The following is a 144,179-nucleotide window of genomic DNA, read 5'->3' as shown; positions in this document are numbered from 1 at the left end:
ATTGACATAGCATAGTGATGAGAAATGGTAGCCATTCCTCAGATGAGAGATAATAAAGGCCTGAAACAAGACAAATGGAGGGATGTGTGAAAGAAAGAAGAGGAAGGCTGGGTTGGATGTGGTAGTTGATGGCTTTTGTGGGACAGACGTTAGAGAAGTTTGAGAAAATGAGGGAGTCAAGAGTTTGTCAAGGTTTCTGAACTTCGGCAGATGGCATTTCCTGTCTCTTAAAGATAAAGAAAAAGGATTTGGGGAAAGAGAGGAGCTTAGCTTTGAAAATGTGTAATTATGTTTTTGAATGCTGTCTCATTTTTCGCTCAGGCTGACCTGGATTGTGATCCTTCTACTACATCTGGGATGACAAGCATGTGTGTGTAAGCTCTTTGCTGGTTGAGACAGGCTCTTGATAATGTTTCTGTTCAGTGTGGCCCAGCACTATGATCCACCTGATCTCAGCTTCTTGAGTACAAATGCTGGCTTTTGCTTTGCTTTCTTAACATGTTGCCCATGGTTGCAATGGCTGCTTGGAAGGCTCCTGGGATTTCCTACTGTTCTGACATAGTAATGCTGCCACTGTGCTATTTCACAAATCTGAGATGGGGGCAACAGGGTAGTAATAGTTTCCATGGTTGGATTCATGTTGTTAGGAGTCCCAGAGTATAACGGAAGGATGAGCTAATGGTAGAAGAGTGAAAGCATTTCTTCCTCATGTAGAATTATACCAGGGTTCATCGGTTTACTGCATGTTCCCCATTGCTAGTGAAACTGCTAATGGATACTGTCTTTCTAACAGAAAGTAGTTCAGAAGCCTTAGTGTTTACTTTGAACTTTAGCCATTTTTCATGAGGTAAGCATTGGGAAGTGTGAAATACTAATACAAGATGGCGTGCTCATTTACTGAAGTCTATGAGGGAAGAGAAATTGCCATGTTTTTCTCTGAAAAGTTCTTCATGTTATATTTATTTAGAGCAAGTTACACAGCCATGTGTAGAACTTGATCCATTTTGTTTTAAAAGATGTCAGTTTAAACTATTTATACTTGAGTAGAAAAGTTTGGAAGATACAGTACAGAATTGCTTGAAGAGCAATTATCCCTGATTTGTAATTTACCTATATTCTTTTTGTTTATAGGTGTTCTCTAAGTTTTCTGTCTGGATTATGAATAGAATACATAGAGGTGGGGGAAAAGAAAAAAAACGTATTTGAAAGAGGAATGTCAATGGTTTGGCTAGTTTTTAATCATCAAATTATTTGGTGGGGAAAAATCTTCGTGCACTGCAAGGGGGCCTTTGCTTATCCTACAAGTGTTTTTCTCAGTTGTAACAGTAGTGATACATGCCTGTAGCTTATGTGAAGACTGGAGGTGTAAACAAGATTGTTGAACAGTGGCACAATGGACATTTATTCATCCCCCGCCTCCGTCCCTTCCTCCCCACATCATTCTCAATGGGAAAGAGGATATCTATTGCAGGAGGTCAAAAGTCCTCCACTATCTGTGGTCTCCAGAGGGAACAAAGGAGCGAAATCCTTATCTTGACCTAGTAATCAATGGTAAGCCTTCTAAGCCACAATGGCTCCTTTTGTGCTAAACTAACATCTTGGTTGAAAGAATATCTTTGAGCTGCTCCCAACAGACAAGTCTCCTTGACCAGCATGGGAGTTTGGGGATTCTAGCTAACAGCTCTTGTGGGTACTGCCACAGTTCTCTTAAGGCTGCTCTCAGGCTTTCCTGGCAGGTTTCCAAAGCCCGAAAACTAAAAGAAAATAAAATGAAATAAAAATGTAAAAGAACAGGGAAAGATGAGATTCTGCCTTGAGTTCTTCTTCCAGGCTGAGGCTGAGCCTGTGGCCCTGATGAATCACCATGAAGACTCAGCGTATACCTGCCATTGCTCACACCTCCTACCAGGAGCTTCCTTTGGTTTCTAGTGGCCAGATATCCTAGGTCCCAACTCATAGCCTACCTTGGATTTTCCTTTTCCTTAGGAGTTGGTAGATTGAGTTCAAGCATCTATCAATCTTGGACTAATTGGGAGACTCAAAGAAAAGAAGCATTTTAGCATAACCATGAAGAACCAGGGTTCTGGACTCTGTCATTACTTAGCAACAAATTATGGAAGCAACATTGCACAGCCTCTGCCTCAGTCTCTGTGAATAAAATGTGAATAAAATAAATAAATAAAAGGAAAATAAATGATGAGAATAAAATAGAGGCAACTGTAGAAATTATATACAATCACAAACTTAAGTTACATATACAGTGCCTGGCATGTAAATACTTGATGACAGTCAATATCAGCAAAGAAGTACTTGGGAGGGGAGACGGACTGCCCTGGTTCTGGTTGGAGAGCCCACAGGGCTGACGAGATGGATCTGTGACTGGACCATGTTAGGAAGGGTGAGTCCCCACCTCCACTTCCACCCAAGGAGGGCAGTTATTTAGTAACAACAAATCCTTTATATTCTCTAACCCTAATCACAGCCTTTCACCAGCACTACCATTGGACGCAGGTGACATTTTCAATGTCCATTTTCTTTCTTGCTTGTTTTCTTGCTTTTTTTTCTTTCTTTCCCTTCCTTCCTTCCTTCCTTCCTTCCTTCCTTCCTTCCTTCCTTCCTTCCTTCCTTCCTTCCATCCTACCTTCATTCCTTCCTTCCTTCCTTCCTTCCTTCCTTTCTTTCTCCTTCTTTTTGTGTGTGTGTGTGTGTGTGTGTGTGTCTGCTGGTCCTGGGGCTTGAACTCAGGGCCTGGGTGCTATCTCTGAGCATTTTTTATTAATTTTTTTTTAATTGTGAAAATACCGTACAGAGGGGTTAAAATTACATGAGCAAGGTAATGAGTACATTTCTTATCAAGCATTGTTGCTTCCTCCTTTGTTTCCCCCTTACCATCCCTGCCCTCTCATCCCCTTCCACCCCCTTCTACCCCCCCCACCAAAGTTGTAAAGTTCATTTTTTGACATAACGTCTTGTATATCTCACTGCTGCAATGGTTCCACCTGTATCCCTACTTAATTTGTTTTTTTTTTCCCTTCCCCTCCACAAATTATACCAACATCAAATACAGTGGAAACAGGGTTATACCATGGGGGAGGGACATACAAAGCAACAAAGAAATCATCTTATAAATACGTTAGAAACAATAGCAAGAAGAAAAACGATTTGAGTCCTTATTTGGGGGTTCATTTTGCCTCTCAACAACTTGTCTGACTGTTTCTGCTTGTCTCAGACATATACTAGTTATTGCAAATAAGGGAAACCATGGGACCTATGTTTCTTTGGGCCTGGCTTACTTCACTTAATATAATTTTCTCCAAGTCTTTCCATTTCCTAACAAATGAGGCAATGTCATTCTTTCTGATGGAGGCATAGAATTACATTTTGCATATATACCACATTTTCTTGATCCATTCATCTACTGAGGGGCATCTGGGTTGCTTCCATATCTTAGCTATGGTAAATAATGCTGCAATAAACATAGTTGTGCTGGTAGCTTTAGTATGGTCTTGTTTGTGATCATTTGGGTAAATGCCCAAAAGTGGGATTGCTGGGTCATAGGGAAGCTCTATGTGGAGTCTTTTGAGGAACCTCCATACTACTTTCCAAAGTGGTTGAACAAGTTTGTACTCACAATGCAGTAGGGTTCCCTTCTGTCCACATCCCCTCCAACATCTGTTGTTATTAGAGTTGATTATAGCCATTCTAACTGGGGTGAGGTGGCATCTCAATGTTGTTTTGATTTACATTTCTTTTATGGCTAGGGAGGTTGAGCACTTCTTCATGTGTCTGTTGACCATTCTTATTTCCTCTTCAGAGAAGTTACTCTGTAAGTCTTTAGCCTTATTTATTGGGCAGTTGTTTCTTTGAGAATTTGTTGTTGGGGATTTAATTATTTGATATCTCTGAGCTTTTTTGCCTAAGGTTAGCACTCTACCACTTGAACCATAACTCCACTTGTGTGTGTGTGTGTGTGTGTGTGTGTGTGTGTGTGTGTGTGTGTGTGTGTGTGTGTGCGTGTATTTTTATTGGATTTTATTGGAGGTAAGAGTCTCAGAGTTTCTTCATCAGGGTTGGTTTTAAACCATGATCCTCAGATCTCAGCCTCCTGGGTAGCTAGAATTACAGGTGTGAGCCACTGGCATTGACCTCTCTGAATCTCTATTCTTTGAATAGCTATAAAATTTATGCCTATGGGCTCTTTAACCACAGAGCTTCAGCTGTGCAGAATCTATGGGCACAAGTTACCATGGAAAAAGAATGCTGCTTCTTACATTGTTGGCTTTCTTGCAAAGGGAACACCAGGAAGAGTTTATTCAAGAATAGCAGGAAAAAGTGAGCTATGAAATACTAAAAATAAAGACAAACTCATTGAATCTGCTTTAACCAATCATTGCAGCCAGCAGCAGCTTATTGAAAGTCAGTTTCCAAATGCGATAGCTTTCAAAGAACCTTTTCATATATTTTCTGAGGTCTCTCTGAAAGGGTTCTTGTCTTCAGAAACATTGCTATTAAGGAGAGCCTTACACCACAACTAATTTTTGAAGGTAAGCATAGGGTTTAAAGGAATAGAAGACTGATTCAGAAATGTTTATTGGAGTAATTGAACGGATTTTCATACAGGCACACTTGTTTTTCTCATTTCTAAGGTGAAACAGATATTTTCAAGTTCAGAGGTCCCATTTATGAAATCTGCTAATGGCTCCCTCAGAGTGTGCCAGGTTTAAGCCGTGTTGTCACTATAGCTTCAGCCAATGGGTCACCACGAGTAATACTGTAACTTCAATCTCTGTATCTGTGTTTCTCAGTGCTGAGACTGAACCTAACATTGCAAAGAGTAGTTTCAGCTACCTCATTGATGACTTAGTGAAACATTTGTACTAAAGAACATATATTCCTTTTTTTTTCCTTTTCTGAGATGTACAGATCTTAGCTGTTTCATACTTTTACAAACAACGAGAATCAACTAAGAGAATAGCCCTAGAAAGCCAGGGAAAATGAGACTGACTACATGGACTAGAAGTCTTGCCATTTTCCCCACGTGCTGATTGCTCATTTGCATCCAATGTGATGTATTTGCATGCAGAGCTGGGCACATTTGAAAGCCACAGGGGAGGATTAAACAGGATAATGTACCTGAGGAGCTACTGACTCAGAGGTGCTCAGCAAATGCTCAATGTTTTTGTCACATCTCACTCTACCCTGCAGCACCCGCTCTATCATGGAGTCAGCTGTTACGTGTTTTCTCCTTTTCTCTCAGGGCAAACACCTGGGCTTTTCATTTTTAGTTGCTCTTTATGGGATCCAATCTCAGTCCCACTCAGCATCTTTGGGATTGTCCTTGGCTTAACAATATCCCTTTTCATTTCAGTTGTAGCTCATGGATGCTGACCTCAGTACTTCAGGCATTCAAGGCCTTCATATCCTCTCTAGTCAGGATTTCTTATGTACAAAACCAAAGTTTTAGCTCACTCCCTGTACAGCTGATCTCAGTGAAGTCAACAGAGTCTACTAAGTGTTTAACTGTGCGTTAGTCAAGAGCCTGTCTATTGACAGGTCTTTTGAAAAGATACTCACTTTATATTAGTGTCCCATAAAAAGCTTTATCAAATTTTTTGTATACTCAGCTGCTCTCTGAGTATGGCATTGCATTATTTAGTGATTACCAGAAAAGAACACCTGGAGTTGTTTGTCATGTCAATGGGAACTTTTATTCATTAAAAAAAAATTCTTGCCCAGCACAAGATAGACATTGAGCATTGAGTAGGTAAAGTTTGAGTGAATGAATTTATACTTCACGAATGTCATTGGCTTCTTTTACTCCCAATTGATTTCACATATGTGTTTTAAAACCAAGATATGGTTTGCAATTGAGGACATTGTCAATATAGCAGCCCTGCTCTTATTTTCAATCTCTTAGCAAATATATTTCAATTCAGTGTTCAAAAGCAATTGGTGATGGATTAGTAATCTTGAATCCAGGGCCTTAAGTGTACTCTACCACTTGAGTACTTCAAACCTATGTCATCTTTCCATATTACACTTTCACCTTTAAGAAAATGGGCTGGGAATTGGCTTAGTGGTAGAATGCTTGTCTAGCATGCATGAAGCCCTGGATTCTATTCCTTAGTACCACATAAACAGAAAAAAAGGCCAGAAGTGGCAGTGTGGCTCAAATGGTAGAGGGCTAGCCTTGAGCAAAGAAAGCTCAGGGACTGTGCCTAGTGCCTGAATTCAAGCCCCAGGACTGGAAAAAGAAAAAGAAAAGAAGTGTGTTAACTTCTCTATTTTTCTAATGTTGAACAGTATTAATGAGAGCAATTTGTTGCTTCATGTGTTCATGACTTGAACATCTCTAGTAGTAGCTAGTGGTATCTTTCAGCTGCTGATACTTCCTGGTACCTAACTGGGCTGCTCAGGTTCTCACAATAGAATTAGGAGAAACCATGCTATTAAGATTTAATATGTTGAGAAGTACTTAGGGTGTCAGAGGGACCAGTCAATTTTAGTATTCCAAATATATTTATGATTCATAGAACATTGTTTGAACAAATAACTAGGCATAGTCATGCACATCTGTAATCATAACCCTTAGGAGGCTGAGGCAGGAGGATTATAATTTTGATGCCAGCCTGCACTTCCTAGGTAGTTCAAGGCCATCCTGGACTACAAAAAATAAAGGGATCTTGGGATGTAGCTCAGTGGTAGACCACTTACTTGCCTAGTGTGTGCAATGCCTTGGGCTTAATCTCCAGCATAATAAACACAAACATAATGCATAATACATAAATAGATGTATTATACTTATATATTACACATATATAATTGTGTTTATAAAACCATTTCACATAAAATATGGTATTATAGGTACTATACGTATATCTACAAAACCTATGCCATATAGGGTGTTCCATGTGTGATGTTTTCACAAAGATACTAGTTTGTATTTTTACAGCTGAGAAACCCAAAACTTCATCATGAGTAATAACACACCCAAACCTGGTGCTGGTGGCTCATGCCTGTAATCTTAGCTACTCAGGAAAACTGAGAGCTAAGGAAGCCAGTCCGGGCAGAAATGTTCATGAGACTCTTAACCCCAATAAACTACTCAGAAAAAGCCAGAAGTTGTGCTGTAACTATAGGGGTAGAGCACTAGCCTTGAGTACAAAGAGGCTCAGGGACAGTGCTCAGGCCCTGAGTTTAAGCCCCAGGACTAGAAAAAACAAATCAAAACAAAAGAAAATAAAACAACAACAACAAAACAAAAAACCTCACCCAAGCTTACTCAATCAGAAAATGCAAGGCACTGTGGCAGTAGGTTTGCCTATTCAAAGCCCACACTCTTCCACGGTTACCCTGCCTACAGATTTACATGGTGTGTTTGAAAAATATTTACTGAGTGTGTAATGCATGCTAGGTACTGTTCTCATTGCTCAGGATGCAACAATTTTTGTCTCCATGGTTATTTTAGTTGGAGATACCGAGACAAGGCAAAACATCACTTAATATAACGTTGTATACATATTAAACTGGAACAAGGGCCAGGGAAAAAAAGGAGAGTTGAAAAGGAATGTGCAGAGGATTTTATTCTGTGGATGGTGGACAGAAGCCTGAGACTATCTGAAGACAAACTAGAAAAGCAAAAGGACCATGGTGGGCCAGGGCTCAAATGGTTAAATGCCTTTATAGCAATCTATAACATTGCCAAAAAACAAACAAACAAACAAACAAGGGGGAGGAGAACAAAGAAGAAAAGAAAAAAATCCTGGTGAAAAGCAATCTGAATTCTTGAAGTTGCAGTATCTTTGACAGATTTATGTTTTATTTATCTGGCAAAAACTAACTAGAGAAGTACAGCTATGCTAAGTCCATTAGGAAGTACAGCTATTTATACATGTGTATTGCAACATCTGGAATTTTCAGGGGACACATGGGATTTTAAATTGTATTACAAATACTGAACCAGCCATATAAAACATTAGCATGTTAATAAATTTTTGATGAATACTTCAAGTTTTTTTAAAAAAAGAAAAGGAATGTGGGGATTTGGGCAATGAGTCGGGGAACAGCTCACCCTGTCACTGGGTTCAGGTGAAGGTTTGTGAAGTTTCCCTCTGAAAGTAGGGACTCTCCACTCAGGGTCCTTGACTTCAATTGCAGAATAAGAATTACCAGACAATTCATAATGATAAGAAAACTTGGCAGAGCTTTATGGAGTAAGCAAGCAAGCAAACAGGCAAGCAGGCAAGCTGACAAGTAGACAAGCAGAAAGGGAGAATCACACTCTAACAGTGCGGGTACTCTCAAAAGGGTACACAGCTCTTTGACAATCAGGGGTAGTTATATGATAAAGGCAGGGTCAGACTTAAAATTATTCAGAGATATATATTTATTTTTGTTCTTAATCACTTCTGGTTTACACATTTTGAGTTCCCGGTTATATTTGTGACTCATTCTTTAATGCTTGGGCATATGTTCCAGAAAAAAAAAATGTTACCTGCCATAAATCAGATGTGTATCTTTGAGATTAGGAATGCATCCTGCTATCTGTCAGAAAGGGTGTACTTAGAAGCAAAGAAGGTAGTGCTTCTAAAAACCTTGTCTGTTTCTGGGTTTCTGGATACCATTCCCCAGGCCACATGTTTCCTGAACTCTCCAGCCTCAACCTGCCTCAACCGTATCAGTGGAGGCTGGAAAGGTGTCATTTATGTCAAGACTTGAAGAAGTGAAGGAATGATGGAGCCAGACAGATCTCTGGCCATTTCAGATGGGAGAAACAGAAGGAACCAAAGCTCTGAGGCCAGCCTGAGCCTGGCAAATCCCAGGACCAGCAAGGAGGCTATTCTGGTGGAGCAAGGACAAGGCACAGGAAGTAAAGGTGGAGGGGTAATGCGGCTCCTCATTTTTCAATGCAACCCACTGTTCTCTGAATTTATTGGAGTGTGTGTGGGTGTATAATGTTTTGAGCAATAGAGTGACACACTGATTAAGCTCTTAACAGGCTCAGTCCATAAGCTATGCTAGCAAGAGGCTGTTAACAGGGGAAAGGGGAAAGGAAGATTGCATACCTTGTAGGGTCCTGGTGATCTAGACTTTAATGGCATCAATGGATGGAGTTAGAAGCAGTTGGATTTTGCATGTGTTTCCCAGAGAGAACCACAGAGTTGCTGAGAGATTGGCTATAAGGATTAAAGGAACATGAGAAACCAAGAGGACACCAAGGGTTTGTCTGGTAAACTGAAAGTATAAGGAACATCAATTAAAAAAAGAATCGTTTTATAGACAAGAGGAGGAGTTTGTTTTTGACCTCGAAGTTTAGATGTTGATTAACTATTTAAGTGGAGTTGTCGAACAATCTTTCTCAAACAAATGATGTATTTCCAAAATCAGTTATTAGCACAGATTATAAATTATTTAAATAATGTGTAGCTCTGCATATCTTTTCTTCATAGCCTTTATTCGTTTATGGTTGTATTGTTGCTATGGTGACTAACCAGCTGCCAACTTGTAGCATCTGTTATAGCTGTGAACTCCATGAACTTGAGGATTACCATAGTAGCTTGTTTTGTATTTTTATCGCCTAGCATCTCACCTGGCAAGTAAGTACCTGAGACACACGCTAACCATCTAATGAATACGTATTTGTTAAAAATGTGGAACTTGTATGGTAGAGCACTAACCTTGAGCTGAAGAACTGAAGGACAGCACCTAGGCCCAGAGTTCAGGCCCCACGACCGGACCCCCAAAAAACAAACAAAACAAAAACAAAAAACAAATGAATACATTGAAAAATGTGGAACTTGTAATTAGTGGAAAAATGGTGACCCAAAAATATTTAGAGACAGGAGACACTTTATGAAGTGTTTCAAATCTCAATACCAGCCTGATTTACCAGAACTATCTACAAATTTCATTAATTCTAGATTAGAAAAGGGTGTATTAGTAATTATGTTTTTTTAATATGAGATTTCAAAACCATCATACGTATATGACTTTAAATAATCTTACAGAGTATTATATGTACATATGTAGGAAATATATTTATATATGTTTAAATAGAAACTATCATCAATGTAAGACAATTGAAATAACAATGCAAAGTGGGAAAACATCCATTCAGTTTATAAAAGTCACAAGTAACACAGATCCTGCTTTGAGTGTCACAGCTAGCAAGAGCAGAACCATTTGCTATAAATTTTAAATTGTAAGATTTAAGTAGATTGTGATGGAGCATAAAACCAGGATATGGTGGAGAGAAAGTGGGTGGAAGATTTTGTAGGAGTTCAAATTTTGAGGTACAGCCTTCTCACTATACTGAATTCTACAGATGTTCCAATCCCTCATATAAAAGTCATAGTATTTGCATACAAACAATACACATCCTCCCATATAATAACTTTAAACCTTCTCTAAAATTAGCTTACAATACCTATTGCAATATAAATACCATGTAACTAGTTGTTACACTGTAGTATCTAGAGAATAATACAAGAAAAATATCTCTACATACATATGTATATGTTCAACAAGTTTTTTCTGAATATTTGCAATCTGTGGTTGGTTGGGTGTGTGGTTGCAGATGCCACAGATACAGAAGGCCAGCTCTGCCTGACACTTCTTTATGCATCTGAGTAGCAAAGAAACAATGTGACTGAACTGATGAGTGTCCCCAGGGAGGAACTTCTCTGCAGACTCAGATCCACTGATCCTGCAGCTACTATGATTAAGTTAAGGAATGACCAAGACCCAATGTGCACTGCTTATGGAGGACTTTCTAGATTTCTCATCTAGAGAAAGGAAGAAGTAATGGAACATTGGAGGGGTCATGGCTGGTGAAACACCAATGGTATATTCTCCAATAGTGTAACCTGGGGGCATCTCAGTTCATGTAGCTCATTTCCATGATTTTTCTCTAGGCACAAATTCTGAACTCCTTGATTGGAACTGGACTCCGATATGGAAAAAATGAAATAATGTGTCTGTATCTATTTTTAACAAGGCTTTCAAGCCAATTTTCAGACCTATAAACAATAAACAAGCTGAGATTTTCTGAAGCTTTTGTGATCTATAAGCAGCAACCCCATCCACTACCCCAAGAGTATCTAGGAGGGAAAACCATTAGTATGTAAGTTAATAAAACTGAGCTAATGCTATTTATGTGCTTTTTGCCTTAAATTTTTTTTAAACTTTTTGCTTTCAATACTGGAGACTGAATTCAAGGCCTTCTGCTTGCTAGGCAAATGTTCCATCTACCACATACTCCAAACCCCCAAGGCCCTGCATCCACACTCACCAAGATGACCAGAGTTAGCTATCAAGGCATTGTTATGGTGTGCACAAATTGTTCAGGGACAACCATCACTGATCCAGATATCAAGAGACTCTGTAACAGGTACAGGTGAACTGTTCTGTGAAATTATAAATTCATCTCCTATCTTCTACAGGTCATCATCTTGACAGTCTTAATGACATCGTAGGAAAATGCCTATGTTGTGGATTATAAATACTTCTCTATACTTCAGCCTCGTATTTATTAGCTGAAAAGTCAATAGAAAACAAACCTTCACAAACGTCTATCTCCGTGGCAACCATTACCAAACACAATAAAAATCTGATTAAAAAAAAAAAACTTAGCAGTGTAACTGCAACCGAGGAAGCCAAGAAACATATTGCTTTAAATTAGAGGAGTTTCCAAATAGGGCAAACCATCTAGATACACACAATATAAATTCTCAGAGGAGAATCTTATGATGATGTTTGATTTAGGAGAGTGAGGAAGAGATGATTGTGCTGTGTCTGCTTTTATTCTCAATAGGCTCCAAGGCCAGCCTCTTTACCTCTTGCACTTTCATGATGCCATTAACTGTTCCAGCTGCATGGGAAATACATTCAATAAAGGACTTAACTTACTAGCTTCTGACATGTTTCATTTAGATTATGTATGGTATCTTATAAGGAATGCTGTCAAGCCTCAGGTTCAGTACAAGGCCAAGAAATTAAATAAGCAAACTCTTCTGCCGACAATATCTCTATGTGGATGCTCATTTGTTGCAGCTGTTTCAAATGTTCATTGCCCTCATCCTGTCTCTTCCTTTCTCAATCAGAACTAGACCCTGAGTTGTTTTGGCCTTTCTCCATTAATAAATATGAGTGAAAACACATTCTGTTATCCTTCTGAGAATACTTGCATTTAGAGGCAGAATGTCAAAGCTTGTTGACAGCGTGTCTTATATCATAATTAAGTAATTTTAGCATCTCTAGATTAATGATGGGATGCGGGATTCTGGACGCTTTGGTTTCTGAAATTAGTCTTGGTCAGTGCAGGCACAGCTGAGTGCCACAGCTCAGGAGGCTGGTCCCTTCCCATTCATACTTTCAGAGCCTAGGCATCCTCAGAATCCTAAGAAGGATGGTCTGTTCATGGTGTAGGCCCAGCATCATTTTTAGCTATTTAATATACAGCCCACAAAATCTCTATACTTCACTCCCCTGGAATATTTACTGACCATAAAGAAATTCAACTATTGAATAAATTTAGGCATAAAAATTAGCCATTTACTCAATCTTTTGTCAATTCCAATCAGTAACTCTGGTGAAGATGGTAATGATTTCCATTCTTATTTTTCTGCAATGAACATGATAGCATAGATGAGTCAGTATTCCCTGACTCTCTCAGCAGACACAATTTTAACTTTCCTATGGGTTTTCTAAGAGCTTTGAGTGCATTTTTGTACATAACTCTCTTCAAGATTTGGAGACTTAGAAGTTATTAATCATGCAAAATACTTTCCGGGTGTAGTAATCATGTCTGGTTTCAATGCATTTTCTATAGTAAGTTGGCTTAAAGGCATGGATAAGCCCATGCTGATAAATGTGGGCCAAGTTTCCCCTCCAATTTCTCCTATCTTTCCTTCTTCTGTCTTGCTGGATTGATGTGAAAGAAAGTCACTCCATCCTGGAATGGCCACTTCCCTGTGAAATCCAGACTCATCCAGACTTATTCAGCAAACTCTGCAGGCTCATTACTCAGCCTACCCACAGGTGGTAGGTTTACACTTGACCTAAAAAAGGCCCCCTGAGGAAGGGAATGATGAAGGAAAGATTTAAGACTTTTGTGCCTTAGGCTATGATAAATGATAAAGGTGGGATTTTCATTTTTTACGGCTGGGGAAGCTTAGATGTCAGTCACCCACTCTCAATATAGGCCCTGGCTCTGGACTACAGCCTTGCACTTCTCACAGAGAGCTGAAAGAAGTAGAAAATGTGGGCAGCATATAGTAATGTATCAAAATCCTGGGATTTTTTTTCTCTAAAACACACATTTCTTCCTAACAGTTTAATATTTTGTGGTCTACAGAGAATCCTTGGTTTGGTATACCCATGATCTTATCAGGGGACCCTGGTCACCAGGTCTTGGGCTGGGTGCTGAGAACCAGGGCTTGTCCAGTCCTGCTCTGCGTGCCTATCCTGCTCTGCCTGGGACTCCCTTTTATCAACACTACTGGTATTTTGATTCTAATAGGAGTATGAAGCAGGCCAGGCAAGGAGGCACATTTGGCAGTTTACCAGTGAATGGATTAGGAGAACAATCAGCTAGAATAATTCAATTTAATACGCATATTTTCTTTCTTCCCTTCTGGTTCATCTGCAATTTCTTGTATAACCCAGATGATTCCCAATTCTAAATCTTGTGCACAGATTGATTCTAGTAGTGCTATAAATACCAAGGGATTTAATTTAATTTAGTTTATTTTTCCATTATAAGCCTTTAATATATTTAGGAAATTGTTTCAAAGTACTGTTTCTCTAGCAAAATGACATCTATCAGGGATTTTGTTTTAGCCAAAGAGTAGCTTAAAATTAACAATATCTTTGGGCGCCAGGGGCTCACACTTGTAATTCTAGCTACTCAGGCTGAGATCTGAAAAATTGTGGTTCAAAGCCAGCCTGAGCAGGAAAGAACGTTAGACTCTTATCTCCAGTTAACCAGCAAATAATCAGACATAGAGATGTAGCTCAAGTGGTAGAGTGTCAGACTTGAGCATAAGAGGTAAACAAGAGTGCACGGACCTGAGTTCAAGCCCCAATACTGGCACATGTGCACGTGGGCACACACACACACACACACACACATACAACACACACATACAGCACAATCTTTAGTTTTTTAAATAATAAGAATAGTAATAATAAATCTCTCTACTATTATGTCTAATTGTGATGTGTATGTTATATAACAGTACATCTTTGGAAAGAAATAAGGTGGGCAAAGAGAATCAAGAGCTATCAAAGAAGGGCTGAATGTTGTTTATAACCCAACCTTGAAGTGTTCCCATGTGTCAGTGCACACGTGGAAGCCCCACACCGGGGCTGCTGAGGCAAGGAGGATCGGTAGTTCGTGGCCAACATGGATGGGCTACATATTAACACCCTGTTTCAAGCTGCCATCAAAACAAAACCTCTCTATATCACCTTGGAAGAACAGATTGGAAGAGAATAGGCCAGGGTCAAGGCAATAAACAAGTAGTTAAGCAGTAATTTAGGCATGAAGGTAATTTCCGTAGGTAGAGGGAGGAGGCTGGGATGGGTTTAAAAAAAAATCTTAGCACAGATCTCTTTTCTTTAGAAAGTACAATCTTTGTTTGTTTGTTTGTTTGTTTGTTTGTTTGTTTGGGTCCAGTCGTGGGGCCTGTACTCTGAGCCTGGGTGCTGTCCCTCAGCTCTTCAGCTCAAGGCAAGTGCTCTACCACTGAGCCACCTTCCCAGCCCCCAGTACAATCTTTTTTTTTTAACTCAAAATATTTTACAGTGAAACAAAGAATCTGTTTTCCCCTCACTCCCCCGAGTTCTCTATATTTACAAACTTACTTTGCTCTCAGATTTGTCAGATTTATACATCTATCACCTTAGGGTAGAAGGTGTTTTGGATCTGTTTAGAAAATAAAAACAATTTGCCCTCTCTGTGGTTACAAAGAGAAATTTTTGTTTCATATTTATATTATGGCATGAAATTAGAAGTATTATTTTGAAAAATACACGCTGCATATCTGCTGTTTAGTTAGTCTGAAACAAATAAAAATAAAACCTAAGGAATTTTATAGGAAAAGAAAAACCCCTACCACTTCACCTGGTAAATTCCCCCCTTAAGAATATGTTGCCTTTAATTTGAATTATTTGGTAGTCATTGGAACAGGAACAAAATTGCTAGCCCAAATTCTCCCTTTAAATGCACCTAAGTGCTCCAATTCCCTGAGTAATCATTAATATCTCAGATGGGTCTTTTTGAGGTTGGAAGGGCAGGTAGTATTACTGACAAAAAACAAAGCAGAAACTGGTGAAATACCTTGGTTACGGTCATGCATCTGTTCAGTAAAGAAAGTGGGAGCCTTTTCTCACTCATCTTGTCTTACAGTTACCTTCATTTATGAATCACTGTGGAAGCTTCCCAAGTAGTTCTATTTGGCCCAGTCCACTGGGCCCAACCTAACTGCTCTCTTCCCTTCCTTCCTGCCACCACCTCTCCTCTTCTCCCACTCCTCAAACAAACAAACAAAAAAATCTAATAAAATGCAAGCAGAGGAAGTTGTGTGAGTAAAACTAGTTAGGAACATTTTGCAACCATGTTAGCGTCTCCATAATGTGATACATTTTTTAATATATTTCATAACTGTTCAGGAATTTCAGAAAAAAGAATAGATAGAGCGATTATTTAAATACTTAGCCTACCCTTGGACATGTCACAGAAATGGTATGATGAAACTAGTGAAATAGGATAGGAAATACTGCAGTAGTAATACAATATTTTATTACTGAAATCAATCACCTTCCAAAGGTAAAAATAGAGCTTCAGGCTTTTTTCAAAAATCACTAGAAAAACTGTGTAACAGCTTTTAACATTACATCGTGTTTGTGCTTTCCCTTGGATCTCTGTTCCATAGCTCTGAAGAATTTAATCTCATTACCCTTTAAGAGTTACCTGGACTCCATACCTGCTCTTCCTTGTCCCCGACTACACTTCTAACTTGTAAATAATGCTAAGGCCTTGTAAAATAATGTAAATACTGCTTAGGCCTTGCAAAAACAAAACACACCCACATGCCCATGCAGAACCTCTGGATGAAGCTTCTCTATCATCTGTCTAGAGTCCAAGGGTGCTGAGCCAAGGTGGTTGGAATAACACATTCAATATATCCAGCATTCTCCATTGCCACTGGATTTAACACATACAACTTCCCTAAAAATGATGTTGAAACAGGCTGGAGATGAATTAACAATCCCAAATTCTATGACAAATGGTTGAACAAGGATGAAAGCATTCACAGATCTGGACATGGTAAAATAGATACACTATGTAAGGCCAGACAGTCTAGCTATAATCTATGGGTTATCCCAGGAGAGGTATGTTCTGGTGAAGATACACCAGCAGAACTCAGTAGTGTTCTTTCTTGGAGGCCAGGCTGAAGAATAGGAGAAGTTTTACCTAAATTGGGCTCCTATACCATGCTCCTACTCTACTCCCCAACTCTAACCATGGAAACCAGCTGGTAGATTAAGTCTTCAGGTACAAGGTGGGTTCAATTATCATAATGAGCAACACTAGGTCTGGCAACTAGATGCGCCTCAGCTATTGAGAACAATGAAGATGATTGATGAGCATGGTGTTCTGGAACAAAATAGCTGTGTAGATAGCAGAGGCATTGTTGGATCTATAAAGGAAATCAGTATGAATAATCAGTTGGATGAATGCAGATGTCTTGATCCAATGTCACAACCTATAGGGCAATTTCCAGACTTAATTCCGTTTTCAGAATTGTGACTCACAGACACAGGAGAGGCTGGGTCTCCATGGAGGTGCATTAGTATAATGGATATGTTCGTGTTTCCTGTCAATTATTTTTTCAAATAAATCTGCAGCTACTTACTCAAGTAATTATATTTGAGGATAGTAACTCAAGTTACAAATGTAGTAACTCAAGTAATTCTGTTGGAAAATATGCTTGGCTCTCTGAGAACTGCTGCTCCTGTGTTGATATGAAGAGCCAGGACTCTGAAAGCTGATCGGGATCTGTATGGTCGAGTAGGAACATGTGTGACCAAGCAGTAAGTGGAGTCTTGGCTCAACTTTGGCTCACATGGGATCTGTGGACCAATGAAGTGTTCAGTTCCCTAGTCTCTGAAGGTATCACAGGAATGTTCATCTGTAGTTGTTGTCCTGATGCTCATTTGGGTTCCTTGGCTTGTGCAACAAAAGCTATCACACAGTGAGAAGGCCAGCCAAAAGCCTCCGAGGCTGTGAATAACATGCTTAAAACAACTTCATCTTCCAAAGAAACAGGAGAAAGGAATGCCACTCTTAAAGATTCAAAGGATGTCTGGGTGGGAGCCTCTTCTATATCCTCTCATTGACTGGCAAATGAGATATACTGGCCCTGCATGAATCAGATAAATCAGAGATAATAGTCCCAATTGCAGTTAGTTTTTATTTTTATTTTTATGACAGTAAGCAGTGACTGCTTCTTTAGGTCTTTAATGGAAATTGAGAAAAAAAATTAGTTCAACTGTCGTCAGAAAGGCCAAAGAGAAGAAAACAAATCTATTCTCTCATACTAAAATAAAAATTTTAAATAAAATGTTTAATAGTAATTAGGATATCACTGGGGAATTAAACTGAAAATGATTTAAAATGAACATTTTTAAATGTAATGGGGAAAAACACCAAAATGTAAAATAAAAATAAATATATGACCACACACAAAAATAATAATATATTGCTTTGGGTGGGGTGGGGAACAACACTTGTGAGAAAACCTCTTAATTCAAAAGATCTTGACTATATGACAAGTCAGTGTGAAAATGGCCAACAATCCATCAGAAAAAGAATTCATAGAAACACAATTATAAACTGTTATATAAAGAAAGTCGGTCTTCTCCCCTCTCCCCCCCCACCCCCAACCCCCCACCCACCCGGCCAGTGGCTCAACTCCTGTAATCCTAACTACTTAGGAGGTAGAGATCTGAGGATCACAGTTCAAAGCCCGCCCAGGCAGGGAAGTCCGTGAGATTCTTATCTCCAATTAACCACCAGAAAACCAGAATGGCGCTATGGCTCAAGTGGTAGAGCATTCAAGACCCACAACTGACGAAAGAAAGAAAGAAAGAAAGAAAGAAAGAAAGAAAGAAAGAAAGAAAGAAAGAAAGAAAGAAAGAAAGAAAGAAAGAAAGAAAGAAAGAAAAAAGAAAGAAAGAAAGAAAGAAAGGAAGGAAGGAAGGAAGGAAGGAAGGAAGGAAGGAAGGAAGGAAGGAAGGGAGAAAGGAAGGGAGAAAGGAAGGGAGAAAGGAAGGAAGAGAGAAAGAGAGAAAGAGACAGAGAAAGAAAGAAAGAAAGAAGATAGAAAGAAAGAAAGAGAAAGAAAGAAAGTCAGTCTTAATACTGAGAAATACCAGTGCACTCTACGATGCCCATCAATCTGGCAGGAATGAAACTCTGAAGCATGTAACATGGGATTAAATAATATAAACGCTTGACTTCAAAGCCTGCCAGGTTAAGTACACCACTTTAAGCACATTTGATTTCTCTATTACATTGAATTATTCACATTTTGTGACAATGAAGTAAGTTGATAAGCTGATAATCCATTTAGGACAGTATCTAGAATAAAGCAGAATGCCCACATATCACAACTATTTTGATTGTCTTGAGAAGTGGAGAGGATGGGATAGGAACCTTCATATACTGCTTGTGGAAGAATAAATTTGCTTAACCTGAATAGAGTACCATTTTCAAAGATCTTTACAAATTAAAGTCGTGATCAACATGTCCACTTGTAAATATGCATCTGGCAAATGTAGTCATGAATATGGGAACTACAGTATATGCAAAGGTCTAAGTAGAAATGATGATCTATTCCCCACCCATAGGGATGATAAATAGCATAGCACCTACCAATGTAGCTGTTGCTATTGTCAACACTGGTGAGGTCCTCCCAAGCAGCGAGTCTTCAATCCCATAATTCAGTCCTAACATATCCCAAATGGGATAACATTTTATACCTCACCATTAGTTTTTGTTTTTGTTTCATAAAGGAGAGTCACTTTCTCACAACTTCTGGTCAGGCTGGCCTGTCACCAGTATGGCTTACTGTGGAAGAGCATGCTTCAATGTTTTCTTAAACTCCCTTTACTTATGGCTTGTGATTACTTCACCATTCTTACACAAAGAGTACTCCAGAGAGCTGTCTGCCGTTCATCTCTCATGGTAGCATGGGCTCTGAGCTAGGGAGCCCCTGTCTAATATTTTTACCTACAGACTCCACATTTTCTGTTTTGAAAGACACAAAATAATTTATACAGGTAGAATATTGATGCGTGTTACAATTTCTTACCTTTAGGGTCAAGTATTTCTGTTCTGAACAAAGTACAAAAATTACCAAATGAATCTTGATGCTACATTCCCTTCCCCACCCACCCCCACCCCAGTTTGTTAAGCATTCATTCCTATCAAATGTTTTGCCAGTTCAGCTTTGTATGACTGAGGAGAAAAAGCACAAGACATACAATTTCCTGTGACAAGCTACAACAGAGCACTTGCTGCTTACAGAGTTCCCCAAACAAAGAGATGTCTTTAGGATTTTCTTCTTCAATATTCTGTGACTTGCTCTTCTTCCTAACTATCAAGTGCATAAATTTTCTTACTATGACTCTTTTTGATTTTACAATACACGTTTAAAAATAGACTCCTCTACAAAATCATTTTTTTCTTCAAAAGATTTAGAACTCTTTCAAACATATTTAGAATATATAGTTCCATATTGTATGTCTGGAATATTCCATTTATAATTCTTTAACTTACAGGTTTTTGAGCTCACAATGGTATGAGAGCAAAATGCCCTCAGTAAGAATCCTGCCCATACTCTTTTTCTTTATAGTGTAGTAGACAATAAATTACGTAAGCTATCCAACATTTTATTCTAGACCTTCTCTTAGTAAATTTTCCCAATTATAAGTGTTGTGAGCAGGGTTAAGGCAGACTACACTAAACTTTGGTATGTTCACTATCTCAAGTGCATTTGACTTACAATATTCTCAGTGCACAATGGTTTTATCAGGATATAACCCCATTGTCAACCATAAAAAAAAACTTGTACTTGAATTTAGACTTGTCTATTTTAAATAGACTGAAGTCTGTTTTTTAATGTAGACTTTTTTTTTTCTGGAAATTCTGCTTCTCTATATTTAAAATGTATATAGCTAACTCTGCCCTTGGAATTTTGCGTATTGATAAGTTAAAAAATACCGCCTTCCTCTCTGATTTCCAAAGTTAATTTCTGGCAATGTTGGGGACATCTTGAGTTGTTAATGTGTATAAAATGAAGCCACGACATGGTGGCTATGAAAAGACTCATGGTTAGTCTGTCTCATTTTCTCCTCTATGCAATTCTTGTATAAACAAAAAGCATATTTCAAAATTATTTGAGTCTGAGGTCTTATTTCCACTTTACTAGCTATGCCAGACCTACTCACATCTCAGTTCAAGCATCACTTCTTTGACCACATCCCTGCTGCAGATTGATTCAGATATTCCAGGCATAGGCTTTCCTAGGCCTTTGCACTATTTCACTAGAGGGACAATTGAATTTTTTTAACTATAATTTTTCTGTATTTAATATCTAGCTCTTTCATCATACTATAAATTCCTGATAGAGGTTGATATTCTCTTAGTCATATCCCCAGCTTAGAGTACTTTGTGGGTTCTAATAAAGACTCAATTAATACTTGGTGAATAAATGAATTAAGAAATGAATGAAAACAGAGAAGTGAAAAAATGAATGACTGAATTTTACAGTATCATAACCAGCCCCTCCAAAATGACAGTTATCAACATCATTAGCTTCCATTCTAGAACAGATGGATTTGCTGAGAACTTAAGTTTGTTGATGTGGCTATGTTCCAGAAACAATTACTTCTGCTTTCTTATAGTTAAGTGTCAGATGTATAAAGAAAGAAATACATATGTATTAATAAAGTATAATGTAACAATAGAAGGGTGATACTGATAAAAATTCATTGTAATCATAAATTAATAGGTTGAATTGAAATCCCTTTAACTACTTAAATATAATAAATCTTAAAAAAGAATAATGTGAAGCTTTATATAGGAACAATGCGCAATAATTTTCATAAATTTTCCCTAGTAATTATATATTAAAATTATTTATTTGCCTTGAAACAGTAAAACATTTTTAGTATACATTTTATTTATTCAGGCTGTTCCCAAACACAAAATATTTTAGCTAGAACAATCAATATTAATTACACATTTTCCAATTTCTTATTTTAATGATTTTAAGACTTCTGTTGTAAGTGCATAATTATATATAAATATGAGAAGTTTCTGGACATAGTAGTTTCCCATTATAATAAATCAATTTTAGTTTTAATCCTTAGTTTTTTTTGTGCGTGTATTTTTTTTTTTTGTCAGTCTCGGGGCTTGAACTCTGGGCCTGGGCACTGTCCCAGTGCTCTTCAGCTCAAGGCAAGCACTCTACCGCTGGAGCCACAGCGCCACTTCTGGTTTTCTAGTGGTTTATTGGAGATAAGAATCTCTCGGACTTTCCTACCTGGGCTGGCTTTGAACTGTGATTCTCAGATCTCAGGCTCCTGAGTAGCTAAGATTACAGGTGTGAGCCACCTGCACCTGGCTTCCTTAGTTTTTTTATAATGACAATTCTGAATTGCTTGATTTTTAGATGGATGAAAAAGTATACAGTGAATAATTATTCATTATATTCTTACAAATATTCCATTCACTTTATATTTTTAGATGAATTTACTTACAACTCATCAATAATGAAAATATATTGAAAGATTTTTCAACACATTGAAATAATTCTCAGAATATTTACAGAATATTTACACACAGAATATTTACACAAAGCATCACTCCTGTAAATCTTCTTTTAGAACCAGAATATCACAATACATCTTATCTTTTCATTACATTGTCAGACTTTCTGGAAATCCTATTTTTTATTGAGTAGCAGAAAGGCATTTTTCAAGATATAGACTGATCAAAAGTTCACTCTATTGCCTCATTCATTCAATATGTAGGATCTGCTGCATGTCCATACCCTCTCTCTGTCTAGCTTCACATGTACGTAACTGTTGCCACTGAAGTTCTTAGAAGTCATACTCTCTAAAACTTGTGAGTTCTCTTAGGCATTAGCCCTCTTAGTCTGCCTAATTCTTGATGATCCTCCAAAGTTCCTCAGTTCCTTTTGAAAGTACTCCATAATCTCATTCTAGTAAAAAAAATTGTGTGTGTGTGTGTGTGTGTGTGTGTGTGTGTGTGTGTGTGTATGTGTGTGTATCAGTCATGGGCCCTGAACTCTGGGCCTGGGTGCTGTCCCTCAGCTCTTCAGCTCAAAGCTAGCACTCTACACCTGAGCCAAAGCGCCATTTCCAGCTTTTTCTGCTTATGTGGTGCTGAGGAATTGAACCCACGCATTCAAGGCAAGCATTCTCCCACTGAGCCACCTTCCCAGCCCTTAGTCAAGATTTTTTGATGTGGAAGGAAAAAACACAGGTAAGTTAGTTCATGGCAAAATGTAGGGCATTGTTTTAAGAATTAAGAAATGGGCAAAAATCCATGACTGTAAGCAAGGGAGAGCTCAGCCTTGCGGGCACTGCCCTAGAGCACTGAAAGTCTTATCATTTGCTACCTCTCTACAGTTCCGCTTCTCACAAGTGGCTATCTTATTTTCATTTCCTGTTTATACTAGATTTCTCCGTTGACTCAGTCCAGTATAGTCTTCTTCAGCCCCTTTTATCTCCATTCATCTTCAAGCTACTTCTACTCATAGCTCAAGCCAGAGAAAACTTCAGTCACAACTGAGTCATTGGACTGGCCGGATCTGTAAGACATCCCACTCTGCTTAAAACTGTCATGAATATATGGACACGATTATGTCTCTGGATATGTGTGTTGCCCTGCCAGGGGCTGTCAGTGCGAGAGTTTACTACAGTGAGTCACAGGGACTATAAGCATGGATACTCTTCAAGACAATGGTCTTCACTTTGGGGCTGGCCTTCCTATGACTCTAATATATATATATATATATATATATATAATATTATATACTATATATTATATATATAATATTATATACTATATATTATATATAATGCATATGTAAATATATAATATGTTACATATTATATTATATGTAATATGTAAATAGATAATATATAGTATAGTATATATTTTCTATAGAATATATATTTTATACATGCTGCATCATATACATATACTTATATATGTGAATATATGTGTATATATGTATATATGCATATATGGGTTTATCTATGCATATACACATATGGGCATGTGTCTGCCACACTAGGCTAGAAGTTTCTTATGAGGATAAAACATTCCTGTTTTTCAATCTCCAGTGTTTCTAATACAGTCCTTGGTATGCCGTAGGTAATTAGTAAGTATGTATTAAAAAGTTTTCATGTAATATCAGTCATTAGGTAATAATGAATTTGGTAATTATAAACAACCAATTAAATATATTAGTATGGACATTTCTTGTCTCTCTTCTGGAGTCCTACAGACTAAAGTTACTATTTTACTTTCACCACAAAAGAAATCATCAGTATTCTGATGGAAAGACTTGGAAAAAAATTGTATTAAGTGAAATAAGAAATATAAGTTGCATGATTTCCCTCACTTGTGGTAGCTAGAATGTGCATATAATTCTACAAGTAAACACACTGGATGGCTTAAAAAAATATACTGGGACATAAATTATACAGGTCTCTAGATATTCATATACAGTGAGTGAGACGGAAGGAGGATATTCTTAGGAGAAGAACACAATAAAGCCTCAAGACCTAGGTGCATCTGATCATATAAAATAATCTTAATGGAAATGAACTCTAGGAAATGGAAACAAGAGGTTCTATTCTTTGTTGCTGCTTTTGTTTTCTTTTTCTTTTGTCTTATTTGTTCATTTATCTGTCTTTGGGAAGGTAAGGGGGGCATAGAAATGGAGGGACAAAGGGTGAACAAATGCAGTGTGGTACTCACTAGACACTATGTTGAAAATCAATTATACAACTTGTGAGTGACTACAGGAAAAACTTGTAGAGATCTAGGGAAGGGGTTACATTGTCCAAAAAGAAATGTACTTTCTGTCTGACTTCTGTAACAGTAACCCCTCTGTACATTACCTTCATAATAACAGTAAAAACGTATTAAAAAAATCAGTATTCTGGTGAAAAGACTATGTTGCATCAGGGAGATCTGATTCTCTAATGACTTAAACAGACTTCCAGCAAGTTCCTCTATTTTCCAATTTTCCACTCTAATAATATTGTGTTATTCTTGGTCTCCCTTTTCCAATTTTTTTTTCTGTCTTTGTGGATTTTCATTTTTACAACTTTTTTTTTCCCTTGTTGTTTAAGCGTGCTTTTTTCAAGATAGGGAAAATAAATGCATATGTTAGAACTATCATCTCTAATCAGAAACTCTGATTTGTTCTATTTTTCTATTTAATTTTTGAGAATCAGAGTTATTGGGGTATATGTTATATGGAATAATTTTTTTAAATATTTAGATCTGCTGTTCAATGTCCTGGTATTTCTGAAATCTTTATCTTTGCTTCTAGACAGAGACACCCTCTCATCCTTCTTTCCTTTCCTCTATTCCTGGTACTTTTTAAAAGTCACAATCCATTTCTTTTTCTCTCAGATGTCGCATTCATCACATCTTAACCTCATGATGTGTGAAGTTGTTACACTCTTAGCGGAGTCCCAAAGTGATATTTGGAAGAGACAATCATAGGTATATGTGAACATGGCCTTTGAAAACTGTGTTTTTGGAAGTGGGAAGGGTTAAGTTGGAGAGATTATGCAGCATTGGGCTGGGTTCTAGTGCGAAGAGTGGCATTGTATAAAATGAGGGAATTTTGGTCACAGAGAAGACACACACAGGGGAAGGCTGTGTGAGGACACAAAGGAAAGGCGTGTGAAGATGGAAGTTGTAATTATGCAGCTGCAAAGCAAGGAAGACCAGGAATTGCCTGAAACCACAGATGGGGAGCATGTTCCCACCCCAAAACTCTCTCTATGATCATCTAGAGTCAATCTCTTTCTTTCACCCTGGCACCAGCAAATAATTTATATTATCTTATTCCTTCCTTGTTTCTAGTAAGTGTAGTACTTCTGTCATTTGTTAGTTCCCAACCAACAAAGGTAGGAATTGATCATTTCTTTGTTCAGTTGTATGTCGGATTACAGATTTACAATGTTTCAAATAAACACCTTTTAATGTCATTGATTTTCTCCACTTTTTGGTTTTACATTTCATTGTTTTCTGTTGTCCTGCTTATTCTTTTCTTCCTTTCAGTCAGCTGAGTTTAATGCATTCACGTTTGAATAAATTTGAGGCTTCTTTTGTATATATATATATATACAAAATTTTAAATTTTCCTCTCAGTACTGGTTTAGCAATATATTGTAAATCTTGATAATTGTGTTTTTTAATGTTAAAATATTTTGAGTTCTTTTAGACTTGAGTTATTTAGAAATGTCATTTAATTTCTAAATATCTGGGATTTGGGTTCTTTTTTAGATTTTAGTTTAAGTCTGTTGTAGACAATAAATGTACTTTGTATGATTCCAGTTTTCTTAAAGCCCCTATTTTTGTTTTTTGTTGCTATGTAGATCTGGGGAAAACAAACCATGTATTTGGTTGTTGTTAGGTGGAATTTTCAATGTATGCCAGTTAAGTCAGTTTGATTGATGTTAGTGTTTAATTCTTTTACATCCTTGTTGGTTTTCTATTGGTTCTAACAACTACTAAATAGAAATGTTAAAAATTTCTAAGTACTATTGTATATTTGCCTATTTTTGCTTTCAGTTTTAAAAGGTTTACTTCATGTGTTATTATTAGGTACATTCACATTTGGAATTATTGTTTCTGATGAACTGCCTGCTTTGTTATAATAAAATGTCCTTTAGCTTTGGTAATCTTTTTGATCACTAAGAAATATTATCATAGCTAAAATGTCTTTCAGCTGATAAATATTTGCATAGTATATTTTATTCATTTTGTTTTTTATCCTCCCTGTCTTTATATTTGGAGTGGTATCTTGTTCATATCAAGTAGCTAAGTCTTGGATTCTTGTTCAAGAAATTTTTTTAATTGGAGGGGTTTTGGCCAGGATCTGGTGGCTCATATCTATAATCCTAGCTATTCAGAAGGCTCAGATTTGAAGAATGCTGTTCAAAGCCAGCCTAGGCAGGAAAGTCCCATGAGACTCTTATCTTCAATTAACCACCAGAAAACTGGAAGTGGTGTTGTAGCTCAAAATGGCAGAGCACTAGTCTTGAGCAGAAAAGCTTAGGGATAATGCCCAAGCCTTGAGTTCAAGCTCCACAACCAACAAAAAAAAAGGAGGTGTATTAATACATGTGTTTTAATTGTTCTTTAATCTATGTTACAATTGTATATTTTCTATTTGCCCATATGTTTTATTGTTGTTGCTTCATTTCTCCTTTTTCACTCCATTATTTAAATTAATTTGGACAGTTATTATTTCATTTAGTCTCCATTAATGGTTATTAGCTCTTTGGTTTTTTTTTTTTTGACTTAGTAGTTGACTTAGGTTTACACCATAGCTGTCCTCTAATAATTTTACACTGCTTTACCTAAAGAAGCATTTCTGCTATACTTTCTCATCCTATGTGCTATCCCCATGTCTTTCACTCCTATATGTGTTATAAATCCTTTAACTGTCACTGGTAATACACAAAGGCATCATATGATGAGATTAAAAATGAGATACATGTCTTTACACATTCATTTATAATTTCTTTTATTTTTTTGTATATGAAGATTTGAATTTTAGTCTGATGTCATTTTTTTTCTGCTCAAAGAATCTCCTGTAATATTTTCTGTAGGGAACTTCTCTGCGCTTTGTGTGTCATCATTTATATGTCTTCATTTTGCCTCTTTCTTCCAAAGGCATTTCTCAAAGTAAAGAACTCAATTTTCACAAGTGTTGTCTCTTCCCGTACTTGAAAGACATTGCTCCATTGTTTACTGGTTAGCATATATTCTGACAGGAATTCTGCTGTAACTCTTATCTTTTCTCCTTTTTGCAGTTTGCCTTAGTTTTCTTCTGCTTATTTTAAAGACTTTTTTTTTAAACCCGAATATTCAGCCGTTGGATAATGGTGTGTCTTTGTTCTCTATACTTTGTCTTTCCTTTGATGTCTGTTCAGCTTGGCATTTGTCTAAGTTCTGGGACCTGGGTTTATAGGTTTCTTTAAATTGGAAATTTTTGCTGTATTTTCTTCATTAAAAAAAAGTTTACTCCATTTTTAGAATGGTAGAGTATGTGTGCTAGTTGTATGTCCCTCAGGCCCCTGATGTTCTGTAAATGTCTTTACTTTCTTTTCCACATGTGTTTGTCTTGGATACTTTCTTCTATGCTGTCCTCATTTGCCCTGCTTTTACATCTGCTATTCCTTAATATTCTTAAACACACTCTATGTGTTTTTTTATAAGCATTTTTATCTCCATAAACTGTATTTGGTGTACATTGTATTTCTCCCAGAATCATGCTAATGTTATTCTTCTAACATTAATATAGGGAATACTTGAAAGAGCTGTTTTTGTTGGTGGTGGTAGTAGTCATGGGGCTTGAACTCGGAGCCTGGGTGCTCAAGGCTAATGCTCTATCACTGTAAGCCACAGTGCCACTTCTGGTTTTCTAGTAGTTAATTGGAGTTAAGAGTCCCACAGAGTTTCCTGTTGGTGTTAGCTTTGCCATGATCTTCAGAGCTCAGGCTCCTGAGTAGTAGGATTACAGGAGTGAGTCACCAGCACCTGGCTGAGAGCTGTGATTCATCATCCTTGTCTTTCATGAGTTTGTTCCCTTCATTGTGAATTTTGTATTACTAGTAAAGAAACAATTCTGAACATTTTATTAGCTCCATACCTTTTCATTTCTACGAAGCAGCAATTAAAGAGTTTTTAAAGAGCTTAAAAATTAAATGTTACTATTATAAGATTAAGATATTAAGATAGCACAAACTACAAGAGTAGTTGGCTTCATTACTAAAATCTACCAAATATTTAAACCAATATTTGAAAAAAACAACAACAAAGAGAAAAGAGTTCTTTAAGTCCATTCTATGAGGCCATTATTGCCCTGATATCAAAACAAGCTAAGGAGAGAGAAAAAGAAAAAAGAAAGAAAACTGCAGCTCAATATACTAATATAGATATAAAACTCCTCAGGAAAATACTAGCCAATCAGATATAATCATATATTTAAAATAGTGTTCACAAACATCAGGTATGATTCCCCTTCAGGATGTAAGGATGATCCAACACACACAAATCAACTAGCATGATGCACTACATTAGCAGAATATAACAAGAAAGTAATGATATCAATAAGTGCAGAAAAGGCATGGGATAAAGTTAAATATTTTTCCTGATAAAATTCTGAATAAATTATGTGTAAAAGACATACCTCAACATGATGAAGACCATCTGTGACAACCATAGCTATCAAGTGCTGGGAAGGAAATGAAGAAAATGGAATCCTTGCACGTTATAACGGCAAAGTAAATTAGAACAGCAATTACAAAAAACATTGCAAGAATTACTGCAAGAACTATAATATAAAGATTACTGAAAAAACTAAAAATACAATCTAGTAATACTGCTGTTGAATATATATCTAGGGGAGATAAAATCAGTATGTTAAAGACACATCATTTAATAAAGCAAGAAATGGAAACAAATTAGATGTCTATTAACTACTGAACAGATAAAGAAAATACGATTCATATATATATATATATATATATATATATATATATATATATATATATATATATATATATGGTTGAATACTATTCAGCCATTAGAAAAAGAATGAGAGCCGGCTGCCAGTGGCTCACACCTATAATCCTAGCTATTCAGGAGGCTGAGATCTGAGGATCGCAGTTTAAAGCCAGACCAGGCAGGAAAGCCTATGGCTCAAGTGGTAGAGTGCTTCCCTTGTGAGCTGAAGAGCTTAGGGACAGTGCCCAGGCCCAGAGTTCAAGCCCCACAACCCACCAAAAAACCAACCAACCAACCAACCAACACCACCACCACCAACAACAACAAAAAAATGCCTCTCTGACAGCATAGATGGAACTGGAGATTATTGTGTTAAGTGAGATAAGTCAGGAACAGAAGACAAGTACCACATAATCTCACTTATGTAAAATGTAAAAGTACTGATTATATAGAATTTCACAACAGTTTGGTGATTATCAAAGTCAGGGGAGAATGTGGAGAAAGAATGATAGGGAAAGGTTAGCAACTAGTAATAAGTTACACAGAGATGGGTTTAAGAAATTCTGGTGTGCTACTGTACAACAAGGTGAGTTTACATAAACAAGAATGAACTGTATATTTCCAAAGTTAGAAAGATTGTAAAAATTTCCTCACAAATGTTTGACTGTCATTTTAAAACAGATGTAAGTATTGTGAGATGTATAGCTGTTCCAAAGCAACATGTAGCAATTTCTTGTCTCAGGTGAAGCTGCTCATGGAGACTTCATGATAATTCAGAGTACAATGATAAATTAGGAGCCCAAGAGACTCTAGTGGACATTTGTTATGTAGTGTGAAACCTTCATAGTCCTAGAACAACACAGCAATTATACACAAAGAAACCAGTCCTTTCCTAATCATCTCAAACCCTAGCTGACTTTAATACACATTTGGCTGTAGTACCCAATCACTGAGTTACTCTAAAGAAAGGATGGAAGTAAGGTGATTTAGCCTTTGCGGAATATACATTGACATAGACAGGGAATCTAGAGATAGAATTAAAAATAAAAACTCAGGGACAATTTCATTGTTTTGCAGACAAACTTATAACAAAGTATATAATAAATTGCAATAATATTTTCAATAAGTTGTAGGTAAGAATCAATCACTTCTTTTTTTTTTTTTTTGGGTCCAGTCGTGGGGCTTGAACTCTGGGCCTGGGCACTGTCCCTCAGCTCTTTAGCTCAAGGCTAGTGCTCTACCACTTGAGCCACAGTGCCCTTCCAGCTTTTTTCTTTTTGCTTATGTGGTGCTGAGGAATTGAACCCAGGGCCTCAGGCATGCAAGGCAAGCACTCTACCACTGAGCCACCTTCCCAGCCCAGAATCAATCACTTCTACAGGTGCATTTTTTGGCCCCCATGATATTTTTGACTCAGTTGCAAACTATTAAAAATCAGAACAAATATCCATTTTTAGCACATATGTACAAATCTGTGATGGATTTCCAATTATGGAAATGTAAAGAGATAAGCAAATCTCTCAAAATACAAATAAAATTTGACAATATTCTTCATAACATTCATTAAATACATTGTTTATATAGTATAAATACATATGTGTATTTAATGCATTGTATATATGTTAAATTCTAGAGGAAAATTTATAGCTTTAGGTTCTCATATTAAATAAATTCTAAGGAATTTATTAGATTATTAGAACTAACCAATAAGTTTAGCAAGGTCCCACAATACAAAGTAAGTAAACCAAATTAATTATATTGCTGTATACTTTCAATGAACAAATTGAAGATGAAATTAAGAAAGTAATTTAATTCATAATACCATAAAATATGTTTATGAGCACATTAGACAAAAGAAACAAGGACCATTTAAGAGAGAATTAAATATACTATTAAGAAAAACAAAGGTTGATCTAAATAAATGGAAGTTTAGATCACTTTTGATATTGTTAAGATTATTTGGCAACCCTAGGTTTTGTTTGAAGTACAGATGTAAGAGAGAACTGATGGCAGAGAAGATATACAACCCAAAAGTGAGGTATTGGATAACAGCCACCTTTAGCTAGGGAAATAATTTTCCATGTTTCCAGTGTCTGCCACTCCTATTGCATCTTATACTTTTGTCACCTGATTGATCCCAGAGCATCTCTCCACCATCCTAGGGAAGCAGGTATGTAGTTTTGCCACCTTGATATATACATGTCCTCCTAGAGATGTTGTATAAACCAGTAATAATTTATTTAAAAATTAAAATGGTTTTGTTCTCTTTCCCGGGGCTGCAATTAGATGATTTCACTATACAAAGAATAAATTGCAAATTTTAGATACAGTTAGGGAAGTGTGGACCAATGTGTGAGTATGTAGAGACCACACTTTAAAAAGATTATTTTGATGGGTACTAGCATTTAGAAACAATATTTTAAAAATATTTTTTTAGTCTGAAGTTGGTGGCTCATGTCTATAATCCTAGCTACTCAGGAAGCTGAGATCCGAGCATCACAATTTGAAGCCAGTCTGCATCAGAAAGTCTGTGAAATTCTTATCTCCAATTAACCACCAAAAAGATGGAAGTGCAGCTGTGGCTCAAGTGGTGGAGGACTAACCTTGAAAAACAAGTTTAAAAAAATTAAAAATAAACATGGAAATATTTTTTCTGGGTCTCATAAAGATTAAAGAGCTCTGTGGTTTTCTCTTTTTAGATTTGGCTAGATGACTTTGGTGTTATACTAGTGAGGTGGAGAAAGCTGAGGAAAAGTACAAGAACAGCTGCTAAACTCATTACAGCCAAGTGTAGTTTTGAAAAGCTAAGGGCTTTTTTCTCCACCTTGTGAAGATACAGTTCAATACACATAAATTGCTTTTGTTTGGTACTTTGGCCTCATCAACATCTACCATTTCAGATACCAAGGGAGAAATGTTCAAACATCCCAAGCTTTACTAAAAAAAAAAAAATGCAAGGGATCTCACTAGAATCTTAAATGATCATCTTTTCTGTTCTAAATTAGAGTTTTTGGTCCTTAAAGCTGAGTATCCCTCTGCCCATTTAACTTAAGCAAGACTTGATCAAAGGCATTGCAAAGTCTATGGCTCGACCCTATGAGTAGTCTACTGAACCTGCTTCCCTCCTTCTGATTTTAGAATTTTAATTGGGCATTTATAATGGCCCACAAAAGTCCCAACCGGTGGAGTAAGGCATGGTCATAGGCAGAAGCCACATCCCTGTGGACTCTCTCCCAGGTCGGCCCAGCAGATGTGTTACATTTTGTTTGGCCTTTCAAGTGTTTAAGGAAATTGTTTTCCTGAATTTTAGGCAATGTTTTGCCATCTGGATAACCCACAAAATTCTCCAGATTCTTTTGAAAATCCTGTCCATGTGTGGTACACAATCCTGCTGAGTAAATGCTGCTACTCTTTTTGGGGAGTGGGGAGTTATGTTGAGGCTTGAACTCAGGACCTCAATCTCTTGTTTGGCTTTTTTGATCCAAGGCTGATGTTCTGTCATTTGAGCACACCTCTACTTCCAGCTTTTTGCTGGTTAATTGGAGATAAGAGTTTTACATGGATTTTTCTGCCTAGACTGGTTTTGAACCTGGATCCTCAGTTTTCAGCCTCCTGAGTAGCTAGGAATGAGCCAGGCCCCTTTTATTAGCAGAGCAACTTGTTCACTCTTTGCCATGTCTTTCAGGGGCAGCCTAACTCATTTACAGTTCTCACCGGTCCCTAGATGTTGGAGATATTTGTGGCCTTGCAGATTTGACTAACTTTTCTAGCGGGTGAAGTCCTTTTTGTCTTTCCTTACCCTGCTACAAAGAAAACATTCTTATTTTGTTTCATGAGCTTCAAGGCCACTTTGTGAAGTCTATGTTGAGCTTTTACAAGTTTTGACACTCATTTGACCAATTTCATCAGAGTAAACTTTTGTCCTTGAATCTGATTTCTGGAAGCTGTCAAAGAAAAAGTCGGAGCCAAGTTTGTGGCAATAAATGTGTGTGGCTGTCAAATAGTGAAATCCTGTTGCTGGTGTGTAGTTTGCATGCTGACTCAAAGTCAATAGCAGTAAGAAAGTCCGAAAATGCTTTGTTGGCTTTTTCTTCCCTCTACTAATCTTTCATAATATCCTATGAGTGACCATATTTTGCATGTGTGATTTAGGTTTTAAGTTTATGTTTTCCTGATACTTCTATCTTCCACTTTAACTGACAGAGACCACCTGAGGGAAAGATATATTTTTATTCACTTTTGATATAATGTGCATAGGGTTCGATTCCCCAGCACCGCATAAGCAAAAAGAAAAAAAGCCGGAAGTGGCACTGTGGCTCAAGTAGTAGAGCGCTAGCCTTGAGCTGAAGGGCTGAGGGACAGCGCCCAGGCCCAGAGTTCAAGTCCACGACCGGACCGCCCCCCCCCAAAAAAAGAAGAAGATGGAATGACTTATTATTAAGTAAATACATTTGTGAATGAATATTTTAAATGGGCAACCTCATTTACACCTGCCAAACATCTGTGTAGTTAAAATGAATAGAAAGTCAGTTTTTGTTGGGGTTGTATTAATGTCCTTGTCAGTGAAGTAGTTCATAGTCATTGTGTTTTTCCCATAGGAAAAACTCTGCCCACGCGTCTGTCTCCTAACTGATGAGTGAGGAAATATAGAAGTTGTAGAATCCACAAGGAAACAAACAAAAACAAAACAAAACAACAACAAACTGCGAAACCTGGCGCAGGTGGCTGACACTTACAATCCTAACTAACCACAAGGCTGAAATCTGAGGATAGAAGTTCGAAGCCAGCCTGCGGCGCAAGAAAGTCTGTGCAACTCATAAGTCACCAATAAGGCAGGAGTGGAGCTGTGGCTCAAGTAGTAGAGCAATAGCCTTGAACAAAAAAAAAACTCAGGGGTATTAGCGAGCTCCTGAATTCAAGCCCTAGTATTGGCACAAAAAACCCCAAACAAACAAACAACAACAACAACAAATCGAGAACTAGAACTGCTCATGCTATGTTTACAAATAAAGCCTAACAGACAGAATTGTTGATACTGTTGACCAAGTAATAGTACCAACCTCAGGAGAGCGCCACAGCGATCCCGGGAAACCGTGATCCTCCCGGCGTTGATACACAGTCTACAATCACAACTAAACAAGAGAAGACAGCAGAACTGACAAAGCCCCAGAAGCCATACAAAAACGTGGAGAACGAGGCATCTTTGATAGGTGTGTGGGTGCAAGCCTGCGTGTTTTAAGGTTGAATTTCCCCTCAGAAGTAAGTGACGGGTGGCAGGGCTTGGTGAGGGTGCAGTTCTGGTTGGTTTCCACGTGGTTCAGGTGGCCTCCCCCCAGGGTTCAGTTTCATTTCCACCCAGCTCCACACAGATCTGTGCCTAGGCTCTGGGCTCCCGCCCCGGAGAGGCCGCGGCCGCCGGGCCGCCGCATCCTTCTCCTCCCGCTCTATTTCGGGGCCCCATGATCTCATGCTCCGAGCAGACCACACTCTGCAATTGCAGGCCAGCCCGCGCCGCAGGCGCTGCAGGGCGATTCCCGCAGGGGTGGGCAGGTTGGCGGCCTGGGCACCGGCAGGGAAGGCAGGGGAGTGGAGGTGGGGGGTGGGGAACGAAGTTAAAGACACGCCCACGCAAAGGACCCAAAATAGCCCACACGCAAGAGTGCCCAAAATCAGACAGGAAGCCAAATAATCCGGGGCGTTGAGTCGCTTGGCCCTCGCTCGGAGCGCAGGACCGAGGGACTCGGGCCAAGGGTCTGACCGCGAGGGGCAGAGGCGTGGCCGGGGGCGTGGCCATGCGCGGGGTAGGGGGGCGTGGTCGGCGCGGAGTCTATTTAAAGGCGCTGCGCCGCGCCGGGACCCGAGCGCCGGGGCCGGGGCCACTATGGAACGTGATGGGTGCGTGCGGGGCGGGGAAGGCCCGGCGGGGAACGGCCGCGACCCGAGCCACGGGGCACCTGGAGACCCGCAGGCAGCCGCGTCCTTGCTGGCTCCCCTGGATCTGGGTGAAGAGCCGCTGGAGAAGGTGGCGCGCGCCCGCACCGCCAAGGACCCCAACACCTATAAAGTGCTCTCCCTGGTAGGTCGGGGCGGAGGGCGGGCGCAGGGCGGGGCCGAGCGCGGGCGCGGGGCTCCCCGGCCCGCACGTGCTGCCCTGCAGCGGGGCCAGGCGCTGCGCGCCGCGGCTGCGGCTGCTCTGAACTCTGGCACTGGTTTTTACCGATGCTGCGGAAGACCCACACCCGACCTACACCTCCGCCTGTGGAAGTCTCAGCTTTCCCCTCGAAGCTGAGGATCTGGGGTGCAATGACCGCTGCAGGTGGTTGGTGCTGGGCAGGCCAAGCCTCTCTGCCTGGCTCCGGTCCTGGGTGCAGAACTGTGTGGAGACCCTTCTTGGATGAACTTACCTCCGTGGAGAGGTTTCACAGGGCTGTTGTCTGTAGCTCCAGGAACGCTGAAGAAGGTTTCGTTCTTTTTTCTCTTCTTTTTCTGTTTGGCTCTGTGTAGAAGGCATTTCCTTGCAGCAGAAATGCCATCAGTCTTCACCTTATGTGACTGGAATCCTTGACTCTTTGCCCGCTCTTTTAGCCCTGGGCTACTCAGCTCCTGTTAACAGAAATACCTGTTACTCTTCAGGTATTTTGTTATGGCAGTAGCAGGATCCATAGGCAACTTTTTTTTTTTTTTTTCAAAGTCAGGGTGTCTTTTTAATTTGAATTTTCGGTGGACAGAACTGAATATACCAACGTTGAGTTTTCCATGATTGTAATTAATTAATTAACTCCTGGGGCCTTGGAGAGTTCTCCCCAATCTAGGTTCTTGTCTGTTAAAATGAGGACATAAAGCGCTCTTGCACATCACCCAAGATTATTGTGAGGATGGAATGAAGCACTATGTGGGGAAGTAGATGAAAAGATGATATGTTAGTGTAACGTGCAGAGAGCATGGGCTTCTCATAGATTGTGAGAAATTATAATTGAGCAGTACTTCCCTGAAGGCTTTCTTTTGAAAATGTTTCCATTTTTGCTGTATTGTGTATGTCATGGAGATATTATAGTACTTTGAGAAACCAAAATTCCTAGACTTGAGAGGCTATCATTGTCTTAGTACTTAAAAATAAATCTAAGGTGCAAAGAATACGTTCCCCAAGCCACAGGATGTTTGCATCCCAAAATATGTTTTTGTATCATATGTCACTCTTACCATATCTGACACTGCTGAGAGTTTAGAGTTTACTGTCTTTTGTTAGACTTTAGTTTTTATATTATTGCATATTCTCAGTAGTTTAGCATACTATAAGGCATTCAATAGTTATACTTTGAATTTGTATGAAACTACAATGTAAAAACTACAATGTAAAAAATATATATAGAGAAAAATATATGCGTTATATATAATATGTATATATCTATTCTCTAAGTCTTGATTAATTTTTGTTAGTAAATGTAATGGTTATGTCTTTTCTACTTACTTACTTGTAGATCAATGATAGGCATAATAGGTCTCCTTTTCCATCATTGACATTTGCTGTAGTTGGCCAAATGACATTATTATAAAGGCCATTTTATAAATTATTATTCAGTGCATTACAGATGACTCTTAGGTTGCAACTCTAGTCATTTAACGTGGAGGTCCTAGGACTTACTTCCTCAAGTAGGACTGATGAATATTTTCCCTACCAGGTGGGATCTTTTTCTGTAACATGTACTGCATTAGAAAGGATTCTTCTAATTTTTTTTTATTGAATGTAAGAAATCATGAAAATTTGACAGTTGTTATCCAAGAACTCTGGGGACAAGTCTAGTTCTAGAGAAAAGCTTAAATTACGTGACTTTTTCTTCAAATTAAATATTTGCACACTTTTTTTTTTTGTTGTTGTTGTTAGTCGTGGGGCCTGAACTCTGGGACTGGGCGCTGTCTCTCAGCTCTTCAGCTCAAGGCTAGTGCTCTACCACTTGAACCACAGCGCCACCTCCGGCTTTGTCTGTTAATGTGGTGCTGAGGAATCAAACCCAAGGGCTTCATTCATGCAAGGCAAGCACTCTACCACTGAGCCACCTTCCCTGCCCATTTGCACACTTTTTGTAAAGATAAAGAAATAAGTTAGAATGATTTTTCTCTTGGGGCTGGGATTAGGGGACACCATGCATTCCTCAATCACATAGTTTTAATCAGGAGGGTTAGCACAGGACTTGCCTTGTGAGGAGTTGATTAAACAATGGTAGTAATGTATCATGGATGGAAGTATTCACAGATGAACAAATAGGATGGAGGAGAAGGTCCTACCCTCCCTTTGCTTTGCCCTGGGTGGTTTTTGATCCTGGGGAAAGACCAGGAAGTTTTCCAAAGATTTTAGCCCTGGGCTTTAGAAATGCTTGTGTGCAGGCACTGTGTACAGGCCCTGAGCCAGACTGAGGAGAACAGCAAAGGGTAAAAAAATACTGTTCTCTATAGGCTTCTGTGGGTAAGATTGTTAGCTTTCCCTTGCTATAATGAAATGTGTAGGCAATTCTATTATGAAAAAAAAAAAAGATTTATCCCATGCTTCTTTCTGGAAGTTTTATTCCAAGATCAGGATCTCATTGCTCCGGGCCTCTGGGGAAAGCATCTGATGGCAATGACCAGGAATCTGTGATTGAGCTAACCACTTACTTCATGACAGAGAATGAGGCCATGAACCTTCAGTGGAAGACACACCCTCCACAACCTAAGGACCTCCCATAAGGCTCCTCTTTTCAAAAAGTTGACCATTTTCCAATATTGATGCTCTGGATACTAAGACTTTAACATGTATTTTTGGCAAGGCATTCAGGAGCCAAACTATAACAGTTTATAAAAAACTAGATGCCCTACCTTGGCTTCAGAATTGAATTTTGAACTGAAGAATGGATTTTTCCCTCAGGTTGGATATGGGGAGTTACTTGAAAGAGCCTATCTTGGGTTCCCATTATAATTTTGACAAGTAATTTTCACCCCCACAGCAATGTTTTTTGTTTTCAGTTAATTTTTCTAAAGCATAATCTTTTTAAAGTTTCATTTATTTAATTTATTGTTAAAGTGATGTACAGAGGGGTTGTGGCTATATAACTAAGGTAATAAGTACATTTGTTATCACACTTATTATTCCCTTCTCTCATTTTTCTCCTTCTTTCCCTCCCCCAGCCCCTCCAAGTTGTACAGATCATTTCCAACATACTGTCTTGTGAATATCACTGTTGCATTGGTTCCTCCCTTGTCCTTTGTCTCACCATTCTGTTCTTCCCCTTCCCTTCCCTAATTCAGATAAATGTATATACAATACTGGGGTACCAACATCAAATACAGTGACAATGGGATAATAATCATAGGGGGAAGAACATTCAAAAGAAACAAGAAATCACATAGTACATAAAAAACAACAACAACAAAGAAAAACGTCTTGTGTCCGTGTCTTGGAGTTCATTTCACTTAGCACCATCTTATATGGTCATATGTATATAACTATTGAGCCATTCTGCTCATCTGCTAAGAGTAACCTAGAGGTATAGTAATTATTAAAGCATACTCTTTTTGTGTTTGTGACTTTCTGTTATACTTAACGGTGATATATCTATATAAGACAAAGGCTTTGTGTATGGGTAGTGGTTACTGAAGACTGCTATTATTTTTCCATTGAAAAAGAGCTCTTTTTAAGAGGCAGAAGTTAGTCTTGCTTATCTGAGATTGGTAGTGGGTGGAGGAGGTAAGTTCCCCTTCTTTTCTTTTGTAATCACTGGAGTCTAGCATGAATAGTATTCAAGATAACTCTGCCCTTACTAAGACTTGGAAGTGATATTAGTCTTTGATTTATAAATTTAATATCTGCCTAGCCATAAAGTATAAAGTATTTCAAAGTGACCAGAGCATCTTGGAGACCAGAGAGATCTGATATTTGTTCCTTATGCTAGTTGTTTCATGTGTTCCAGTAAAATGTACCACAGAATCCTAAGAAACTATCCAGATTGTTGTGTTTACTGATGATAGTGCCTAATACTCTATGTTAGCATTTGGTTAGTTAAATGAATGCACTGCATTTTTACTTAGATAGGAAAGAACAAAATGTGAAGACTGGATCTGGGACACAAATATACAAGATACTTGGTACAATTTCTGGGGTAAGATCAAAACTGAGGTAACATTTTTGGGGGGCCTAGAGAATTGGAAAAAGTAATGAATGGAAAGTAGTTTCAACTAAGGCCAGAAAGGGTCTGTGATTATTTGGATTTAGGATCAGAAGTCTAGTCACTGGACATTACCTCAGGTAAAAACAATGCCAGTGTGGCCACACCAGGATATGTAAGCAAAGCCATCATTCAGGCAAATTAAACCTCTCACTTAAGCCAGAGTAGCTTTTCTTCTTTTTGACTTTCTATCACACCCTTAATTCAGTCTTTAGGACTAGGCCACTGCTTTCTCCAGCATTAATTTAATTACTTCTTCCCTTGAGTCCTGTTATTTCTCTCCCATCATTTAGCCCAGCTAAATATGGTCTCCTTCCCAGTGATGAATGGTCACCAGTTCACCACCTTTTTCTAGAAGAAAAGGTATTTCAAGTTCCAGACAGTAATAAGTGCAACTCTGTTAACCTTATGTATGTGAGCTCTCAAACAATAAAAAGCAAGGAGGAAACCTTTCTGCAATTGATCTGAGGACAGAATATAAATTACTGTTCTAAGCATACATCTCATGCAATAAGAACAGATATCCAGAATACAGACCCCAAAAAGAAAGTGATGTGAGACTTTATTTATTTATTGTCGGTCATGGGGCTGTCCCTCAGCTCTTCAGCTCAAGGCAAGCACTCCACCACTTGAGCCAAGCACCACTTCAGGCTTTTTCTGCTTATGTGGTGCTGAGGAATCAAACCCAGGGCCTCGTGCATGAAAGGCAAGCACTCTACCACTGAGCCACCTTCCCAGCCTGATGTGAGACTTTTAAGAAGATTTTGTCAAGCTTGACGATAATGTTAAGCTACAGGGTAACAGGAGCACTCCTAATTTCCTGTTTCAATTTTCTGAGGGCTTCATTGCAGCAACTAAGATAACATCTGTAAGTATTTGTTATTACTTTCTCCACTTTTTAGTTTTTGGAAAAATTGTTGAGAGAAATATAGATGGTTAAAATTTTATGGTTTTAACTATTGCTGGAGCATTCTGGAGCATTTTCCTATATTTTGAATTGACTCTTGACACATCAACAGCTCTTAATTAGGTAAATAAGACCACACTCAATTCTGCTTTATAAATAAGGAAATAGGCTCAGGGATTAGTCTGGTTTTTTAAGTAGGAGTGGGCATAGAAACCATCCTAGAAGCTGGGCGCCAGCGGCTCATGCCTGTAATCCTAGTTACTCAGAAGGCTGAGATTTGAGGATTGTGGTTCAAAGCCTGTGCAGAGAAGTCTGTGAGACTCTCATCTCCAGTAAACTCCTCAGAAGAAGCCAGAAATGGCACTGTCGCTCAAATGGTAGAGTGCTAGCCTTGAGCACAGAGTCTCAGGGACAACACCCAGGCCCTGAGTTCAAGCCCCAGGACTGGAAAGGGAGAAAGAAAGAAGGAAGGAAAGAAGGAAGGAAGAAAGGAAGGAAAGAAGAAACCATCTTGGAAGTTATTGAGAAGACATAGATTCCTGAGCTCCAGTCTTACAGATTATGATTTGGCATACTTGGAATGCGCTAAAGATATCTGCATTTTCTAACAAGTGCCTCAAGTTACTCACTTGTAAATGGCTCATTTCCTCTACTTCTAGAAACAATGTAGACTTTCTAGGTAAAAGCCATTATAGTAGACTATAATAACAGAAATAGTTTTCAGCTGCAGATTTTATTGTGGACTAATGGCTTCATCATGGTGAGCAGCTATCCCATTTTTATTCAGCACACTTTGTTTCCATTTTTCCTTTCAAGGAATGTCTACTGTGGTGATGCTACAGGTTGCTTATGTAGTGAGATACAATGTTTCTTTTGATAATGTGATGACTAAATTTCCTTGGATGGAAACCAAAATGAGTGCACTTCTTTTTTGGGGGGGAGGGGTCTGAACTCTGGGCCTGGGTGCTGTCCCTCAGCTCTTCACTTCAGGGCTAGCGCTCTACCACTTGAGCCACAGCACCACTTCTGGCTTTTTTTTTTTCCTACTTATGTGGTGCTGAGGAATTGAATCCAGAGCCTCATGCATGCAAGGCAAGTGCTCTACCACTGAACCATCTTCCCAGCCTAAACGAGTGCACTTCTTACTAACATTTTCAGTCAATAATGTGTTTTTATGTGAGCTTCCAATGTTTGAAACTTTTGGGCAATGACTTGTTAATTTGCATTTCCTTGTTGATATGTTTTAAAATGTATTAAAGTAAGAAAATATGGAATTACTATAAGTATTTTTAAAATAATTTTTTATTGAGATTAAGTGATTACTTACATTTCACACTATGGTGGGATAGTGATACTTAGTTAAAGTCACAGACACATTTTAACCTTAACAAGGCAAATTTTCATTATCATGGTCTATAAAGTGGGAATTCTGTGAACTTTGACAATACAACTATTTCTTCCACATTGGGTGATATGTACATTTCTTTCTAGAAAGGTATTTTGAGAGTGGATTTTCACAAGCATCTTATTTGGTCTTTTTTCTTTTTTCTTTTTTTTTTTTTTTGTTGGTCGTGGGGCTTGAACACTGAGCCTGGGTGATGTCCCTCGGCTCTTCAGCTCAAGGCTAGCACTCTACCACTTGAGCCACAGTGCCACTTCCAGCTTTTTCTACTTATATGGTGCTGAGGAATCAAAGGATTACAGGTGTGAGCCACCTGCGCCTGGCTGGTCTTTTTTTCTTTAGCTGTCAAACTTCCTGTCCAGATGTGATTTGGAGCCTTAAAAATCATAATATCTTGGTTTTCAATAGAAGATTCTTAAGAAAAGGTTGAGGTTCCTAAAGCTAATTCCTTTTCCTTGGAAGAGTCAGTACTCATGTGGGGGTCTTAATGAATTATCTGGGGCTTGTGGCATCTTATCAAGAGTGAGAAATGAAAAGAGATTGAAGTAGTTGTTATGATGTCATTCATTGTGCAGTAAAATAAGCATAGCTCTTTAACCCCATACCCCATTCTTTCTGAATAGTCTCACATTACTTTAGGGTATATTGATGTGATATTTGGATAAATTTATTTGTAATCAAAAGAGAACACAACTAGAATAAGTTTCAGTCAGAATATTTAGGCCCAGTTCTTCAGGGGTGCTAAATGTGGTCCCTGTGTTAACAACAGTAAGACATGATTTCCCCCTTCTCTATGGTGGTATTATATTCACAATGATACTGTGGAAAAGCAATGGTGGGCAAATCTTAGCAGAAGATAAGGCTGTGGAACCAGTTATACAAGTAGTCAGGGACTTGTAATAATAATTTTAAAGCTAGTTTCATTTAAAAGATTACCCTAGATAAAGCAGTAAAGATATCCCTTCAGAAGCAGATATTATCTGATCTCAAACTTAGTTTAGTCATTTTGTAGTTTTCAGTGCAACAAAATTGGAAGTGTGCATTTTAGCTTAGCTACCACAGACTGAAGTATTTTGTTTTCTGGAGGAAAAGTAATTGTACAATTAAGTGACAAGCTGAAATAACTCCCTCCCTACTCACCCCAATGAACTACCCTTGTGATTTGAAAGAATCTCTGACAAACTGTTGCTATTCCAAGTTGAGTATTTGTCATATATTTTCTCATAATTAGTGATATTAGTTTGTTAGTATAAAGAAATCAAGTGAAGGCATCTATGGCCAATGGTAAAATTTCAGCTTTGGGGCAAAAATTAGAATTTTGAAAATTTGTATGTGTCACTGGGAGCTTAAAGTTTTCTGATCCTGAAATTTTTCTCAGTGAACTTGATGAAGATGATTTTTTTCCATAGTGTTCAGTGATACATGCAGCATTTGAAAGGATGCCACAACTCACAAGCCAATATTTTTCAAAGATTTAGTGGGTAGTTTTCCAGATTTATAGATTGATGTGAGTGCAGGGTGGACCAAGATCACTTCAAGTTTTATGTCGCAGTTTTCTCCTAAGAATTTACTACTTGTGGAAATGAGCATAGTTTTAAAGAAGAATGTCCATAGTCATCTGAAAGTCTTAGTGAGATTGTTGGCAACATTTAAGAGTACAATTGGATCCAAATACTAAAAGTTTCATGAATATACCTACTTTAAGAAAAAGGTTTGCATTCCATTTTAAGAGCTAGGAAGAGCGAGAAAGGAGATTTAGATGTGTACAAGGGTTCAGCTAGTTATCACATTTGTGTCTCCAAGTTTCTTTATAAAGTTCAAAACCTTCCTATACTTAATGTATCATTTGGTCCTAACTATGGCTCTGCCATTATCCCTATGCTAAGGATTGAAAACAAACCCAAAATGAAAGCCATGGCCCAGAGAGATTTGGGGGACTATCCTAGGTCACAAAACTAGATATTTTATTAATTACATCTCTTTAATTTATTGGTGAATACTTTGGCATCAGACATAATTGGTTTTAACTCCTGGTACTGCTCTTAGCTGATTGAATATAGACAGGTAAAGTTTCTGATTCCAGCTTTACAACTATAAGATAGAGACAAAAAGCACATCTAAATTTTGTTAGGAGAACTGAATAAAATAAAGTCATATATACACAATGTCCCCTGAGTGAATAGTCATTTTCTTGTTACTGATAAGCTTCCATGTAATTCGGCTTTTACTTTTCTTTATTTAGAAGGCACTTTATTTCTTTGTTATCCAATCTGTGTTCTCCCAACTAGCACTTGACCATCATCCTCTTATGATTTAGAATAAATGAAGGGGGGGGGGAGGAGAAAAAAGAAAAGGAATGAAGAATCTCAGGCCTTACCCCAAACCTTTTAAGCCAGAACTTGCTCAGTTAGCTCAGATTCCTTACGAATTTGTCTGCATAGCACCCTCTAGGCCCAAGAGGCAGTACAGAAGGCCTAAAAGCAACTAAAATTTTTATAGCTGGGAATTCTAATCAATGATGTTATACACGATGCTGTGACTGAAAACACGAAGCAAGACAAAACAAAACAAAACAACCCAAAAAACAACATGCAGTGTTTCCTCTATGATCTCTGCCAACCCTGGTGATGAGGGGTTGATCTGCTGTGTGCTGGCTGCGTGTGTCCCCTCTCTGGTCCTGAACCTCAGTGGCATGCTCCAAGTAGCCCGCCCCTCTGTTCCAGTGTGCACTGCAGAACTGGTGTTTTCCTTCCCATCACGGGGCAGTTTCCTTCAGGAAGTTACCTGTGTTGTTACATGTTACTTGTACTTTAATTGCCTTGCATTGCACTGGCTTGTCCTTTTAATTGCTGTTTATTGTGTTCTGCTGGGCTAATTGTCTGGCTTAAGCTGTGATCTGATAACAATTAGATGTTTGTCCAATTCAGCCATCCACCTATGAGAATGCTATACAGATTTGTCCTCTTGTCACACCCATCAATACAAGGCTGCAGTTCCAAGTTTCCACTGTATTGTCTTTTGGGCAACTTGCAACATACTTCACACAAATCTCCAAACAAAGGAATCTTTTATCAGGGGTTTTCAGGTGATGTTAAATATGGTTCAATGTCCTTTGCACTGATTATATTCTATAATACATTAGTGTCCAAATACACTGGGTTCCTAGGATATGCCACTCAGAAGTATCTAGATTTAGAATCACTGGGAGTCTAGACACAGGTGAATGAAGTGTGTTCAGGTGGGTAGGGTGTGGTTAGGGGCACTGTGAATTGATCCTGTTGGTCCTGTCTATTGTTGGGTTGTCCAGGAAGTAGGAATAAAACAACTCTTAGCTTTCCAAGATTTATTTAAATACCTCACCCAATCAGCTTATGGAAAACTACTGTGATGAATGTGAACAAACACAGATCTGTGCATTTGTTATCTTTTGAAAAGAGAGGGATAATGTTGGTTTTTGTGGAATGATTCGAAGGCCTTGAGCGACAAGGGATCTGGGAGAGTGTAAATGTAGAGTCACAAGTCTTTGCTGCGTGACCTTTGGACAATGACTTCACTTCACTGATTTTCAGGTTTCTTTATCATAGTAAGAAGGATTTGGGTAGGCTTGTTCTAGATGTAAATATTTTGTTTAGGGAGCTTATAGTATAAAAATACCATATATATATGCAGCAGGAAGTGCAAAAAATATAAAGAAGAAAATAACATTGCCTCTGCCTTATTTCTGCTATTAATATTTTGTTTCTTTTCCATATCACTTTTATAACAGAAATGAGATTATACTTTTGTTTCCTTTTTTCCTTAATATTCCATAAGATTGTACCATTATGAGAGATAGAAGTTAATTTTTAACTTCTGCTTTTTCTTTGAGTAAGGGTTTTCTTGCTATGTAGTCCAGACTAGCTTTGAACTTTTGGTCCTTTTGCTGGCTTACAAGAGTACACCACACCTAGTTCCCTAGATCACTTTTTAATATTGTTGACTTTCATGAGTAAGATTTTGAGACTTTTATTTTACTAACCTCAGTTCACTGGGTAATCTTTAAAATGATCTCACTGTCTTTTAGCTATAATCAGTTCTTAAGGATTTTCTATGTTATTCTCTGTTCAGCTCATCTCTAGTGCCCATGTCTCTTTTTTTTCTTAATTTTAATCATTGTCAAGATGATGTACATAGGGGTTACAGTTACCTAAGTAAGGATTATGTCTCTTTCTTATGGTTTGATTATTAGTTTTCCTAAAATAATGACTGCCTTGCAGTAGTTTTCAGCTCAGAATTTTCTAGAGACTACCACATCATTTGCAAGAAAAACCATACTCTCGAGTCCTGCCTCCTCTCTAACATTATTTTTCATCATTTGGGTAAGAGTTGACCTTCTCACTGACAGGCTTACTTACCATGAACAGTTCTGCTCATTTGTAGCAGCAGTCCTGAAGGTCTGTGATGTGCACATGTGGCCATTTCTGAGATATTTGTCAACTGCCTAGAGTAGTCCCTGGCATATAGTAAGTGCCATGTAAAGTTTGTCAAGCACATACATGCGTTTGTTGGTTTTACCATTGTCAGTACTGGGCTAAGCACTTTGTCTCATTTGGCACAGTTCTGTGGAGAAAAGCAAACTTGGCAGATCATTGGGTCTAGTTTGGCATTTGTACCTCCTGGGGACTCCATGTGTCATATAGTGCAAAGGGCAAGTTAGTGTGTGTGTGTGTGTGTGTGTGTGTGTGTGTGTGTGTGTGTGTGTGTGTGTGTGTGTGTGTGTGTGTGTGGTGGGAGGGGGTTCAACCTCTGCTCTTTTAATTCTTTGTCAGTATAGAGGACCATAAAGGAACTCAAGATCCATGTCTTGCTCACATGTTCCAGCTCTGTTCAAATGGATCGGTTCAAAATTATTTTCTTCTCCAAACACATGGAGAGGAGAAGATTTTTCACCTCCCTTTTCCTCATTTTCTGGATGCAACTCAGTGTCCTCTTGAAGGAAACTTGTCATAATTGCATTTTGGCCTCTCTCTTCTGTCCCTGAGCCATTCAGTTGCCACTTAAACTTAGGTTCTAGAGCCATGCCTCTGGGGTAAACCCTGTCTGCCAACAACTTCTGGATGTCCTTGGACATTCTCTTAACTTTTTCTGCCTGTATAAAGCAACCACTGTGTCTTACAGATAGTAGATGCTAGATGAAGTTTATTTCCATTATTGTAATGATACATGACTTATTCAGTAAATATTTAAAGGTCCTATTGTGTTCCTGTGCCAGAGCAGAGAGCACACATTCCTGAAGAAGACTTTCTCTGTTTTCCCTGTCCACCCCCCTGGAGACTAGATACATGTCAGAGTCTTACATGAGCATCTCAAGAGGCACCTGTGGTAAATGCTACCTAGAAACTGTACACAGAACTATGGGAAAGAATATAAGGGGAAGTAATAATATAATAGAATAACAGAATCTGAGATGACCCTTAGGAAGTGATAAGCAAGCAGAAAAGGATTCTGAGGGGAGGTTGAGGCAGGGGCATAGGCCCCAGGAAGAGACAGGTCCTGTGTCCCAGCCTGGAAGAAAGCAGTTGGGCCACATGCAGAGCTCAATGTAATGGGCACAAGTTTGGAAATGCTTGCCAGACAGCAGCATGCAGGGCCTTGCAGGACAGGGTTCTTATTTAAAACAATTGGAAAAAAAAGTCATTGAAGTCTTTCTGTTCACTTGTTTTGTTTTTAGCAGCAAGACAAGATCTGCTTTAAATTTTAGAAAGATAGTAGATCATTTTAGCCTCAGTAGTAGGAACAGAATAAAGAGAGCAAAATGGGAGCAGACTGATTTTCCTTTTATTATCCATAACTGTTTTCTCTTCCACTAGATGCTTGTGGCTGTTGACACTAAATTTTGATTAATTAGTATTGAATAAAATTAAAAATTCATGAAAGTGCTCGCTCAGCAGTTAGCTTATATCCAACATGTGCACACACACTGGACAACATAGATGATAAGGTACATTAATACATTAATGTCAATTTTGAACAGCAGGGAAAGATACCACACTTTATGTGTGTGTGTATGTGTGTGTGTGTGTGTGTGTGTGTGTGTGTGTGTGTGTAGGTGTGTGTGTGTGTGTGTGTGTCTGTGTGTCTGTGTGTTTCTGGGGATGGAACCCAGGGCCTTACACTTGCCAGATAAGCACACTACCCATAAACTACAGCCCTAGCTACAGATTATTTAAAACATTTTTGTAGTTGTCCAGCTCATAATAATGAGAAAACCATAATATTTGTTTAAGAAGCACACACACACAAAAACAGGTATTGAAACATTTTAGTTGTTGTTGTTGGTAGTGGGGCTTGAACTCTGGGCCTGGCTCCTGTCCCTGAGCTCTTCAGCCCTCTACCACTTGAGCCACAGCACCACTTCCAGAACATTCCTATAAATAAACTTTTAAATGAGTAATCTAAATGAATATGTGTAATTAAATTGACACATGCCCAATTGTAGTTAAAAGGTGTTATGTTCCTAAAACTATGATCCCTCCCTAATTATAAACCAGACAGCATTACTGAGTTTTAAACTCTATCTTTGAGTTCTCACTGTAATTGTAATGAGTAACCACAGGACCTTTACAGAAGCACATAGTTGTGGCTGATCTCCACATTGTGTCCTCAGGAAGAAAAAAAAAGAAAAAAGGACAAGCACAAAGTACTTTACTTCCAACAGTTTATTTCAGGAAAATGAAACAAAACAAAACAAGACACTCAACAGGTAAATCACAAACTCAGCTTACTGGGTTCTTTTCACTTTTGTTTTGATCTCTGATCTACTGTTTAAGACTTCTCCCTCTGTAAGACACCTGTGGAGACAAGCAAAACACCACCTTCTGATGAGAGAGGGGTTAACACTTCTTATTCTCTGCTTCAGGGTAGGAAGGACAATCCATATCCACCTTCTCTTCCTTCTCTTGTTTCTCCTCCTTCTTCACCTTCTTGTCCTCAGCTCTGTTTGCTTGAGGATTTTTGTATAATTATTTTTTTGAGGCTGCCACTGAGGTCTGAGTTCTCATTTTCTTTCAGAAGGCATGCAGCTGTGTGTGGTCAAAGGTCAGAGGTTTGTTGACAGTGAGCTCTGCTACTTTATCTTCAGTTTGTTCCATCCATCACAACGGAATGCCAAATCCAAGCCTGTCATTTCCTGAAAAAAAAAATTTTGTGTAGTTACTATAGGTATGTGACCCATAAAGCAGACACAAGGGAACTTCATAAAGGGACTGACTTTGTCAACCAAGAGGAGGAACAGTAGGGGATTCATACTCTTTCTCAAAATAATGTTTCATCAAACAACTTACTGGTTCCCAGCTCAAAGGTCTGCTTTATGCAAGGCACCATGCTAGATGTGGAAAACAGGAGACTGAATAAATAAATTCACCATCTAGTCACAGACAGACAAATAAATAAAACTCATGGCCTAGGATCAGGCCTGCTGGAAGTCCAGGAGAAGACAGACACACAGCAGTGCAGGGCGGCTCCTAGGAGAAGAGAGGACAGTTCCAGAAAGCACTCATTGTTCCTTTCGGTTATGTTGTCAGAAGATCTTTCTAGAACATATACATTCAACCGTGTCACTTTTACAGCTAAATGCTTCAACATCTCTCTCAAGGCTGTGTTCCTCTTTCAGCCTTTTTCATATTTTCTTGTGCCCCACAAGACACAATGCTTTCAACTCTATGGTCTTACCAAATTGCCATGTCTTTGTAGTTCAGCTTCTTGAACTGTTATAATCTTCTGGAAATGTTATTTTGAGGATTAGGTGATTGGTAGAAAAGTTTTAGAAAACTGTAGGTGCCAGTGGCTCATGCCTGGAATCCTAGCTACTCAGCTGAGATCGAAGGATCTTGGTTTGAAGCCAGCCTGGACAAGAAAGTCCATGAGACTCTAGTCACCAGTTAATCACCAAAAAGCCAGAAGTGGAGCTATAGTTCAAGTGGTAGACCTCCAGCCTGGAAATTTGGGGAGGAGGGAGGGTGAGGGGAATAAGGAGGTTTTAACAATCAGCCTCCAGGCCCCAGGCCCCGAGTTCAAGCCCAAGCACTGATTCTCCCCCCTCCTTTTTCTCCTCCCCTTCTTCTCCCTCTCTCTCTTTCTCTGTCTCCCTCTCCTAGAAAACTGCCTGACATGTGGGACAGCTGTAGATATGATGGCTATTATTGTTAGCCTTATTTTCAGTTTCCTAAGTCGATGTTATCTTCTATATTTGCATTGTGGTACCTTTGATTTTCAGCTCTGAATTTGGGCCATTATTTTGTTTTCTCTGTTGTGTTTCCCCCTGAATCTATTTCCGTACAAAGTGCAGACACACACATTTGTTTATTGATTGAGGGAGATCCTTTTTGTCTTCAGATCTCTCTGTATGGAGCCTTTTCTAACTCTTACCTCCTTTTTATTCTGTACTCTATGGGTAAGGTTAACATGTTGACAGTTTTTGCATATTTTCACTGTTATTCTTGTTCATTTCCTTGTATAATTTTTATTTTCATTTTTTGCTGATCCTTGGGCTTGAACTCTGGACCTTGGCACTGTCCCTGAGTTTCTTTTGTTCAAGATTAGCATTCTTGAGCCACAGGGCCACTTCTGCCTTTTTCTGAGTAGTTAATTGGAGATAAGAGTCTCATGGACTTTCCTGCTCCTCTGGCTGGCTTCAAACCATGATCCTCAGATATCAGCCTCCTGAGTTAGCTAGGATTATAGGCATGAGCTAATAGTGCCTGGCTTCTTGCATTATTTTATTGTCACTACTTCATCCTGTATTGCCCAGTAAGGATCAGAGTTGTTTTTATTGGATTTTTGGCTATTTATACTGAGTCAGCCTGTAGTAGGTTGGCTTTCATATTTCAGTGGCTACTTGATAAAGGAAAAATAAACATTAAATTATTGCCAAAATTTTGAAAATTTCATTTCTTTGGCTTACTAAATGTCTGAGAAAGATCTACTGATTTAAACATAGCAGTTAGAAACCCCAAATAATTCCTTTCACATTGAGGCAAAGCATTCTAGCAACTTGGTCTTTATGATACCCAGCTTTGCATTTTTTTAGGGTAAAAATATTTTTATTTTATTTTATTTTACATTTTAGTAAAGATTTAGTAAAACAAAATAGTAGGAAGACACAGAAAAAGAAGCATTTATTGCACTGTAGGAAATGGGAATTACAGACCCTAAATGGTGGTTCAAACAACTCTTAATTCTTTACACGATGGTTGTTGGGTAGGAAAGATGGGTGAGGCTCACTCAAAAACAACCCAGAAAACTTGGGAATTTCTTTTGCCAGATAGGTTCAGGTCCTTTATTTCTATTTATCCATTTAAGAAGAAGTCCCAGATCTTTACTATTTCAAAAGGTAAGACAGATTTAGATAACTTGGTAGGTTTGGGGAGCCCCCTAATCTGATAATTTAACATAGAAAAAGAAGTATGTTGTGAGAGCTTAGCAGCTTTTTTTTTTTTTTTAAGTTCTACCGGTTTTTAACTTCTGAGTCTGTCCCTTTTGATAGTTGTTGAATATAATATATTCCCTGCCTCTTCATCTATCTATATTGTTCATTTCCCTCCTGAATAATTTTGACCCTTCATTTTAGAAGGAGCAGAGAGAGGCAACAGTTGTCTGCTCTATCTGTATTACGCTGGCATTGTATTGTTGGCTCTGCCTGGAAATCGGGAATTGAAAAACTATTTTCCTATTTAATTTAGGAGGCATCATGGGAAATTTAGTTGACAGACTGCCACAATTAGACCCAGAAGAGATCAGGATCAAAAGACATTACTTTTTTTTTGTTTTTTGTTTTTTGTCAGTTGAGGGGCTTGAACTCTGGGCCTGAGCACTGTACCTCAGCTCTTCAGCTCAAGGCTAGTGCTCTACCACTTGAGCCACAGCACCTCTACCAGTTTTCTAAGTGATTTATTGGAGATAAGAATCTCACAGACTTTCCTGGCTAGGCTGACTTTGAACCAAGATCCTCAGATTTCAGCCTCCTGTGTAGCTAGGATAACAGGCGTGAGCCACCAGCGCCTGGCAAGGTTTTTTTGTTTTTTGTTTTTTAACTAAAAGTAAAATCAAAGAAATATTAATGAAAACCATACTTTAAAGTTAACATAATGACTTTAGAAATTTACCTGCTGTCCAAAGAAACAGCTTAGTAGATTGGTAGCTATTGGTAGCTGTTGTCTATTTTAGATGTAACGGTTGAGTCAGTTCACATGTCCCTTTTGAAGCTAAGTTTTTATGTTAATACCGAGTACCTCCTGAGTAGGAAGGTTCATTTTTGAATTCTAACTCACAGAATGATGCATCTGAGTGTTTCTGTTTAGAAAATCTGAAGAGAAATAAATTTTATATTTGAAATGTAAATCCAAATGAGACAGCTTCTGAGAGCTTTGAAAATAACTGATAGGCTGCAGGACTTTTCTCCACCTTTTAATATGAACTTTTAATGCTATGCCCTGCCTTTTAGTTACATGCAGAATAAAGGCTTACCTAAATCTAGAATTCTCAAGACAAGAGCAGATACCAGTTACTCTTCAAATTGGAAAGGATTTTTATTGTTTCTCAGTTTATTCCAAGTATTTGCAATCATAAGATGCTTTTCTATAGTATCTAAGAAAATATCCAAATATCTAAATTGTTGTTGAGATGAAAAAATGGATAGTGGGCTTTGACATTGTTGAATTGAACTACTTTCAGAAGAAAATTCAAACTGAATAACACCTTGCAACTTTGAAAAATGTTCAGGTGAAATTTCCTCCTAAAAATATTTTGACTGAGTATGTTGTAGTGAGTACTAAGTATTCCAAATTCATCTTCTGTGGATATGATTGGAAAAGATGTTGTTCTCTTGTCATATTTTTATTTCAGTTCATGATATGTGTCAATACAACAATAAAGATGCAATTTAAAAATCATCATGTCTCCTAGCTACTTAGCAAGAACATAATGGTTTGTGCCTATATCCATCTCACAATTTAAAACCATAGTTCCCACCCTCTTGCAGTTTTCCATATTATTACCATGTCTATTGGTTCCATTGGTCAATTCCACCCACATTGACTTCCTTGTCCCATTTGTTTCCAACCTTCATTCCCAGGCCTTGCCACTTTTTATCCCATGTCCTCTCTCTTATTTCTAGAACTTCAGGTCTTTTAGGTCCCTCATTTCAGGTTAAGCTGGGCTCTCAGAGCTTGCTAGTCTGCTTACTTGTCACATCACTTGTATCAAAGTTTGTCAGGATTGTCCAGGGTACATCTTTTAGTGGGTTCATGCACAGACACCAAATTACGTGGTTGTGTTGCTGCTTTGCTTCCCAGTGGAAAGCCTACTTGACATTTTATAACAATGGATCATTGAAAACAAAGGATCTTTGACTGATAAGGAGGAAAAGCAAATTGACAATGCTAACAGTGAAAGGAATTGGATGTAAATGGAGTTTTGGAGGAAATAGCTAACTGGTGAGAAAGTCAGCACTCCCATGGTTGGGCTCAAGAGAATTGGGCTCAAGAGAGCAGATGTGAAGCCAGAGGAATTTAATGTTGGCAAATTTACAACCAAGAGTGATTATGACAAAAAAAATGAAGTTGTCCTGGAGAAAGTGACACTGGCAAGAACTCTTAGAGATACTTTGTGATCATCCCAGTGCAGAGGTTAAAACACCAAAAAAAGATAAAAACTTAGAGAAGATATGATAGTTCCCTAAGGCATGGAAAAGATGATTCTCATGAAAGTTGTTATGTTGTGGACGGGGAGAAAGTCAGTACTATTTGAGCAGATACAGTTTTCAAAGAAAATTGTAATTCTCTACTGTTTTATTGTTTTAATCAGACTAATAGTTTTAATCAAACTAATAGGTTAGTTTTTCATTTCCTTTCATTTTTATACTTGACAGTAAAATATTTTTAATAGTTTTGATAGGTATTTTATAATTACTCTTTCATACCATTATATAAGTTTATGCTATCATCAAAGAGAGTTCTATTAATATTCTTTTAACACTTCGTTCTGTTCATGTGTCCTTACTTGTTTAATCTCTTCCTTTGTTAGTTCCCTATTTTCAGGGGGACATGTTCCAAGACTCTCAGTGGATGCCAGAAATTGTGGGTAGGACCAAACCCCTTATATACAATGTTCCCCCCTATATTTATGCTTACATTTAATGAAAATAGCCAGAAAAAGGGATTTACAGCAGGTGATAGAGGTAAACTCAAAAAGTTAAAATGATACGCTGTACTAAGTATTATGTGAATGTGATCTTTCCCTTCACATCTTACCATGCTTGCCCTTCGTGGGATAATCTAAAATGTTATAATGTCTGAGTGCTGAGATGAAGGGAAGTAAGTAATGTGGGCATTGGAGCATCACACTGGGCTATGGCATTGATCTACTACCTAAGGGTTACTTGGATACAAGCACTGGGACAGTGTGTCTGGGGTTCTGGTAACTGACACTGCTCATAAGTGTGTAAGGGGACACGTGGCTTATATATAGACACCCAAAGGAAAGATTCATGCCAGGCTGGGACAGAGCACAGCAGTCAGGATGACATCACCCAGAATAGTTGTACAACTAAGAATTTGTAGTATACTTATTTGTAGAATTCCCAATTTAATATTTTCAGACTTTTGTTGACTGTGTGTAGCTAAAACTGGAGAGTGAACTCAGGATAACAGGAGCATACTGTATAAATACTCAGATATTTTTATCCTGAGAAGTCTTGATTGTTTTATATTATTCTTTAAACAACCATAGATCATTTTTACCAGTTCATGCAGCCTACCAAATATAGGATATCTGTGCCACTGTCTCTCTTCTCTCTACAACATCCTGAGGTATCCCTTACTCTTCCCTTTAATGCATAAGAGACTTTACACAAACTGAGTGCCTCATAAAAGCTCAATGTTGACTCGCTCTGTAAGCTGACATTCCAAAGAACCTTCCAGGAAATATCATGCTACTATAAAAAAAAAAAAAAACCAGACTGACAAACAAATAAAACAACAGCCAAACATTGAACCTGAGGATTCTTTTATGGATAATTTTACTCTTTTGCCTTCTCTTAGAAGTTCTATCATTGTTATTAGAGGTCTTAAGGCCTGTCCACGTATGTTAAAAGGTCAACGGCCAGAGAGTAGAAAGTGAGGAAACTGCAAAGGGTTAACACTAGAACATTTTTAAGGTTCATATGCTCTAACCCTTTAATTTTACAGATTAAAACCTGTTGCTTATACAGCTTCAGTGAACACTCTGAATCAGACAACTTGTTTGTGGCAATATTTGGGTCCAGGTAATCTTCTAGCACTCCTTAACATGTGTGGCCACAGAGCCCGTGATGATGAGGCCTCTCATGATTTCTGGTTGTCTTTAATGATTGAACAAACAGGAAATCATGTCTCCAAAAAGAATTTTCTTTCTCCTTCATTACAATTAATTGTGACTAATTCATTTATACTGTTGGAGGAGTTACTCATTGCATTAACTACAACTGTTTGCTGACTTTCAAGTCAAAGTTTTCTTAAGCTATCACATGCTCCCCCAACAGAATATAAATCATAACTGTACCTTTTGGAATTTCCAGAAAGTGAACATATCCCTGTGGCCAGTAACCAGATCAGGAAGTTTAGAAACATTTTTTTTTAAGTGTATTTAGTTGTTTTATTGTATGGGAACATGTGGTATTTGGCCTTTTTCCTTCCTGCTATTCTTTTAAAAATATTTTTATTTGTTATTATAAAGGTGGTGTATGGAGGAGTTGCAGTTATGGAAGTCAAGAATACATTTCTACTTGGACAATGTCACCCCTTGTTCTATCCCACTTTTTCCCTCCCATCCTTACCTACAAATTGTATAGTTCATTTTCAATATTCTGCCTAATGAGTACACTGCTGCACTTGTTCCCATTTGTCCGTCCATTTCTGTGCTCCTTTACCTTTCCCAAAGACAGACAAAAAGAAAATAGAAACAAAGGAAAAACTCCCTTTTCTATTTCCTGGAGTTTATTTTGATAAATATTATTTTAAATGATCAGAAGCACATAGGCACATAGGTGCCTTTGTGCAGAAACATTTTTTTTTTCATGCTTTTGTTTTTGGTGACAGTACTGGAGCTTGAACTTGGGTACTGTCCCTTAGCCTTTTCATTCAAGGCTAGTGCTCTACCACTTGAGCCGTAGTTCCACTTTGGCCTTTTTTAGTGGTTAATTGGAGATAAGAGTCTCATGAACTTTACTTGCATCGGCTGCTTCAAACCAGTATCCTCAAGTCTCAGCCTGCTGAATAGCTAAGGTTTTAGAAACATTTCAAGAAATGACACATTTAGAAAAAGGATTTCAAAACTACATAATTTCTTTTTCTCCCCTGACAGGTTTTGTCAGTGTGTGTGTTAACAACAATCCTTGGCTGTATATTTGGGTTGAAACCAAGCTGTGCCAAAGAAGGTAACTTAGGGGTGTGTGTGTGTGTGTGTGTGTGTGTGTGTGTGTGTGTGTGTGTGTGTGTGTGTGTGTGTGTGTGTGTGTGTGTGTGTGTGTGTGTGTGTGTGTGTGTGTGTGTGTGTGTGTGTGTGTGTGTGTGTGTGTTCATCCTCATTCACAATTTCACAATGTGATGTGATATACTAATTCTATGTGTATTCCACAGATACTGCAAATGTACTGTTTCTTTGAGCCTTATTCTTGAAGCTCTTGTATTATCGTAGTGATACAAAATCTTATTTACTTATGAAACTTTATCTTAAAACATGAGAGAGGAACCGTGACGAGAGCCCAAGCCCTTGCAAACATGGCCAGCAGGTCTCCTGTGGTATCCCTGGAGCCCCTTTTCTCTTATCCCCCCAGGGACTCCTGCACAGTCTTCCTCCCCCAGGAGCTGGTTGCTGAAGTAGTTCCAGAGGTTACTAGGTGACTAGCTAGCATTTCCTGGACAACTAGAAACTGAACAGTACCTGTGTTTAGGTTTCAGATTGCCAGCATGGGTAGTTTCAAAGTAATATTGAAGTTGTTAAACTTCTGATTATGTTTTTATTTGTTTCAAGAATTTAAGTCTCTCTGACATTGATAAGCAATTACTATACGTAATGAAACCAGATCACAGTAAATTGTAGTGGCCATTCTATTATCTATGAGGTTTTCTCCCCCACCCCCATATGAATGGCTTTCCTTGGATATTCAGTTTTAAAAATTGTACAGATTTTTCCTCTTCAATTATCCTGTTATTGTAGTAGTACTCATTTAAAAATGTTTAGCGGTTTTTAAGCTATCGTGTATCATTGGAATGAATGAAATACAGTAGCTTTGTTTATTTACTTAGGAGACCATTCAGAGCAAAACTATCTAATGTTAACAAAAATGAAGTTAGACTTTAGTATCCACCTATGTAATCTTTCAACATATGTAGCAACTCACCTAGAGCTTAATTAGTTGCAGCAAAGTGCAATATTGAAAGTTTTAAAATATGAACCTAATGTAATATGTAACATATTTTAAAATTACTAGATGCATGTTAATGAGCTCCAAATAATACTATTGTTATAACAATCTCTTATCTCCCAGACACAGGAAAGTAGTGTTCCTGACTGTAGAAATTATTATCATTACTTTGTCCATAAATTTGCCTTGATTTCTAAGAACCAAGTGGGAATTAAATCCTATTGCAGCATCTTGATGAGTCTTTAAAGCCAAGAACTAAAATTATTCCTTTTTTTCTTTGGATTATCATTATTTTATATGTACTTTTTGTTTTCCCATTATCCTAATTTCCTAGCAATACAATTAAAGCCTAACTTTCCCAAGGGATCTAGGAAAGCTGCTGTAGTTTGTTTGTGTGTGTGTGTGTGTGTGTGTGTGTGTGTGTGTGTGTGTGTGTGTGTGTATGTGTGTGTGTGTGTGTGTGTGTTGGTACTAGGGCTTGAACTCAGGTACTGGATCCTGTTCCTTAGCTTTTTGCCCAGGGCTGGTTTGTATTCCAAAGTGAGCCAGGGATACTAACTAAATAACCTAGTTACTAATATGTTTATGTGATTTAGAGGAAGGACAAGATTTTTTTTTTTTAAGAACAAAAAAACCCAAAAAACAACAACAACAAAAAAGAAAGCAATCCATTCTGGGCTGTAGAGATGAGTAGAAAGGTCTCCTGCAGAGTCAGGCCGGCTTTGAAGGTGCAATGTCATAGGTCATGTGGAAGGGACAGTTCTGGCAGCACCTGTACATACATGAAGACTTGGAGATAAGTTAGGTTTTCTTTCTGAAATAGACCTAAATGAATGCTTTTTAATTTTTTTCTCTGCATTTTGATGTTAGAGAACTCCATAACCACTTATTAGCCAATTTTCATAGTATAATTAAAATATTCAGAACTAGAACTTATTCACTTGTGTGTGTGTGTGTGTGTGTGTGTGTGTGTGTGTGTGTGTGTGTGTGTGTGTGTGTGTGTGTATGTGTGCTGGTATTGTGGCTAAAGCACAAGGCCTGGGCTTTGTCTCTGAGCTTTTGTGCTCAAGCACTCTACCACTTGAGCACAACTCTAGTTCTTGTTTTTTGGTGGTTAACTGGAGATTAAAGTCTCACAGATTTTCCTGCCTGGGCTGGTTTAGAACCACAATCCTAAGATCTCAGCCTCCTGAGTACTTAGAATTACAGGCATAAACCATCCAGTGCGTGGCTAAAACTATAAACTTCTATATGAAAGTTTACCTACTGTTTCTGTCTTTTCTTGTGTATTTTCTAAAGCAGTATTTGAATTTGTTCTCTAGTTAATCTGTGTGTATTTGTGGATACTTGCTTATCATTGTGTAATGATTGCAAACATCTAACTTATTTGAAATTTTCAGTAAAAAGTTGCAAAGGCCGTTGCTTTGAGAGAACCTTCGGGAACTGTCGGTGTGATGCTGCTTGTGTTGACCTTGGAAACTGCTGTCTAGATTTCCAGGAGACATGCATAGAACCAGGTAAGAATGTGCATGGAAACCGAGGGAGCCAAAGAAATTTCTGCAGCTTGACCATACTCATTTCAGTTTGTAAAGTTTAGCATATATTTTGACATCAATCTTTATATTTTAGCTCCACAGAGAACAAATTTTACCTAATATAACTTTATCAAACATTGGATCAACATGGATAACACAACTGCTTATTCTTAAAGTACCCTGAAAAACTTGAAGTCTAATTTGAATTTCAAGAGGTTCTAAAAGGCTTCTTGAAAAATGTGACCTTTTTCATAGGGATATTAAAGAGAGCGCTCAGATATTAACTTACACTTTAAAATAAAGCTATCAGAATAGGAAGTTTTTCTCAGTTTGGTAAGGACTGTGACGTGGAATAATTTTGAAGTGGGAGTTAGTCAAATTTAAATTAAAAAAATATTTTATGTATGCTCTTTACTGGGAGAACTCAGAACTTCACATTCTCTCTTGGCTTTTTCACTCAAGGCTGGTACTCTACCGTTTGAGCCATACCTCCAGATTCCTCAATTTTTTTGGGGGGGCACAGTTTCTGTATATTAAGTCCAAACTGGTCTCAAACTTCCTCTGTAGTCCAGTCTTCCTGGCCTGCTAAGTGCTGGGATTACAGACATAGGATACCATGCCTCCTATTCTTATTGAAAAGTGGCTGTTAGAAGAAGCCAAAGTTTTCATGAGTTATAGAATCACATAATTATTATTGTTATTATTGTTTTGTGTCTAAGTTTTAAAGTAAGGAAATCCTGTGGGTTTTTTTGTGAAATAATAGTAATTGGCACTTGCATGTTTTCTGTTAGTTCCATATGACCACAGTGGTGCCAGATTCTGAGTGAACAATGACACAGTTTATTGTTTCTTATGGCTGCTATTTTCAGATGACAATAAGACAGAATAGTTTCTCTATCTGCTGCGGAGATGTTGAATTTGAATTGTAAACCCTATTTTATTGCTATTTATTTCCAGGACATATATGGACCTGCAACAAATTCAGATGTGGTGAGAAAAGGTTGACCAGAAACCTCTGTTCCTGTTCAGATGACTGCCAGGAACATGGAGATTGCTGCATCAACTACAGCCCTGTGTGTCAAGGTGGTAGCTTTGTAGCTCACCCAGTGATTCCCTGGCAGCCTGCCATCTCCCAGGGGAATCTGGGGGGTTTGCATTGGGTGTTATCTTTTATATTAGAAGTTGTACTGATTGTCCATCATCCAAACTTAGTAATGATGATTGTCTTTACATGGCCCGTTTTATTTGGGCTACAACCACTTTTTTCCACTACCCTCCCTAAGTTATTGTGATAGTAGTTGCTTAATGTGATATTTATTGAAGGAAGGTTTTTCTAGATGTGGCTGACATTTATATCTTAGGTTTCCTTGTAGGAAATGTCAGTGATGTCTGCCATGTGTTGCATCAATGTAAAATTATTTTGGAAGCTTATTTCTTAAGCAGATACTATTATAACATTTAGGAGTTTCATAATTCCCTGAAATTTCTTGATAGACTATGACTCTTACATGAGAGATCTATGACATCAGAATGGCAGAGATTTTGTAAATTGATTGGAAGTTAAAAAATTAAGATTTTTGAAAATGAAAAAGGTATGCGAGTATTCACAGACATTAAAGTCTACCCTCTGTATCCGATGAGGATTTGATTCTAGATCCTCTGTGGATATCAAAATCCAGTTGATCTTTCCATTTAAGTGGTCCATGATACTTACAATGTAAATGCTTTGTGAATAATTGTGCTATATTGTTTAGGAGGTAATGAAAACAAAAAAAATCTGTGCATGTTTAGGACATATGCAATATATTTTTTTTTTTTTTTGCTTTGCAGTTAGTTGAGTTCATAGCTTTAGAACATACAGATAGAGAGCTGAGTATAGTATATTTTAGTTTTGTGATTATATATTGGCTTTTTCTTCCTGATCTCAACTAATTTTTATATTGAAAATAACTCCCTTGATTCATTTTATTTCTCCAATTCAACATGCATCATGTTGTCAACCCATTTTGTTTTGGCAATCTATCTTAATGTGTCTCATTACCTTTGTAATTGCTATCATTATTACTATCATTATTAAATTAATTTACCTCATTTTATCTCTTGAAAATATTTTAGGTAAGAAAAGTTGGGTAGAAGAACCATGTGAGAGCATTAATAAGCCACAATGTCCAGAAGAGTAAGAATATATTATATATACTTATGTATATATGTATTTATGTATATAGATATGCATTTCCTTTCTTATAATAAACATTTCTTTCTTTTTAGAAATTAGAAGGTGAAAAACAGTAGTCAATCATAACTTCATTAAAGATTGTTTATAGTCAGATCTTGTATTTGGCACTGGTGGGATAAAGAGCATTATAGAGTGACCCATACTCTGAAAGCTACTAGAAAAGGGCATAGATACTGTGTATAATGCTATTCATGACTGCTTGGTTTCTTTTTTAGGAAGGAAGTTTGTGTATTTTGATTTGGAGTTTTGAGAGTTGGAATGATGCCAATTAGTTTACATTTTTATTTTTTGTTACATTTTTATTATTTTTTGTGTTTGTATTTATATTTTGTATCTTATATTTACATTTATGTAATTGGGGGTTAAGTAACATGCTGCTAGGAGGATGTTAGAGGACTTTTAAAACCCTTGTTGTCTCTTTTGTTCTTATGATTGTGAAAACCAAGAAAAATAAGAAAAGGGGAACATTCAATGTAGTTAGCAGAAATAGGACAAAACATTTAAGGCAGAACCTCTTTGTAGAGAGAAATTCCAGAATAACTATTAAAGGAAATTCTCAGAGATAGAGACTCAAAATTAGAGAGTTGAACAAATTAAGTGCAGTGAATGACAATGAAACTCAGAAAGAACTGGGAAAACCTGGAAGTTGGTTTGATTTTGGGTGTGATAAGTAAGAAGCTTGGAATGTGTTCTGGTAAATGTCAGCTAAACTTTATTGGGAATGAAACAAAGGGGGAATTTGGAATGAGGTTTTTGCTTTGATAACTTATTGCTTTGCTTATTGAGACTGTAATTGCTGTTTTACTAACCGCTATTTCTGCTTCTGTAAACCTGTTCGCTATCACGTACACCTCCCCCACCTGCCCATCTGTGTGTGGCTTTAAAACCCAGCCATAATAGAGCTTGGATGCTATTCTTCACTGTCCTGATATAGTGGGGAGCAGTTGCTGTGGCTAATAAAGATTCCTAGCCTGACTGAGTATTGGGGATCTCCTTTTGCCGATTGTGGGTTTGAGCCCCACATCCTGGGGAAGTTGGGATATTCAGTGTTATTTTATATGGAACCTTACATATATAAGCCAATCAAAATGAATTTGTATGGATTGGAAAGTATTTGAGATAGATATATTTATTCTACTTGAGACCTAGTTCATATAATTTGAACTATTCGTCTTCAGAAATATTTTTTAACTAGTTAAAATAATGGTTTTACCAAGTTTTTACATATTTTAAACCTGTGTTGTAACCCATTTTTTCCTAAAAGTAATTCATTTTTGTCATATGTGGTTTTTCTTCTGCATGGGGAACTGCTTTTTTTTTTTTTTTTTTGCCAGTTGTGGGGCCTGGCCACTGTCTCTTAGCTCTTCAGCCTCAAGGCTAGTGCTCTACCACTTGAGCCACTTTTTCTGCTTACGTGGTGTTGAGGAATTGAACCCAGGGCCTCATGTGTGCAAGGCAAGCACTGTACCACTAAGCCAACTTCCCGAGCCCTTTTTTGCTTAAAACTTAAGTAACAATGGTAAACCTAAATTCCATTAATCTATACTAATCTCATCAGAAGGGTCTTTTTAAGGAGATGTATTTAATTGCTGAAATATACTAGAAATAGTAGGCTTTTGTCTGTTCAATAGTGATCATTATTTTTCAGTTGTGCTGTTGAAAACATTAGTGAAAAATATAACTCCTTTATAATCACAATTTAGAATACTATTCTAAACTTTACAATTTATAATAATAATTATTATACTATAATTATACTAAATAGTTATATTATTTATTATACTAATATAATTATACTAAATAGTTATACTAATGGCTCCCTAAACTACTTATATGTTTTCTGCTGACTGAATAGAAATAGTTTTACACATGGTGGTTTATATCTCTAATCTTAGCTACTCACAAGGCTGAGATGTTGAGGATACTGGTTCAAAGCCAGCCTGGGTAGAAAGGTTTGTAAGATTTCATGTTCAATTAACCAGCAAAAAGTTGGCTGGAGGTGTTCTGAGTCAGCAAGCAGGATGAGCTGGAGGTCCTTAGTTTAAACTCCCTTATCAGAAAAAAGAAAAATACAGGAATTGAAATAGTTTTATACAAAGTAAGGACCACTGACATGACATACAACCTGGTCTCTAGTCTTCTAAGGGCACTGTGTTTCAGACGCTAGTAGTGAGAATTGTGTAACAGAGTTCTCCTTTTTTGTAGGGTTGCTTTTATCTTTGGGTGTGAGGATAGGAGTGAGGAAGGAAGTTGGGTTGAAAAAGGTACATAAGTACATAATCTCAAAGTTTATGTCACTGAGTGAAGTGTAGAAAGTTTTTACAATTATCTGGTGATGTCAAACTACTCTACCAAGTGTCACTGGAAGCAGCAAAAACTCAGCAAAAACAGTGCCTGCTGTTTGGATAGGCAGATACCCAGCAGGCAGTGGTAGGGCTTCTCTTTTGTTGCGTACATCATCAGGTGTGGGCTTTTTTTTGTCTCTTTGTATTTCTACACCATGTACGCTATCTTTGTGTGTGTGTGTGTGTGTGTGTGTGTGTGTGTGTGTGTGTGTAACAGCTTTGCTTGATCATTTCTAGCATTAAAGTGTTTCTTTGTTATTTAAATATTTGAATATAAAATATCTCCTAAGCTTCTGTGTTAGATATTTACATCTTTACAAAAGGAGGAGATAACAATGCTGGATAGGAAATGTACTCCTTACCTTACTCAAATAGCTGTAACCCCTCTGTACAGTATCTTTACAATAAAAAAAAATATATATACTAAATATAAATAAATAAAAGTAACCAAAAAAACTAGCTATAAGATAAAGGTATAGCTAAAGGGGTGAATATTTACATAAACAGGGTCACAATTTTTGATCCCCAATACTGCAAAAAGAACTCTAACAAAACATGGTCTATAACTTCCCGGATATCTTACTGATTTTCCAGCAGATTATGGGTATCCTATCATATTTTTAATAGCATTTGGTGTAACTTTTAAAATGGTAGGAACTGTGTATGAACTGTGCATTCAATAGCATGAAAGCTTCGTAACTACTGTTTAATGATAGATACGTTTTTATGCAGTTATAAAACATGTGTATAATTATAAATGTATGTAAGAGAACTTTTGTGAGTGTTCTTGCTGCCTTGTCAGTTTATTTAAGATTAGTTAGTGTACAGAGCTCAGTGAAAAGCCTCCCTGGACCTGTGCCAGGAGCAGAGAACATCTTTATTGCTGTGTCTTCTTGTGCCCTCTTTAAACATTTTTTTCCCCTTTCTCATTACCCAGGTTTGATTCACCTCCTGTGCTCTTATTTTCCTTGGATGGATTCAGGGCAGAATATTTACACACTTGGGGGGGACTTCTTCCTGTTATTAGCAAACTGAGTAAGTAACTTCAGAGTTGACTGCTTAAGGTTCACGATTTTGGTGAGATAGTCTTAGAGAGGCAGTGTTTTTTTGGAAAAGTACTGGCAAAACCTGTTTCACCAAACTTCTCCAATGCCTAGTGGTTGATCCGGATGATAAGGCTCTAGTCCTTCAGTATTATGATTCATCAGAAGCTGCTTTTTAAATCTTTTAAGATGTAATTGTGTTAGGATTTTTCAATCCTTGAGCATTTTATACATGTTTTAATAGTTGTACAAAGGCATTGCCACTTAACAAAGCAGTTTATGAATGCAATACATCTTGAACAGTGTCGCCCCTTCCAACATTCTCACATCCCTCTCTCATGTCCCTCCCCTACTCACCCCTTCCCTCATTCTTTTTCCCTTTGGAGGATATGCCTTGGATTCTTTTTTTTGGGGGGGGGTCCGGTCGTGGGACCTGAACTCAGGGCCTGGGCACTGTCCCTCAGCTCTTCAGCTCAAGGCTAGCGCTCTACCACTTGAGCCACAGTGCCACTTCCGGCTTTTTTCTTTTTGCTTATGTGGTGCTGAGGAATTGAACCCAGGGCCTCAGGCATGCAAGGCAAGCGCTCTACCACTGAGCTACCTTCCCAGCCCCATACCTTGGATTCTTAACTGCATCTTCCCCCTCTTCATTTGTTCACCCCTCACCCCTTGACTCCACTCCACCCTGTTCAAGTACCTACTTACTGGTGTTTTATTTTGCTGAGCTTTGATTTGGCCTTTCTAAGGAAGGATTCTTTGTGTAGAAACATTTATTTTATGAATTTAAAAAAACCCAGAATTTCAAAAACTGTGATTTTTCTGAACTTAATATGATGATACTTATACAGACTAATAGTGCTAATGGTTGTATTATCAGTGTCATTGAAATAAGTATCATTTCAGTTTCTTAATCTCAATCAGATTCTTAATTGAATGAAATAGGATGTCACTGATGAAATAGTATAGTTTCTTAAAACTGATGCCAATGTTTAAAATCACATAAATAGCCAACAATATGAGGGATGACATAGGATATTTCAAGTTACTGATGATGTAGGATGTTTTAAAAAACTGACACAGGTTTTAAATCACATGAACTAGCCAGTAATGTGAGTATCAGTTCAAAGGTCATTATTATTTAAACAGGAAAAAGGTCAGTTATGGATTTTATCTATAGAAAAGAACTAATTATCAGTGCTCAGTGTTTACATAGCTACTGTGTACTACTGGACTGAAATGAGAGTAGATGAATACAATTACCTTCATGTTCTTGTGGAGTTGTAAAATATTATTTTCTAGGATTGAATATATGCAGTTGTTTTAAATATTAAAATTACTCTCAGTAACTGCATTTAGATCTCATTATGCTTGTCTTAATTTTAAAGTTTTAGATTTTAAATTTCTACCTGGATAAGTTTGAATTTTTAAATAATAAATACTCATTTGTCATGACAATAACCTTGCACAGAAAATGGTTTGTTCTCAACAGCAAGCCTGGGGGCTTTGAAGGGCTTGGCCAGTCCTTTGTTAACTGTGCTGAGGAGAGGTAGTCTCCATGGCAACAAAATGCATCCTCAGTTCAAAATTAAAGAGCTGAAGGTACCTGCATAGGAAGCTTTAAAGACAACAGTGTGTAGTTAGCCTCAGTCCTAGCATTGGGTAAATGGGAGATGTAGTCTAGAACTCTGAGCCATTAGGAAAGCAATGGGACAAATACAAGCTGATCTCAGGAACAGCTTTAAACAACTCAGTACAGAAACACTGCACTTATTGGTTACAATTTTCTCAACTGTAATTCTTACATTTACTATTGTCTCTAGATTCATCGTGTTGCTTTATAATTCATCCTGAATTGTTATAAGGTTCTAAATCACCCCTGGGTTAATTATTTTATGTGATTTTGCCTGTTGTATTATGAAAGCTAAATGTGGTGAATAAATTATCATATGTGTTTAATAAAGACGGGTTTTATTTTCTTTCTAGAAAACTGTGGAACATATACTAGAAACATGAGACCTGTATATCCAACAAAAACCTTTCCCAATCACTACAGCATTGTCACAGTAAGCTCTGTATTTCTACTCTACATATGTAATTAATCCATTCTTCAAGGGAATAAGTACATGTCCAATCAGAAAAGAAAAGCAACTTGTTTATGATATGTTGTACAGTCTCTATTCTGTCTTTTTTAGGGTCTTTATCCAGAATCCCATGGCATAATTGACAATAAAATGTATGATCCCAAAATGAATGCTTCCTTCTCACTTAAGAGTAAAGAGAAATTTAATCCTGAGTGGTACAAAGGACAGCCAGTAAGTTTTTTACTTGTTTCTTTAAGTTACTAAATATTAAAATAATAACTTTATCAGCCAGTTCCTAGTGACTTATGCCTGTAATTCTAGTTATTCAGGAGGCTGAGATCTAAAGACTGTGTTTCATAGCCAGCCTGGACAGAAAAGTCCATGAGACTCTAATATCCAATTAACCTGCAAACAGCTGAAGTGGAGTTGTGACTCAAGTAGAATACCAGCCTTGAGCTAAAAAAATCAAGTGAGAACTTGAGGCCCTGAATTCACACAAAAATTTCATTATTCTCATCTATTTCAATCTTTATTGTGTTTGTAGCCACACTTTTGTATGTGGAGATAAAGACTGGCCATCCTAAATCATCCTAAATGATCCGAAATCATACAAATGCAGTTTGTATGATTATGTAAATTTGGTTCGTGTAATTTATTTCAGAGACAAATTATTTGGTTAGTTTATTTATTTATGTTCTTGCTTCATCTTACAGTAGTAGTTTGTGGCAATAATTTTTAAAAATTTACTTCATTTTATATATATATATATATATATATATAAAGTATATTGTGCTCATTTGATACACTTATATAGCATGTAGTGAGTAAATCAGAGGAATTAACATTTTTCATCTTCTTAAATACTTAAAACATTTTGATTAACACAAAATAATGATAAGGAGATAGAAATGTGAACTACCCTTTTATAAACATGTACTGAAATATCATAAACACACAGCTATTATCAGGGAATAGTTTGATCTACATAAAACTACTTTGTTTTTGAAAGAGGAAAGCCTTGACTTTCATTTGTATATATGTGATAATTTAGAAGTTTTTGAAAATTATAATTTGGAAGTATTCCCTTATTTACTTTTAAAAAGTTATAATAATTACATAGAGTGTATTTGGATCATCTCAATAATTCCTCTTAGAAAGAAGAGGGGCATAGTGTTTAATTTGTAGGTTATGAATTCAGATTTAAAGCTGTATTATTTTGGGCAAGTCATTATGTCTTTCACTTTTCTCATCTACAGTGTAGATAATTACTTCACTACCCTGTAGGATTATTATGAAAACTATCTACATTAATAGTATAGAATACTTATAGGAATACAATTCACACTTGTGACTAGGTATAATAGTTGCTTAATAAATGTTAGTTATAAGATGTTCACCAATTGAAGATAAGAATACTTGTGAATTTTTCTCTTTTGAGAGAAACCTATCAAATAGTGATTAGCTTCTAAATGCAAAAGTTTCATGAGTTGACAACTGACTTGCATCCATTTTTATTTCTTTTTCGTTTGCTGTTTGTGTTTGTGATATTATATGAGCATTGTGGTCTAACTGCTAGAGCTGAGTGACCTCAGCCATACTCTAACTCTCGTGAGGAATGAGTTGGTGTTGCTAAGCTATGAATGCTTGCATGTTTGTTTGTTTTTTTTATCGGTCATGGGGCTTGAACTCTGGGCTTGGGCTCTGTCCCTCAGCTCTTCAGCTCAAGGTGAGTGTTCTACCACTTGAGCCACAGGACCACTTCTGGGTTTTTGGTGGTTTTCTGGAGATAAGAGTGTCATGGACTTTCCTGCCCAGGCTGGCTTTGAACCATGATCCTCAGATCTCAGCCTCCTAAGTAGCTAGGATTAAAGGCATGCACCACTGGTATTCTCTAATACGTCCTAACTGCCTTTATTTCTCTTCTCCAGATTTGGCTCACAGCTAAGTATCAAGACCTCAAGTCTGGAACCTTTTTTTGGCCAGGATCAGATGTGAAAATTGATGGAATTCTTCCAGACATCTATAAAGTATATAACGGGTAGGTGCAGATCAACTTTATTTTGTCATATTTATATGGTATATTGTGCCCATTTGATACACCCATGTAACATGTGGTGAGTAAATCAGAGGAATTAACATTTTCATATTCTTAAATATTTAAAACATTTTTGATTAACACCAAATAATGATAAGGAGATAGAAATGTGAATTACAAGACAGCTCAATTCCCCTCATTCTCTCTCTCTTTTTTTAATTGAGTCCTTAGCTTTAAAACACCCATTGACTGAGATGTAATAAGAATACTTTCTCAGACTTTAAAAGTGTATTATTTTCAATAAGTATAACAATTATATTTAAAATCCTTACAATTGCCACTTATTAGTTTCATTTTGTTTGTTCTTAATTTTAGTTCAGTTCCATTTGAAGAAAGAATTTTAGCTGTTCTAAAGTGGTTACAACTTCCTAGAGATGAGAGGTTTGTAGTTAATTAATTTCTATTATCAAGACTCTTTTGGGCTTATAAAAATTACATGCTTAATAATAAAAGTAGATTACAACAACACTTTGCTGTCTGTAATGTTTTATCCATACTCTTTTGTGAACTGTTACAGCTTCATTTTAAAGAATACCAAACCTGTAAGTTATTTCTCAGCAAGTTTAGAACTGTTACCACAGTGATACAGAACTTGTAATAACTATCAGTTATTGAATTATTTTTTCCATTTTGTTTTTCAATGTGTTCGTAAAATATTACATTTTGATACTGTTTGATTTAGACCACACTTTTACACTCTGTATTTAGAAGAACCAGATTCTTCAGGTCATTCTTATGGACCAGTCAGCAGTGAAGTAAGTACATTTTTTTAAATCAGTAATTACTTTATTAGACTGAGTATTATCTAACTTTTACAAAATGAGAGCATTTTGTAAGAGGCTAGTATTTCTAGAAAGAGTGAATTACTGTGCAGAATGGACTTTCAATACAATAAGTGTTGGGAAAATTTTTTTTCTTACCTTTTCCTGGTGTTAGATGAACTGATGAATGGACCTCTATATTTTTTTAATTTAAATTTCTTTTTTTTTTTTTTTTTTGTCGGTCGTGGGGCTTGAACTCTGGGCCTGGGCGCTGTCCCTCAGCTCTTCAGCTCAAGGCAAACGCTCTACCACTTGAGCTACAGTGCCACTTCCTAATTTAAATTTCTTTATTCAGTCTTTATCCTCCTTTGGCCTACACCGTTGAGTGTTCATAAGAGAATCTTATAAATAGCCAAGATTTCAACTTTCTTTGGAAATACAGATGAATGTGAGTCAAGTAGCAGAAGTAGCCTTGCCTAACTAACCCTTCTACTGAGGAAATAACATCTCTGGCTGCCAGTGACCATGCTTATGACACAGCTGGGACTTTGAAGGATAGGTGACTTTTAATCAAAACTATAGAAATATACAAATAAGGATTTAATTTTGTGTGTGCCAGTCTTGGGGCTTGAATTCAGAGCCTAGACACTTTTCCTGGGCTTTTTTTGCTCAAAGCTAACACTCTACCACTTGAGCCACAGCTTCACTTCTGCTTTTTGGTGGTTAATTGGAGATAAAAGTCTCATAGGTTTGACTTTGAACCATGGTCCTCAGATTTCAGCCTCCTGAGTAGCTAGGATTACAGGTATAAATGACTGGAGCTTGGCTAGGATTATTGAATAGTTGCTCGGGAACAAAAGATAGGAAACTAGTTTATTTATCAGATCATAATGCAACATCTCATTTGGCCTGGCATCCTATGGAACTTAGCCAGTTCCTGGCTAGTTTTATTGTCTGCATAGTACTTTAAAACAAATTTAGTGATTTCAAAATTTTTATATGGCCATATCATTTTTATATCGTGGTGCACAGGAAATAGTAGAACAGACAATGATTTAAGCTTCTTTCCTTTTATTCCTAAGTTGATCTACCTTCTTATATGTATTTTATCTATAACCTAAGAAAAGAAATATAAAGTCAGGCTCTGTGAATACCATTGGTGATGATAAAAAGGGATACAGGTTGTGTCAGAATCTCTGGTCTAGTAATATTTTTCCTCCAGTGATTCTTAGGTTTAAGAGACCACAAACACAAACTTCCTTAAAGGCTTCCCCCACCAGATTCGTATTAATTCTCCTGCCCAGGTGGACCAGACTGGATAGCCTCAAGGATTCTTTATCACAGAGTTCAGACTGCAGACTGGCCTGGCATAGCCTTTGTGAGTCTTTTTTTTTTTTTTAAATTTTTTTAGCAGCCCTGTTTAGTCTACTTGACATTAAATGCTTATTGAAGCAATAGTAGAGAAAGGAAGTGAGAAAAGAACATGCTCATTTTCCTCACATCTGCATAAACCAGTTTCCCTTTGTTTTTCTAACCTTGGATCTGGTCTGGATCCACCACTTTGATAGAGCAGGGTAAGAAAAAAGCATGTGCCTAATAACTTGGCTTTCTCAAAACTGGTATAAGAAAGGCATTTTGTTTATTTTAATAACCTGACCAGGCAGCTAGTGTGATTTTTTATTTGTTTCCTATGACCACTGACACCTACATTCACGTCTAGGTCCTTTGGCTCCAGGAGCAATTAACAAAAACAAATCCTTCAAAGGTCATTTTGCAATTGTTTATCAGGTTCTACAAGTGTTAAAATGGGTGCTGTCCTTTATTAATTCACTAGTGATTTTCTAAAGTGCCTGCTTTCCTGACATGTCTTCATTCAAACTTGAGACGATTAGTTTTCAAATTATGTTCCTTAACTTGCAAATTCTATTAAACTCTCATATTTCCTAATACCACAAATCCCACTTCAGCTTATCATCAGAGGATGGTTGAGAAGTTCCTTTGTTCTCTCAGATTCATGGAGATCCACTGATGAAAAGCATTTCAGGGTATCTCCCCAAAAGGAGAGTCTCAAAAGACTCAGGTTTTAACAAGGGTTTATATTAGTATAACAGAATAGAGTCAGGAGAAATGAGGAGAGCAACATTTCCTGTACCACATATAGGAAATACAAATAGGAAAGACAAAATCTTTTCTGCTTTCTGAGCTGGGTGAATACATTTCTAAAACTTTTACCTTGTGAGATTTTCCTTGTTAAAAGATTCCTTGAAATGCTTTTCCTATGTGGATTTCAGGACCTGTGTTTTAGCATGGAAAATGGGAGTCCAAAGAAACCTCTTATTTATACCAGTGACAGTTCTGTTCTTGAGTTTTCTAAGTTAAAAAATTAATTTCATGGACTGTAAGAATCATTTCATGAATATCTTGACACTTTGAAAATTAGGAAATATGCTTACAGTTGCTTCCTTAAATGATCAGAAAGTTCAAGATGAAATTGATTATAAAATATAAAGTGGTAGCAAATAATGATTGGTTTATGGCTAAACACTAGTATGGAGCTAGTATTATTTTGACTTAAATTTGGTCTAGTGTAACTGGAGAGAGAAAGCTAACCAGATGAACTATTATTGCTTATCCAGTTTATGGTTGAGAAATAGGGAATTTGGACCCTTCCACTGCAAATGATTAGAAGTTGTTTACTGTTTTTCATGCTTTTGATTTTAACAGTTTTGGCTCAGTGGAACTACTTTATCCTAGTTGCATTTGCTGAACATTTACTTATTTTTTTTCTAATAGAGATAGCTTTGCATAGACTTAGCTATTAGTATGGAATGTGTCATATGAGACTGATTTCCCTTCCAGGTCATCAAAGCCTTGCAGAGGGTTGACAGCATGGTGGGCATGTTGATGGATGGTCTGAAAGAGCTGAACTTGGACAAGTGCCTGAACCTCATCCTTCTTTCAGATCATGGTAATCTGAATTTATATCATTTTATTCTTCTGGTTAAATCATATTACCAAAGGTTTATTTGATTTGTGTCATGATTTCCTCTGCATAGACCATGCATTTTTAAAAGTGTTTCTTTTGGAAAGTATTTAGTACAAAAAGTCAGTATCCAAACAAACAAAACACAGTACTCACAGAAACCTGACAATCTGTATTCTGAAGGGTGAAAAGCCTATGTCAGGATTTGCCAGGTTATAATAATTTTTTCAGTATTAACTTTTGGTAAATCAATATTAGATTTAATTGGAAAAGATTGTTATGTGCCTCTTTAATTTGCTTCAATATGATAAATACGAATTTAGGGGCTATGTATTAATTCTGAGAGTAGTTTATAAGGCAGTCTTGTTGACTCAATTACAAATAGCTGTAGTACTTAAAGAAGTGAAGTCCATATAAGAAAGTAGAAAGCAATCTCTGTTTGATTTTGCTTTTAATGCTGCTGTTTGCTTCAGAAATAATTATAGAAAGTCTGATGATATTATTGGCTAAGAAAGCTCCAATTCTGTAGTGAGACTGAGGCAGAGAATCTCCATTGATTTTGAGCAAACAATTGCTTAAAACTGTGTTAAGACATTCTCCTTTATTGACAAGGGTATTATCATACATATTATGTATTATCATACATAAGTAAGAAACACTAAGGTAATTTGGGATGAAGGGAGAAGAAAATATTTTGCAAAAGTGAATTGTTGGAGCTAAGCTCCAGTGACTCACATCTGTAATTCTAGCTACTCAAGAGGCTGATATCTGGAAATCATGGTTTGAAGTCAGCTCATGCAGGAAAGTTTGTGTGACTCAGTTAACCACCAGAAAGCAGGAAGTAGAATTATTGTTCTAGTGGTGCCTGTCTTGAGTGAAAAAGCTAACAGGCAGTACTCAGACCCTGAGTTTCAAGCCCTAGCACTGGTGCTCGTGCACACACAGACACACAAACATGCTCTCTCTCTCTCTCTCTCTCTCTCTCTCTCTCTCTCTCTCTCTCTCTCTCTCTCTCTCTCTCTCTCACACACACACACACACACACACACAATTGTGAATTGGTGGGTATAGTTGAAATTATGTGTCTTACTTATCAGGTGTTCAGTTGAATCTGAGTACTAAGCTCATATGTAGTTAAATAAGTCCTGGGAATGAAAGATATTCTGCTTCATGTGTTAAATTCTTTATTGAAGTTGCAGTATGCACTCTGGTTTTTTTTCCCCTAGGCATGGAACAAGGCAGTTGTAAGAAGTATGTATACCTGAATAAGTATTTAGGAGATGTTAAAAATATTAAAGTTGTCTATGGACCTGCTGCTCGATTGAGACCTTCTGATGTCCCAGATAAATACTATTCATGTAAGTATATCTCTGCAGTAAGTTTGGATGTAGTTATATTAAGAATATGATTCTCTAAATCATTTTATGTCTGCACTAAAGGAGATCAAAGTATCATGATTAAATCTCCAGTATGGATCTTTTCTAAAGTATCATGATTAAATCTCCAGTATGGATCTTTTCTAAAGTATCATGATTAAATCTCCAGTATGGATCTTTTCTACATTATTTTTTTTTATTTTTTTCAAGACAGGTATTTTATCTGTAGCTCAGATAGGCCATGAACTATGTCTTGACCTCACTTGATAGCCAAGGATGGTATCTTAGCTAGACAGACTCTCAAGTTTCCCAAACTAAATTTATATATCAATTTTATTCATTTATATATATATATATACAATACATATGTATCCAGATAAATTACCATTCATCCAAATAATTTCCCCATAAAAGGAAATTTAGAAAGTAAAGATAGTGATGTATAGCACAAAGTACACTAGATAAATCTAGTGAGCTTACTATTTAAATTGTTTGTTCTCTCTCCCTGTACCACTCATATTTGGAAATTCCAAACTTTGCATTGTCTATTGAAGTATATATGGTAAAAAATAAGTGTCCATAATAAGTTTCCCTACTTCACAATGCATTTTTCCTCTCTAGAGACAAACACTATTAAGTTGGGAACATACTGTATATATTTAAAACACATCTGTTTTTATTTTGTACATTGAAATCATGTGAGATCTATCTGAATATATGCATAGCTATTAGATGGATAAATGGCTGTTTGGATGAACAGAGATGGATGTGCGGATGAATAGATGGTTAAATGAGTAGAATTTGAATGGGAAGGTATATGAATGAACTGGATGTTCTGTAACTTGCATTTTCATTTAAGAATATGAGTATTTCTCAGGTGTGTTTCAGGGCAGCTCTTAAGGATCTGTTCTATTCATTTCACTGGCTAATATGCAATGACTCAGTAAATGAACTCTTTGTAATTTGATTAGGTATTCAAATTTTATAGGCTTGAGTCTTAACATTGTACATTTTTGTATTGTCCCTTCCAGTTAATTATGAAAACATTGCCAGAAATCTTTCTGTGAGTATTTTATTTTTTCATCATTTAGTTATTTTTAGTTTCATGTAATATATATATATATATATATATATATATATATATATATATATATATATATATATATATATTTAGAGTGAAGGTTCAATATCCATTCCTTAGATTATACAATTAGAATTTTTGAGAGTTTGGGCAAACATGTAAAAGTACTAATTTTCAAAGTCCCAGAAACAATTAAACAAACAAATATAGAAAGAGAACCTAGAAAGAGATACCACCATAAACACAGTTAGCATTTTCTTCCTTTCCCACTCCTGCAGTCCTACTTGCTAAGCTGAGCTACACACCCAGTGTCTTCTCTTTGCTTTGTTTTATTAATGCTTCCATTTATTTTTATTTTTTGCTGGTCATGGAGCTTGAACTCAGAGCCTGGTTGCTATCCTTAGATTTTTTTTTTTTTTTTTTGGTCGGTCGTGGGGCTTGAACTCTGAGCCTGGGTGCTGTCCCTCAGCTCTTCAGCTCAAGGCAAGTGCTCTACCTCTTGAGCCACAGAGCCACTTCTGGTTTTCTGGTGGTTTATTGGAGACAAGTCTCCCTCCAAGGCTGGCTTTGAACCATGGTCCTCAGATCTCAGCCTCCTAAGTAGCTAGGATTATAGGCATGTGCCATCAGTGCCCTACTTATTCATTTATCCTTAGACTTTTTTGCGCAAGGTTAGCACCCTACCACTTGAGCCACAGCTCTACTTCTGGCCTTTGGGTGATTAATTGGAGATAAGAGTCTCATGGACTTTCCTGCTCAGTCTGTCTTTGAATTGTGATCCTCAGATCACAGGCTCCTGAGTAACTAGAATTATAGGTGTGAGCCACTGGCACCCAGCTAATGCTTACATTTTACACAAGATCTTGTCCTAATTCTGAGTTACATATAAACAGTTTGAACTTGATCTTTAAGACTATAAGTTTTATTTTATTTATTTTATTTTTTTGGGGGGTCCGGTCGTGGGGCCTGAACTCTGGGCCTGGGCTCTGTCTCTCAGCTCTTCAGCTCAAGGCTAGCACTCTACCACTTGACCCACAGCACCACTTCCGGCATTTTTTCTTTTTGCTTATGTGGTGCTGGGGAATCGAACCCAGGGCCTCATGCATGCAAGGCAAGTGCTCTACCACTGAGCCACCTTCCCAGCCCAAGACTGTAAGTTTTAAAGAAAACTTTACAGTTGCATTTAATAAGGTGTTTGAAAATAGAATCATCAATTGTAACTCTAATATAACGTAGTGATTCAATATTAATGTCATTCAAGAAAAAATTCAACTAGCTTGTGATATTCACTTATGTATTATATAAGTAGCAAGAACTTATTTTTTCCATCTGTGGCTTGTTGGACAGGGGAAAAACCATAAGAGTTAGAAAGGGTTTTCAAGAGAACATTGCACTTCCACTAATGTGGGGATAACAGTTTTGTTTGTTGTTTACCCATTGCAATTTCAGTGCCGGGAACCAAACCAGCACTTCAAGCCTTATCTGAAACACTTCTTACCCAAGCGTTTACATTTTGCTAAAAGTGACAGGATCGAACCATTGACATTCTATATGGACCCACAGTGGCAACTTGCATTGTAAGTTTGGACAACTCCGAGGCAAAGTTAACCAAGTCTGTTATGACTCAAGATAATCATTGGGTCCGATCAAACAATGAGAAAACTGTCCCTATCTCATTGTCTTCACTCTTACCCAGGACTTCTCATGGTTGGCCTGTAAATATTTTGAGTGGATGATTCCTTTTTGTGGGATGTTTGACAGGATCCATGAATTGTACCCTGATACCCTTTCTAGATCTTTTACTATTTGACTGTGCACCTTTTCTACAATTCACAATTATGTATAATAATATTTTGCAGTCTAATAATTAGTGAAAGCATTTTATACTAATATGGCAGCTATATTATGCAGTTTTCCATTCTTTTTATATGAATCCATCAATCTACTTCACTTTGTTGGTACATTCAGCAAATTATCAAATTATTTAGATGATTAATATTATTGATATTTAAAATTTTGATCATTAGCATTTTGATATTTGTCAGGAAGCCCTATTAAGCAAAACCTAAGTAGTAGACAGGATTTAGGCAACAGAATTATACTTTTTCCACTCTTCTTAGTGAGTTGTGCTCTTCATGTTTAGAAGACAATCAAAGGAAGGCTATTCTTATTCTCATTGGGAAAGTAATAATGAATATATCACAAGACTTTGCTTTAGACGATCTCATTGAGTTTTTACAAATGACCTACATAAGGAATTGAACCCAATGAAGGTAACTAAATTGTGTAAAGTCACAGCTAGTTAACAGCATAGTCAGAATTCAAAGCCACATATTTTGTAGCTAATTGTTGGTCACTTCATGGATAACTCTCAGCAATATGTTATCCAGGAGAAAAATTCGGTGTTTCAAAGCCAAATGCTTTTAATTTACTTTATGTTAGTTTAACAAAGTAATTACTAGTTCTTTATTAATGAAAACAATGGAATTATTTTCAAGTATATTCTACAACAGACTTTACATTATTGTATATCAAAATTAGGAATCCATCAGAAAGGAAATATTGTGGATATGGATTTCATGGGTCTGACAATGTCTTTTCAAATATGCAAGTGAGTAAACCTTTTATAGTTAAAAAATAATATTAATCTTAAGAAAAACTGGTATATAAAGTTTAATACTTTAAAGTATAGACTGTGATTTTATGTCTTGAACATAAATTAATGAAATATTTTGATAGAGTTATGTTTCTTTAGATATTAAAGGATTTTACTAATATTTTCTATTCATGTTTCCATAGACACTTGCCTTCTAGCATATCTCCTTACAAAGTTTTTAATAATTATTTTGCATCTATTTGTGCACCATGGTAAAAGAAAACAAGTGATTTAATAGATAAAAATATATCATACTTATATCTGAAAGGTAACACCTTATATTTATCTAGCAGTTTAAAATTTTCCAAATGTATTTATTATTATTATTATTATTATTATTATTATTATCTAATTTTCTTACAATAGGCTTGAACTAAGTGGGATATATCCCATTTCATAGCTGAAAGATTTTGTTGTCTATTCTGTTCTTATCATTAAATCAAAGGTTATAGTAAAACTAATAGAAATATTCTAGATGTCCTTATTTGTATAGCAAAGCTTAAAACAATATCCCATAAAGGCCACTGGAATGAAATTTCTGATTTATTTCAACATAACCAGTTTATTTATGTACAATGTAGATAATGTAAAGTTTTTGACCAGATATATACATGCGTGAACTGAACTGATAGGCTGTTAATTTTCCATTCCAGGCCCTCTTCATTGGCTATGGACCAGGATTCAAGCATGGCATTGAAGTTGACACCTTTGAAAATATTGAAGTTTATAACTTAATGTGTGGTAAGTATATGAACAGAAAACAGAAGATTATCAAAAGTAGATGACATGATGGGCATTTTTATTGAGATGATGGTGAGGAAAACAGACATTTGCATTTTCACTTTCTTCCTGTTCTGAGACTAAAACAAAATGGCACCATCTTACTATACCACCATATATACCACCATCTTACTATACCTGGTTTCCCACTAGGTCACCTATACAGGTAAAGTCTAGCACTCACCATAGGGTCATCTATATACTGCGAATGCCCCTGGCTAGATATGACTCTTAAGTAAGAGTCTTGGTTTGGGGGCAGTGAAAATTGAATAGACTATGTGGAATGCAAGGTAACAGTGCTAGTGAGTGGATGGCACTGTCAACCTAGTAGACAAAGGAGGATTCATTGGACATATTCTTTTCTTTTTTCCAATGTAGGTTAATAAAGCCAAGCTTAGAACCAAGAGCCTTCTGATCCCACAGTCATAGTGTTTAGTCTGTATCTGTTAAGTCTGTATCTTCTGAGTTAGTACTTTTTTTTTTTTGTTGGTCATGGGACCTGAACTCTGGGCCTGGGCACTGTCCCTCAGCTCTTCAGCTCAAGGCTAAGGCTCTACCATGAGCCACAGTGCCACTTCTGGCTTTTTCTGCTTATGTGGTGCTGAGGAATCAAATCCAGGGCCTCATGAATGCAAGGCAAGCAATCTACCACTGAGCCACCTTCCCAGCCCCTGAGTTATTACTTTTATTATGGGGTCTAAAATATTTTTTCTTTTTCTGATGATAGTAGGCATTTCCAAAATCTTAGTATGTCTAGCCTCTTTTAGTTGGAGCCTGTAAACTTTAAATGACCTAATATAGCTCAAGCACCTAGACAGTGCCTGTCATATAGTAATTCTGAAGTAAAGTCTTTATTATGTACTTATGTAATAATGTGTACTTATATAACTTTGTTACTGATATTATTATTAAAAGCATTCCTCTTAGTCTCAAACAGAACTCGTTTTAGAATCCTAGTCCTAGTATTTTAGTAGCCTTGAGGCCTTGTGCCTAATCAAACACTTTCATGATTCATCTACCAAATATTGATGATAACTTTTAAAAAGTGTTTTGAAGATAAAAATAAGAAAAAATATATTAGCACAATCACTGGCATGTGTCTGATGCAATAGATGGTATTGCAGTTAGCATAAATCTTAAAATTGAGAAATTTTCATAGAGAAATACAGCCTGTAGATCAGTATTTCTATTAAGAGAGCATATCTATAAATAGTCTAAAAGCGAAGAGGGTTTGAAAATTTTATTTTAGTTGGAGACTAAAGAATTCATGTATATTGTTACAAAAAGTAAAAACCATAATATAATCTCCTATTTATTTGGTTTTGAAACTTTCTAAGTAACTATCATTCTTGAAATCATACAGATTTGCTGAATTTGACCCCAGCTCCTAATAATGGAACTCATGGAAGTCTTAACCACCTTTTAAAAAATCCTGTGTATACCCCAACACATCCCAAAGAAGCACACCCCCTAATGCAGTGCCCCATCTCAGGAACCTCCCGAGATAACCTTGGCTGCTCCTGTGACCCTGTGGTGAGTATCGTTGGAGAGCTTAGCATAGTGTGTGCAGCACATATGAGAGAACTCCACGTGTAATTAAAGCACATCAGCTGTAGGGAGACTACTTACAGAACATGTATATATTCATCTTTAGGTCTTTGGACACATGTAAGCCTTCTATTACTTATTTTTCTTTCTCTCGCTTTTTCCAGTTTTTCTTTCTCTCGCTGATTCCATGCTGCTATGCTGACTTGAGGCAGGAGGGGAGAGAATTTTAGAAGAACTTTGAGTGCCTGCAATCCTGGAGATGGCTATTATCATAGCAGCCAGGTTTTTAGCACAGAATAAAACTATCACAGTGCTCCTTCTCTAAAATGTAACCCCATTTATTGTAAATTTAGGGCAGGAAATATTTTTGGAATAAATGGGTATATGACACTGTTCTTCTTTTGCTCCTGTCATCACAGGAGTTCAATAGCCTTTTTATATAACTGGCCATGTTGCAGCTATCTTAATAGAAGGTAAAAATCCCTGGCAAAGTGTGAAACAGATTGAGAACATCCATAAAGATAGAAATTGGAAATTTTCAGTTTCCTGTTTTTCTGTTTTGTTTTAGGCTTGATTTAAGCTGATAGAAAGACTGATAAGTATACTAATTATAAACCAGGGTTTATATTACAATTACTACTGATATGCTTCTGCTGACAATTTGTCTTTTGCAAGTATGATTCCTCCTTTGTTTTCCTCCTTATTAAAGAAGAAAAACCTGTTTTGGATGAAAGAATTGTACCTTTTCCTCTTTGTTCTATCTGGGATTAATTACCCTGTTGATATTGCATGTTACAAAATTAAACCATAACACTTAATGTTACAAATAATTTCATAAATCTTTTTAGATTCTGCCAATTGTGGATTTTCAGACACGGTTTAATCTGACCACAGCAGAAGGTAAGGCATATTACTCTCATCCGTGGGTGGTGGAAGCAAGACTTTTTGTTAATAGTATGAGCTGCAGACAACTGGTTTGGGGACTTATTTAGGAATAATCAGTAAAATAAAAAAATATAATGGGCAGCCATCTGGAAAAACAGAGCTTTCTTTGCCTGATGTTCTGGAAAGTCAGAAGTCAGGATAGAAGGTTATTGTATAGTGGATAAGTTTAGTGGAAGCTGAGTCACTATGAACAGTATGGAAGTCTTTGAAAATGTTAAGATAGGTACAGATGCATAGTAAAGCCTTAGATTTTCACTTAAAATGATTTTTAAATTTCTGTCTCACCTACCTGATTCATAAGAGGTTATAAATGATGTAGCTATGGGACATTTCTTCATAACTTTTTTTTTTGGTGCTGGTACTGGGGCTTGAATTTGGGGGCTCACACACTCACTTACCTTTTTGCATGCAAGACTGGTGATCTAACACTGGAACCACACCTTTACTTCCTGGTTTTTGTTGGCTAATTGGAGTCCCTCAGGCTTTTCTGCCTTGGCTGGCTATGAATCAGAATGTTCAGATCTTAGCCTTCCTGAGTAAGTAGAACTACAGATGCTAGCCATCAGTATCTGGACTGTTTCTAACTTTTGAATCAAAATTAAGACTGTCTGGTAAATTGAAAGTTTTCAATTGGACTTGTATGTTCTTAGTCATTCTGATACAGTCTCAAATCTTGGAGTTACTTGACATTTTTAATGTTTCCATGTGTAATTTTTCCAAGGCATAAATTCTACATTAATCCTGACTTGAAGTTTCCTATTTAAAACCCATACTGTAAATCTGTGAATATCTTAAGTGTTGGGATTAGAGAGAGTTTTTGTTTGTTTTTGTGGTATTGATATTTGAACTCATGTCTTTGTATTTGCTAGGCAGAAATATTGCTTGAGCCACATTTCCAGGCCATTTTGTTTTGGCAGTCTCTTGAGATAGACTCTGACTTTCCACCTGGGCTGAATTGAACCAAAATCATCCTGTGTATACTTCCTGCTGTAGCTGGGATGTCAGGTGCATGCCACGGCACTCCACCGCTTTTTCCACTGAGATGCGGGTCTCACAGACTGTTTGCCCGGAGTGGGTTTGGTCCATGATTCTCCTAAACTCAGACTTTCAAGTCTCTAGGATCACAGGACTGAGCTGTGCCCTGCTTATTTTTTTTATTCCCAAAGTATTGGGATAGAAGAAGACAGTTTCAGAATTGGGTTTGAATTTGGATTTGAATTTGGATTTGAATTTGATTGAGGAAGTACATGTCCATAGAAAGTTATTTTTTAAAATTTCCTATAGGGTGTTATTTCCTCATTGGTAAAACAAATATATAATCTTAGTGGAGAGATATAAGACTAGTAAACAATGTTTCTGTTGTTACTGCTTCATTCAGCTTAGTCTCACAATTTTTATTCTGAATCTCTGCTTCTGGATTTCACATTTTATGTTTTCTGCAGTGTGTCTTGAAGTATAAGTAATGAAAGTAATATAGTGCTGGAGGTGTGGTTCAAAGTGTAGACCATCAGCTGAGTGGATCTGAGATCAACCCCAGTACCACACACACACAAAAATACTTTTCAACTAGATGCCAGTGGCTCACGCCTGTAATCCTAGCTACTCAGGAGGCTGAGATCTGAGGATCACGGTTTAAAGCCAGCCGGGGCAGGAAAGTCAGTGAGACTCTTATCTCCAATAAACCACTAGAAACCCGCAAGTGGCTTGTGGCTCAAGTGGTAGAGTGCTCACCTTGAGCTGAAGAGCTGAGGGATAGCACCCAAGCCCAGAGTTCAAGCCCCAAGACTGACAAAAAAAAAAGAATGCTTTTCAAAATAATATTAAAGAATTTTTTGGTAACCTAAGTTCCAAGATGCTAGAATTTCTAGCAATTCTATGTAGTTGTCTTCTTGCATTACCCTGATTGCTCATTGATCTTTCAGTATGAAGTCAGAGTTTCAGCAAGCCATTCTGTTTTGTTAGTTGTTTATGGTTCTGCTGCTTATAATTGTGTTTTTTAAATTTATATCTTTTTATTCATGGACCACTGTCTGAAAGACTTGTATATATGCATACGACAGTAATGTCCATATAATAAAATGTGTAGTTACTAAGAGAAACAGAAAAATACCTAATTCTGTGTGTAATTGTGTTATACAGTTAGAATAATGTTTAGTATAGCTAAGTGCAGGAGATGGTTAGTAGAGTGTTTATATAATGCACACTAACTGCATTTAATGGTAGTTCCATTTTCCCTGTCTAACCCAAGAGAAGACTATTGCCCGTGGCACGCTTCCCTACGGGAGACCTAAGGCTGTGCAAGGGAGACCCAGCATCTGTCTTCTTTATCAGAGCCAGTTTGTGAGTGGATACAGCCACGACCTCCTCATGCCCCTTTGGACCTCCTATACTGTGCACAGAAATGCAAGTATTCATCACCTCCTATGCTACCTTTGGCAATTTTATACTCTCATCAAGCAAAAGATTGAAAGCATAGTCTTTCGCTGTTATTCTTGTGTCTACTATCAGTTTCCAAAGTAGAGTAAATCCGAACAGGGAGTCAGAAAAATTAGGCTATAGTATCTGATGTGTCATTACCTGTGGAAACTCCTTCTAGAAAGCTCTAATATTTGAGGATTCTGATTTATAATTTTATAAAAAGTCAAATTTCACAGGGAGTCACAATTATTGATTTCTAAATACATATTAGCTATGTAAACACAAATAGTTCTGTCAGCTTCTCAAGTCTAAGGGGTTCCTCACTATGGGAAAGCTGACATACCTCCATCCACACACTGCATATGCCATCTACAGTAGGTCCCTAGCTCAGGCTACAGTTCATTCATCACTTTTCCCTGTTCCTCCAACACCAGGGGAGCTGGGCCCTGACAGGTGTAAGAACAAATATCCTAAAATATTCTCCCTCAATCCAGCCCTGGCCCTGTGGTGGAAAGAGAATAATGAATGAAGAAAGAGGAGGAGATCTGAAATAATACTGAACTTTAAAACTAGACAGATCAGACTTAGACCCTAACAGTGATGGACAAGCTGTGGGATGCCCTCAAAGATACTTGAGAGAGCTGCATCGAGCATAGCAGTTGGATTTAATGAATAAAATGGTTACTGTTACTATTTAGCTTGCTAAATAAAAAGATAGGGAACTGTGTGTATATATGCAATCTCTGTGTTGATGTAGTTTCTGGAATATGTACTTTTTGGTTTTTTAAAACAATATTTGGATACTGCGTTAAATCTCCTCTATTTTTTTTTACTTGATTTTGTAGTGTGTTGTGTTCTCCATGACTTTGTAGGCACCTCATCCTAGGAATTCCTTGTTAAGTGATACCTTACTGTGGTGGTCATTGATTCTGTCTTAATTATGAGTTTTCTTATGTAATGGCAATGCTTGAATTCATAGCCATCACTATCCCTAAGGGTTTTACATCACTTTTCAGTAGCTGTGTTTCCTTCTCCCAGTGATTTTTGGCTATATTGGAATTGGAAGGTTGACTACACTGTCTAAAACCCAGTGTTTACTACATACAATACTTGAACAGGGTAGATAAAATATCAAAAATGCTGGGACACTGGTGGCTCACACTTATAATCCTAGGTACTCAAGAGGCTGAGCTATGAGGATTGAAATTCAAAGCCAGCCTAAGCAGGACTGTCTATGGGACTTTTATCTATAATTAACCACCCAAAGAGCCAGAAGTAGATCTCTATGGCTCACAAGGTAGAGTGTTAGCCGTGAGGAAGAAAGAAGCTTAGGGACAGTGCCCAGGCCCTGAGTTAGTACAGTATAACAAGAAGAAGATACTTGCACAGAAGTGACATAAGCAATGTCCTTGACATTGTAAAGAATCGATGAATATCCCAGGAGAAAAGTGATGGAAAAAATAGTGAAAGTTGTGGCCAGCTAATGAGAAACCCATTATGTATAATGTAGTTTACCTTTATTCACAAAGTAATTTCCTACATACAAGGCCTGATAGCTATTGTCTTTTTGCTCTTTAGGACAGTTTCTCTACAGACAACTTTTCCAACTGCCTCTTCCAGGACCTTCGAATTTCTCTTAGTCCCATCCATAAATGTTCTTTCTATAAAAATAATGCTAAAGTGAGTTATGGCTTCCTTGCTCCACCACGTAAGTACCTGCCTCCCTAACCTTCCCTTCCCTCTTCTTCTTTTGCTTCCTTTTTGCCTTTTTTCTTGTTTATAGAGCTTTCATATAAGCCTGTGGGTGTAGCTCAGTGGCGGAGAGTTTGTCTGGCATATGTGTGTGATAGTTATAAATAAATAAAGCTGTAATAGATAACTACCACCTGCACCAACAAATAACTTAATAAATTAAGCAAGCAATGGAAAAGGGAATATCACATGTTATTGTAATAGTAATATAATTATTAGAGAAAGCATTAAAATGCTTAAAACTTGACTTTTATAAGCCCTTTTGTTTGTGGGGGTGGTAAATGATCTCTACTGTCAGTGCAATACTCTTCACCTTTCTGATCTGCTTTGCTATGAAGCAATCTGAGAAGGCTCAGTGACAGTGGAAGGATGCATTGGAGTTCTTAAGAAAGAGATCATACTTCGTTGCTTAAATGGAAGGGTGACTTGTTAAAGAATTTGATAAAAGTGGGCCCTTCAGCATGCTTACTTTCTGGCTGTTGCAGAATCTCTAAATAAAGTACTCTTGAAGCAAAGTGCTTTATTTTTTTGAAGTGGCATTTTTGTATGTTAATGAGAAGATATTTTAGCATCAGATTTAAAAGGCAAAAATCCCAAGGCTCCAGGTACTCAAATAACCCCAGCATGTAGTCTGGTGTCTGCAGTCAGAGCTGGCATGGACCATGCCAGGGGACCAGGTCCACGCCTCCAGTCCCTACAAAGAAGCCTTGTGCAGCACAGACTCCTATGGTGTTTTTCAGAATAGTAGGTGGTGTTCTGAAGCCAGAACTTTAGAACTTTTTTTCCTTTGACTAGGAAATTGTTTAGAGAAAGAAAATTGTAAACACAGCGTACTTTAGTTGAAATAGAACAAATGTAAAGGCTGAATATGTTCCATGTGAGCTTTTCTTATTAAGTTTTTGTTCCTTTGATAGATTTGTTATGAAAAGGGAAACAATTAAATATACGATTTTTCTAACATTTTTCCTTTCATTTAAAACCTGAGAAAGTTTCCTAAGTTGAAAATGATACTCAGCTAACTTTTTAAACCCTTCCCCCTGGTATGCTTTCCAATGTTACTTGTCAAGACTGAAAAGTTGTCTTTTTTTTCTTTTGTAGAATTAAGTAAGGATTCAAGTGGAATATATTCTGAGGCTTTGCTTACAACTAATATAGTGCCAATGTATCAGAGTTTTCAAGGTAAAATATTTTAATTTATAATTTTAGTAAATGTCAGTGTGCTCAGATTCATGTTCTAAATTAATGACTGCCAAATACATTCTTATAGGTTTTTATTTTTTTAACTTTAACATTGCTAGAATATAAAAAGAAGTCTGTGATTTTTCTAATGCATGTTCTGCTTTATATTTTTATATGGTTATCAACACTCAATTGGTTGATACATTTTTGATGGCTTCTTTCTCAAGTTCCCTAGCTGATGCCGTCAGCTTTCAGTATTTTTCCTTATGTCACTATTTAGACATGCTTTGTAAATTATTTTGTTTTAAAAAAATGAACACATTTTGCATCATCGTTATTGTAGCATTTGCCTCTTGTAGGAAAATATATACATTCACACTTCAACTGATATGTAGAATATCAAAATATAGAATATATAATATTTTGCTCTGATTTACATCTATGTAACTTGTGAATATTTTCCAAGGAAGTTTCCAATATTCGTGGTCAGTCTGAATAATTTACCTATCTTGTGTTTGTGATGCTGTAATGCTCCATGATGGTGTATGATCATTAACACGATATGATGCATGTAATTCAGGGATGCTGAATTCAGAGTAATTTTGAATTCAGCCATTAATCCATTCAAAGGCCAAAGCCAAACAATGGATTTTGGACCTCACAGTAAGACTGAACTCAAACGTGACTAACTCTAATTTTTACAAGTATTCATTTTGAATCATGTTGTTAATTGATTTCACACAGCCGCGGGATATTATCCTTTTGACACTACAGTGTGTATCTTCTCTCCTTAGTTATTTGGCGCTACTTTCATGACACCCTGCTGCAGCGGTATGCTGATGACAGGAATGGCATCAATGTTGTCAGTGGTCCTGTATTTGACTCTGATTTTGATGGACGCTGTGATTCCTTAGAGACTCTGAAGCAGTAAGGAAATATTTCATCACTCTGTAAAATAGCTATCAAAAGACATTATCATTTAGTGGAGTCAGCAGAAACTTCTCTATGTAGTACAGTTCACATCAATGTCCAGGACATTTCTGACTATACTGGAAGCCTCTAGATAACATCTGATTGATTTTGATGGTCTTGTTCAATGTTCAGTGTGTTCAATAAAAGTTACTGTCTTGGTGAAAGTAATAATTCACTTAGGCAATTCTATTTTTATATTTTACTGATTTTCTTTTTTTTGTTGTGAAGGTATTGCGGCTTGAGCTCAGGGTCTTGCATTTGCTTAGCTTGCTTGCTCAACTGATACTCTACTACTTGAACTATGCTCATAGTCTCAGTTGGGCAATCCTTTGAGCTCCATGTAAATGTTGCCCTCAAAGTTTAAGCTCCCTGTGGCTGATTGTGAAGCGACTACCTCAGTGACTACATTGCAGGTCAGCAAATGAGAGCTGCATTATATGTGTGTATGACACAAGCCCTCAATCAAGGTTTATACAGAGACAGTTCCTCAAGTCCAGTGGCCCTGAGTTTAAGGTCACAGTATTTAGCTGCCTCTCACTAGAGGTGGCTGGAAGAGCCATGGTGAGGACACCAGTGGTGCTGGTTTTATAGATGAGAGGGGAGAATGTTTAAAACTGATTGGTCCTTTTGCAGTGATGTGGATTAGACTCAGGGCTTTAGACATGTTGAGCAAGTGCTTTATCATTGGGTTACATATTCAGCTCTGGGTGATCTATAATAAAACAACAATTACCAGAGTCTTAGAAGCAATTGTGCTATTAAGACTGCAATTCAGAGCTGAGCACTGGTAGCTCATGCCTATCATCCGAGCTACTCAGGAGGCTGAGATCTGAAAATTACCGTTCAAAGCCAGCCAGGGCAGGAAAGTTTGTAAGACTCTTACCAATTAAAACCGGAATTACAGCTGTGGCTTAAGTTGGTAGGGCACAAGTATTGAGCAAAAAGATCTCAGGGACACCCAGGCCCCGAGTTCAAGCCCTAGATTGACAAAAAAAAAAAAAAAAAAAAAAAGACTGCAAGACCGAAACTATGGTACAATCTGGCTTCTCTCAGAAAACATCAACTCTCTCAATTTGATGCAGAGGGTCACTTTTTCCCTCCATATATCGGGGAGCACATCAGTCTATAAAGTTGTAATTCTTTACTATGTACTTTGAGGCATGAAGGTTCCTTGAAGCTGCTTTCTTGGCTCTAGCCATAGGTGATGCAAAAAAGAGTGGCCATATTTAAAAGCACTCACTCTATTATCTTAAATTGAGAAAGACATTAAACAAACACAGCTTTAAAATGAATAGAAATATGAGGAGTAAAAGTTACTGAGACATCCTTGATAATAGACTACAATGAAAAGAATTCAAATAATATTTGAAATAGGAAAGAAAATTGTTTAAAAACAGAGAAACGTAGGAGATTTGCAATCTTTTATTTTGGTACCAGTACTGGGGCTTGAACTCAGAGTCTCGCATTTGCTTAGCTTTATCTGCTTTATCACTTTGAGCCATACCTTCACTTTTGGCATTTTGCTGGTTAATTAGAGATAGGAGTATCTCAGATTTGTCTGCCTGAGCTGGCTTTGAATTGTAATCTTCAGCTCTCAACACCTGAAGTAGCTAGGATTACAGACCTGAGCTCTCTGTGCCTGGGGCTTGCAACATTCCTTTAGAAAGGAGCTGAAATAAAAGAAAATCTCTCCTGTTCTCTGTCCTTTTTTTTTTTTTTTTTGTAATTGTGTAGGAAATACCTATCAATAATGATTTCGAATCTTGGGTATAAGTGCACAAAAATTGTTTTCCTCTTTAGTGTATTAGTTTCACACACACACACACACACAAATGCTTAGTAAAGATTGTTCTATCTCTTAATAAGAAAGGTAGTTATTTCTTTTTGAAATATAATTGCTTATTTTTTTAAGTGGATTCTGATTTATTTTTACAGGGACAGCAGAGTCATCCGAAATCAAGAAATTCTGATTCCCACTCACTTCTTCATTGTGCTCACCAGCTGTAAAGATGCAGCCCAGACGCCCTTGCAGTGTGAAAGCCTGGATCCCTTAGCCTTCATCCTGCCTCACAGACCCGATAACAGTGAGAGCTGTGCTGTGAGTAGCTTTTGTCAGTCTTCCTAGCATACTGCATATACAGAACACGGACACAAGTGTGATACTGACATCAAATACCCTAGCATACTGCATATACAGAACACGGATGCCAGTGTGATACTGACGTCAAATACCCTAGCATACTGCATATACAGAACACGGACGCCAGTGTGATACTGACATCAAATACCCTAGCATAGTGCATATACAGAACACGGACACAAGTGTGATACTGACATCAAATGTTTTTGCAGGGAAATACAACTATTAATTTATATGGACTTTGAAGTTTTGTGCTATTATTCTATTTGTTTGTCTAAGATGATAGTCTTAGACTATCTCCCCCACCCCAATCAGTTAAAGGCACTAAAAATCATATCAGTATCACATTTCATAGGGCTCATCTAAGTTCTAGTTTTATTTAAAGTATAAATTTTCTGTGACCTCAGAACTGTATTTATAATTCCAAAAATGTCAGCATTACTCTTAGACAACATTGTTAGGCAACATTTCAAGTAAATTCCATAAGTGAGTTGATTGTGAAAATCTTCACATTGTTGTATGATAACTTATTTGCTCAGAAGTTTAGAAATTTTAATTCTAGCTTTGAACATTAAGACTTTATTAAATTTTAGCAATTTGTAGATATATGTTAATTTTTAAATTAGGTTGAGCCAAAGGAAAAAAATTATCTCATGTTTGCTAGGGTTGTTTGTTTTTTGGATTTTGTTCTGACATTTGGGGCTGAGAATTGAACCCAAGGCATTGTTATACTAAGCATTTGCTCTACCACTGTAGATACACAAAATAAGTCTAGATTTGAGTTTTTTAAAAAATTGACTTTCACACCAGTTTCTTCAGGTGAATTCCTGGAGATTTGTGGTCAAAAGGATTTTGATGCCAATTTGAGCTCAATGAGAAAGTATTACATTTGCTCATTCATTGCTTCCTTTATCCAGCTCTTCCTCCACATATTAGAGATTTGTTGCCACGTGTCCTAGGAAGTGGGGATATAACAGAGATCAAAGTATATGCTCTTCTGTGTGCACAGCTGAGAACTATGATAACCCATTCATTATCCTTAAACATAGTTTTCCTACAGATCTATCATCAAAATGAAATGATAAGCCTCCCCCTTAAATCTTACTATGATAAACTTTCAGGATAACTTGACCATTTCCCATGACGCAAAAAGCTCATTAAGCTATTTCATTCTTATTCTTCAGAATAAAGTACAGAAATGATACCTCCCTTGTAAAATTACTTTAAGATAATAAGAATAATGATAAAAGAATTGAGTACAGAATAACAATTTTATTTGGAATTTAACTATTTGGATGCCAATTGGGCACCGAACTCTGATAGATGGTCAGTACTAAGGCCACTGTTGGACACCTATCAAGTTTTCTCTTCTCTATTGAATCTTTTTTCTTGAGAGAATTTGCCATGAAGTATATCAGCATTGTGTTCTGCTGCAAGTTACTAAATCCTTATTGCAGTGACAACAAGCAAGAAAGGGATTCCTCACCTCCAGGGAGTTCAGCGGTGACCAGATGGTTTGGGATGGTGGTTTGGATCAGCAGCACCATTAGGAATTCTGACCATTGTTCTCTAGGCTTTACCACTCTTAGCATTAGAGCTCTTGTCCACATGGGTCAAAGATGGCTTCTGTTTCTCTAGATTTCATGCCTCAGTTCTGTGTCCTCTTCCAAAAAGAGTAGGCATTTAGATAACTCAAAGATTGTGCTTACCTCTTATCCACCAGAATTGTAAGATCCCTGAATTAGGCATTGAGTTCCTTTTCTTAGTCTACCATTCCAACGCCACTATCATAGGTGAAAAAATTTTAATCAGACTCTGCAAAAGATTTGTACTTTTAAGTTACTATATATTGGACCTGAACCAGAAAGAGTTATTTTAAGGTTTATTATGCACATTTTTTGTGCTATTTCATCTCTGATGTGGTATCTGAGGATGGATTGGATATTAGACTGAAGGAACAAATACTTGGCTTGCACTTTTTTCAATCTATTCCTGTGATTGGTGGGACACATGGCAGATATCTCCTGGGAAAAGTAACAAAAGACTCTCATAAGGCCAGGATGTTCCCTTTAGAGCCAGAGAAAAGACTGACAGAGAGGAGGCTGATTATTGGGTAGTAGTCATTAAAGCTAATGATGAAACTAAAGTTTGGTCTGTTTTGTGTGTGTGAAGAATCTGTATTTATCATCTTCTTTTAATCAGGGTACATGGCCTTTGTGACAAATACCTCTAAAGTAAAGTCACAACCTACCAACCAGTGGCCATGAGCTGATGCGGTGACTGTTTTCCATTGATGCATGGCTGTATGACTTCCATTTCAATTACGTGATTGGTGTCTATCTCTGCTTTCATGTGTTCTAACTTCTGCTGTTCATTCTCTCCTGGTCATGTATCATTGCATGGCATTGCATGCCATCTCTAAGTCCCACTTACCATGCAATTAGGTGCATTTGCATAAGAACACATGTTGGTGTTGTACAGTTGTACATATCAAAAACCACCCTAGGAGAGGGATACTGGTGAGGAAATCAAGATTGAGATGTTAAATACTTCAGTTTCACTGACCTGATAGAATGGTCAGGAAACCAGAACTTGAACCTAGGTTTCTTCACAATAATACCTGTATTCTTTCTACTCTACCATGATGTTTCCGTTTTCCAGTGTTTTTTAAACCCCATCCCAATTGATACAATTAACTGATCAAACATTAATAGTGAAATATTCATGGGTATATAAGAGGATTAAGTACTCAATTGGTGATTATGCCTAAAAGATCTCACGATACCTGCCATTTCAGAACAAAAATGTCATAGTTGATGAAGCTGGGGAGATAGCAAGGTTATTGGGAATTAAGGATGCTTGGTAACTTTTCTTCTTCCTCTTCCATCTTCCTAGTCTGGGAAGCATGACTCTTCATGGATTGAAGACTTGTTCATGTTACACAGAGCACGGATCTCAGATGTGGAACATATCACTGGACTCAGCTTCTATCAAGAAAGAAAAGAGCCAGTTTCAGACCTTTTGAAGTTAAAAACATACTTGCCAACCTTTAACCAAGAAGACTGACTTTTTTTTTCTATTCCTTCCTAAAACTGTACCCTAAATCTTTTGAGAGAACCTGGTATTTTATACAGCCCTCTGCCAGCCACACAATTGCAATGCTTCAAAACTGTCGAGCAGAGTTAAAACTGAGAACCTCTGTGATACAGACATCTCAGGGAAACTTGTGGACTCCGCGTAACCACAGAAGAGTGTTCCTATCGTGTCTCACACAGATTTCATGTGGAAGAATCCTGTGCATGGTGCCAGTGCCAGGAGTAAAGGCAGATCATCCCCGAAGGTGCTCTTCTTCTTTCATAAGGGAGAAGTAGATGCAGCCATTGTCTGAAGACTGGATTTAGAATCATGTGATTGTTAGTAGCCTTTATAGCATTAATGGGACTGGAAGAGTCCATGTGACATTACTATCTCTACAAGAACTTAAAGGTGTTTCTAGATTCCTTTTCATTTGGAGTATCTTTTATATTTCATTTTAATCAAAAAAAATTTACGGTAGGCAAAATAGTTCTCAAATTGTATTTATACCTTTTCTGTGTACTCGTTCAAAAACAAATCATTCATCTTATTTTTTCTTTGAATTGAAATTGGATATCCTCAGCCTGGTTCTGACAAGTTAAATTTTATGGGTAATCTGTGAGTCGAGCCACATCTTTCTGTTATACAATTTGATTCAAAATTCCTATCATGTTCATGGCTAAGTAGCAGAGGTTGACAATAGCTCTAAATGTGGTTCTTTTAGACTGTTAAAATTGGGTCCTATCTGGGTGAAATGGCAGAGAGCTTGGCAGCTGGCAGCACAGGCAAGGTGCTATTTTGCATCCATGGATGATAGGAATGCTTTCCTCTGCATAGAAGAATACCCCACAAGCAGCAGAGCTGTTTTCTGCCCAGGGGCTCCTTTTGGAATTCCATTGATTGGAGGAGAATGGGTCACCAATCACTGAACATTTTCCTTTATGCAGGTGATCAGTTGTACAATTTCAGTTCCCACTGCAACGACTATCATCTTTCAACCTGTAAATCTTGAAGACTACCCTAACTTTCAGGCCCTCTGAGTATCATTTAGGTATTTTAGTTTATTAGTTTATCAAAGATTTTTATATGTCCTTTTTATAATAAGCATTCTTCAACTACTTAGGGGCCACAAAGACCATTAGATAATGTAATTTGCACCTGAAACTTATTTAATAACTTAGAAAGTTTCATTGATTTTTCTTTTTTAGTTCCAGTTTATAAAGGCTGTGTATGTGTTTATGTGTGTGTTTGTGTCTGTACAGGTTCAGTGATTTCAATTGTCACTGAGTTTGCCCTCTGTCTGCTCTTGAGCCCATGAGTAGATTTTTATATCTCACTAATTGTATGTTTTTTTTTGTCTTAAAAGCTTCCTTTTGTTTTTTCTTTATATCTTACATTTGCTCAGAAATATTTTCTCTTTGCTAAATCTTTAATATTTGTTTCAAATGTGTTTGTAATTGCTTATTGAAGCATTTTTATGACAGCTGCTGTAAAATCCTTATCAGATAATTCCAATATCTGTCATGCAGTGTTTGTATCTATTGACTGTGTCCTTTTAAACATTTAAAAGGTTTTTCCTGATGAGTATTTTTTCACTGAAGTCTGGACAGTTTAGTGATTGTGTTATAAAATTATGGATTTTATTTAAACTTTTCTACTTTAGTTCATTTTCCCTGACAACATCCTAGAAAGAAAATTTCCTCCCTAGGTGTGGCTAGGAGTTCAGGTCCACATTTGGGCACTGAGGGTTAGGGGAGGTGAGTAGGGTGGGGATTCTGCTCCTACTGGTTTTCTACTAATGCCTTCTTTTCTGCTTCCTGTGGTCTCCCGGATGTGTGGAACTGGGATGACTGGAAGGATTTATGAAATTCCAGTTCCTTCATCAGCCTTTCTCGTACTACCCTGCCTGGGAATCTTGGCAGCTCTTTCCGGCAAGGGTGGAAGTCTAGGATGTCACCGTGATGTTGGTGTGCTAGAGGACACAGTTCTTTTCTTGGCAGTTCATTGGCACAAAATTGTTTCTGTTTTGTGTATCTCCTTTTTTCTGTCCTTTGGGTGAAGAGAGAGCAGGGCTCTCTTGATTTTTGTTGTTGTTGTTTTCCTGTACTTGTTTGTGTTTCTAGGTTCCGCCTTTTTCAGCTCTAAGATGGATAAAGAAAACTTGGGGAACACAGCTCAGTATATCCTGAGGTTCATTAGGTCCTGGGGTTCCTAGCCTGTCTGTCTCCTTCCACCATCAGCCATCGTGTATGTTATTTACAATATCCAGCCTCTCCCTACTTCACAGAAGGAGATCGACTTCACCTTTGTAGAAGTGTCTTACTGGTATTTATATATTCTTAAAAATATATACAGAACAGATACCTGATTGACAGCATCTTAGCAGAGTTTAATTAAATGCGTGTCTGTTCCTTGTACCAGACACCAAGATTACAAAGTGGAGCAAGTTATAATCTTTACAGTCTTGTAGAAGGAGAGGAGGTGGTCGAAGTACAAATGACCCCTAAACAGCAGGAATTGTGATAATGAAGCCAGGATTGTGGTGCTGGGGAGCACGGGAGACACTGGCAATATCAGCAGTGGCTTCCAGCCTGTGGGCTAAGCCTTGTAGAATGAATGGGAGCTCTCCAGATGTGCAAGGCAAAGAGAGGAAATTCTCCGAGCCTTTTGATGACATATGTTTTTCCATTTTCCCATTTATCACTACGGCTAATATTTTCTGTAAGATTCACAGTTACCAACTTACAACGCACAGCTACTTCATTTTCTTACTGTTGTTACAGCACTCTTCTTAAAGGAAAGATCAGACTGATGTTTGTTATGTGAGTTCTTCAAGGAATTGCATGTCGTGTCAACTATATAGCTTTTTCTGTTCCTTATATGCAGTATCCTTTTTTTTCTTTGATGAGACCTCTGCTTTCACTATTTTATCTGTTTAAAAAATATGACGTTCCCATTCTCTCAATTTGAATGGTACATTAACGTGACAGTACAGTCAGCCCTCTGTATTCATTGAAAATTGGTTCCAGGACCCTCTACATATTTTGATATCAAATTCAGCAGATGCTCAAGTTTCCTGAATGAAGTGGTGTAGTATGGTCATAGAAACTTATACAGCCTTCTCTATGGTTGAAATCACCTCTGGATGACCTACAATATCTTAAGCCACATATACACTATGTAAATGGGTACTATACCATAATGCTTAAGGAATAACAACAAGGAAAAAAAAGTGTTCATGTTCAGTATGAAATCAGCTTTATTTCCCAATATTTCTGATCTGCAAATATTAGATTCTATGGATACTAGAGTCACAGATATAGAGGACTGACTATATTGGGAAATGTCTTTATCTTACTTTTTCCAATAAAGATATGAATCCATTATTACACTGAATTTTATTGCCATGCTTCAAATCAGTGCCTTCCCCCTCCTGCCGCCCCTCGTGCAGAATTGGGGTTTGAACTCAGGACTTTGTGCTTGTTAGGCTGGCGCTCTCTGGCTGAACTATATCTCCAGCATTGTTTTTCACTGGCTATTGCTGAGATAGGGTCTCACTTCCTACCCTGGGGCATGTCTGCACTGCCGTCTGCATACTTAAGGCTACCTCTAGCTGCTGGGATCATAGGTGTGTTCCATTAAGTCCTACTTCCCTCCGATGGGAGAGGGTCTTGTGGAGTTTTGTGCCCAATGTGAGCTGGAACCATGATCTTCCTGTTCTCTCTCAGCCTCCCAGGTAGCTTAGGGTGACAGGTATGCTACTATGCCCAGCGGTGGGTTGAGAAGGAATCTTGTGAACTTTTCTGCCTGGGCTGGCCATTTTCAGCTTCGCATGTAGCTAGGATTACAGGTGTGAGCTACTTGTGCCCAGCTTAGGTCTACACTTTTTAAGTATTTAACTTTCAAAGAAGGACCCGGAAGAACTTAAACTACTTTTAAGAATCAGAGGAAAGGGGACAGACCTTAGTAGGAAGAAGGCAAAGGCTCTTGTTCAGCAGAGTAACTATGACTTGTAGAGTTCAAGGACCTGTGCATGGGAATAAAACAGTAGGAAGCAGAGATGACCGTCCCCTTGGAGAAGTCCACCCTATTTACTTTCTTCTGTCATTAGCTACAAAGACTGCCCTGCCCAGCACTGTGGGTATGTGCTTGCCTATAAAAGGAACTGGCTTTTGAACTTTGAAACTAAAGGTACACCTCACACTTCTTGGTGAAGCTTATCACAGGAATTGGGTGGGGAACTGTTTTCAGGAGCAACTTAGTATAGTTTTATACTGGCTACACAGCCAGGGTATTTTCCTTGGTTTTTGGCTGGTCTTTATTATAAGAGAGGAAATAAATTCTACCTAATATAGATGTCTCTGAGCTAAGTAATGTGGGCTTATGAATAAAACTTAGATCTTGGCTGCTTTTCCTTGTGGCTGTTGTAAGGAGTGGAGCCAGAGAATGGAAGGTGGGGTTCTCCCAGGATATGACCCTGGTCCAAGGGATGTTGACATTTAGCTGCAGTTGGATTATTGGATGGAGAAAAATGTCCCAAAGTTCATATCAGGTTCAGAGAGTAAACATGTCTGACCTACATGCTATATCCTTGATTTGGGTTATTTTAATTACATTTTTTCAGGTAAAACCAAACAATAAGTATATGTACCTATTTTTCCAGTGTTTAGAGCAGTCTGATAGCAGAGGGAAAGATCCAATTTGTAAATTTGCAGATTCCTTCAGTATGATTTTATTCATTCAAATGTTCCATTATAAATGAATAACAATTGAAAAAGTGAAGATATTTTCTGGAAATCATATTCAGAACGAGAACTATACATGCATAAAATAGGCCTTAGAATGCTAGAGAGGAAAGGCTTAGTCCCTAAATGACAAAAGAAATTACCGTAAACCGTGCCTCTGATGTTTTAAACTTAATTTTATGCTCATGTATAAATTATTCAGGGGATTTTTTAAAAATAATTTTAATAAGATTTAGAATTCATTTCTAAGGCCATCATATAGTAGAAATACAGAACTCAGAATCTACTTTGGTATTTAAATAGTAACACAGTTTAGTGAATTTTCAAGAATTAATGCTTTTGGAACATTTCTCAATAAGTTTGTCAAATATTGTTTGGATACTTTTAACGCAAAAAAAAGTTTATGGAGCTGGGTGTGGTGGTGCATCCCTGGAATCATGGGAGGCTGAGGCAGGAGGCCTAAGTTCAAGGTTAGCCTGGGTTACATAGTAAAAACCTTTCCAAAAAATAAGACAAATCAAGAGTTTATGAATATGTTTATGTTGCAGTGTCCTGTGTGGTTTGTAAAAGATAGAAAGCAGATCTCCGATTTGAAAGTGTTACTGAAAACACGAAAGGCTCTTAAATGAGACTACCTTATTTCAGCCCATTGCATAGATCCCATTGTTCAGCTTTTCAGTTTATGAACTCTTCATGGGACACCTACAGTTTTGGACTCTATCATACCCTATTCTGTCCCTGAACATAATTTTAGCATTTTGAAGAGCTATCATTTATATTAAAGTACAAATAGAAAGAAAGTGGGAGAACTGAGAAGTTCTTATTTGTGTGCTTGTTTTGTGGAAGTGGATTCCAAAGCTGTGCTCACTTCATGTCAGAGGCTTAGCTGGTAGGGCTGACCTGAGAACGGGGAAACTGGACAAGTGGCTGCCTGCCTGCACTTACCAACATTTTCCCTTCAGTTCTAAGTCTAGCCTAAGCCATGTCTTTATGATACCCCCCACTCCCCCTCTCCCACACTCTCTGGTTGGTAGAGAGGCTTAAACTCAGGGCCTGGCACTATTCCTGGAGATCTTTCACTCAAGGCCTAGTGCTCTACTGTGTTGAGCCACAGCACCACTTCTGTTTTTTTGGTGATTAATTGGAGATAAGAGTCTCACAGACTTTCTTGCCTGGACTGGCTTTGAACTGCAGTCCTCCGATCTCAGCCTCCTGAGTAGCTAGGATTACAGGCGTGAACCACCAGCTCCTGGCCTAGTCCTCTATCTCCAAAGCATCCATCCTGCAATTAGATATCCCCTCCACCCCCCACACTAGCACGTCTTATCTCAGCAAAACTCCAGACAGTCACGAAGCCCAAATACATAGCTTGCTAGAGTCTTTGCAATCAACAGAAAAATAAAATACTTTCAGGATTACATGGTTCTAGAAGGCTTGTTAGCTTCCTCTTGGGATTTCCAATAGCCTGGCAAGATTTCAGTCTAAAAAGAATACCACTAACACATAAGAAAAGGAAGGGAATCACAGAAACAGTGGGACAAAGTGTGAACCAATTGGAAATGAACTTTACAACTTTGGGGGCAGGGAGAGTGGGGGGGGGAAGTGGGAGAAAATGAGGGAGGGGTAACACTGTTACAAAAGAAATGTACATAAGAGTATTCTTATGTACATTTCTTTTGTAACTAACTTCTCTGCACATCACCTTTACCATAAAATGTAAATTTTAAGCCAGGCGCTGGTGGCTCACACCTATAATCCTAGCTACTCAGGAGGCTGAGATCTGAGGATTATGGTACAAAGCCAGCCAGGGCAGGAAAGTCCTTGAGACTCTTGAGTAAACCATGAGAAAACTGGAAGTGGTGCTGTAGCTTAAGTGATAGGTCACTAGTTTTTAGCTGAGAGCCAAGGGACAGCTCCCAGGCCCAGAGTTCAAGTCCCACAACTGACAAAAATAAACAAACAAACAAATAAATTTTAAAATAAGAAAGAAATTGGGAAGTCCCAGGAATCTGTACTAATGAAACATTTCCAGGCCCGGGACCCACTGCTACATTGGGGAAGATGTCTTCTTTGTGGCTCTTCCCCACAACGAACTGATAGAATATGTGTATCAAGCATGCCCACTTTCATAGGGACTACAACATTTTCCCAGTGACTTTAACTCTCATTTTTTTTTAGAATGATAGATAACTTTTCTATAGTTATTGTCATATCTTCAATATCATCTGTTGTCAAGAATAGAAAAAAAAAAAACCTTTATATCTACTACTTTTAGCATGGGGCCTGACTCATAGTTGCTAATTAAGAAATGTCCAGTTGGGCACTGGGGGCTCACGCCTGTTGCCCTACCTATGTAGGAGGCTGAAATCTGAGGATTTCCATTCAAAGACAGCCCAGGCAGGAAAGTCTATGAAACACTTATCTTCAGTTAATCACCAAAAACAAAAAACACACAAACCAACAAAAACCCAGAAGTAGAGGTGTGGCTCATGTGGTAAAATGCCAACCTTCAGCAAAAAGAGCTAATGGACAGCACCCAGGCCTTGATTTCAAACCATACCTAGTAATGGCACAAGAAAATGTCCAGATGAATGAAAACCAAACAGACAGCCCTATCAACCAACCAAAGTGTTGGTTCAATATGTGAAGCAATTGCAAGAACAGAAATACAGATAGAGATAAATTAAACCAGAATTGAGTTTTGTTTTACCTCCCTAATATTTAATATTCCAGCTCATATCTTCAATGAGATATCTTTTAAGTTCATTTATATAATCTCTTTCCCATACAAGGTTGATTTTTAGAAGACTCAGAAGCCTTCCCAAGCCATTCACAATTGTTCTAGAGACTCCATCCTGTAGAAAGTCTGATGCTCGTAAGCTGAAGAGGAAGGAATTTGCTGTGCAGGTCTTTGGCATCTCAGAAAGGGGCTCTGAAAAGCACAGTGTGGCCAAGATCATGCTGCAAAGTTGGAGATGCTCAATGTCTTTGTCCTTCCATCTACCAGCTCCAAATTAGACCTTTCCCTGTGGAGATAAGCTCATCAGTATGGAAGGAAAGAAATAAACATAGCAACCACTCTGGAGCCTCTGGAATGAACAGATGTCAGGCAACTGCGCTATGTCTTATTGGAGAGCAACACATTTTACCCCTACTTCCTGTCTTTACAATTACTCTACCACTGGCACAGAAAAATGGTAAAAGGCATTAAAATCATCTTAGTCCTCAGGAGTGGTATGGAGGGTTGGCTGTGAGAGTAAAATATGACATTTAAAAGTTTTTTGAATATTTTTATTATCTTTAACTTGTACAAAGGAGTTGCCATTCAGCAAAGCAACGTCACCCCTTCCAACATTCTCATCCCTCCCTCCCAACCCACCTTATCCTTTACTTGTCTTCATTTTAGGTTATATGTTGAATCTTTGCCATTTAACAAAGCATTTTATGTGTACAATGCATCTTGGTTTATGTCATCATTTCAACATCTTCATCCACCTTTGACCCACTCCCTCCCTAGGATTTCTAAGTTCTGTGGTTTATGCAATGAATTCTTGCCTGCATTATTCCTTCCGCCCTGACTCCCTCATTCTTCTAGTCCTCTCCCCTTGGCTTCTTCCTCTTGCAAGTACTCATGCCCCAGTACTTATTTTGTTGGGCTTTGACTTAGTGTTTTTTTTAAAGAATTAGGCTACTTGCACTCTCCATAGAGTCCCTTTACATTTCAGTTAATTCATTTGTAACCTCTTGTTTACCACCTAGTGTGTACTTGTAATTGCAGGTCAGTCTCAGGGATTTTTCTGCCCTGTCTGGCTTCAAACCAGCTGAGATCCTCAGATCTCAGGCTTCTCGTAGCTAGGATTATAGGCATGAACCACCAGCACTCAGCCATTTGTTGTTTTTTATCTCCCTTTCCTCCTTAAGTGTTCCTGATTTTTACCTGATAGTCTCCTTTCTAGTCCCTCACCCAGGAAGTAGGAGTATTTTCTTTTACCCAACTCCATACTTCCTATACTTTTTGTTTCCCTAATTGTTACTTTTAATTTACTTTATTGTTATTATAGAGACAATATACAGAGGGATTACAATTATATGAGTCAGGTGATGAGTACATTTCCTTTTGTACTGTGTCTTCTGTTCCCTAGCTTTCTCTCAGATCCTCTGTTCCATCTCCACCCACGAGTTACATAGTTTACTTTCATCAGTGTTCAGTGAACTCCACTGCTGCACTTTTTACTCTTTGTCCCTTGAGTTCTGTATACTCCCACACCCTTCCAAAGATGTACTCTAATGATGTTTCCCTAATTATTAATCGTATTTTCCCACACATGTGACTTCTACCTCTGTACTGCTTTTCATCTCTCCTCCTGAATATAAATGTGTTCTTCATTTTTTTTCTTCTGGTTCTTTTACAGGCTTCGTTCTGTACCACACAGGACAAGATGATGCTTGGTTTCCCTTCCCAGCCTCTGCCATCCTTCCAAAAATCAGTTGGTTTATTACCTCCTTCCAGTACCTCTCCACTCCCATAACTTCCACTTAAAAATTAGTGGTTATCTCCTCATTGATGGATTTTAGGTTCATTTTTGGCTAACAATATTTTGTAAAAGAAAAAATATAGCAAGTATCCATACATTTATTGGTGCCAATATCTTTCAGTTACTCTGAGAACCAGAGTGTTGTTCTCTTTTTTCTTTGGTATTTCAATCACTGTGATTATTTTAAAAATCCCTACATGCTCCAATCCCATTTTTTTCAATAAAGTTTATTCTGTTCTTTGTTACTTATAATTTATCAGATTTCTCTGGCTATTTCTTGAGCCATGTTATTCCTTTTCTTAAATAAATCTCCATCCTTTGTTTTATTGTATCTTCTTTGAGCTTTAATTTATTGAATTTATATATCCATGAACTGTTCTACTTTGTGGAGCATTTCTTGGATTTTTCTTCTTGTTCTTTAGCTCATTTTTTCCCCTTGAGGCAGAGTAGGTAAAATGAGCCTGTCCTCCATCTTTGTATTTTTTCTCTTGTCTTTTATTTCCTTCTTCATTTCTTTTAATCTTTTTTTTTTTTTTTTTTTTTTTTTTGCCAGTCATGGGGCCTGAGCTCTGGGCCTGGGTGCTGTCCCTCAGCTCTTCAGCTCAAGGCTAGCACTCTACCACTTGAGCCACAGTGCCACTTCTGGCTTTTTCTGCTTATGTGGTGCTGAGGAATTGAACCCAGGGCCTCTTGCATGCAAGGCAAGCACTCTACCACTGAGCCACCTTCCCAGCCCATTTCTTTTAATCTTATGGGCAATTTGAAAAGCATATTTGCTAAGTTTAATGTCATTTCTATTATCACATCTATGATGATATACTATGGTACCTGGAGTGGACAGGTTGGTCACTTTCCATTTGTATCTGAGTTGGCTTCTTCTTTAAGCTACAGTGTCAGGATAGGACTATTTATGTCCTATCTCTGTCTCCTTCATTGTATTTAGATTCTATCTTTCTTCTGAGATTGAGTATTTCACAGAAAGATTCTCTTCATCAGAAGTGTAAATAATTCGTGTGAGATTCTTAGATTTTTGTCCGGTATTCACAACTTATTGTATACCCAGGAGGTGGCATTTCTTGTTTTGCTAGCTTTTGGTTTCCCACCATGTTTATTTCATTTCATTATTGTGGTAGATTGTTGATCCTTCCATCCTTCTTGTTCCTTCACTTCCGGTTTTCTGGTGGTTTATTGGAGATAGGAGTCTCACCATGGTCTCTCCTGCCCGGGCTGGCTTTGAACCGCGATCCTCAGATCTCAGCCTCCTGAGTAGCTAGGATTACAGGTGTGAGCCACCAGCGCCTGGCTCTTCTCTAGATTTTTAATGCAGTGCTCTAATTACATAAGATCCAAGTCGATTAATGTAATTATTAAAGTGAAAACCATAATGAATACAGACGATACACATGAGAGTACACTTTTTCCAAAGTAAAGAAATGCACGTGGTCTAACACTTTGATGGAAATCTCAGAAAAATAAAGCTGATGAAAAGATATTGCATGTAAATAATTTAAAAATATTGCCAGGAGAAAGAAGGTAAAAATCACTATTTGAATATAGAAAATGATATAAAGGATCATCAAAATACAAAGTATTACAGGAGAAGAGATGCTGAAATAAATGAATTATCAAGATCTTGAAGGAATGATGAGCATTTCTATTGCATAACAGATCCTGGGGGAAATGAACACAGCTGTTTCCTGAAGTGATTGATGATGACAAAAGAGAGAGTGGCTTTAAAAACATGGGAGGAACCCAGTGACTTTACTTACCACCTCCTTCAGATCATAGGGAAAACAATCCTCTTGGGAGAGCTTAAGCACCATTCACAGCCACATCTTAATGTCAGGTTAATGTAATGCTTGATATTTAGATAGAAAACTATTTCAATGGTGAAAATGATGTAGGTATCAGAAGCATATTCTGCTGAGTCTCCAGGTAGTTGACGCTTTCCCAAATAGCAGCCAGTGCTCGCTCGGGGGTCCTCATGAGACTGGTGTCTCCCCTGGGGCATGACTATCCATGTTCTCATTTCACCAAAGAACATGAATTCTGTTGAGCACTCCATATTCAGTGTGGAAAACACCAATGAGTTTAGCAGAGCCTTAATGAGCATTAATTGTCCTTTTAAATGCATCTCTCCCACAGAGCTGGACCTCCTGGTTTCATCTGAAAAGTGGCCAGTTCATAGACACCTTCTTTTGGAGGTTTTCCTAGTTTGCACCAAGGGACCAGATAAGTAATCTCACTCTCTTGTTTATCAATGAGAGGTACATTTGGAAGGAGGAATTGTTCTCGCCATTCTTTATCCTGAGCCATGGCTTTCCTAACTGCAGTTCGATGAGCAAAGTTATCTTAGTTCCAGGTATGAAATACTGTGCTCATTCTGCCTCCAAACTCTACACTCCAATATCCAACCAATTCAGAGTGAGCTGTCCGAAGGTGAGCATTTTTCTTCAAATTTTCCAGGAACGCATTCATCTGTGAGGATTTAAGATAGTAGGTCCGAAATTCGTAGAATGTTCCATCATTTTATCTGGGGCCTGTAGCAAAGAATGCACATGCCTGCGGCGCGAGCATGCGCGCTGAGCGCGCTGGTCAGGGGGCCGCGGAGGGCAAGCATGGCCAGGCCGGAGCGCCCAGTCTCCGGGGACTGACTCGCCTTCTGGCTTCCCGGAATGCCATCCTTGATTTTTAACCGTATGTCTTTCTGCCATAATAGAATGTGGCAGAAGGGCATTTTATACAACTCATGAGGCGTACTTCAGAGTGCTTGTAGCTTCTGTGTTCAGCTCCATACGTTTTTTGTTTTTTTTTTTTTTTACTACCTTTTAAAGGGGAGCCCAGGTTAAAAATGAGAGACTTTAGGAAAAAGGCTCAAGCTCAACCAGCACCAACAGCCCATATTCAGGAGAAAAGGCATCTATGTCTCTTAGTTCCAACAGAATTGCTGGGTAATTCTACGGCTGCATGTGTGGTCCCAGTGAGGATCATTCAGAGAATCACCCAGCTGAGCACAGCCATGAAATCATAAAATTTAATGTCATTCTTTTGAGTTACTTCAGCTTAGTGCATGTTTTAATGCAATAACATAGGATCAGACCAAATTGGTATATGAAAGCAGATGGTATTATAAACATAGCAAATCATGTAGCTTTGGGATTAGGCAATGAGCAGAGACTTGAAAATGGCAGACTGTGGAAGGCGGTGTCATGCATTATGTGTATGACATGACATTGATCCAGCATCAATATCCAGGACTAATTTGGAAGGTTGATACTGTATTTAACCTAGAAGATCTGAGTAAGGAGTTTTTTCAAACATTAGTTGGAAGGGTGGGGTTAAGTGTGGTGGTGGTGCACATATCCCAGCTCTTTGTGAGGTGAAGATAGGAAGATCACAGTCTAAAACTGGCCTGAGCCTATCTCAAGAGCTCAAGAGCCTATCTGAAAAACTAAGACAAAAAGGTACAGATACTGGCATGCTTGCCTGGCAAACAAGCAAACAACAACAACAACAACAACAAAACCCAACAAAGTACTGAGTTACATCCCCAATGCCCACCTTCAAACAAAATTAGAAATGCCAGTTGGTTTCCGTTAATTGTGTAATGAATTATTGACAAACGAACTCAAGAGAGAACTGTGTTTGCAACCAGAACTGAACATGAACAGACATTTTAGGATTTACACATCCAAGGAGACAGGTTACCATCTAGGATTTAAGGATGTATGTGCCTTTTGAGGCTTTGAGTGAAAGTCTAAAGTTTAGAAGAATGTATATCAAATTTCATTAAAAGAGTTATAAAAAAAGCTTCTAACCCTCAAAATTCTATGAGGAAGGAGTAATCTGGGCATGCTTTCCAATTGTAAATGTGAGTCCTGTTTTAGCTTAAAAAAGAAAAGAAAAAAAAACCCAACTGAGTAGTTTTCAGAGGGCATGACCAAGAACTGAGGATGAAAATGGATTAGAAAGTCAACTCCAAGAAACCACATTAATCAAGGACTGTTCCTGACTTGAATGAGGAGCACCTGGCAATGAGTGCCCCATCAGATTTCTACAGATTTCAGAATCACTCTAAGCCTGCAGCTGCGCTGAAGTGTCCCTGCCTTCCCTCTGTATGAACTAGTGATCTGGCCCCATCTCACCCTGGCAGGCTGGGTGTGGGAAGAAGAGATGTTTAGCTATTCTTGTGTCTTTATATCTGATGACCCCCTGCCCGCAAAAAACCTTTTATCTTCATCCATAAATGCAGTACAGGTCATGAGATCACAGGCCTTGAATCTGGAGCTGTACTTGGATAAGACTTTGGGGGTTTGGTGAAGGGAATGGATTGGTTTTGCTTTTAAAATACTGTGGCTATTTATTTATTATTGTAAAGATGATGTACAGAAGGATTACAGTTACATAAGTAATGAGTACATTCATTTTTGAATGTACCCACTCCCTCATTTTCTCTTACTTTTTCCCCTGACTCTCCCCTCCCCCAAGCTGTAAAGTTCATTTCCAGCATAGTGTCTAGTCTAGTGAGTATCACTATTGCATTGGTTCACCCTTTGTCCTGCCGTTTCTATGATTCCTCTTCCCTTCTGCAGATCAGATAATAAACTTATATGAAAGACAAAAGGTACAGAAATCAAAAACAGTGACAACAAAGCATAAACCAAAGGAAAACAAAGAAATAAAAAAGAGATAACTACAAACATTCTAAAAACCTCTTGTTTCCATTTCTTGGAGTTCAATTTGATAAGCTTCATTTTGATATGTATCTAGTAAGTAAGCTATTGTTACAAAAACTAAACTTACAAAATAGGCACTAAAATATTTATGATAATCATATGTCTGAATTAAAGCATGTGCTCATTTGCAAACATGCCCGATGACTTCACTTACAGTAAAAAAAAAAATTTTTAATTTCAAGTTTGGTAAAGTTTAAGAAAGGAAGTCAAAATGGAACATATGAAAATGATATTCAGTGATATTCTGTGGATGGGCTATTATTTTCATTTATCTTACGAACTTGCAGGAATATACACTGGAGAAATGTACGTTGAGTTTTTTTAGGAAGTTATCTTCTGTTTAGAAAGTTTTATGAAGCATACAAGAAGAAATTAAACCTTCATGTATGTAAATGTAATACATGTACATTCATATAAAATGCCAAACAATGCAAATTGTGAGAAAATTTGTGAAAAATAAAATAAAATATTGTGGCTAGAGGGCAAAAATTCCTCTAAGACCGACCTTTCATACTGTTTCTTTTCCCACTAAGAGGCTCAGTTTGTTTCTCCACCCTTTGAATCTGGACTCACCTTTTTCTTTTGTCTTTTTGTTTTGATATGGAGTTCTAGTTTAATAAATGTTAATGGTGAGCAGACGTGTCACAGTACAGTGGCTTTGTCTTTTTTATTTTACTGCTGATGATGTGGTAGAACTCAGGGGTTAATACTGACTAGGTAGTCTTGAGACAACTCGCCCACTTGAGCCATGTTTATCATCTTTTGCTTTTAGTTATTTTTCAGATAGGTTCTCACACTTTTACCTGGTTGGCCTTCAACCACCATCTTGCTACCTTTGTCTCCAGTGTATCTGGGATTAAAAGTATGAGCCATTATGCATCTCTAGCTTATTTTTGAGATAAGGGTCTTACTAGCTCTTTTTTCTTTTTTCTTTTCTCTTTTTATACCTACGCTGGACTCAAAATATAATCCTCCTCTCTCTACCTCTTAAGTAGCTGGTATTATAGGTGTGGACCACTATTCCTTACCTCCTTTTAACTGTTGACAAATTGTATTCAGAACATTTAACACTTGCTCTGTCTTTTTAAGCCTTTATGGGCACAATGTTGTATTGTTAGCTACAGGCATGATATAGCAGAGCAGTCCTTTAGGACTTAATCATGTTGCACAATGAACATGGAAGAATGGACTCTCCAGACTACATATTTAGTCTTCAGACTATATAGATAGTCTCCACGCTATATGAAGGTAAGGGCCTTGCTGACCGTTGGCATCAATGCCCATACAAGGAAATGGCCATCTTAGACCTTCTTGTCCCAGTTGAACTTCGAGATGCTGCTGCTCCATGAATGAGTCCAGGATGACTTTTGGGAGCGCACACACACTCAACAGGGTTGTGGAAACAGATTTGCACAGCAAGCCAATAATGATGATGTTATTTGGTAGGTAGCACTAGCTAAATAAGAGAACTAGTTTTTTATCCCTAAGGAGTCAGAAAAAGGAAAAGGTAAATATTGTCAATGGATGACAAAAAAAAAAAATCAGGGTTCTGAGAAGAGACAGTAACAGCCAAGTCTAGATCTGCTCCTCATTCAAATTCTCAGGTTTCAGAAGTTTTAATGATGTTTCTTCAATTCGAAGAAGTACAGACTCTTCTGCTGTGCTTGTAACACAATGTCACTCAACTCATTTTGGCCTCTCTCCGTAGAATTGTGAGGATGAACCTAATTATGGTCTGATCTGGAAAACTTGGTCTTGTACCTTCATTCTTTAACACTAATGCCTTTAAAGCTTGCAAATTCCCTTGGCAGGTAGGATCTTGCCCATCCCTTCCGGATTCTGACTGGATGCCAGATCAACACTAGGTAATTCTGAGGCAAATGGTCTATTCGTTGAGAGACCATTTAAACCAATAATAGAGGTTTTCAGTAAGTAATAGATCTGATTTTGCTTCTTTTAACCCACTGGTTTGCCTCTCAATGAGCCAGGGCTGAGTTAAAAATTGAGACACAAGTGTATTCGTTCTGTATTTAAAAGGACATGTCCATACACACTCATGTTCACAGAAGCACTATTCACAGCATACACCAGGAGGAAACAGCTTGAGCGTCCATTGATGTATGAACGAGTAAATGAAATGAGGTGGATGCAGACAATGGAATATTATTCAACTTCAAAAAAAAAAAAGCCATGGGTTTCAACCAGGGTGGGCCTTGAAGATAGCAGACTAGGTGAAATTAAGCTTGTCACTACAACACAATACTGCATTCTTCTACTTCTATGAAAAGATGGACGTTTTGGAGACTTGCACAAAAATGGGCATATTGTCCTTAGTACTACCAAAGCTTTTTACAATTAGTTAGGATGGTAATTTTATATTATTTTTAAAACCTCAATTAAAAATAAATAACTGAGAGTTGGAGGAAGAGGGGAAGAGCATATTGATTGATAGGATACATAAAGTCCTGGTTCTGAATCAGAAATTTACAAGCTTATTAGGAATGTAAAATTAAAAACTTCAAGAGCAGTAAAGCAATTGTCACTTTAAAGCCATTTCACATAGGGTCTTCCTTTTTTAACTCTAAATGAGGAGTCATCTCCCCCTGCTGGCCTGTCTTGGAAGAGGTCAGTTTGAGGAACTGAACAGGACTTGTCATGGATTGAAAATGGGGACAGGGGAAGTTCTGACAAATTATTTTACCCCAACTGGGCCTGAGCCATGGTCTTCCTGCTCTGAGATGTCTTAGTAGCTAGGAATATAGGCATGAGAACTCAGTTTATATTTTTTAATTTTTAAAAATTATCTTTAAGTAGTTGTACAAAGGAGGTGCCATATAACAAAGCAGTTTGTGAATATAATGGATGGATATGTCTTGACCAGTGTCATCCCTTTTGACATGCTTGCGCCCTTAGACCCACCCCTTCTCTTACTTTGAATAAATTGTTATATTTAATATAAATTCTTGACTGCTTTCTCCCCTACTTTCTCCTCCCCTCCACCCTCCCTCCTCTTGGATGTACCCATTTTCTGGTTTTAATTTACTTGGGTTTGACCCAATCTTTCCACAAGATTATACAATTTGAGCTATCCATAGTCTATTATACTTCAGTTAATTCAAATGTAACACTTGCATACCACTCAGTGTGTCTACTTATAGATTTATAGGTACATTCAGTCTATCACCAATGAAGGAAACCATGCAGCCTTTGTTTCTCTCTGGATCTGGCTTACTTCACGTAATATATTTTTTTCCCAAGTTTTTCCATTTCCTTACAATTGGTACAACATCATTCTTTCTGAAGAATGAGTAACATTCTGTTGTATACATACATCACATTTTCTTGATCCATTTGTCCATTGAGGGGTATCTGGACTGATTCCATATCGTGGCTACAGTAAATAATGCTGCAATAACTATGCTGTGCCAATGGTTTTACTGTAACTTTTTTGTGTTCTGTTGGATAAATGCACAGGAGAGGGATGGCTTACTCTTCTAACCTCTTTCATTTTTTTTTTTTAATCTGCTGTGGGGCTTGAACTCTGGGCCTGGGTGCTGCCCCTCAGCTCTTCAGCTCAAGGCTAGCACTCTACCATTGGAACTACAGCACCACTTCCGGTTTTCTGGTGGTTTATTGGAGATAAGAGTCTCATGGACTTTCCTGCCTGGACTGGCTCTGAACCATGATCCTCAGATCTCAGCCTCCTAAGTAGCTAGAATTACAGGCCACCGGCACTGAGCCAGAACAGTTTTTTTGATGAGATATAACTTGATTTTTTCCTTTTATGTATTATACTGTTTGAGTTATTCTAAGAACCTCATTTTTGGCAAGGTTTAGGTCTTAAAGATTTTCACCTATAATTTCTTCTGAAAGTTTTATAGTCTCTTTTAAATTATGTTGTAAAACATTGGGTTAACTCTTGTGTCCTATGTTTTTTATCTTTAATTATTTTAAGTAGGTGTACACAGAGGGTTCAATTCATCAGGTCAGTTTGTGAGTACAATGCATCTTGATCAACCTCACCCCATTCCTCATTCTTCCCATTACTCCCCACCCCATCCAGTCTCTCCACCTTCCATTCTACCTTCACATACACACATTGAATATTATGACTGCATTTGCCCACACTTTATCTCTCTATTTATACTTGATCTTACTTTCGTCCCCACCCATCCACCACACACACTCTAGTTAAACACATGTTCCAGCTTCCTAGTATTTATTGTGTTAAACTGTAAGTTAGTTTGTTCAAAGAAGTCATACAATTGGAATCCTCCTCTAAATATAACTTACTTTAATTAATACATTTGTGGGACCCTGTATATGTTTATATATATACATATATATTTGTAATTTAGATCTAAATTCCATATATCAGAGAAAACATGTGTCCTTTTTCTCTCTGAACCTGACTTATTTTACTTAATATAACTTTTTCCAGGTAGGATAATTTTTGTCAATGAATTTCCAGTAGCTCCACTGATTTGAATTTGTCATAAGTCAAGTTCAGTGCAATTCTGTGGGTTTACTTCTAGGTTTTCTGTTATTTTCCAATGCATCTGCCTTCTACTCTGCCTATATGTTTCTTCTCATATTTGCTTTAGCTATTTTACTTTCTTTGCCTTTCATTATAAACTTCAAAATAATCATGGCTTTGTGAATAAAATATCTTACTTGGATTTTTATAGGAGCAAGGCAAGCTGTCTACTCACTATCTCTTTCAACAGGGTACTACAACAAAGCAGGAAAAGGAAATAAAAGCTATATAGAAAAGGAAAAATAAGGTTGTCTCTATTTGCAGATGGCATGTATAGAAATGTCTTCAAGCAAAAGCCCTGGAAGTAACTGGAGAGTTCAGTCTGTGTTCTGGGGAAAAGGCACTCAACTTAAGCAACTCCTACTAATTATTTCCCTGTAGGCTGGGGATCTGGGATTTTTATTCTGGGCATCCTGAAGGGTGGAAAGTATCAGAAGGTGCCATAAGATGGCCACTCACAGATGTGCAACCAATGCTACCATTTTAGAATGTTATTTGTTATTTCCCTCAAACCTCCTACCACACTCCAGCCCTCAGCAACTGCTGATTTACTTTCTAGGTCTATAGTTTTTTTCTCCACCTCTGTTCTGGGCATTTTGTATAGATAGAATAAAAAAATTAAAAAGTTTGGTAAGGCTTTAGAATATTAGATCACACGGTAGCAAGAGATCTATCAATTTAGGGAGAACTGACATCTCTACGTTGTTGAGTCTTTCAATCTATTATTACATATGTTAGTTAGTTCTTTGATTTCTTTCATCAGTGTGTTATGATTTTCAGCATATTTTTGATAAATTTATACTTAAGGGTCATCCCTTTTTAAAGCACTTGTAAAAGGTTATGCTTTTAATTTTGGCTTCTCAATGTGCATTTCTATAATATTGAATATATTCGATTTGTGTATATTATTCTTATATTGTGCAACTTCTCTGAACTTGTTTGTTCTTGGTTTCTTTTTGAAGGTCATTTAGGATTTCTGAACATAGACAATCTTACCATCTACAAATTAAGGCAGTCTTGTTTTTCATTTTATAATTTCTCTAACTTTTATTACCTCCTCCCACTTTTTTTTTTTGGCAGTTGTGGGGCCTGAACTCTGGGCCTGGGCGCTGTTCCTCAGCTCTTCAGTTCAAGGCTAACACTCTGCTACTTGAGCCACAGCGCCACCTCTGGCCTTTTCTGCTTATGTGGTGCTGAGGAATCTAATCCAGGACCTTATGCATGCAAGGCAAGCACTCTATCACTGAGCCACCTTCCCAGCCCTACCTTTCCCTGTTTTTATTACACTGTCCAGAACATACAGTAGCATGTTGAAAGCACTAGTGAGTGGCATCCTGCCTTGTTCCTCAGCCTACCACAGACATAGTGTATTGTATAGTTGATGATGTTAGTGTTTCTTGTTAGCCAAAGCAAATGTAACATTTTAGTTCACTCATCACCATGAGGCATAAGTACTTTCATTTTTTTCTTTCTTAATAATGAACTCTCACATTTTATACAAGAATAGTGGTTCTTTTTAAAAAGTACACTTAAGAAAAATAACACAAATCAAAACTTATACTTGTGAATGTCACCTGTGATTATATGAAAATCAGTGACTTAAGACTCAGCCTTAAAATAGCTTATGTGTATATGTGTGTGCTAGTCCTGGGGTCTGAACTCAGTGGAACTGTGGCTACACACATAAAAGTTCTCAGAATAATTGGCAATGGCTGTAGCTGTCATCGCAGATATTTTTCTAAACTGTCTAGAATGTTCTTTCTTGACTGGCTTCTATCAATACAGTGACACCAGAGAAAAAGGTGTTAATTACTGATGCTTAGGGTTCATGGTATCCTTGAGTGATGCCTATCTTTTCCCAGCAGGTGGCAGCAAGTGACTATGAGAAATACTGATGCGAGCATGCATGTGAAGTACCTTGAGCTTTATCTAGGGCAACAGGAGAAAGGTAGCTTTAAGAGCATCCTGGGAATTCTGTGAAGCTGAGGTTAGGTTTTAATTTGTATTTCAAGTGAACTGCTCTTTTATTTGGTGCCCTTCAGCTGGGGAAGTGGTATGTGCTGTTTGGGCATAAACACGTTGATGGTAGAGAGGTTTTAGCTAATTAGGAGCACTCTGGCTGCAGTTTAATTTCTAATATAGTTTTCATTTGGGACACTGAAAACAGACGCTGCTTTGAACCAGCTGCTCACTGGAGAACAGATCCTTACTGGTCTCCTTCACTTTGATACCCGTCAATCACCTCAAATTCAATACATTCAACCCAAGCACAGTGGGAGGGCTCCACTCTCTCTTGGTGCCTAAAAGCCAACTGTAAGTTATCAGAGATGTTGCCAACCGGTAGACTTAAAATGACTAGCTTGAAACTTGCTATGAAGGTAGCATTTACAATAAATACATTCTAACACCACAAACCAAGGCCTTCCCCCTCTTCCAACTGAGAAACATTTACCAGCATGCCACTGATCCAAACATACTTGCTGTCTCTCTTATGATACTTTTTCCCCCCTGCCTGGCACTGGTGGCATAGGCCTATGATCCTAGTTAATGAGGAAGCTGAAATCTGAGATTGATGGTTCAAAGCCAGCCCAGGCAGAAAAGCCAGTGAGATTCTTATCTCCAGTTAACCAGCCAAAAATGAAAATATGGCGGTAGAGTGCTAGTCTTGAGCATAATAACCAAGTAAGAGTGTGAAGCCCTGAGTTTGAACCCCAGTATTGACACTCCTTCCCAAAGGAAAGAAGAATCCTCTTTTCCTAGTGTATATAACCCATCAATGCTCAAACTTGTCATCATCTCACTCTACAAAGCCCAGCTGAAACTCATCATTCAGGGACACTGGGTTCAGTCACTTTACCACTGCGTCCTTTCTCTATCTTGCTTCTGCCTTCCCAAAGCCCTTCTTTCATGTCACAGCGTTAGTCTTACTTCATTTTTCGAGTGACTAGTGTCTAGTGACGTATACTTGCTATGTGTTCCTAGAGAGCTACATACTTGCTATATCGCTCCTAGAGGGGGCCTTAACTTCTTATCCGAGACATTGTGGTGACTTTAGTGGTTGTGGTAGAACTTGGAAAGAATTAGATGCTCACCAAACAGTTGTGGCTTTGCTTATTGATGCAGAATATGTTTCCAATTCTCTTCCGTTCCACTCTCTGACCCCAACCGACCTATTCATGCTGTGTTTTACTTTTCATCTTTATTCACCATGTTATATTTCTCTCACTTTTCATCCCAACTGTAACCTTAGAGTGCTCAGAAGCCTCCTCACTCACACTCCATTGGGTGTGTATTCTTCCGCACTCAAACTCCATTGGGTGTGTATTCTTCCGCACCCACAGAGTGGCTTCTCATTTCCTTCACGTTCTTTCTCCTTTTCTTTTCGACTCTTCCCCTCTGAGTAATCTGATCTCTTCACAGTGTGGGCCTTTAAATGTGTCCACTCACTTTTCGAATTCCATTAAGGGCGGGGGGGGGGGGATGTTACTGAACTAACCCATTGTGGTTGATTTGCCCGCAAAGAGGAATGGTGGAGTTCAGGAAGGATATTCCGAGAATCTTGCCAAAGTCACTTCCTTGTCCAGACCAAACAGGAGCATGAATGATGGATAGAGATTTCGGATGTGGGACAGGCCTGAGGGGAGCAGGGCCAGTCTGGCCCAGGCTGACTTCTCTCTATTTCAAGAGGCTGTCTGTTTGGCAATCTCCCTGGAGGTGAGAGAGCTGTTTGTGCTTTGGTCCCTATCAAAGGGGCCTGCAACACCCCACTGTCGGGGGTTGTTAGCTTTCCTCATAAATCTGTGTTTGGAGAGCTATCTCTTGGGAGGGAATTTTGGTTTGACACTGGAAGAAAGCAAGCTTGGGACTTAATTGGGGAGTAAGAGATGTATCAAAGGGGAGAAGGTAACGGTCTTGAGCTGGAAAAATAGCTTGTGGAAGTGGCTTTTTGAACCCTGACATTCGCTGACTTGCTATGCCCCTCAGCCACTGTCCTTCAAGTGCTGATTCCCCCCTTAGAAACTTCTAGCCAGGTGGTGTCAGAGATTCCAGAAAGACATTTAGCAAAGAGCAATACAAGTTTTGTTGTGAGAAAACTGACTTATCAATCACCAAGAATGTATTGAGTAAACTTGTTGGTACATTTTATGTACCAAGAACAATGACAGATGCTGGGGTAGGAAGAAATACAAACAGTTGATATCTTAGGGTAGGGAGAGTTCTTAGGCTTACGCCAGTGGTTTTTAGTTATGTGAAAAGAGAGGTGAAATAAAGAGTTATAGCCGGAAACATGTTTCCAGGAGGAAAAGAATATTGGGTAGTCACAGACAGGCTTTCCCTCTGAGGCCTTGAACCTGAACATGGCTTCAAGATACTCCAACATGCTTGGGGAGGCCATGCTGAGTCATTTTTCCATTTCTGTAGCTTCCCATTTCTAATGGGTGCTTGGGTCTTTCTTTCTGTTCACTTTTCCGAGGTTTAGTAGTCCTGTTTCTGTGTTCTAACATGTTTGCATGAAGGCTTAATTTAATACATGTTTTCTAATGTTGTACAGCCATTCTTAAGAATATATTCTCCAAAGAAGCTTCCAGGTTGCTTTATTCAGCCATTCTGGAGATATTCACAATTCACAACTAACTTTTATATTCTACCTTTAAGTTCCCAGAATTCACTAGGCATGCTATTACAAATCTCAAAGTGCTTTAGAAGTCCTGTTGTTATAAAAGAGGATTTTCCTTACCAAACTATTTTCTTTTTACTTCAAGTGGCATTTTTTTTATAGTTTATCCTTTCAGTGAAGGTTTGGTTAAATCAGCATTCTGGGTGCATCAGAAGTCTGGACATGGGGTAATGATCATAGTTTCATCTCTCCCTGCATGGTTAACAGTTTCATAGTCTGTGTTCATGTGTTACCAGAGTCCTAGACTCCTGGTTACTAGGACTTGAAAGCCTCTTCCCTCCTAGAGCAATCCTATGTGGTATTCATTGTCTTATCTATCTATCTGTCTGTCTGTCTCTCTCTCTCTCTCTCTCTCTCTCTCTCTCTCTCTCTCTCTCTCTCTCTCTCTCTCTCTCTCTCTCTCCCTATAAAATCTCTTCTTTTTTTCTCTTGAGAGCTCAACATTGCATTTTAAAGAACATTGTCTATATTTTACCAAGAATTTCCATATTTATACTATCTGTAAAATATATGCACACACATTTGTGGAGTATATAGTATATCTAAAGCCTCCAGAAGTAAGTGTATACTTAACTCTTGTTATTTTACTCATTTATCCAGCTTCTCTGGTAGGGTTTTTTAACCAATGAAGATTAAAATGTGGAGATGGCAGTGGTCCACTTTCAGAGCTGTCTTCTTGTAGACCAGAAGGTGTTGGTACAATCTAAAGGAAAGAGCAAATGGCTGCATTGTATTGGTCTCACATTAAGATGTCTTTAAAATGAAGTCATTATAAGCCAGTGAAATGAGAAAAAAATTCCAAAACTATAGAATCCATCTGGTGTTGTGTTTTATTTCTATTTTTGTCCCAACCCTGTTCTTTTACCTGAGTATTTTCTATTATAAGCAGACTAGGTGTTTCAGTAATAGAAGGTGAAAAGAACAGCAATGACAAAAGAGTATTTATGGAGCCCTTCTATCAGCTATTATACATATGCCAACCATAATAAATGCTTAAGTTTGGTCCTCACATTGATTTTTATTACAGTGTTCTTTTACAGATAGGCAAATGGAAATTCAAGGAGGCTAAATTATATTCTAAGGTCATACAATTCCTTAATATAATAGGTGCAAAATTTCAATACAAGTCTTTAATAGACTAGATTTTCAAGATTTTCTTACACTATCTCTCTGAGAAGGACCGTGAGTATCAGTGAAGTTAGAGAAAAATGTTATGGATAGTTTCTTCTGTGTAAAGACTATAGAGTCATTAACTATTCCTTTGAGATGTGGAAATTTGTAAAATAATTTAACCTCCCTTCCAACTTATGTAGCTATATGTTCAGTATAATTATTCCTTAAGTGTAAGAAGTCCAGGTTTGCTACTGAACTGCAGAAGTTGACATTTAAGAGTGAAAGATCATATGAGAAAGATCATTTTGAGACTTTCTTACTCTCTTTTAAGACTTCCAGGGCAGGGAGTTCTGTCAATCTGTTTGGGCTCCGTTGCTGAGAGAGTCAGTCTGTGGCAACTGCCAGCTATTCAGTCATCTCCTAAAAATAGGACTTACTGCTTGATCATAAGTCTGTACGAGACGCTAGCCCACAGATACTATTGAAAGATGATTGATTATTTGTTATGGCTACTGCAACTAGGGCAAGCATAACACGAAAGGCTGATCTTGTCAACACTATCTTCATCTGAGTCCCTGCTCCTGGATGTCTAGTCTCCTAGACAGGCCAGAGCACCTCCACTTGCCAGCTTTCTGTCCTCAGTATTTTAGAGCAAAGTCTATTAAGGAATACAGGTTCAGCACATATAACCGGCTCAGCAATCATTTCATTCCTGGAAATAAGATCCTCTTTTTAATGGTTATGAAATAGTGGATGAATATTTACAGATTCGACAAGATGTTGTTGACATACTAAGAAATGAAAATATGATGATTAAGTAGCCCATATGGTATTTAACCATTAAAATATTAATTAGCAAATAATCTAGATGAATGCAGATAGCAACATGTAATATAATATTTTTGAGTTATTGTTTATGAACATTGAGTTTAATTTTCATTTCTTTTTTAATATATATTTTATTGTAAAGGTATTGGACAGAGGGTTTACAGTTACATGAGTAAGGTAATGAGGACATTTCCTCTTGAGCATTGTTACTTCCTCTAATAGAATCTTACTATCTGATGAAAATAGATGAACCACATATGGTGCTTAAAATGATCTAGGAATCCCATAAAAAATGAAGAGAAACAAGTAAAATAAGTTTTAGTAATATATGAGTATATTCTATGTACACAAACTCCCATAGCTGTATGGTTATGCAATTACTTGCCTGTTTATCAAATTTATATTAAACTATAAAGTCTATTCATTATAATGTATTTTTAACAATATGCTGATGCCATCTAATAGCATATATTAGTGATGTATTTTCTTTAACCCAAGATAGTATTACTTCAACATACACTAAAAATAAAAATATTTACATATTTTTCATACTTAGTCTTTGAAATTTTGATGTATTTTACACATAATCTCAACTTGGACATTACATTTTTATGAGAATCATTGAATATTGCATAGACTTCATAAAACTTAGCAGCAGGAAAAATGGATTCAAATGCCTAAGTTCTCCTAGGTCTCTACCAAACTTTTTCAATAACTGAATTAGCACTTTTTAAAAAGTTAAATGAATTAAAATTAAAGGAAAAAAATAAGTAATCTATTTACACAAGTTGCATCTCAGGCTCTTAACAGCAACTTGTCACTCCTGGCTATAGTTCTGGGTGGTACAGTGGAGAAGTATTTCCTTGCCATCTCAAACTGCATGGCCCTGACAGACCTCAGGGCCTGGCCTCTCCCACTTCTGCATGCCTGATCTGCCCAACACCATTCCTCTCTTACCAGTTCCCAGTGCCAGGCTCCCTGTGTACAAAGACCATCACTTGCTCTGTTGAGGCCTTCTCTGGCTTCCAGACAATATGGTCAGGCCAGATGGCCTTCTCTCTTAATACCTGGCCTGGAATACCACACTCAGCACTACGTATTTTCTCCATTAACCTCTGCCATGTTGGACTTTACATGATTATATCAATTTCCTTCTAGATCTGCCTGGGATTGTGTCTTATGCCAGAAATTCTCTTCAGAAGAGCACTTTATTGTGAATGGACAGCCCCTTAATATCTCCGTGAGTAGTGACTGCTTGGGAAAGTATCTTGCCCCTATGTGATAAAGAAGGGCTGAGACTGGACTTGGGGGTCAGACTCAAAAGCTTAGTCTTCATCATCAGAACATCTTTATTAAAAGTAAAAAAACCAACATTCTGTTTAAAAATGAAATATTATTGGGTGCTGGTGGCTCACACCTGTAACCCTAGCTACTGAGGAGGCTGAGATCTGAGGATTGTGGTTCAAAGCTAGCCTGGGCAAGAAAGAACTAGACTCTTTTTTGGGGTACATTTTTATTGTAAAAATGCTGTACAGAGGGGTTACAGTTACATGAGCAAAGTAATGAACATTTCCTATTAAGCATAAGACTCTTATCTGCAATTAACCACCAGAAAACTAGAAGTAGCTCTGTGGCTTAAAGTTGTAAAGCACTAGCAATTGAGTATAAAAAGCTCTGGGACAGCACTAAGTCCCTGAGTTCATCAAGCCCCAGGATGGGCAAAAAAATAAATAAATAAGAAAAAAAGAAAGAAAGAAAAAAGAAATCCTAAGTAGATCTTGGAAATGTTTTCTCTGAGATTAGGGGAGGACATACCTGAGTTTACTGTTAGAGAGAAACCATAGAAAAAGTTTTATTAATGGTAGAATCTTTGTTTTGAGATCAAATGAAAGTCTACTAGCATTCTGTAGACTGGAAACATGAATTAAATGAGACTTGTGAAAAATGGAAGACCGGGGAATGCTCCATCTTCACCAGAGAATGCCTTTAATCATTGACATCACACAACTTCCCAAGAATAGCAAGCCTAGTTACCCAATAACAAACAGGGTTACAAGTGCATATAGGAGTGAGAGAATGACATGGGAATTATTTTGCATCCTGGGAAATGAAGTGCAACTTGACTTAAAGAATTTGCTACAATCAGACAAATCAGTTGGTTTAGACAAGGCTGATTAAGCAGGAGAAAATCACAGCAGGATGGATGCAGGCCTTTCTGGGGGGAGAGTCAGAGTCCTTTTCACTGGCAGCTCAGTGCAGGACAGACAGACACCTAAGGTTCAGGACAGACAGACACCTAAGGTTCAGGACAGACAGACACCTAAGGGAGGAACCCTTGGAACACCTAGACAAAAGAGATCATCGCAGTCAAGGCACCAGGAATGGAGCTACCGAGAACACTTGGATGACACAAGATTGTGAGCAGAGCGTCTGCGCGTGAGTTCTACACTCTGAGGAGCAGCCAGTTGGAGCCATACAATGAAAGGCAAATTTCTGGCCCAGGTCACCAAGTCTGGGTTACATGAAAAGCTACTTCTGCTATACTTTTGACCCTATACTCATGCCCCATGGTATCACTCAACCATTCTCTACCACCCTTTCTATTCCTCAAATGCAAATTCCTTGCTTTTGTCTGAAAGTCTCAGGCATTCTTTGCCATTTGGCCAATGCCAAGTTTTAATTTCAACTTCTTCTTCTTCTTCTTTTTTTTTTTTTTGTTGGTTGTGGGGCTTGAACTCTGGGCCTGGGCGCTGTCCCTGCACTCTTTAGGTCAAGGTGAGCGCTCTACTGCGTGAGCCACAGTGCCATTTCTGGTTTTCTAGTGGTTTATTGGAGATAAGAGTTTCACGGACTTTCCTGCCCAGGCTGGCTTTGAACCACGATCCTCAGATCTCAGCCTCCTGAGTAGCTAGGATTACAGGTGTGCGCCACCGGTGCCCGGCTTTAACTTCTTAAACCTTTGTCTTTGGGCTTCATGCTTGAGGACACATTTTCCTCAGCAAGCATAATTTTGGGATAGGGCATCTCAGGGCTGTGTTAGTCTGGAAGTTCATGCACTGATCTTGGAGCCTGTGGGCTCTTCAGAGGCATAGGAGAATGTCTGAGTCAGAAAAAATAACCTGGCATACCTCCAAATTAACATGAGAAAACTAGACATTTGGAGGTGATAACAGTTAACCTGGAATTAAGGACTTAACCTGGGAGTTAAATGGTACCGAAAACTCGAGAATCTCATGCCTTCTATATTTTGATCGCTTCTTGGAGGAAAGCTTAAGATGAGCAGTGACTTCATTACAGATTTTGTGATTCAATCCCTTCCCCTTTGGATGATCATGTAGTCCATCCACTGTGCTTTGATTTTTTTTTCAGAGCCCCACTTTTATAAAACACTTTCTGCCTTGTGCTGGCTTGGATGTGTGACTTGCTGTAGCCAGTGGAGGTGCCATGATGTCACATGATGTCACATCCAGGAGGCAGTTGGAAGAGCAAACGTGTGATCTAGTTCTGGCTCACCTCCTTGCAGCCCCCTCCCCCTGCCCCAGCCTCAAGAATTGATAGTGGGTTTCAATAGAGTCTACATTTCTGGTTTGGTTGAATGAGAAAGGACAGAGTGCAAAGCCACAGTAACAGTATGGGAATTAAATAGTATTTTATCACAAGTCCTGAAATTTGGGGCACTGTTTGTTACCGCTGCAAAGCTGATTGACATAGGTGTTCCCAAGAAAAGCTCATGCAGCTGAGAAGGTTGTTCTCCTAGTTAGGTCATTGATCTAGTTTGCACTTTTCTTTTTTATTTTTATTTTTGGTATAAATTCATTATCGTGGCTCATGTCTAATATCCTTGCTACTCAGGAGGCTGAGATCCAGAAGATGGTAGTTTGAGGCCAGCCTGGCAGAAAAACTTCTTAGACTCCATATCCCAAAATAACCAGAAAAAAAAATGTAGGGCTCAAGGGGAGGCTCAAATGGTAGAGCACCAGCTAAGCAAGCAAGCTGAGCAAGCTTGAATTCATACCCCATAATACACACACACACACACACACACACACACACACACACACACACACACACACACACACACACACACACGATAGAAATAAAAAAAAGAAAAAGGAATAGAAAGAAAGAAAACCAGTATGTTGATTTTCTCTCAAATAGAGATTTTGCAGACCTTATCGTAACCAGAATTTTAATGGAATTAGAGAGTTAACATAAAATTAATCCTGTGCCACACATGATACATGGCCAGGAGGCCCCACATCAGAATTCTGGGAGTGAGGTATTGGAGATATTTGAATGGCCAATAAAGTTACTTATTTCTCCTTTATGACACCTTGTAGAATTTACTGACGTAGGCATTTTACATTTTTCAATTACAACTGTGACATTTTCTTATTGCCAGTTTTGCTAGAGTTTGGAATTTTTTGCAAAGTACTTTCTGCCCTTCATAAGAAATCAGTGTTAAATAAATCAACTTGTTTCCCAATGGCTTAATTTAGCACACTATTTCTTTCTGCACAGAGTGAATCTGTTCTTTCTTTCTTTTCTTAGCTCTAGACAAATGCAGTACCTTCATCTGGAAGAACATATCAGGACATTTCTGCATTTACCTATTATGTGTGTATGTGCCTCTGTTTAATCTTTCCATATATACATCATTCATCCATCCAACAAATGCTTTCCAGCTTCCTGCTTAAAGTATAAGAAAACCTATATCTTGTTCTCTTGGATTTACTATTCCTAGAAATCTCATGAAAAGACTTGTGTAGGTGGAAGGATTAATGAGTCCAAAAGGTGGACGTATAGAACCCTCCAGCAACATCCGAAGACAGGGTGGAGAGTGAGGAGCTGAGGTTGGGAGCGTGGAGATGGTCTAGACCACCAGGATTTTCTTCGTGAGCCATCTGAAGGAGTTTAGATGTTGTTCTAAACATAATTAGAAGTGATGGAGGGATGTACGTTTTAGAAAGATCATTTGCACTATTGAATAGGCAAAGTCCAATAGAGGAGTTAGGAGAAGGAGAGAGACTACTGCCAAAGTCCTGCAGAGAGACCTGGGGTCTCTCAGGAGTGTAGTTGAGTTGGTAGAGGGAGGGAGGAGAAGTAGTCACATTCAATGTGTATTTGGGACATAGAGCTAGTTGACAGATTGCCTGTGGAATGTGAGCAGAGTAAAATATCAAAGATGTCACCTAAGCTTTTGGCTTCAGTGACTGCAAACACTGTAGTGGGTTGTAACCATAACATGGGTAAGACTGGAGAAGGAACAGATTATCAAGGAAATGGGCAAGGAGACTATATATATTTGGAAGCATTGTATCTTGAGGCAAGTTGTCTGTGGTTTGTCACTTTTCTTTCTGCTATGGGCACCAGGACACTGTATGCTCCATTTAAATTTGAGGTCTGATGAACTTTGAAAGAAAAAGAATTCGTATAAGGAAGGGGTAACACTGATCAAGATATATTACTTACATAAGCTGACATGTTTGGTTAAAATCCCTTTGTACAACTACTAAAGGATTTAAAAATATTTTTAAAAAGATGACTACTCCTAAACTGACATGTTGAATTGAAACCTCTTTTGTACAACTACTTAAAGGTGAGTTTTTAAAAAAAGAGACAAAATTAAAGATCTCCTAGTTGGCAGTCTTCTGTTACGGTTTTCATTATAAAGAGGGAGAACTCTAAAGACCCAGGGGACTTCTCCACCACACTATGCAGCCAGTGAACATTTGTAGTTCTTATTTTTATTGCCTGTGCTCAATTTCTCTCTGGTGTAAGACTTGGGAAATGATGTCCTTTTGATTTTGTAAATGGAGTTTCATTGGCATCCATCTATACCTAGTTGTTGTTATGTTGTCCTTGACTCCTTCCAAACTGCACTGTCAGGGTTGAGTTGGTAGATTATAAGGGTTACAAAGGCTAAAATATGTACTATGAAGTCTTTCCTAGGAAAATGTTGCCAATCCCTGCTCTTGTGGAACCAATAGGCTACAACTTTTAACCTGCGTGCAATCAGTAAAGCTGATTCACACTCAGGATTTTGAGATTCACCTGAACTAACCCAATCTCCATTCTCTCCCATTGGCATAACTGGTTCAGTGGTGTGCACTAATCTCAGTTTGCTTAATCCATCAAAGTTTAACAATCCTGTTTGGATTCTGAGATGACAGTATGGCTCTTTGTGCTGGCTCTGGGTGCAGAAGTATGTAGGCCTGGGAGCATTGGCAGAGAGCTAGGTCAGACAGCCAAAGTTAACTTCTAAACTGAAGTTTATACAAAGCAGAAGGAGACTTCTGCAGAGACATAGAGAGGATGGGATCTTGGTGATGTATTTTGAACTTCTCTATCCTGCATCAAGGCAAGGTTCTCAGGACTTTCTTGTTAAATTCTCTTCTTCCTTAAGCAAGATTAGATGGACCTTTTTGTTTTTTGTCGGTCATGGGGGCTGAAATCTGGGCCCAGGCAGCGTTCCTCAGCTCCTCAGCTCAAGGCTAGCACCCTACCGTATGAGCCACAGCTCCACTTCCAGCTTTTTTTCTGCTTATGTGGTGCTGAGGTATTGAACCCAGGGCCTCATGCATGCACGGCAAGCACTCTACCACTGAGCCAACTTCCCAGACCCCATAGATGGACTTTTTATCTTTGTAAACTGAAGTGGATAGAAGGCTGGACCACAGTGTATGCTTTATTTGATACTGAGATAAGAAACCAATACCTCTTGACATGTCTTTCCTACAAATCATAGCTCAAATCATTCCTTTTAAGGTCTCAGATGAATGTGTATTTTAATTCATTTGCCTTTCTATAGGAATTACTCCCCCATAAACCCCTCGAGATGTTTAACACGTTCTACCTTATTTGTGTGGTTAGTTGAGGGAAAGTATTTTTGTTCTATAGATTGTAGGATCTGTAAGAGCAGAGATTACATCTTACTTGGCTTTGCAACATGACATAGTATCCTACCATAGTAAGTTGGGTGTAAGGCTTCCAATTAGAGATGAGTCAACATGGGGCAGAGTAAGGGGAATGAAAGGGAAGACCACCCTTCTCCATACCCTACTTCCTCACTTCCCTGAACTGAGAGAAGAGAAAATATTTAAATTGATGCAAGACTAAATTGATTTAGTTTGGACTGGATTCCAACAATATCTGAATATGAAAATACTGTAACAGCCAAAAACAACCCCAGTGCCATGGGATCTGACCCAAATGTTTCAAGAAATGATACTGGCAGATCTATTAAAAACATGCTTAATGTCTAGGAGTGTAACCAGGAGTTTTAGGCCAGAGGCCTAACTCGCTGGGTTCCAACGTGTCAGGTTCAACCACTCAGCCCACTGTGCCAATGAGACAAGTAGTGAAAGGCAGAGAGGAAATTTATTACCTAGCCTGGCACACCATGAGAAGAGCCAGGTAATCACTTGAGTCCATCTTCTGGCTACCGATGTGAGCACTAGATTTAAATAGAGGAAGAATTGAGACAGAAAAGAGGTATGCAGCTAGAATGGCTTAAAGCAAACACACATACAAAATGGAGACTTGAATGCTAACTGTTTTTCCTGCTTTGAATAAATGGTGGGCCTAAGAAAGAAGTCAGTACTTTCTAACAAGAGCAGTTCTGAAGTCCCCACTATAAGAGTTGGGCATAGGTTGGAAACAGAACTGTATTCTAACTGTATTCTGTCAAATTCAACTTATCCCATAAGCTGTTTATCTATTCCATTCCTGTTTGTTTTTCTATTTTCTCTTACACTTGTGGCTTTGGAATTTACATAAAAAATATCATCTCTTTTTTTTTTGTTTGTTTAGGTGTTAGCAGTACTGCCCTTGCTAAACGCTCATCGGACAGTAGCGCAACCCCAAGAAAAGGATGGTTTATCATCTTTTTCAAAGATATTTATATCTTTAAATTATCTGCTAATAACATTAGGCCTGGTCAGCTATTTTTTACAGCACACTATACACATATGTATAAGATAGTGTAATTAAATAAGCTATTTAATCTAACATATACTTGTTGGGAATCTGACACATCTAAGAAGAGTTTCTGGGCTGTCAGGAACATTCATAAGTAAAATTCATAAAGATTTAGAACAAAACTCTCAAGCAGAAGAACTTTCTGTGATAATAAAAGTACTCTAGACCAGGAATGCTCATTCTGGGAAGCTAGTGTCTTCTTGTGTTGTAACTGAGCATTTGAGATATTGTAGCCTTTGAAATTTTGTCGTAGGAGAACTGAATTTTATATTTTATCTTATTTTTTAATTTATATTTAACAAGTCTATTTAAAGACAAAGGGGATAGAGAAAGAAAGAGAGGGAGGGTGGGAAAATGCAGTCATAATATTCAAAGTATAAATAAATATGAAAATGTAGCTAGGAAAATAGAGGGGATGGGAGGGTTGAGAGCAATGGGGGAGAATTATGTAAGGAGTGACACTGATCAGCACGTATTGTACTTATACACTGACAGACTGAACTGAAACCCCATTGAATGATAAAGATAATAATAAAAAGAAATAGAATTGATATTCTAAGAAAGAAGGAGAACATGGAACAGAATACTCAATGAAAGCCAAAAAGGCATAAATAGTATGGAAGACAAAACCAGAAACAAAGAACAAGGACAACAAATAGCAACCAGCAAGTAGTGTAGATGTTAGTACAGCTATAACAAGGATTGCTTTAAGTGCCAGTGGTTTCAAAGCACCGATTAAAAGACAAGATTGTCAGAGTAGATTAAAGCCCCAAACTTAACTGTCTGTGGTCCGCAAGAAAGCCTCTTAAAATGAGTGAGATTCTGCCCTCCAAGAGTTTAGATTCAGGCAAACTAGTTTTTCCTGAGGACAATTTTGTTAAGAAAAATGGAAGGCTATGATGTGTTTAATTCTAAATGGTTACTTTCCCCCTCAAGTTGCCTGAAGCCAGAGGGAATTTTTGTCTAATGTCTAGTGTGAGGACATGGTAGAGCTCTTGGAGGTAAACATTTCCAAGACTCTCTCTGTCTCTCTGTCTCTGTCTCTGTCTCTCCCCCTCCCCGACCCCCAGTATTGTATTCAGTCTTGCAGGAATACTGAACCTGGACCATTTTTATGTAATTGGCTTTTAACCAAGTTTAAAATATTTGAATATGAGTGGAAAGGGAGGAGAAAAGTAAATAATAATGGAGATTTTCCACTTGGGTAGCAAGTACATTAATATCACTATTAATAGAAGTGTAGGATTACATGGAGTTTGAAGGAAATTATGATGCTTTCTGAGGACCAACAGACTTTCTCTATTTTTTTCCCTCCATAATCAAAGATGAGTCACCTAAGCAGGTTTAAACAGAATGACAACTAAAAGAAAAACACTCTCCACCCAAAAACACTCTTCAAGTACCTGATCCACAGACCTACTTCCCTCCTAGACACACCCAAGGCTGCTTCTAGTCAACATCTCCCAGTAGAGCCTTTTGGCTGTAGTTTCTGGCAATGGCAGCTTTCAGCAGTAGACTTCCAACAGAGGCAAGCATGCGTTGTCCTAGTAACAGGTGGTCCAGGGTTCACTCCCATTGGCTTGGGTCTTTACCAACAACTACACCACTGGGTAGAACCTCCTGCTGGCTGGTGATACTGCTCCAAATAATTACCAGCAGCTTCTGATCTCTATGGCCCTGGGATCCCATCGGCTTCTAAAAGGTTAAATGTTACCAGACTGCAATCCCAAATGTCTTCTCAGAAAAACGTTTGAGTTCCTTCAATGTTGACAGATCTCTGCTTAAGCAGCCCTCTAAGACAACTCTTCACAATTACAATGCCACACTCTTCTGTCAGTCTTTCAAATCTCCATCAGTCACTCTATAACTCCAGTAGAAACTTGTTTTGATAGAGATTTTGGACTTCTAGCTTGAGAGACTATGTTTTCTGAAGCTGGGGCCTTCTGTGTACTTGGTTACCCTGAGCAGTTTCTCTGTATGGAAAGTTGCTGAACAGCCATGTTTGAACCAGAGAGACTGTTAGGGAAGATGGAATGCTGATGAAGACTCATAACAAAAACTTTCAAAGTCAAGAATTATATGAGTGACTACAAATGTATATGTGCAACTAGGAATATGTATTCCTAGTTGCCTTTCTGACTTGGTTTTGCTGTTGTCTGAGGCCCCAAACAGGAACTGATTCTTCCAGAACTCCCATCCTCCTCAGAAGTTATCTCTTAGAGGTCCCTCTGAAAGCTAGTGACTCTTTCCCCCAAATACCCCATCTACTGAACTGCAGTGCTGACCAGTGCTACCACAAGCCGCCCTCTCTCACCACATCCTGATATTGTGACATTTATGCCAACAGAGTGCTGGGAAATGCCCCAGACCTTCAGATAACTATGTAAAATTGTCTGGTAACTCTGAGTTTAAAATTATGAATGATATGAAATACTTCCTTCACTGGGATTTATTAACCCAAATAATGACAGCATATAAAAATGCAAACGAGTTTATGAAAGAATAAAGGCCATCTTAATATAGAAAGTACTTTCTGAAATACCATGGTGAAACCCCTTGACACAATTAATATACATTAAAAAATGAAAAAATTAGAGAAAAATGACAGGAAAGTAGAACAGGTTCTGGAAGGGCAAACCAGAGAGGGTGAATGAGAATAAGGTTGAAGTCGTTTATTTGTATGTATGAAAATAGAATAATGAAATCTGTTAACATTGTTAACAGCAGAAGATAGATCTTTTTACAATATATGGCAGTCAGTTGCATAAATAGTCTGTAGCATTCTATTTTTTAAATTTTATTTTCTTGTAAAGATGCTGTACAGAGAGTATAGTTACATCAGTAAGGTAATGAGGACATTTCTTGTTGGACATTACCATTCTTATAGACAATATTCTGTACCATTCTGATAGACATCTTGGTTGTTTCCAACTTTTGCCTGGATAACACCTGCTTTGAAAAGTTTATACATGTCTTTTGCTTATTGTTTCTATGTACTAAGAAGTAAAAGTTTGTGATATTTTTGTTGTATACACATTTAGTTTTAGTAAATATGCTATAGAGATTCAAGGTTATTGTATTTATGTAAACCATACATATAATTGTACTGATAAAAACAGATAAACTTTGTTAACTTAATGAAAGTCTTTATGTATTTGTCCAATTAATTGGTGATACTCTATATTTCTTCCTAACTCTTTTTAAAGTATTTTTAAAAAACATCTTAGGTAGAAGATAGTCTACATGTCTATTACTTTGGATGCTGTATTTAGATTTGGAATCTTAGTATTTTAAGACTGTATTTTACTTTGTTTATTTTTAGTCTTAGCAACAGTCTATATATAATCAGTATGATTCATGAGGTAAAGAATAGTTATAGACTTGTGGAGAAAAATCTTCTATAAGTCTATTTCTGGCATGTAGAAATGGAATAAGAGAATACATTGAATAAACAATAAGCACATGAATTCTGTAGAAATTGTGTGTTATGTATACTCCTTGGAACATGGGACAGTTAAGACATACAGTTACATAGCAGTTGGAATAGTGAAGTCATTGATTTATTTACTTACCTTATATTTATTTATTTATTTATATTTTAGAAACCGTTTATCAAAACTTCAAATCATAGAAAACTTCAATAATTTTGGTATACTTTGCTGTTTTTTTAAAATGAGGAAAGGAGCTATTCATTTTTTAAAAAACCCTCTTTCTGATTACAAACTAAAAAGTATGCTCATTTCCTAAAATTTGGAAAAGCACAGAAAATTAGTAAAAAAAAAAAAAAAGCTGATTTTAAACTGGCCATCAAGAAATTAAAAAAAAAACTGATTAAAAGGTTGATTTTGTTTTCAAAACCATCTCTAGGTTTTGTCTGGACTTTGTACAGGCCAACTCCATCTCTTACAACAACCATGAGATATGTAGTGTACCACAAAACTGACACAGACATCACCATAGACTAATTTGCATTTTGTGTCTACAACTCACAGGTGCTGAAGTTAGTACTTTATTTATTTTTTATTTATTTTTGTCAGTCCTGGGGCTTGAACTCAGGGCCTGGTCACCGTCCGTGAGCTTCTTTTGCTCAAGGCTAATGTTCTACTACTTGAGCCACACCACCACTTCTGGCTTCTGTTTATGTGATACTGAGGAATCGAACCCAGGGCTTCGTGCATATTAAGCAAGCACTCTACCACTAAGCCACATTCCCAGTCCTTTATTTAATTTCTTTAAAGAGGTATATTAGCCATAGCTTTGGCGGTTAGAGTTCAGACTGGGTAGATCCATCTTGTCAGCCTCTGATGAGTGCCTCCTGGCTTCCTCACCACATGGGGGGTGGCCTCATGGGATGAAGAACCGAGCCGCAAGGGGAAGAGATCAGTCCTAGGAACAAAAAGGATCCTAGGCCACGCTTGTTATTTTTGTGACAACTCACTCGTGGGAAGTAACAAGTTTGCATGACCCCTGCATTGGTGTCTTCTAAGAGCAATGTCTCCAGTGACCTTACCACTTTCTACTAGACCTCACATTTTAACAAGTTGCAAGAAGTAAAAGTTACTAAGAAGTAACTCTAGTGGTCCTCTGGTAGCTTCCAGAGCACAAAACTTGGGCAACACACTGAAATTATGTCTAAAGCATAGCCATGATAATGACATGAGGTAGGTTTTTTTCATAAGCATCATTATTGTCTATAGAATATAAGCATGGGCTTATATTCTATAGACAAACTACTATTCTTCTTATGGATGTTCACTTGGTGTTCATCTTTAGTAGAGCTGAGTATGTATGTGTGCATGTATGTATATATATATATTATTTATATTATATATTACATATGTAATTTTTTTCTATGTGATACAGGTTTTTTTTTTTTTGGTCAATCATTGGGCCTGAACTCTGGGTCTGGGCGCTGTCCCTCAGTTCTTCAGCTCAAGGCTAATGCTCTACCACTTGAGCCACAGCGCCACTTCTGGCTTTTTCTGCTTATGTGATGCTGGGGAATCGAACCCAGGGCCTCATGCATGCAAGGCATGCATATTAAGCAAGCACTCTACCACTGAGCCACCTTCCCAGACCTGTGGTACAGGTTTTATCCCCCATTTTTATGGAATTTGGCTTTAATAACTTAATTTTCTTTTTCTTTTTTTTCTTTTCTTTTCTTTTTTTTTTTTTGGTTGTTGGGCCTGGGCGTTGTCCCTCAGTTCTTCAGCTCAAGGTTGGCATGCTACCACTTGAGCCACAATGCCACTTTCAGCTTTTTCTGCTTATGTAGTGCTGAGGAATTGAACCCAGGGCCTCATGCACGCAAGTCAAGCACTTTACCACTGAGCCACCTTGCCAGCCCCTTAATTTTCATTTTTCTTTTTTTCAAATTCTTTATTGTGATGAGTTACAAATTCCCCAAATTTCACAGTATTGTGGGATAGTGATGCTTAGTTAAAGTCACAAACACATTCTAACTTTCCTGGAGCAAATTGTCTATCATGGTCTATAACATTTATGAGTTCTATGAGCTTTGCAATGCAGTTATTTCTTTCACATTGGGTGATATGTACATTTCTTTTGTTTTGCATAGCATCAGTTGTTCCCTCTTTCCCACTCATTCCTTCCCTCCCATTGCTGTCATTGAGTTGCTTAGTTCATTTTGATCAATGTCCAGTGCATCTGATGGGTCCCGCTGTTGTATGTTTTTCCCCGATTCTCTCTAGTTCTGTGTCGTCCTCCTGGTTTCCCTCCCGTGTGCACATATATACCATATATGTGATCAGCAGCATGGGGTTATTTGGTAGTGATTCAACCAGATGAGTGGGAGTCCTTTGTTTCTTAAATCTTGTTAATTTTGTCTTATCACCTTACATTTTGGATTTAACATCCACTTATCAGGGAGACCATGTGCCGTTTTTCTCTTTGCTCTTGGCTTACCTCACTCAACATGATTTCTTCTAGCTCCATCCATCTTCCTGCAAATGCCATTATTTTGTCCTTTCTAATGGCTGCATAATATTCCATTGTGTATAGATACCACAATTTTTGGATCCATTCATCTGTGGTGGGACATCTGGGTTGTTTCTATATCCTAGCTATTGTGAACAGTAGCCCCTTAATTTTTTTACTTTATATGAAATGAGTTTTTCTGATCCTTTGTTCAGGAAAAGGTATGAGGAGCTTTTCTAAATTGACAGAGATCCCTCTTATGTCATTTTCATGTGATATTAATACAATAGTTGTCTAGTTGTTGTTATTATACTAGGTTTTGAACTTAAAGACTTGAACTTGGTTGGCTTGCTTGAGTAGCTAGTGGTCTCCCACTTGAGCTGGTCTCCAGACCAGTTTTTTTTGCTGGTTATTTTGGGGATGGAGTCTCATGGACTTTTCTGCCTGAACTGGTTTCAAACAATGATCCACTGACTCTCTTCCTCTTGAGTAGGTACGATTACAGTCATGAACCACTAGCACCCAGCTACTTGTGTTTTTGAACTTCTGTCCTCCCCATGTTGGTTAGTCTCTATCATCCCTGACCTGTCTAGTTTTGTTTCTGCTTTTGCCTTCTGGATTCGAAAAAAGCCCTAGATTGTGAGCACTGGTGGACTGACCCCAACAACTACCCCATTTCAGCACAATCCTCAAACAGACTGTCTGTGTTTCTAATGGACATTGCTGGCTCCTTTTGAGCGCTCCTAAAAAACATCAGAACCCTTCGCTTTGTTTCTTTGCTTTTTCCCACACACATGCTGACATAGTGCAGGCTTGCTAGAGGCAGATGATTTGTCTTCATTCATATCTTGAGGGTCAAGAGGTGTCTTGTCTCTAATTTTGGTACAAATATTGCTCATGGGAGTTTGATTATGCAATCGATTTACTCTGTTTTGATGTGGGAATTCAGGAAATCCAAAATGTATCCTTGCACTGTGGCTTCTCTTTTTCCAGAATTTGCTCATTCCTTTTAGAAGTTAGGATTATTTACTATGGCCTTTCCATCTTTGCGTCTAGGAACCAATTGACAGAAAGGAAGTGTAAACTAAAACTGCACTGTGTATACGTATGCATGTGCGAGCATATATGAGTGTTTAATTTGTAGAGGTGGGGTGCTACTGCTGAGAGTGTTGCTGTATATGTATGCGTGTATATCTTAAAAGCCCAATGCTGTGACCAGAAATATTGTTTGCATATTACATACGGAAGGTCTTCCTTTTGGTCTGTGTATGGCCACTATTTGTAGAACTAGTCTTTATTTTCAGTCCTATGTTTTATCCTGGAATGACTACAATACTAATTACCCCAGGACAGATTACATTGTCTGCAGCTATTTTCCTCCCCCTACAATACACAGCTAGTTTCTGGCAAACAAATGGGCTTTTAGTTGCCCTTGGAGTGTTTCCTTCATTTACCAATTATTTGGGTTCACTTTTCAACGTATTGCTTCTTCATCAGGACTCTTGAACAATCTCATGTTATTGATTATAACAATTTCACGCTATCAATTATATGGGCAAAATATATTGATTTTGAGATCGGATAAAACCAAAGACTTGGAAATATAGAGGAATTGCTTTTAAGTGAAGACAAATTTTTATTAGTGTTAATGAATGGATAATTGGCTTCTCTTTTTTTGTTATCATTTGTTATTATTACCATGGCAACTGCAAATACAATTGGGTAAAATAAGACCTTAAATGACTCCATTTTAATATATGTCATTGTGTACTTTTCACTTTTAATATTAGATATTGAAATTCAGATATAGACTCACAGTATGGAATAGAGATTAAGAAATTAAACCATTTTCCATATGTAAGGTAGGTAGGTTTTTGATATGAAGGATCAGAGATTAACAAGGGCCAGAGAGGTAGTACATGTAGAAAGGGCCAAGTATGATGACCACAGGAACTAGTAAAGGCTGAAGTATTCTATTAAATTTGACAGGTTCATCAACTACTTTGAAAGATAATAAAAATGCCTTTGTATTCAATATAGTGCATGTATCTGCAAGCCTATGATATTTGATGCAGAATAAAGTATGTGTATGTAAAATGGATTGATAAAGCAATTGAGTAGTATAGATGATTAAAGGTATTTAGACTCTTATCGGTAAATTATCTTAAGAAACCCTAACTTCCCCTTTGTACTCAAGAGAACTCAGAAATGTTTGTAAGGAAAAAACAACCAAACCCTTTGTAGAAAAAATATATACTTTATTTTCAACTAGAAAGGTGCAAACATGTAACTTTTGGTCACACTCTCAACCAACAAAACTGTCAAAAACCAGTCATAGTCAAGGTAGAAATAAATGCTTCCAGGTAGAAATCTGACCAGATATACAGGTCCAGCCATTTTTCAGTAAAGGCCATTTGTTCACTAAAAGTGAAGCTACCACATTTCCTAGCTAGAAATCTTTTCAAAGGCTATCACTGCCTTGCGGTCCTCAAACCATCTGCTTTGATGGACTGTCAACTCTTAAGTGATTACAATTTCCATTTGAGTATCCACTTTAGGCTTTGAATTATCAGACAAATTTCACATCCTATTTATGGTGTTCAGAATTTCAGGCTAACATTTGAAATATCCAAGCATTAGGAACAAAAAGGCACAAACAATTTTAAATTAACTTAGATAACTGTACAAATATATATATATATATCCACAATATTCACAATATCAATAAAAAATCTGGCTTGTTACAGGCAAATTAATTTACCACAAGCTGTCCAGTCTAATAGACAGGATTCTGATTCCTGACCACAGTCATTCAAATCAGAATGTCAGAGCTGCATCTACTGTGCTGACTTACAGAACAAGTTGACCCAGCCTCATGAGAGTGGAGAACACACATCCTGGTTGTTGCTAAAGCTGCATGCAAGTGTATATGCATGCTATAACATACCTCCTCTATCCCACTCCAAATCCCATGCACACTTCTCCTTTGAGATAGCATCTGTGATGCTACTAGACAGCTACTGATATCTCCACTGCTCCCGTAGCCATTCCTCAGTATACATTCTGGCCCTGTGTGCTACTGTAGTCCCACACTGTCAAGTCTTAACTATCTTCAAACCAGTGTCTGGGGTTGATGTACTATTTGTATGACATGGCACAATATTTTGAATTTGGTGGGATATTTTTTTCCCCCAGCAGTTAGAAAAAAAATTAAAAATAGATTTAAATTAACTGGTGCTACTGAAATCATTTGTTTTTACAGAAACATGAGATGTGAATCAGTTCAAGTGATGGTCTAAAGAGTTCATGTCTCTCACTGTCTGGCTTTAGGCCATGTCTCCATACATCTTCCTGTAGTACAGTGACTCAAAGATATCATTGTCTCCGGGGCAGTTGTAATGGCAGGCACAGGTTTTGATGAACATCATGTTCTTCTTCATGGTCTCACCATCTGGACACTTGAACTCCACAGGTAGGGTGGTGGTTCTGTGAGGCGTGCAGCACCGGCCATCTGTGCAAACTCCGCAGAACTTAGCCCGGTATGCCTTCACGCTGGTGCAGCCTGAGAGCTCAAACTTGACAGGCTTGGAGATTTTAGGGGTCCGGATGCACTTCTTGCCCTTCTAAGGAAGAGAAAAGGACAAAAGAAACATTAATTACTACCAAGGGAGTGGCTTTCCTCAGTCCTGCTCTCTTCTAGGCTTTAGTTGTCTGACTTCTGTTTATATTTTGAGGAGAGAAACTCTTGAGTTTAGTCTGCCAGTTTTCCCAAAATAGCCACGGCCTCCGCTGGAATGTCTTGAATTAACTAACACTGTGGAGGATTTTTGTCGTGGAAAATTGACAATTCTGATTACACAATGTCTCATTTCAGCACAACAGCACCATACTTAAGATTATTTTTGGAGATAACAAGGCTATAATAACAAAGATGGGAAAAGAGACCTAACTTTGGTTCCACTCCCTATCCTTCCAAGACAAGGAGTTCGGAGGAAGGGAATCTACACGTACCTTAATGTTCTCCTCCAGGTCCACTTCGCAAGGCCTGACCATACAGAGGCGGCTCTGCTTCTCCAGTCTGCAGAAGGCGTTGTCATTGGTCACGCGGGTGGAGATGCCCATGCCACAGGTCTTGGAGCAGGCACTCCACTCTGTGGTCTGGACCAGGCAGTTGGCTCGCATCATAGTTGGGTCTGGGCCGAATGTGTCTTCCAGTCGGTAGGCTGTGTGAGAACCGAGCATACAAACAGTAGGTTAAATAAAATATAAAAAAAAAGAGCTGGGATAAGACCATTTCTCTCTTCCCTTGGCAGGGTTGGAACCCAGCCCTGGGAGTGGGAGTGAAAGACAACATTGACTTCTAGAGGAAAGCCTCCACTTACCAGCCAGGGCTGGGCCAACCACGGTGTGATCTTTGGGCTCGTCACAGACCCACTCCTCGCAGCATTTTCCAGGCAGCTTGACCCTTCTGGGGAAGGGGCAGTCAGGGCTGGGCAGGCGGACGTCCATGCTGCACAGGGGCACGCAGCCCACCGCCCCATCCAGGCAGGTGCATTGGTATTTGCAGCTGCTCTGGAAAGACTCTCCACTCCGGTACACGGTCCCGCCGAAGACGCAGGGGGCACCATCTTTGGCTGTAGGAGAGGGAGACCAAGGGGAGGGCGGAGAGGTCAGACCCAGAGTCCCCAGGCTCCAAGCACAGCCATGAGCGTGAGGGAGGAAGCGGAGGGCGCACCGCTAGTGGCAGTGACCAGGATGGGGTGTGTGGGGCGGGGGAATGGTGCAGGGGTAGCGGGGAGGGGTGGGCTCACCGGTACACACGCCGATCTTGCGATTGACTGGGGAGCCGAAGTCACAGAAGAGACCCTTGTGCGGGTCGCAGGGGTCGCGCTCGGTGCACAGCTCGCCCAGTTGCTTGGCGCAGACGCGGCAGCAGCCGCAGCCGTCCAGCACGAGACTCACGCCGGCGGGGCAGCTCGGGGCCGGGCCCGCCAGGCACTGGCACTGCCCGCCGCAGTCCTGGCTAGCGGCCGGCTGCAGAGACAGACAGAGGGAGGCGGGGAGGGACGGTCAGCGGGCGCGCTCTCTCTCTCGCAGGCCGGTGGCCGGGCGCACGCCCTCTCCACCTCGCCCAGCGATCTCCACCCCCCGACGGCTGCCAGAGGTGGCCTGGAAAGTGGGGGGAGGGGGGGGCTCACCTGGCTGCAGAGCGCTAGGAGGAGCGCGAAGGCGAAGCGCACGGGGCCCGTGCCGGTGGCTGTCATGGTGGGGATGGGCGGCGGGAAGGCAGGGGCGATCGGTGGGGGCCGAGTCCGGAGGGCCGAGGGGCTCTGCGGGTGGAGAGGTGGGTGCAGGACCGGCGGGGCGGGCTGCGGCGGGCTGTCTCCGGGCTGTCTTGGCTGTCTGTCGGCCGGGGTGGCTGCCGTCGGGCTGGAAGCGATGGGATGGATGCTGGGTGGCGGTGTTCGGAGCGGAGCTGCTCGGGCTGCCTCTTCTCAGCGGGGAAGAGTTGTGGGAGCTGGGCGGGCGGCGCAGCTCTTATACGCTCCCGGCGGCCCGGGCTCGCCAATGAGCTGAATGGAGTCCTACACAAACAGGAACATTCCTCGCATTCCTCCCCGCCTTCCTGCCCCATCAACTCACACCGGATTGATCCTGACCCCTTGACACTCAGCATTCCTCCGTCTGCAAAAGCTGGCACACTTCAGCTCACCCGAAAAGAACAAGAAAAAAAGGCTCAGTATTTCCAGCCCCAAATAGGATTTTTTTCCCCCTGTCCCCTTCCCTCCCCTCCTGATTTCTATCATTTTAAAAACACAGGAGTACTTATTCCTTTTGACACCTTTTCTGGGTTTAATAGTTTTGCCCTGTTCTAACCACCGACATGAATTTTTTTTTCTTTTTTAAAGGTACGTGGCTAACAAAGAAAACAGCAGTATTTCTTTCGTTCTTCTATTTATTCATTATTTAGTGGGGATATATATATTTTTTAACTAGGTTCTTGGGGGGGGCTACACAAGAGAGCATAAGGTTGCTTTAACACACACACACACACACACACACACACACACACACACACACACACACACACACACACACACACACACACACACACACACAACTACTTGAAATCCCCAAGATGCCTACCTGTGAAACCCTTGAATTCTGTATCAGAAATGAAGGTATTTGATCCTCTGTCACTTGTGATAGGGTGAAATGGCTCACAGCCAAACAAGAAGAACAGAGCCAGAGGTAGGTTCCAGGGGGAAGATTCCTACCACTCTTGCTGTTTTCTCTAAATACATATAGGAGTTTTCTTGTGGGTGGTGCAGCGAGAAAAAGGGAGTAGCCATCATTACTTCCAGAAAAATGGGTCTATTGTTAGAGTGCAGCAAATGGCCCTATGTTGGGTAAGTAGAGGCTCTCTGAGTGTTAGGAATAGAACAGAGGTGGGAAGAAAGAATCTGCCTGGAAGGGGTCCAGCCAGAAGCTTGGTGTTCATTTGGAGTATTTTAAAGACAGCTAGGCTGAGGAGAATTGAATGATTTTGCTTATTGTGAAACGTATCATCTTCAAATGTGGATTGGACATTGAAGTTTAAAAAATTAATTACATGGTGAGTGTATCTTGCTGTGCCTGATTTTAATAAGATGTCAGTGAAGAATCTATTTTTAGTGATTCCCCACACATCTGGGAGTCCTCTTTGTCTGTAAGGTACAGGTCAAGGAGACCAAGTGAAGAGAAGAAAAGCCTTCATTCCCCTGCTGTGTGTAGAGGTCAGATACTACCTGTTAAACCTAAGCACATTGCCATCCTTTTTGTTTTGTTTTGTTTTGCTGGTACTGGGGTTGAACTCAGGGCCTCCTACTCTGATTTGGCTTTTCACTCAAGGTTGGATCTTGATTCACATCTGCACTTCTGGCTATTTTGCTGCTTAGAAAAGTCTCATGGACCTTGCTGTCCAGAGTTGGCTTCAAAATCTGATCCTCATATCTCAACCTCCTGATTAGCTAGGATTAGAATTGTGAACCACTAGAACCCAGCCATGTCTTCAGTCCAGCAATATCTCCAATATTACTACTTAGTCACTAAGGCCCAAGCTAATTAAGCATACATTCACTTAGAGTCTATTTGTTAATAACTCCAATTACCATTTTACATAAAAAGAGTAATCTCAGCAAAGACAATAATTTCAGAGCCAGGCCAATTTTGTCTACCCTAATGCTACCTCCTTTGACATGGTGGTTCCAATGAGTAGAGTTCTCAGTTGTTGATAATTCTAAATCTAGGTTGTAAAGTAAGCATATGTGTTTCTATTGCAAAGTCAGGCATTAGAAATGATGTATTACATATTCATGATTTGAAAACATTCTACTTAAATGGTCAGTCATCTTGTAAACTTTCAGTTCATTCTATTGAAAAATAGCCAAATTAACAAAGAAAAGAAGACCATTGAGTTTCAGCATGGACCACATCATCTGTGCACAATTACCTTGTTTAAGCCACCACATGCTGTATGGTACAGTTGCATGTCAACAGTGCAAAGGGCCTGCAAAGGGCCTCTGAAGCTCAGGAAGACTTTTTCATCATTCTTATTTAATGTTCTTTCCAAGCATTCCTCAAAGAGAAGAGAGACCTGAGAGTTCTTATTTAAAGAAGCAACATTCCAAGTTACATGAATAGCCACATGTGTATTAAAAGCAACTTGGCCCCCAACCATTTCTTCCCCTGTGGATGATTTTAAAAGTTTAAAATATGTGGGAAGCCACAGTGAAATCTTTCAAGATCTAAACCTTCAATTATATCTACCACTAAGGGTTGGAAAGGTGGGGTGGACGGGGAAAGAGGAGATGTGAAGCATGAGCTTCACCTAAGGTGGGTGGGATGTGGGCCTGAGGTGAGCGCTCTGCCTTGCAGTGTGAGGTAGATGGCGGAACAGTTGGAGATTTCTTGAAACCGCAGGACAGCCTAAGAGCCACCACGGATGGCTTCATGCATGAAGGGAGGAGACTCATTCATTCATGGAGGGCTATGTTGCTAGACTGGGTTTTTTAGTTGGGTGACTTGGGTTGTATTCTTGGAACTGCCATTCATAAATCTCAGGGAAGTTGCATGTAGGAGTCACATTGCCACACATTTTTATTTATAAAATGAAGATAATAAGAAATTTAAACTGTGATATTCAGTGACATTGGTACTTTGTTTATTTGAATCTTGCTTAAGGTATAACAAAGAATGTGTTACCAGTCTATCAAAACATCATAAAAAGTCAAGACATTATACAAATAATTAGTTTTCCTATAAAATTCACACCCTGAAGTTGGAATAAATCCATAGGTAGCTCCAAAAGGGTAGTTTTAATATTAGCTAGAAGGAAATAGCATATTAAAATGTATAAGAGCACATAAGGTCTTAGAATAGAAAAAAAATATGTTTTACCTTATAAAGTTAGATTGGGATTCTTTGATGAAAACTCTTGAAAGGGTTAAAATATAAGATTGCTATTAAGAGAGTCACACACATACATACATGGTAGGGGGGGAGAGAGAGAGAGAGAGAGAGAGAGAGAGAGAGAGAGAGAGAGAGAGAGAGAGAGAGAGAGAGAGAGAGAGAGAGACCCAAGACATTCACAGACTGGAAAGTATGTTTTTATGGTGATTCAGACCATCGAATGCCAGGAAATTCAGAGGGAAAGGCTGACACTCCATCCTCAACTCACGCCATGGCATCTGAATTCTTGTACTATTATAAATGAGTCAGCAAATGTTTGTGTGCTCCTGGGCGGGAAAGTGGAAATAGTGGCTTCTTACAATTTTGTCCAAATCTGACCTATCCCAATCCTTTTGACTGACAGCAAGTCAGAATTAGGAAAGAAAAAGGGTCTTTGATTCTGTGTTCAAAATGATGAGGATGGACTTATTTTGACTTACAAGTAAGTGTTTAGCTACCAAACCCATTTTAGAGAGCACATCTCCCCCCCACACACACACACTGCTTCCCCTACTAAAATGAGGAATTCACTAAGCTTGTCACTGAGTTGTTTACTGAGCTATATAAGGTATGTATGTGTCCACTTGAGCCCAGTCAGCAGGTCTTTTGGTTAACTCTTGTAAGATGTTCAGCTGGGAAGGTATGACATTCTTTCCCTTATGTTTTCTTGTTGTTTTTTTCCTCCTTCAAAAAAAAAAAAGGTTACTTGATCAGGTATCAGACAGACAGAAAAGCTGGCAGGATGACAGGGAAGTGGCGAGACTCAGAGTGTTTGTGTACTTAAAGCAGGAATCTTGCACATTTTCAACTTTTACTTGTAGACATTTTCTTATAAGAGCAAGCAGGAGTCAGTGCCAGCCCTCAAAGCGGAAATCAAAGCTCCCAGGGAAACATACCGAAGGAATGTGACTAAGAGCCAAGACCTATAAGCAATGCATACACTGAGCTGTCAGGCTTATAAGAAGTCTAGCCATATAAGGACAGCTGGACAGAGACCCATTTGTCCTTCAAGTGGGTTGGGAGTGGGCTTTTGATGTTTTTAGTAGTCCTAAAGTTCAACCGTGTAAATGAATTCTATCAAAAAAATGGTATGCCAGAGGCTTTTTGAAAAATACTAATAAATATTATTCTAAAAATCGTCAGGGACCTTAGCTTGGTTTTACATGAACTTCTATTTGCTTTAAATGCAGGTTAAGGAGAGGACGGCTCCCTGGGATTTCAAAGGTGGGAAGGAAGCACGGATGTTTGCCATTGAAATTACTTTCATTACCCTACTGCCTTTTCCTGCTTAGAATTAGTTCTTTAACTTTCTTAGGATATCTTGTGATGCAAAAGCATTTATTTTTTCTGAAAGCAGTCAGATTTGTTTGTGGTTAATGTTTTCATGTTTACCTGCTTATTTCCTTGAGGAACGAGAAAAGGAAATTTTTTTTAATAAGATACTTCCTATAGTTTGCTATTTGTCTCACATACATTTGTTAGTTTAAGTACATTTAGTTTATCATTGATTTAGGGGCTTGCACTGTCCAGTCTGTTCGTGTGAATGTGTGGTGCAGAGAGCACAGGTGGATCTCTGACATCTTCCTTCACAGGTGGGAAAGTCAAATTCTCATAATAGAGCAACTTAGGAGTATTTCTAACTCCATGTCCAATCAAAGTGAATGTGCAGCATCTCCTTATTATACTTACAGTGACAGAGGAAGTGAAAGGTGATGTGTAATTTGAAGAGAAGGGTAATTCTTCAGTGAAATGGGTGACTTGCACGACTCAGCAGATTTAGGAGGAGAGAATTGATACTATTTTATACCCCAAAATAGGAATCAATGAGAGGACAATGATATTGAAAGAGTACTATAAGACAGACAGGAATGTATGTTGCCCTTGTAATTTTGCTGTGATAAGGAGATGAGGAAAATGATTATAGACCCACCAATTCATCCAGGAAAAGAATACACACTCGGGTCAGGAGGTTTGAGCTTCTTCCCTGCAACTCCTGAGATACTTTCTGAAAACTGTTAAAAGAAGCTTGGGAAAAAGCTGAAGGAAGGCTGAAGCAATGAACTGCATGCCTGCCTTATAAAGTGCCATGTGGACTTCGAGAAGGAGCTTACTCTCAGAGCCCCAAATTTCCCAGTTATTGTACAGCTCAGTTATTGTGCAGCTCAAGGAGACAATGCTAGCTGGGTACTGGTAACTCATACCTGTAATTCTTGCTACTACTCAGGAGGCTGAGATATGATTCAAAGCCAGCCTGGCCAGAAAAGTTCATGAGACTTTTACCTACAATTAACCAGCAAAACCTAGAAGTGCCAGGTGCTGGTGGAGTACGCCTGCAATCCTAGCTACCCAGGGGGCTGAGATCTGAGGATCATGGTTCAAAGCCAGTCCATCAGGAAAGTCCATGAGACTCTTTTCTCCAATTAACCACCAGAAAACCAGAAGTGGCGCTGTGGATCAAAGTGGTAGAGAGCTTGCCTTGAGCTGAAGAGCTCAGAGAGAGCGCTCAGGCCCAGAGTTCATGACCCATGAACGACAAAAAAAAAAAGCCAGAAGTAAATGTGTGGCTCAAATGGTAGAGTGTCAACTTTGAGTAAGAAAGCAAAGCCAGAGCATGACATCCTGAGTTCAAGCCCCAGTGACCACACACATGCACACACGCGCGTGCACGCACTCACACACACACACACACACACACACATACACACACAGATGTTTACAAAACCACTGTCTTATAAGACATTAGTCTTTAAATAACATACTTCTCTATTCTTTAAAGGAGATTCCCTTCCAATAAGATTAAGTCAGGCTCAGACAGCGTTTAAAGGCCTCTCCTCACTCGATAACATCTTCCAGCTCTTCAGGGGATTTGAGTGTTGAAACTAGGTGAGAACTTACAGAAAATCAAATCCCACTATTTTAAGGTTACATCTCCCCAATGACAGAGACCTTGAACAAGTAGGAGACTCTTCTTTATCTTCTGACTCTGCATCATGGGAATATAGCTGTGAACACATGGGTTTTAGATTTTGGCGGGGGGGGGGTAGTATTAAGGTTTGGACTCAGGACCTTACACTTGTTATGTCAGTGTCCTTACCGTTGAACAATACCTCCAGCTCTGATTTTTGCTCATTACTTTTTGAGATAGGGTCTTGCTTCCTGTCCAGACATATGACTGGAAGCCATGCAGAGTGCAATCTCTGTTTGGTTTCCTAGTAACTAGGATACCAGGTACCTGTCACTCTATTCAGCAATTCCTTGAGAAGGAGTCTTGGAAAACTTATTTTTCCTGCCCAGTCAGGCCAACAGTCTTAGTCTCTCATGTAATTAGGATTACACACCTGAACCATTGGTGTCTGGCTCTGTGTTTCTAATTTTAATCATGGTTTTCTGGATATATAAAAAGAAATTCTATACTCAGCTTACTTTTGTGACCTGATAGCAATGACTTCCTTCATTTCTTTTATATAATTTTAAGTCATTAAGGGGACAAAGATTAGAGGGACTAGCCTTTCTTTCTTCAGTGACCAACATAGACACTATGCTAGTAAGAATATAGTATATAAGTAATAAGCAAGTGAAACTGAGCTATCACCTGTGTCCATAGTTTCTTTGTAGTGTGTCTCTGACAGGATACCTCTTTACTTCTCTGAAGTAATGTGAACCATGATACATGATGGTACAGATTAAAAACAGTCTGATGGTTAATGGTAGCTACTGGTACAAACAAGTTGTCAAAGCAAACTGATAGCTAATAGACTCTAGAATGCTGAAATCTAAATAGTTCCAATGGTTCAAAGAACTGCTGAGCCCTTACTTATGCTGGGATTTTACATCACCATGCCTATGAGAGTTGTATATTAAAATCTGGCTACATGGGTAAGGCTTTTGAGCAGAAATCTCCTATGTCAGAGCTTTCCCCACATATGAAGTGAAACTCACATTCTATTCATAGTCTTGATGTCATCAGGTTTAAAAAGTAAGAATGAACTAATGCATTGTTTAGTTTGTCATTAGACTACACAATGATGATTTTATCTGATCAATTTAACAGGAATGTTCCTTAGAGCTCTGTCTGCGTGTATGGAATAGATAGCCAGTTTTGCCTTTGTCAGTAATTGTGAATGTGCTAGTTTTAAATTTACAAAGCCCTAGATATACATTATCTTAGTTGAGTTTCATAGCAAGTCTAAGAGCTATTCTTATCTTGTAGGTGAAGAAGCTGAGTCTAATATCAGACAGGCTTGTTTAAAGGTGGAACGGATATGTTTGAATTTAATTCCATTCTTCCAAAAAGGGCACTTTTGTCTTTGCTTCCAGACTTCCTGTTTTACTTCACATCTATACCCAGTGATTTCTCAATACAGTCATCTCAGTTTTTCTTAAGCTCCTTAAGTACAAGCCCTAGAAGGTAGAAAAAACACCTCTGGGTTAATTGGCAATCAATGTTATGCTGTGATATGAAGTAGAAAGACACTGTTTATTCTTCACAAAGTAAGGCCAAAGGAGGATATTCTTGGAAGAGGATCACAAACGCTCAATGGCTATGTGCATACAATCATATAAAATAATGTTTAGCAAAATGAACTCCAAGAAATGGAAACAAAAAGTTTTTTTTGTTATTTTGCTCCCCTCTCCTCTCTCTCCTCTGTCACTGTTTTTGATTTCTGTACCTTTTGTCTTAAATGTAAATTTATCTGTTTTGGGGAGGGCACAGAAATGGTGACACAGAGGACGAACTAATTCAGTAGTGATACTCACTAGATAGTGTGTTGAAAATGAACTATCCAACTTGTA

The 144,179-nt window shown here is 38.2% G+C and overlaps 2 protein-coding genes, 1 non-coding gene and 1 pseudogene across 4 annotated transcripts; 1 reads left to right on the top strand and 3 right to left on the bottom strand.

Moving 5' to 3' along the window:
- Window positions 1-34,741: 34,741 nt before the first annotated feature.
- Enpp1 (ectonucleotide pyrophosphatase/phosphodiesterase 1) lies at window positions 34,742-95,190 on the top strand. 2 transcript variants are annotated; one of them, XM_070010982.1, is made up of 25 exons: window positions 34,742-34,937; window positions 55,743-55,815; window positions 58,206-58,322; window positions 59,298-59,423; window positions 60,456-60,516; window positions 63,859-63,956; window positions 65,948-66,027; window positions 66,157-66,276; window positions 67,974-68,083; window positions 68,456-68,521; window positions 68,823-68,895; window positions 71,761-71,869; window positions 73,111-73,242; window positions 74,292-74,323; window positions 75,791-75,918; window positions 76,883-76,952; window positions 77,651-77,738; window positions 79,141-79,310; window positions 80,174-80,225; window positions 82,519-82,673; window positions 84,267-84,396; window positions 85,539-85,619; window positions 86,414-86,546; window positions 88,527-88,689; window positions 91,627-95,190. In XM_070010982.1, the coding sequence occupies exons 1-25, from the start codon at window positions 34,743-34,745 to the stop codon at window positions 91,795-91,797; spliced, it is 2,733 nt and encodes a 910-aa protein (XP_069867083.1). In that variant the 5' UTR covers window position 34,742; the 3' UTR covers window positions 91,798-95,190. The 2 variants fall into 2 exon arrangements, with proteins under 2 accessions (XP_069867083.1, XP_069867084.1); XM_070010983.1 differs by lacking the exons at window positions 34,742-34,937; window positions 55,743-55,815; window positions 58,206-58,322; ... (3 more) ...; window positions 65,948-66,027; window positions 66,157-66,276 and having other exon boundaries at window positions 68,064-68,083; window positions 68,849-68,895.
- A 7,766-nt stretch (window positions 95,191-102,956) lies between these two features.
- On the bottom strand, window positions 102,957-103,706 carry LOC138819162 (protein NipSnap homolog 3A pseudogene; annotated as a pseudogene).
- Window positions 103,707-124,747: 21,041 nt separating this feature from the next.
- Window positions 124,748-124,856, bottom strand: LOC138819550 (U4atac minor spliceosomal RNA). Its single transcript, XR_011369476.1, has one exon. It is a non-coding gene; the product is annotated as a U4atac minor spliceosomal RNA (small nuclear RNA).
- An 8,276-nt stretch (window positions 124,857-133,132) lies between these two features.
- On the bottom strand, window positions 133,133-136,400 carry Ccn2 (cellular communication network factor 2). Its single transcript, XM_070011033.1, has 5 exons — window positions 136,094-136,400; window positions 135,707-135,929; window positions 135,278-135,529; window positions 134,907-135,118; window positions 133,133-134,518 (listed from the first exon to the last, which is right to left on the bottom strand). Exons 1-5 carry the CDS (start codon window positions 136,157-136,159, stop codon window positions 134,222-134,224), a joined length of 1,050 nt encoding a protein of 349 aa, XP_069867134.1. The 5' UTR covers window positions 136,160-136,400; the 3' UTR covers window positions 133,133-134,221.
- Window positions 136,401-144,179: the final 7,779 nt, after the last annotated feature.

The sequence above is a fragment of the Dipodomys merriami genome, unplaced genomic scaffold (genome assembly GCF_024711535.1).
Source record: "Dipodomys merriami isolate MVZ:Mamm:240054 unplaced genomic scaffold, mDipMer1.0.p SCAF_8, whole genome shotgun sequence".
NCBI classification, from domain to species: Eukaryota; Metazoa; Chordata; class Mammalia; order Rodentia; family Heteromyidae; genus Dipodomys; species Dipodomys merriami.
Note: the sequence above shows the minus strand (reverse complement) of the source record. Positions and strands in the feature narration are given on the sequence as shown.

Bases quoted from the DNA above. Each gene is read 5' to 3' on its own strand.
- Ccn2 (XM_070011033.1), bottom strand. From the start codon at position 136,159: ATGACAGCCACCGGCACGGGCCCCGTGCGCTTCGCCTTCGCGCTCCTC. The intron at 135,930-136,093 runs GTGAGCCCCCCC...CTGTCTCTGCAG, and splicing joins TCCTAGCGCTCTGCAGCCAG to CCGGCCGCTAGCCAGGACTG. The intron at 135,119-135,277 runs GTAAGTGGAGGC...GTTCTCACACAG, and splicing joins GGTTGGCCCAGCCCTGGCTG to CCTACCGACTGGAAGACACA.
- Enpp1 (XM_070010982.1), top strand. From the start codon at position 34,743: ATGGAACGTGATGGGTGCGTGCGGGGCGGGGAAGGCCCGGCGGGGAAC. The intron at 63,957-65,947 runs GTAAGTAACTTC...TTTTCTTTCTAG, and splicing joins TCCTGTTATTAGCAAACTGA to AAAACTGTGGAACATATACT. The intron at 68,896-71,760 runs GTAAGTACATTT...TTTCCCTTCCAG, and splicing joins ATGGACCAGTCAGCAGTGAA to GTCATCAAAGCCTTGCAGAG.